Genomic DNA, 142355 nt, shown 5'->3' on the forward strand with positions numbered 1-142355 from the left:
TCCTTCTTTAAGCCAGATTCATACTGGTAGAGCATTCTTTGCTTTTCCTGGTATATTAGAGGCACACACTCAAAAAACATGATCTTTTTTTTTTTTTTTTTTTTAATAATTTCTTCTTCATTTTCAACTTAAAAAATTCCACATATTGTTGATCTTTTACCTCCAAATTAATTTCCTCATTTTTAAATATTATTTTTGTTTCCAGCTGCTCTAGCAGATCCCTGCCTAAAAGTGCAGATGGAGCTTTAGGCATATGCAAAAATCGATGAATTCCCCACTGTTTTCCCACTTTATACTTTTATGGTTTACAAAAATATGCTTTTTCAGGTCTATCAGTAGCCCTTTTACATTTTCCTGTATTATTGCTACTAGGTTTTTTTTTTTTTTTTGGTCTCTGGTTTACACCCCTCTTCTCGATTGCTGAAAACTCTCCATGCCTCATATAGCAAAGTCTCCAAGTTCTGACTTGCTGGACCCTGCATCTTCTGGAGCTTTCACTTGATGTCACCTGCAGATTGCCCTAGAAACAAGTTTACCAATTGTTATATTCTCTTATCAGATTCAGGATCCAGAGTGGTGTGTTGACGCATTGCTCCTCGGAACTGGTCTAGATATTCAGAAGGAGTTTGAGAGGAATTGTGTTTAATAGCATAAACATAAAATCGCATAACATAAAATAGGGTGGATACTGTTGGGTTGGCTCTTGTGACTCAGGAATTGGGAGGGGACTCCCATATTAATTACTGTTCTCTCAAGTGAGGATGAAGCAAGGGATGAAGCAGAGGTAAAACCTGAAGTTGATGGCAATTCCAAATCTACTTTCCCTACCACCCTCTCTTCCTTGTCTTTTAAGGGGTGGTCTGAGCACTTCCTCTGTCTCCTCTTCCTGAGTCTCCATACAATGCACCTTGTCAGGATGTGTACATCCTTTGATTTATCGAGCATGTGCTGCAACACCTCCTGGGCTTTTCCTTATTAGCTTTATTGTCTTTTTCAAGAGCCAAACTAAAGGGTCAGAGGGTGTTCTAATTCCAAAAGCCCTTTGCCACTCAGGGTGATTTTTAATGGTGAAAAACATGGCAGCATAAGGAACTTCATGTCACTTCTGCTCACGCCTAAGGAAAAGCATCAGCTGTATCAAAGTGTTATAGTCCAATGTCCCTGATGGGGGCCACTTCATCCCCTCCTCAAGATTATAAAGTGGCCACCACCGTGTGCATAACTTAATAAGCTCTGTTTATTTTCTGTATCCTTATGATCCCACAGCTCTTTCCAATATGCCAAACATATCCCAAAGGACTACCTTTAGGAACCATCTTTGCTTTCACTTGCCTCCATACTGAAGATTCTTTTTCTCTCAATGCCTTTTAACCTTATCCCAGCTCCAGAGCTTCACCTAGCAGTAACTTGGTACAAAGATGCTTCCACTTATACACTTATCTGACTGTGAGAGTCCGTGTGAGCCTCTCGTCTGTTTCTGCCCAACGACCCTCGCCTGAGGCCTGCGCTGGCCAGGGATGGCAGGAACGCCAAGTGACTGTGAAAAGCAGGTGATGCCTACCAGGACTGGTTTCTCATGACAACTAGTCACGGGGCGCTGGACTCAACAAAGCTCCACAGATGGAAGAACAATGGACTGGTCAGTATGGGCTGCCCTGCATGTGTTCATAACAACAAAGATGGTTTGGTGTGCCTTGAAACCTCCTGTTTCCACCTGTTCCTCAGGGTAACGAGCTCCACATACAATAGTCCATAAATCTTCCACCTTTTGGCCAGAAGCCACTCGCTTTGGGAAAGGACTATAAAAGTGACTTTCTCAGAGGAGACCCCTGAGATCTCCCCAGATGGCAACAGACATCTATTGGCTGGCTCCACGAGGATTCGTCTGCCCGTCTTGGTAGCTATAATCCTGACCCCCTTTTCTCTTTCTCTCTCTCTCTCTCTCTCTCTCTCTCTCTCTCTCTCTCTCTCTCTCTCTCTCTCTCTCTATCTCTGTCCCACTATCGCATTTTGGTTGGCACTAAATAAAGTGCATTTCTGTAGAAGTAAACTGGTTTTGTCCCCTGCTGTGTCCTTTTGTGCTCTGAGATCCATAAAAGAACCCGTCATGACTTCTGCTCAGGTTGGGTGGATCGTGACACATGGCCAGGCTAGGTCCTGCTGCAGGAAAAGCCCCAGGCAGCCCCAGCACAGGGAAGGGCACAAATACAGTGTGCCATGGTGGGACCTGTGCCCGGGAGAGACGGAGACATCAAAGGCACCTTGGCAGCAGCAGCTCCCTGCAGGGCATGACCAGAAGCCTTCCCTGGCAAGTCGGCCTGGTGGCCACCAGTGCAGAGCTGCTGCCTCAGGGATCATTTCTGGCTGGGCTCTGCAAAGCCATTTGTGCTCCAGGAACCTGACTGGGAAGCAATTGGCCCCAGCACCCTGGGGACAATATATTGACAAAACTGTTCATCCCTGCAGAGACAGGACAGGGACAGAGGAAAGGGAAGAGCCAGGCCCAGGGACATGGCTGCAATGGTGATGGCTGTGAGGTCACTGCCACTGCAGCAGCCTGACTGGCCTTCAGCAGACATTCTGGCCACAAGTGCAGTGAGGCCACCCAGCACATGAGAGAGCCCACACAAGAGGAATTCTATCCTTGGGGAGGGCAGGGGTTTCACCATGTCAGGTTGCACAAAGCTGCTGCTCTTGGAGCATTCCTGGCATGGGGCATCCACTTCTCTGGAAAAGCACTTGCAGTTTTGTGCCACTGTCATTGTAAAATATTTTCTCCTTCTAACAAATGTAGATCCACCCTGATTCAGTTTAACAATATTGATACCGAAATAATGAGGAAAAGGACTAATGTAGATATAGTAGTAGTCATGCTAAGGCTTAGAAAACTGCAGTTTTTGGACAGGCCCTGAGAACCTACCTTGTGAAACAATAGTCAAAAGAATTAGTAGAGCATATAGAACATTTAGAACTGTGAAAACAATAATCAAGGATTAGTAGAGCATATAGAACATTTAGAAACTTTCAAGATAAGGCTAAAGTATAATAATAAATAAAGGGTTCTGGTGATGGGCAAACATGCAAGGGGGATTAAGGGGGGTAGCCTATAGTTCTGAGTAGACAAGCATGCAGAATTTATAACTTTTAGGAATGATACCTGCAAGATTTATGTATCTGTATTGTTTTGAAGAATGTGTATTTCTGCACGTAGACCACTTTGTAAAAAGGGATAAAAACCTGATGGAAAAAGGGAACTGTGGGATCCTGACTTTGGACGCTAGTCCGCAGGTTCCCCAGGCCCTGAATAAAGCACCGCATAAACTAACTCTGTTAGTTTGTGTTCTGTTTGGGGCATCGGGCAACAATATGGACCCTTGTTCTGTCACTGCAAGTTCTTGGAGAGAATAACACTCCATTTTTCATGGACTTTGACCACTATGTTTCCATTTACAAAGACCTTGGAGAGGACCCAAAAATCTCGCAAGACTGGCTTTGGAGGCCTCATCACATCATTATCAGGCAGAGGCTGAGGGCCGTGGGCTCAGTGGAGACTGAGGACAGAACAGGAGTAGCCTGAGAGGGATTGAAGGGAGGTTCCAGAGATGGTGGAGCTTTTCTTTATTGCATAAAAGAGCCTGAAAAAGAAATATTGGCACCAAGGGCAGCTGGGGAGGCCCAGACTGGACACAAAGAGAAAGGAATTTCTCTGCCAGGGCAGGACTGTGGTGCAGCACATGGCCCAGGAGTCTGGAGCAGCCCAAGGCTTTGTGTGGCCAGGCAGAGTCAGGCGGGATGCAGAGCTGTCAGCAGAGGAAGGGGCCAGTGAAGTGGGGCAGCCGGGGGATGACGACAGCCTGCAGGGACAGAGGGCAGGGCATGGACACCGTAGGACAGCCTGGGCTGCACAGGGCACAGGGATGGGCAGCAGCTGAACGGCCCTGCCAGAGCCAACTGCTGCAGCACTTGGGCCATGGCTGCTGGCCCTGGGCCTGAGGCCAGCAGGGGACAAGTGAGCCTGGCTGTGCTGGGGCCTCATTGCCTCCTTGTCCCTGCTCAGCAGCCTGGCAGGGGCCGCCCCATGGTCCTACCGTTGGCATTGCACATCCCCAGAGCCCAGTGCCTCGGGAAGAGCCCTGAGCAATGAGGGAGGGACAGGATCTGCCTTGCCAGGGGTCAGCCCTCAGGCCTTGGCCCTTTCCATTCCTGAAACACATCCAGCTGTGCTCAGCACCAGAGACACCTTTCCCTGCTTTGTCCCCACCTGCCATCAGTGCCTCCAGTGTTCTGCTCTAACTGGGACCTGGGGACACTTTCTCAGTCCTGCCCCTCACTGGGATCTAGTTAAATATGAGAAACTTCAGTGCTTCAATATCACTTGGAGCTCTTGAGAAGTTTTTTGAGCACACTCTCTCAGGGACTGAGTCTGATGCAAACAGCACCAAAGCCCCGAGAGGGTGATTCAAGTCCTCGTGCTGTGCCTGTGCTGCTGAGCTGGGCCGGGCTCCTGGCACAGAGGCAGCTCCTGGCAAGGGCAGCGCTGCAGAGAGACAGCTCTGCCCAGGAGCAGCTCCTGTGCACAGCCCAGCAGGGCTGGGGCACTGCCAGGGCATGGCAGGGACATGAGCAGGGCACAGGCAGAGCTCACAGTGCTCAGCACTGGCAGGGGCTGTGTCATGTCCCAGAGGGGGCTGTGGCACAGCAGCACCTCTGTGGCTGTGTCATGGAGCCAGAGAGCAGCTGTGATGTCAGAAAGGGGCTGTGTGACAGCACAGGGTGGGTTGTGTGAGGTCACAGATTGGGCTGTGACATCACAGAACAGGCTGTGATATTGCTGAGTGGGCTGTGACAGCACTGGACGGTTGTGTGACACCATAGAGAGGGCAGTGAGGTCACAGAGGAGACCGTGCCATCATAGAGGGTGGCTCTGTGATATCAGACAGCAGGCTGTGACATTACAGAGCAGCTGTGTGATGTCCCAGAGAAGACTGTGGCATCAGTGAGTGTGTTCTGCCATCACAGGGTGGCTATGTGACATCAGAGAGGGGCTATGACATCCTGGAGCAGGATGTGACATCACAGAATGGCCGTGTGACATCCCAGGGCAGATTGTGTGACATAACAGCAATGACTGTGACTTCACAGATCACAGAGGCTGTGTGACATCACAGGGGATATATGACATCACAGGGCAGTGTGACATCACAGCATGCTGTATGATATCACAGGGAGTGTATGAAATCACAGGGGCTGTGTGACATCACAGGGCTGTGTGACATCACATGGGTTGTGTGACATCACAGTGGTGTGTGACATCACAATGTGTGACATCATAGGGTGCTGTGTGACATCACAGGCACTGTGTGACATCATAGGGTGCTGTGTGACATCATAGGGTGCTGTGTGACATCACAGGCACTGTGTGACATCATAGGGTGCTGTATGACATCATAGGGTGCTGTGTGACATCACTGGGGCTGTGTGACATCACAGGGCTGTGTAAGGTCACTGGGGGTGTCACTCTGCCCCGGCCCCCCCTTCACAGTTCCCCCAGCGGAGTCCAACGCTGCTCGTACACTGTGGGTTCCCCTGTCCCCCCAGGTCCCCCTGCCCCCCATGCCGCAGCCTCCCCTAGAGGATGTTCCATGAGATCAACCCCAGAGTCTGACATGGGGACAGGGGCTGGGGCCCTGGGGGTAGCACAGGGGGACAGGGACCCCCTGGCAGTGTTCCCGTGTCCCAGGGCCAGAGCCTGCGCCAGAGCTCCTTCACCCTGTTATGAGCCAGGGGCTGAGAGCATTTAAAAAATCCCCAGCACGGGATCAGCAAAAACCAGATTTAATGTTAAGCTACAGCACGACTCCTTGGCAAGAGTCACCCTACTCCTGGACTGGACACTTCAGGCACACCAAGGAGACAAAGCAACAACAAAACCAAACAAAATCCAGTCAATCAAACCAGAAATGAACCCAGAACTGTCCGTGTGTGTGTGCTCAGGTGGGTGTGACAAAAGGACAGTGAGGGCAAGGATAAAAGGAATGCGGCCTCAAAGCCTAATAGAGTTCAAACTTAACAGGACTTAACTTTTACCTTAACCTTAACTTATACTTTGATCTTCACAATTTAGCAAAAGAACAGCACTTAACAGTATTTAACCTAACTTTTAACCTATGACTATAACAATTTAACAGAGGAATAACACTTAAGAGTATTTAACTCAGCTTATAACTTACATTAAACTTAACTTAGGAAAAGAACAACACTTAACACCATTTAACTTACATCTTGTCCTGAGGTGACTTTATAATGTTGAATTGTATCCCCATCCATCTGTTTAGCCCAGAAATAACTTTTTCACCTTTAAAACTAGATTTGAGAGTGAAGTGGGGGTAGAAGAAGAAGCGGTGGAATGTCTGAGGCAGTTGTTTTCAAAATATATAGATAAGAGCTTCAGCTTTCCTTCTCCTGACTGTGTTGTCTGCAGCATGGACGGGCAGTGAGAGGGACCTCTCCTCTCTTTTTTAGTCAGTATTTTTTTAGCTAGCTGAGGCAGTGAAGTTCCCTGGACTATGATTTTTTTTTTTCTTGGAACTCTTCAAACCTGCTCTGGACTGAAAACCCAGAAGAACACCGGGAGCTCACATCTGTGACCCACTGGGGCCTGGGACGCTGCATTCCAGCACCAGAGGGACTAATAAGAGACTGAGTGAGCCGAGCTGCACCCACAAAAAGGACTTTCTGAATTTGCCATCTCTTCAGAGCAGTTTTATTGTTCAATATTTTTCCCTTTTTATGCTTGTCAATACTTCACTTGTTAAACAAATAGGGGTCTTCCCACTTTTCTCCAAGGAAATCTTTTCCTGAAGTAGTAGGAGGAGGGGCTTGAATCTGCTTTCTAGGGGGGTCCCTTTTGGAGTTTCCTCCCAAATTTGCCCTGAACCAGGACATACTCCAATGACCCAGGTAATAAAAATATGCTTGCATATTATGAAGTGTGCAAGTATTAAACCTGTGCCCCTTTGCAGGTAAACATCAGTTGTCTGCCCATGAACAGGCAGTGCCACTTGCAGGGCCCCAGTGCCCTGAGGTGCCGAGCTGGGATTGGCATCTCTCAGAGAGGAGCTGAAGGAGAGCAGAGCACCTTGCAAGATGCAGGTCCCTAACAGCCCAGGAAGGCTCCTGTCCCATAAACATCTGCTCTGCCCCATTCTGAAATAGCGACCAGCTTCCTTTTCCTCAAATCCAGCATCCTTCACATCTTCTGGAAGATCCCTCCAAGTCCCCAACCATACCTTTGTTCAACATGTTTATTTTTACTCTGGCTTTGGATGCTTGGGAAAGACAAAGAGAAATGCAAAGAAAATCCAGGCTACCACGAGCCAAGGATGTGGAGCCCCCAGCCAGGTGTCTTCCCTACACAGATCAGCAGCACCAGGGCTCAGCGGGGCTCTGCACACCGGGGGTCACTGGGGATCATCCAGTGCGGATCCTGCCATGGGGGATGGAGCTGGATCAGCGCACGAAACTCTTCCCTCACTCAGGGCTTCCCTCAGTGGACACTCCGTTGGTGTGGGATCAAGGTGGAGCTCCTTGAGAAGCTCTTCCCACACTCAGGACACTCGTAGGGTCTCTCCCCGGTGTGGATAAGCCGGTGCCTGACAAGGGCAAAGTTGTGCTTGAATCCCTTCCCACAGTCAGGACACTCATAAGGCCTCTCATCCATGTGACTGCGATAGTGCAGGAGGAGAAGGGGGCGGCTCTGAAATGTCTTCCTGCATTTATCACTCTCATAGGGTCTCTCCCCAGTGTGGCTCCTCTGGCACGCAGTCATGTTTGAGCTGTCTCTGAACCTCTGCCCACACTCCCAACACTCGTAGGGCCATTCCCCCGTGTGGATTTTGCAGTGTCAGATGATGTTGCTTTTCACACTGAAGCCCTTCCCACATTCTGAGCACTTGTGGGGCTTCTCCCCATGGTGAAGCTGCTCACGCAGCCCCAGCTCCGAGCTCTGGCCGCCTCCCCGGCCCGGGCTGGCTCTTTCCTGCTGGGATCCCCGGGCTGTGCGTTTGCAGCCCCTCCTGCTGCGGGATCTGCGGGGCTTTTCCTCCCCGTTGCATTCCTGCACCGTGGAGCCGCTGCAAACGGCCTCTTGCCCAAGGCTGTGCCGTGGGGATTTGTCCTCCCTGCTGCCCGTGCTCAGCTCCTTGTCTGGGGGAGGAAGGACAAGGACAGGATGGGATTTGCCTCCGTGTCAGAGGCAAGGGCAAGGAGATCCCCCCAGGGCTGTGCTGCAGCCGGGGCCGTGCTGGGCTGGGAGATGGAGCAGGACACAGGGGGAAAGGGGCACTGACTTCCTCCTCACCTGCCTGCGGCTCCCAGGCCATCGACCTCGTCCTCACAGTCTCCTCTTCCTCAATGCAGCCAAGGTTTGGGAAATCCTGGTTTGGGGGGAAAACAAGGGCTGAACGCGTTGGGTTTGATGGTGGCAGCTGCCCAAGGGCAGCTGGAGCAGTCAGCGCCCCTTTCAGCCTCGGGGGCCCGGAGCCCGCTCAGCACCAACCTCCCGCACCCCTCCAGGCTGCCGGGGGTCCCCCGGCTCCGGGATCGCCCCTCTGAGCTCTCCCCGCTCCGGGGCTCCCGCCTTCCCCCCCGGCTCTGCCGGGGATCCCCAGAACCGATATCGCTGCTCCCCGCTGATACCGGGTCATCGCCACGGGGGAGCCGCCAAGATCCCGCCAGGGCAATTTCCGCCTTGGCTTTGGGCTCCTCCAACATCCCCTGAATCGAAAAATAAAACCCTCCCGGAGTCCCCCATGATGGATTTGGGTCGAGCTTCCTGTCCCCACTCACCTGCGGGATTTTGGGGGCGATGCCGCTGGACCCGAGGGAAGCTGCGGCCTGAGCGGACAGGGGAGTGAAGCGCGTGGTTCCAAAATACCTCCTCCTTTTCCTACCGCTCTTCCTGTGTCCCTCCTCTTCCTCCCGCTGCTTCTCTTCCGTCTCTTCCCTCTCCTCCTCTTCCTCTCGCTCCTCCTCCGCTCCCAGCTGTCTCCCAGCGCAGCCAGAGCCGCTGGAACTGGGGTGCCCAACGCCCTGAGAAACCCCCAGGTCCCTCCCAGGACCCCTCAAATCCCTGGAACCGAGCGTCCCCTGCATCCCCTGCAAGATCCCCCCGTGTTCCCAAGCAGGTCGTTATTTCACATCTCTATTTTTACCCTGGTTTTGGGTGTTTGGGAAGGACAAAGAGAAATTCAAAGCAAATCCAGGCCATGGGGAGGGTGTGCAGCCCCCAGCCAGCTGTCTTCCCAACACGGATCAGCAGCACCAGGGCTCAGGGGGGCTCTGCCCACCGGGGGTCCCTGGGGATCATCCAGCGCGGATCCTGCCATGGGGATGGAGCTGCAGCAGGGCACTGTCTTGGTTTGACAGACAGGTGTCTGCTGAGGACGTCTGGAGCTTCTCTTGAAACGGAAAATGTAAACTCCCTCCCTCTAAATTAATATGACTTGGAAGTTAAGGAGCTCCCTGGCAAAGATATGGGATTTAGAATAGCAGTTTTTCACTGGGAAAAGGAAAATGAAAGTATAGTAATATAAAGACCAAGACACTGGCAAGGTCAGAATGCAACCTCTAACCCTGTTGTTCAGGGTGTTGGTTACAGTCTGAATAATGGTACCTGAAGTTTTCTTGGAGTGACAGATGTGGTTTTGTTGAAGCAACGATTTTGGAGAAGGGTGTAGTTACTTTTTTAGCATCTAGAGGTGATGAAGATAGGCCTCGTCTTCTTCTGGGAATTTAGTGGGATAGGTTGCTCTGATGTTTCAAATTTCAGATTTTATTTAGGTTGGAAATACTTGGCTTTTCTCCTTGGCTGGGGCAGCTGCCATAAGGTATAACTCCTGGTGGGGAGGAGTTCTGAGGGATGAGTCATGGAAGAGATAAGGAGCCCTGCTCCACGTTGTTTCAGCAGATGGTGATAGAATGTATACTTCTGCTTGCATCTTGCATTGCAACTCAACACATCTACTCCTTACTCTATTCCCATCTACATCCCACCTTAATTAATACCTTCTTTAAACTCTGCTATATATTTTTATCCACAGTGAAACTTTACACACAATTCTCACTTAAGATTAGGTTTTTCTGTGGTACTCAATGGGTTTCTTTATCTTTCTGCATTACCTACTAAGTGTAACTAGGTTTGTGAGCAAAACCAATTGTACGGATTGGTTTGCCTTTGCTTGAGGTGGGCCTAATCTAAACAGTCTTAAAATACCTTTTATGTGTCCTACAGGAACTTTATCCCCATCCACTGTGTGCAAGGCTTCAGACTGGGCAGGACTTGCTTGAGTGATGGACTCTCAGGTGTTGACTATTTAGGTGGCTTTTGTTAAGTTCATGTCTCAATTTGTGGATGTTTCCCTGCCAAGTGCCTTTAGGGTAATTTGAAGTAGTCTGTTGTACAGTTCAACTTTCCTGGCAGCTGGTGTGGGATAAGGGATATGATCTATTTATTCAATATCCTGGTTTTTGGCTGAGGTGTTTCTAAGGCTGTTCTTGAAATGGATCCTGTTGTCTGACGATTCTCTCAGGGGTGCTGTGTCTTTATAGGACTTGCTTTTTTGGGCTTAAGACGCTGTTTAGAGTAGTAGTGTGAGGTACAGGGTAGGTTTCTAATGATCCAGTGGTGGCCTCTACAATTGTGATCACGTAGCACTTGCCTTGGGGGGTTTGAGGCAATGTGATGTAGTTCATTTCCTCGGCTTCTTTCTACTTATATTTGGAATACTGCCCCCCATATTAGAGAGGCTTTATCTGCTTGGCTCGCTTGATTTTAGCACGTCTTACAGTTATGGATAACTTGAGAAATGCAATTTATAGTTAAAACTACTTTTCAGTTTTGTGCCTACTTATAGGTGGCATTTTTGCCTTGATGGCTTGAGGCAGTGTGGGCCTATTGAGCTAGGAACAACTCTCCCTTATGTTGCTAATTTAAATTTATTTATGACATCTCTATTTTTGCAGCTTGATCTACTTGCTCCTTGTTTTAATGTTCTTTATTAGCCTGACTACCTGATGGAGTTTTACAGATAGTTTGTCTGAGTGGCAATGCCTTTCCACTCATCAGCAGCCTCAATTGCTTTTCCTTTATGTTGCTAGCTGGTCTTTTTTTACCTTTCTAGCTAACTCCACAGAGCATTGGTTACTATTTATGATTCAGTATAAGGGTAGAGCTTTGGCCAGTTCTCTCTTTCAGCAGTGTCCAGGGCCAGCTGAATGGCTTTGAGTTCAGCAAGTGCACTTGATTCACCTTCTCCTTCAGTAGCTTGTGTGACTCGTCGTGTGGGGCTCCCTGCGGCCACTTTCCACTTCTGGTTCATCTCAACCATGAGACAGAAACTGTCAGTGACAAGAGCACAGCGTGTTTCTTGTGCTAGTAGTTGGTTGTATGGTGGAGCTTTTTAGCCTGGGTTACTTGTTTCTGCTCCTTTTTGTTAGTGAGACTAAAGTTTTTATCTTGTGGCCAGTTTTAAGTGTTTTTAAAATTTCAGGGTGACTAGTTTTTCTAATCCGGCTGTGCTGTGTGATGAGAGCAATCCATGGGCTCCATGTGCTGTGGGTGGCGTGGTGGGTAGAGGAGCCTTTTCTTTAAACATCCACCACAGTACCAGGAGTGAGGATGCCAAGAGGAGTTGTGCTTTTGTGATAATTCTTTTTGAGGTGGCTTGAACTTTCTTATTATAGGCAAAAAAGATTTTGTTGGGTTGTTTTTTGGTTTGGTTTTTTTTTTTTTTTTGTGAGTGTAGTTTGCTTCAGACTTTCTGTAACTTTGACTCTAGAATTCTAGTGCTCGGCCTCGAGTCTCCCCAGGCACCTTCTGCTAAAGGCTCCAGGACAAGCCATTGTTCATGGCTGGAGAGTAAAGCACATTCCGCACCTCTGGTCCCGTCCTGACTGGGCTAAGGGCACAGCATGAACGATTTTCTGCTTGGTCTCAGTAAAGGTTTGTTGTTGTTCAGGGCCACAGCTGGAATTGTTCTTCTCAGGGTGACCAGGTAGAGAGGGCTCACAATGTGGCTGCACTCAGGAATGCATTCTCTAGAAACCTAAGGCCCCTAGGAAAGCTTGTGTTTCCGTCTTGCTGCTTGGTGGAGAGACTGTGATGATCTCATGGATCATTTCACTGGGGATCTGGTTCTGTCCATCTTGCCACTCTACTCCCAGGAACTGGATGTCTCAGGCAGGTCCCTTGACTTCTTCTCGATGGCAAAACCTCCTTCCATCAGAATTTGGATGATCCTCTCTCCTTTCTCAAATACTTTTATCGCCATGTTCCTCCACACAATTCTGTTATTGATGTATTGCAGATGTTTTGGAGCTTTACCCTTTTCCAGTGCAGCCTGGATCAGCTCATGGCAGATGGTGGGGCTGTTTCCACCCCTGGGGCAATCGGTTCCAGGTGTACTGCACGTCCCCCCAAGGTGAAAGCAAACTGGGTCCTTCACTCTGCTGCCAAAGGAATGGAGAAAAATGCATTGGCAATGTCAATGGTGCCACTTTGCTGCCTTGGGCTCCAGCTCCTCCTGGAGATCCAGCGTGTCCGGCACGGCAGCGCTCAGCACTGGAGAATCAACAACTGGGAGAGAGAGGGGGTCTAGTGACTGGTGGTCAGAATCCAAATTTACTCTCAGCTACACGTGCTTATAAACCATTTTTAGGAAAGCTGGTCATTTTTTACTACATTGGTTTGGTTAAACGTCATACAGAGAAGCTTACACATTTTGCAATATTTCTACTTGATTCATTCTTCTTTTCTGTCACCAGTCTTGATCCAATCTTCATGGAGTCTTCAAAGCTCTGTTTGCTCTTGCCAAGACATCTTGTTTATCAAGCTGCTTATGCTAATTAAATCCACAGTGCTCTGTCTTAGCTTCCACAGTGGAGTCACTTCATTCAAGGCACAACAGCCTACAGTAAATTTCTATTGTCTGTCAGACTTGCCCACAGGCAAACTGGGGCTGTTGAAGGATGAGTGGGTTTTACTGAGCACCCTTTGACTTTCTAGCCAAAATTTTATGGGTGGGGATAATGGCATCTTGATTCATCTGATACTGCTGGCTGTGTGCTGTTGAGGAGTGTCACGATCCACCCAATCCGAGCGGGAGTTGTGGCTGGTTCTTTTATGGATCTCAGAGCGCAAAAGACACAGCAGGGGACAAAACCAGTTTACATTTACAGAAATGCACTTTATTTAGTGCCAACCAAAATGCGATAGCGGGACAAAGAGAGAGAGAGAGAGAGAGAGAGAGAGAGAGAGAGAGAGAGAAAAGGGGGGTGGGATTATAGCTACCAAGACAGGCAGACGAATCCTCGTGGAGCCAGCCAATAGATGTCTGTTGCCATCTGGGGAGATCTCAGGGGTCTCCTCTGAGAAAGTCACTTTTATAGTCCTTTCCCAAAGCAAGTGGCTTCTGGCCAAAAGGTGGAAAGATTTATGGACTATTGTATGTGGAGATGGTTACCCTGAGAAACAGGTGGAAACAGGACGTTTCAAGGCACACCAAACCATCTTTGTTGACATGAACACACACAGGGTAGCCCATACTGACCAGTCCATTGTTCTTCCATCTGTGGGAGCTTTGTTGAGTCAGCGCCCCGTGACTAGTTGTCATGAGAAACCAGTCCTGGTAGGCATCACCTGTGGAACAGTCACTTGGCGTTCCTCCCATCCCTGGCCAGCGCAGGCCTCAGGCGAGGGTCGTTGGGCAGAAACAGACGAGAGGCTCACATGGACTGTCACATCTTGTTGGCAGGCTCTCTGGTCCCTTGGCCACAGTCCAAACTCCCCAGCCAGTTTCTGACTCGTTTTGGGGCCCAGGTGCAGTTATGGTTTCTTCATGTTTACAATGCCCTATCCTCCCATCCTGCTTCTACAAACACAACAAAGTCAAGCAAATGATTTCTTGTCTTAGCTCGAACCAGCTCCATCTGCTAATAATTAGCCCTTGTACTCTGGTTCTATTCTTCTTGCTAAATTCTTAATCAATATATATTGGTTTTATCCTTGTAGCTATACTCTTAAGCCTTTTAATTCTTCCAGGCCCTTGATTCACCCTAACCTTTCCCTCCATCCCACTGTCCCTCCAGGAGCCCGACGTGGCCAAACCCTCCTGGGGACACCTCAGACACCAGGCACAGAGTGGGAAATGACTCCTGGGAGGTAGAGCCAGGTGTGGCTGACAAGTCCCAGTTCCAGTCCTGGTGTCCCCATCCCAGTTCCAGGTATCCCCATTCCCATTCCTGCTGTTCCCATCTCTGTCTCTGCTGTACCTATCCCATCTTGGTGTCCCCATCCCTGCTCCCAGTTGTCCTCATCCCTGTCCCCAGGGTTCCCATTTCAGTTGCTGGTTTCCAGAGAGGAATTGCTGGCCACTGGAGAAGGGAAGCCGGATTTTTTTGCCCCAGGAGGATTTATTGCTCAAACCAGGATAATTTCTCACCAGAACTAAAGCATTGGGAATATTTGTGGTTCTTGGCTTTAAAACACTCGAGAATGGGAAATTGATCTGTTAGCAGGAGCTGTGGGTGGGTGGGAGCAGCGGGGATGAGCTCTGCTGGCAGCTCTCGGTTTCCTGGGAAAAGGGAAGGGGCCGGATGCAGCTCCGTGGATCGTTCAGGCAGTGACTCCTGCTGGGATGAGAGAGGGTCACAGTGTCACCCTGTCCCTGTCCCCATACCACAGGATGGACCTGGCTGGAGCCAATGGAGAGCAGGAGCTGCTCCAGAATCCCACCTGAGCCTGCTCTAATCCTGCTCCATTCAAACCATGTGATCCCTCTCCATCCATCTTGCCCCAGTCCTGCTCCATCCATCCCACCCAATCTCGTCCCAAAGACCCTGGCCCAATCCCTCTCTGGAATGCCAACCTGATCCCTCTCCATCCATCCTGCTCCAATTCTGCTCCATCCATCATCCATCCATCTATGCATCCATCCACCCATTTATCCATCATCCATCCATCATCCATGCAACCATCCACCCATCTATCATCCATCCATCCATTCATCATCCACCCATGATCCATCCTCCCATCATCCATTCATCATCCATCTATCCATCCAACCATCCATCCTTCATCCACCCATCCATCCATCACCCATCATCCATCCATCCATCATCCAGCCAGGCATCATCCATCATCTATCCATCATCCAACCATCATCCATGCATTCATCCATCCATGCATCCAACATGCATCCATCTATCCATTCATCATCCATCATCCACCCATGATCCATCTTCCAGCTATGCACCCATCCATCATCCATCCATCCCAACTGATCCTACTCTAGAACCCAGCCCTGATCCCATGCCACAATTCAATCTCATCCTGCTCTGGACTCCTGCTCTAATCTGGAATCCCTCCCTGATCCCAATCTGTCAATTCTGCCCCAATCCCCCTCTGGAATCCCACCCTGACCCCGCTCCGTTCCTGCAGTCATTCCCAGCAGAAAAGGAAGATCCATGAGATTCCAGCACGGATCACACACTGGGATTAACCCCAGGATACATTCTGGGATCCACATGGAGGGGATCCAGAGCTGGATCCATCACTGGAACTCAACGGCTGCCATGTTATATCCATTCATGTCCCTCTTCCCTGTGGAAAAACAGTGGGATCAGCGTCAGTGGCACAGGATTCCCAGAACGGTGCTGGGTGGATCTGTGCCCCTTCCTGACCCCCATCCCGTGTGTTACCGGATTGGAGCTTCCAGACGACAAATCCAACGAGGACAATGAGGATGATGATGGCAACAATGGACACAGCGACCACCACAGTGAGATTCCCGCCAGATGTCAGCTCTGGGAATTGTGGGATGGTGAGGAGGAGGAGGAGGGGAACCCCCATCTGGGAATTCCAACTCCCCAATTCCCACATTCCACATTCCCAGCCTCACCCCAAGCGAAGATCCCGGGCTCCGACATTCCGGGATGCTCCACCCGGCACCGGTACTGCTCCCGCTCCTCCGGCCGCGCCTCGATCCTGGCCCAGGTGTGGAAGGTGCCGTCGCTGTTGGGAACGACCCCGCCCCACTCCATCTCCTGATCCCGGATTTCATCCCCCTTCATCCAGTTGACTTCGATGGCCTTGGGGTAGAATCCGTACGCGTGGCAGGACAAGATCAGCGTCCCGTGTTCCTATTTTCCAGACACATGGACATCAGGGGGCTCTGGAATGGGATAACAGTGAGAGACATCCATGGAATTCCATGGGAATGGGATGGGGGTATGATCTGCCCATGGAATTCCCACAGGAATTACCCTGTTCCCAAGTCCTCCATTCCCAAATCCCACATTCCCACAGGAATTCTGCTCCCACCTTTGAGGTCCAGCTCCTTCTGCCCATATCCGACGTATTTCTGGATCCACTCCGGGCATTCATGCTCCAGGTAATTTGTGTTCCTCTCAGCCTCGTTCTCATCTTCCCAGAGCCTCCTGGTGACCTCAGCAGCGCTGTCGGCCGCCACGAATCTCCTGGATTCCAGGTCAAAGGAGATGTAATCCTATCCATCGTATCCACCCCGGTAAGATCCACGGATGCTCCCGTCGGACAGGAGGTCACAGCCGCAAATTTGCATCCACGTGCGGGGATCTGGGGGGATTGAACCCACAGAGACTCATGGAATTGTGTCCCAGCCCCACAGATCCCCATCCCAGCCCTATAGATCCCATCCCAACCCATGGACCATAACATATCCCACACCAGCCCCATAGATCCCCGCCCCATGCATCCACATGCCAAATCCATGGATCCCAACCCCACAGGTGCCATCCCAGCCTAATGGATCCACGTCCTAACCCATGGATCCCCATTCCAAACCCAGAGATCCCATCCCATGCCCACAGATCTCATCCCAGTCTCTATGGAGCCCCAGAGCCTGATGGAGACCTACAGATCCCATCTCAACCCCACAGATTCCATCCCAGCCCCAACAATCCCATCCCAGCCCCACAGTTCCCCCACTCACCCCTGCTCTGGTTGTACCGGTCCCGCAGTATCTCCAGACCCCTGGCCTTCACGTGCTGGTGCCCCACGTAGATCTGGGTGTTCCCATCCCAATATTCCGGCTCTGCTCCGTCCTTCATCCACTGTGTCAGCGGCTCTGCCCGGCCCCGCTCGCTGTTGTAGCGTGTGAAGGGGATCCCATCCAGGTACCCAATGGCCATGAACTGGGGGATCCCCGGGCTGGGCTCTGACACTGACACATCCAGGTAGTGCAGGGAGTGGAGAACTGGGAGGACACAGAGATTTGGGGGGGTTGAGGGATCATGGATCAATGAAAGGGGAACTGGGAGAGCAGGAAAGGGGGTGCATGGGGTCCCAGTGTCCAGGAATGGGGGCTCAGGGGACTCACAGTGTCAAGGAAAGCAGGATACAAGGAATGAGGGTTCCAGGGGACCCCAGTGTCAAGGAAAGGGGGTCCAAGGGTCCCCAGTGACAAGGAAAGAGGGGTCACAAGGTGGGGAGACCTGGGATGGCTGGAATGGGGGGCTCAGGGGTTCTTGACGAAGAGGGAAAGGGGGCCTGGGGGCTGAGAAAAGCAGGAATGGGGGTCCAGGGGGTCTCAGAGTCAAGGAAAATGTGGGTCTGGAGCTGGGGAAGGCGGGATGGATGGGAAAGGGGGTGCAGGGGGGGGGATTGGTACTGGATAAGGGAGTGCAGGGAGGTGCCTTCCTTTCCAGCGGAACTGGGAATTCAGGGGGGTCCCAGAGCCAAGAATCCCCCCTGGGAGCCTCCACGATACCCCAGGGACCCTCCCAGACCCCCTGGGATCCCCCGCAGGACGAGCAGGGGGTGGAGATCTGGGGAGATGCAGAGATTTGGGGGGGCAGGAAGCGGAATGGGGAGAGCCGGGAAGGGTCCAAGGTTCAAGGGAGGGACTGGGAGAGGCGGGATGGGGGATCCAGGGGGTCCCTGTGCCCAGGAAAGGGGCTCCAGGGGTCCCCAGTGTTGAGGGAATAGGGGGGCTGGGGCTGGGAGAGGCGAACGGATCCCGGAGGCGCAGCCTGGGAGACGGGAAAGAGACCGAGGGAGTGCGGTGGGGGAGGGGACGGGGGAAAGGGGGAATTCCAGGGAGTTCATCTGGATCCCATTGGATCCCCGCTGAGACCCCCCTGAGACCCCTGGGACCCTCTGGGACCCCGTTTCGGGAAGCGCCGGGAGTGGAAAACGGGGGGGACACGGAAAGTTGGGAGGTTCGGGGGGTCCAAAGGTCAAGGGAAAGGGCGGGACTCGGGTCTGGGAAAATCGGGATGCCCGAAAAGGGGGTGCAGGGGGGTCCCAGGACCGGAAATGGAGATTCGGGGGTATCGCAGTGCCCGGGAATGGGGGTTCAGGGGGGTCCCAGTGCCAGATGAGGGGGTTTAGGGGGGTCCCCGTGCGCAGGAATGGGGGTTCAGGGGGGTTTTCTGCTGGGAAAGGCGATGGAGAGGTAACAAGACCGAAAATGACGATTCAGTGGTTTCTCCGTGCCCGAGAATCAAGGTTTAAAGGATTCCCAGTGGCCAGAAATGGGGGTTCAGGGGGTGCTGGTGAGCAGAAAATGGGGGTTCAGGAGGGTCTCCTTGCCAGATAAGGGGGTACAGGGGGGCCGGTGCTGGGGAAGGGGATTGAGGGAGGATCACAGGACCCAAAATGGAGATCTCGGGGGTTTCCGTGCCCGCAGATGGAGGGTTAGGGAATTCCTGGTGCCCGAAAATGGAAGTTCAGGGGGTCCCGGTTTCGGGGGTCCCACTCACCTTTCGTCGCGCCCCCCGGGTCCCCCAGGAGCCCCAAGAGCAGCCCCAGCCCCAGCCCCAGCGCTGGAGCCATCGCGCTGCTCCGCTGCGATCCCGCTCCCAGAACTGGCCCCGCCCCCAGAGCCGCCTCCGGCCCCGCCATTGGCGCCGCTATTTCCTGCTCGCCAATGGAAACTCAAAGTGTCCGTGACGTCACGGGTAGCTGGGTAGATCCCGGTCTCACGGGTTGAGACGCGGAAGCGAAAGTGACCGAGGCAGCGCGGGGGGGGAGGGGAAAAGGGGGAATTCCAGAGAATTCCTCTGGATCCCTCTGGGTCCCCGCTGCGTCCCTCCTGGAGCCCTCTGAGAAACACCTGGGACCCCCTGGGACCGCCCTGAAGAAAGCGCCGGGACTGGAGAACTGGGGGGACGCGGAAATTTGGGAGATCTGGGGGTGCAAAGGGAAGGAAAAGGGCGGGTCTGGGGCCTGGGAAGGGCGGGATGCCCGAGAAGGGGGTGCAGGGGGTCCCCATGCCGAATTAGGGGGTGCGGGGGGAGTCCCCATGCCCAGTAATGGGGGTTCAGGGGGTCCTGAGGTCAAGGAAAATGGGGGGCTGGGTCCCCGAGAGGGGGAGGGCCGGGAAATGGGGTACAGGGGGGCACTGGGGCTGGATAAGGGGGATCCGGGTACGCAGGAAATGGGGTTCTTGGGGGGTTCTCCTTGCGGGTTCTGCGGTTCAAAGTGTTCTGGACCCTAAATATGCAGGTTCAGGGGGGTCTCGGTGCCCAGAAATGGGGGTTCAGGGGGGTTTCCCTGCTCGGGAATGGGGGTTCAGGGGGTTCCAGGTTCCAGATAAGGGGGTGCAGGGGTTTTCAGGACTGCAGAAGGGGCTAGAGGGGGGTCCCGATTCTCCGAAATGAACGTTCAAGGGGGTCTCTGTGCCCAGAAAGGGGGGTTCGCCCGGAAATGGAAGTGCAGGGGGGTCCCCGTGCCCAGGAACGGGGGTTCAGGGGGTCCCGGTGCCGGTGCCGGTCCCGGGGCCGATCCCGAAGCCGCAGCTTGGGAGACGCGAAAGTGACCGGGGAGCGCGAGGAGGGGGAGGGGACAGAGGAAACCCTGGGAATTCCCCTGAATCCCCCCGGGGACCACCCAGGACCCCCCGCAGGACGAGCAGGGAGTGGAGAACTGGGGGGAACTCAGAGATTGGGGGGTCTGGCGGCGTCAAAGGGTCAGGAAGCGAAACTGGGAGAGCCGGGAAGGGCGCAAGGTTCAAGGAAGGGACCGGGAGAGGCGGGATGGGGGATCCAGGGGGTCCCTGTGCCCCGGAAAGGGGCTCCAGGGGTCCCCTGTGTTGAGAAAATGGGGTCTGAGAGCTGGGAAAGGCAGGAACGGGGGTCCTGGGTGTCCCTGGGCCACGGGAAAGGGGGGCTGGGCTGGGAGGGGCGGGCGGATCCCGGGGACTCGGTTTGGGAGACGCGAAAGCGAGACGGGAGTAAATGGGAATTCCAGGGAATTCATCCGGATCCCAGTGGATCTGCGCTGAGACCCCCTGGGACCCCCTCGCAGGAAGCGCCGGCAATGGAGAACTCGGGGGATGCAGAAATTTGGGAGATCTGGGGGTTCAAAAGCCGAGGGAAAGGGCGGAACTGGGGTGTGGGGATGGCCAGGAATGGGGGTGCAGGGGGGTCCCAGAGCACTGACGGGGCTGCGGGGGGATCCCAGCCCCGGATTAGGGGGTGCAGGGGGGTCCCGGTGCTGGGGAAGGGAGTATGGGGGAGTCCCCGTGCCCAAAAATGGGGGTTCAGGGGTTCCCGTGCTGGGGAATGTGTTAAGGGGGAGTTTCCTTCCCGGAATTCGGGGCTCAAGGGCGTTCTGCTGCCTGAAAATGGGGGTTCAAGGGGTGCTGGTGAATGCTAAACACAACAGGCCTATCAGCAACACCAGCCACTGTATGATATCATTAGCATTTAAAGCAGATCTGAACTCCTTGGAAACTGGTGGGGTGGACTCCAAAAACTGGGTGATGGGTTGGGAGATTTCCCCTGCCATCACGTGCTCACAGTGTAAGGGAAATTAATCCACAAACACCAGAGGTTTATGTCGAAAAAGGAGACAGAGGAGTCCTTTTTGCTTTATTCGAATAAAGGGAGAGGCCATGGGGCATTCCCCTGGGATCTCTCAAATTTTTGGAGGACGCAGCCTCCCTTTTTATCCTAATTTCCCAGCCGCTTTTTCCCTCTCTCTTTCCCCATTGGCTGAGGTACTCGAGAGGCACAGACTTCCCGGAACGCCTGACACCTGACATTCCCCTCTAATGTATAACCCTCCCTTTTAATTTTTAATTCTTGTAGAATTCAATTTTCCCCTTCCCCGTTGCTTCTTTCATCTTCTGTTACCCAATTTTATTTACCAGCAAACCTACAGTTTGTTTGTAAAGGCAAATCTCTTTTTCCATTCATCAATCAGTGTAATCCCTCCCATTGTTTCTTTTATCTCCAGGTGCTAACTTTACCTACCAACAGATCTACAATTTGTTTGTAAAGACAAATGTAACATTCCTCTCAACAGTAAGTACCATTACTGAAGTAACCCCAAAAACACACAGTTAGAGTGTGATAACTCTGGATCCATGTGGCTGTGCTCCAGAGGAAGTTAAAAATCCATCAGTGCCTCACCTGATCAACCCACCAAATTAATTGGATAATAGCTACAGTAATTTTGGTGAGGGGACCCATGTTCAAATAAGGGCTTGCAAATGGCAGAGATGTATCTGTGAGCATGTGGAGCCCAAGCCAGATTAAGCTGGACAGCACAGTGACACCTGACACAAAACCTTAGGTAACTCAAGAGCTGTTATTCCTTTTTTCACCCTGCTCTCAATGCCCTCAGGCCCCACTGTCTGGGCACCAAAATCTGCCCTGGTTTGGAGGACAGGTACTTGCCAAGAAAGGCAGGAGTTCCTTCCAGGGTGGAGAATGTAAACCCCCTCCCTCTTAATTATTAGAATTTTGGAATCAGGGGCTCTCAGGCAGAGATATGGGGGTAGGAATAACAGCTCTTTACTAATATATCTAACCAGACACAAAACCAGCAGCAGCTATGAAAATGAACAACAAACAGAACAGTAACTCAGTTCCAGTCTTTTTTGGCCACAGACCCTTTCCCTGTGCCCAGTACTGGTGCTGGGGGCAGGGCAGGTCCCGTGCAGCTGTGGAGGGCTGGGACAATGTCAGCAGCGTCCCAGGTGGGAGAAGGGTGGAGGAAGGACTCCCCGCTCAGCACAGGGCTGGTGGCACTCGGCTGCATGTGCAGAGGCAGCAGCTGGAGCGGGGCAGGCAGCAGTGCAGTGTCCCACAGCACAGAACCGGCTCCTGGGCTGGGATGGGGGGCAGCGAGCAGCCCCGGACATCTTCCTGCAACCCACCGGGGAGCACGAGGGCCAGACCCCGCCCAGACACCCCCAGCTCTTTGGCCATCAGCCATCATGAGCTGGGGTGCAGCACAACAAGCTTCCTTAGCACCATAACAGGGAAAATTCCAGAGAGAGAAAGGAAGGGAACAAACCCCAACCCCCAACACAGCCACAGCAGCCTTAGTTAAAGGGCCCCTGTTTAGATAAGGGCCTGCAAATGGGAGAAATAGAGCCACAACCATGTGCCACCAGAACCAGGGCAAGCTAGAGCACATGATGCCACCCAATGAGGCTTTATATCCAGCACACCAAAATGAGGTTACTCAAGAAGTGTTACCCTTTTTCTCTCAATGCCCTTGTGCCAAACATAGGATGCCAAAATTTCTCTTTGTTTGAAATACATGTGTCTGCTAAGAAAAGCAGAAGCCTCTCTTGCAAAGGACAATGTAAACCCCCTCCCACCAAATTATTATAATTTTGAAATTAAGCAGGTCTCAGGGAAAGATATCGGAATAGTAAGAACACTTATTTTCCTAGGAAAATTAAAATAAAAATATAGTACTACAAAAAAAACACTAAACCCCAAACACTGTAAAAGTCAGAATACAACCTGACACCCTGTCAGTCAGGGTGCTGGAGCAGCCCCATTAAATGCTGGCTGCAGTGCTGGAGTGAGAGATGTGGTTTTGTTGCAGCAGTGCTCTTGCAGAAGGATGCAGTTTTCCTTCCCTCAGTGGTGACCCCGTTGGTGTCGGGTCATGGTGGAGCTCTGTGAGAAGCTCTTCCCACACTCAGGACACTCGTGGGGCATCTCCCCGCTGTGGATTCGCCGGTGGGCAGTGAGGGTGGAGTTGTCCTTGAATCCCTTCCCGCAGTGGGGGCAGGGGAAGGGCCTCTCCTCTCTGTGAACCCGCTCATGCCTGAGGAGTTTGGAGCTGGTCTGAAACCTCTTCCCACACTCAGGACACTCCCAGGGCCTCTCCCCGGCGTGGATGCGCTCATGGCTCCTCAGGCAGGAGCTCTGCCTAAAGCTTTGCCCACATTCTGAGCAGGGGTGGGGCCGTTCCCCTGAGTGGATCACCTGGTGTCACATCAGGTGGGAGATGTCACTGAATCCCTTCCCTCATTTCCCACGTTCGTAGGGCCGTTCCCCAGTGTGGATCCTCTGGTGTTTGATCAGGTCAGAGCTCCGGCTGAAGCCCTTCCCACATTCCAAGCACTTGTGGGGCTTCTCCCCTCCATGAGGCTTCTCCACCAGCTCTGAGCTCTGCCTGCATCTCCGGCCGCCTTCCTGGCTCAGGGAGGGTCTTTCCTCCTCGCAGCTCCCTGGGCTGGGTTTGCAGCCCCTCCTCATGAGGGATCTCTGGGCCTTTTCCTCCTCCTCCATCTGTCAATGCTTCGGGAATGAAAAATCCTGGGTTGGGGAAAAACAAGAGGAGAGGGCATTAGGCTGGGGGCTCCTCTTGCCCAAGTGCAACTCCGAAAGACATTGGGCATCCTGTGTGTGTAAGGACTTCCAAAACACCAAGATTTAGCCCAAAAATGCTCCAAACATCATGACACAGATGAAAAATCCACCAAACAGCAAGATTTGGACAAACCCCCCACCAAAATATAAAGATTCAACCCCTGTCAAAAAGAAAAACACATGCATTTATCCCTATAAATGTCAGAAACACTAAGATTCACCCCTCTCAAATCATGAATCCCTCTCTCTGGTCACTGGATGCATGTGATGGGGACAACGCTCTCAGGGCCTGGGAGAGGCTGCAGATACAGGGAGGGGTGGAACCTTCTGCTCTTTCCTGTTTCTGCTCCTCCTCCTCCTGTGTCCCTACTCTTCCCCACAGTCCTCTTCTTCCTATTATTCCTCCCTGTCCTGTACAATCCCACCTTTTCCTCCCCATATGCATTGTTTGACCATTTGCATTGGAATTTTTTCTGTATATATGTGGGTGAATTTAACTGATGGCAAAATTTCGGTATGGGTTTTTCAATGTTCACCTTTCAGATGGATTTTGCAAAACTGGAAGAGCTCCAAAGGTGACACTTTAACAGATAAAATGTTAATATAATATTGTTAATAAGAAAAAGAAAAAAGCAGATTGTGGGAGGGGGGCACATAAGAGTCATCCAATTGCTGCTCTGGAAGAGAAGCAGGGGTTCCAGACAGTTAGGAGAGAAGCTTTAGAAAAACAAATTATCTCTACTAGGGCAAAGTGTGGACAAGCTACCAGGGTCTTCTTGCCTGGGGGGGCAATTGGGCTGATTCCCCTGGCCCTCCCCTCAAGCTCTGCCTGCCTGCACAGATGGAATTTGCACATCTAAACACAGAGCCCATAGTGAGGATATCTAACTGCAAGAAAAATTGGTTAAATTGCAAAGAGAAAGAGCAAATAGGCAACATTTTGAAAACTTTAGTAAAGAAAGTGGTGGGGAATATCCCTCTCCCCACTCCAACATGTGCTCTCTAGGTTATACAGAGTGTATTAGAGCACTGGGGTGTTTTGGCAAGTCCAGAGAAATCAGTTGGGAATCCAAGTATCTGATGATTGAACAACTCTCAGCAACTCTCATCTTTTTCCCATGCCCGACACCTTGCTGAGTGCAGCTCATTCAGCAGCTGAGCAAGGGGATGCAGGTGGCAGCCAGGCCTGATCCAGAAACGGCTGCAAAAGGACAGGGAGGGAGGGCACTGAGAATAATCCCAAACCAAAGCGGAAACAGGAATAGAGATTGAGAAAATAGTCATTAAAAGATTGTAAATACAATTCTTGAGGAAATGTGAAAAGGGATTGAATAGAGCAAGACGGATATGCTTGGAGATACGGTCAGGGACTCGTAGAGAAGGAAGTAACGGGATAGACCATAATCTTCAGAAAATGTTTCTAATTGATACGGACTGCTACTCAACTAAGATCCTGCCCAGTTCCTGAGCTACGAGAAAGAGAAACAATACTGCCGTGAATATCGCATATTATACAAAAGGTGGGGTGCACATTTAGGGGGACATGCAGCAGGGGGATCGGGAAATCTGAACCTTCCAAGTGCCTCAGCCAGTGGGGAAAGGGAGAGGGAGATGGAGCCGGGAAAATGATGATTAAAACGGAGGCTACGTTTTAGAGACCGCACGGCAAATGCCGCATGGCCTCTTCTTTTGTTCATCAATAAAGTCACTTTACAGGACTCCTCTGTCTCATTTGGGCACACAAAACTCTGGATACGTGAATTTTCCCGCACACCCTTGGGGCCTCTCTCAAACATCCCGTGCCCAGCTCGGGCTCCTGCCGGGGATCCAGGTGGGTCCCGGCTCCATCCAGGACTCACCCCCAGCTCCCACCGCCCTCAGCTCCCGCTCACCCCGAGCTCCCGGCGGTTCAGGGCAGCAGCGGCTCCCGATACCCGGGCCGGGCGCAGCGCGGAGCACCCCCTCAGGCGAGGAGAGAAATGGCGGAGCCTCGAGGAAAGGGAGCCGAGCCCGTGCGTGCAGAGCCCGCCCCTCGCTGCGATTGGCTGATTCTGCCGTCACTCCTCGTTCTCGCGCGCTGATTGGGCAGAGCGGGGACAAGCCCGGCCACGCTGCCGGAGCAGCGCTGGCTCGTCACGGTTCCTGTGGGTAGCCCAGAAGTGGCTGCCCCGTCCCCGGGATGCTGCGCTGGGGCCGCCTCCGAGCTCCGCCACCGCCTCACCGCGCTCCGGCCGCTGCCGCCGCTCCCGGGCAGCACAGGCACTCTGGAAATGGCGCCATGGCTGCGCCAGCATCGCTATGGGGGCGGCACCAGGGCCGGGCTTGGTCTCGCTCTGCATCTCCCTCTCCCTTTCCCCACTGGCTGAGGTACTTGGAAGGTTCACATTTCCCGATCCGCCTGCTGCATGTCCCAGTTAATATGCACCCCTCCTTTCGTGCAACATCCGATATTCACGGCTCTGTTAAGTGTTTCTCCTCGAACTTCAGGAATTGAGCAGGATCTTGGCTGAGCAGCAGTTCGTGTCAGTTAGTAACATTTTCTGAAACTCCTGGTTGTTCCCGTTCCTTCCTTTTGTACAAGTCCCTGGCCGTGTCTCTGAGCACATTCATCTAATTCCGTTCAAACCCTCTTCGTATTTTCTCAATAATTGTCTTTACTGTTTTAATTACCATTGTTTCAGTCTCTTTTCCTGGGTCCTCTTTGGTTTGAAATTATTCTCAGTGATCTCATTCCCTGTTCTTTTGCAGCCGTTTCTGGATCAGGCCTGGCTGCCACCTGCATCCCCTTGCTCAGCTGCTGAATGAGCTGCACTCAGCAAGGTGTCGGGCATGGGAAAAAGATGAGAGTTGCTGCAGCACATCAGGGGAGGAACAGCATTAATTTAAGCCATGGTCTGCCAGGGAACCACGAACACGTGTTCCATTCCCATCCTTTCTGCATTTAGACTGATGCATGAGCTACTTTCTTATTTCCTTTGTTATTTGTTTTACCACTTTTCTCTTATCATCTATTTGCAAACATCAGTTTGACTCATTTATTTTCCACAAATGCCAACTTCTTCTTTGGCTTAGCTTGGTTGGCAAAAAAGGTCAGGAGCTGCATCTGTCAGGTCGGTTATTATCTGGGGGACAGTTTCTAATCTAATCCTGTAATTCAAATGATAGATGTGTTCTTTGCCCCAACACTGTTAATTGGCATTTCTAAAGCTTCTCTCCTGGTTGCTCCTTTGGAGCAGACATTTCATGACTAACACATGGCCCCAGAAAAATCTGCTTTTTACTTGATATCTTTAGTGTTAGAGAGTCACCAAACCTCCCCATCTGATCTGTCATCACCAGGTGTTCCAGATCCCTGCTCTTGAGGAAGCTGACTGCAGCAAGCAGCGTTTCCCAAGAGGCCTGCAGAGAGCCAGAGATGCACGGCAGCCCAGGGCACAGGAGCTGCCTCCCTGCGCCAAGGCCAGGAGGAGGCTGGGGCCCACGAGGGGCCAGGGTGCAGGGAGACAGCTGAGCGTGAGGACAGCAGCGCCCAGGAGTCCTCACCTCTGCCACGCGCGTGTTCTCAACAAGCAGATGTTCCTCTGCTCTGCCTGCTCAGGGCAGCAGAAGGAGCCCCCACAGTTGCCGATGCAGCTGCAGCAGGAAGGGCACCCGTGCTTCCACAGGAGCTGCCAGGGCCTCTGTGGGACATGACCTGGTGCTGGGTGGCCGTCACACACGCAGGGCTGTGACACGGACACGGGATGTGTGGCCCAGGGCGCCAATGCTGCTCTGAGCCCTGGGGCCTGGGCAGCACTGGAATCAGCAGGTGTGGCAGAGTCCCTGCCAAAGGAGACCTGCCAGCCCCGAGCTGTTCCAGTGCTGGTGCCTGCCCCTGCCACAGAGAGCTGTGTCCCCGGGGCACTTCTGTGCCAGAGGACAGCCCAAGCCCACGTGCATTGGTGCCCATGCTCCTTTCTGCAGGTGCCTGTTGGCAGGAGCACCTGGAGCAATTAGTGGCAACACCTGGTCTTTGTCAGAAGGCAGAAGGCAGAAGCAGTTGCTCATTCCTGGAATGATTTTTGCCCCGTCTGCAGCCCCTGCTGTGGAACACAGGAGAGCCAGACCCTCTGTGATCACCTGCCCTGCATCTGCCCCGTTCCAGCCTCCTGCCTCTGCGGACACAGCTGATCACCTGGACACAAACGGTGAGTGAGGAGCCGCCGCTCCAGCCCGTTCCCACCCGAAACTGGCGTGGCCGCTGCCGCCCCCTCCCACCTGCCCTCTGCAGCTCTGGGCTTTGTTCCAGCTGCAGGACTGGGACCAAGCACAGAGACAGCGTGCTTGCATCTAAAGAAGGGACTGAAACCGAGTTATCTCTTCTGTTCTGTTAACAATTTTAACACCTGCTGTTTTTTTCTGCTTGAATGGTTAGATATATTAGTAAAAGAGCTGTTATTCCTACTCCTTTATCTCTTCCTCAGAGTCCTTGATTCAAACAATTATAATACTTGGGGGGAGTGGAAATAAAGTCTCTATTTCAAAGGGAAACTGCTGCCTTTACTGGCAGACACCTGTCCTTTCAAGCCAGGACATTTAGTTACCTCAACCATTTGATTTTAAAATCCTTAAAAGAAGTCTTCTTAATTAATAAAGAAAAGGGGAGTTGTGGAGCCTGAAGGCATTCCCAGTTAGAGAAAGCAACTCCTGTTCTGCTCCCTGGGTCAGCCTCGTGCCCTCTCCCTGTCTGTCAGCCTTTCGGTCACTCCCGCCTGTTGCAGCACGCTGAGAGTTGTGTATAATAAGGACAAGGACTTCTTGAGCGTATGAGGCTAAAGAAGCATTTTATTGAAAAACCAAACCATATTTAGTGTGGTTTGCAAGTCTCGAACAGGACAGCAGTCCATTGAACAATAGGAGAAAACATCGCCTGTCATGTAGCACGAGAACTGTTTCTCAGTCAACATCAGGTGCTAATCTCTGTTTATTAATTCCTTTCTGTTTACAGAAAGTTATCATCCTGGGAAAGGCTCAGGCTGGAGCTGTGAAACTGTCTCAGCCTGGGAAAAAGTTGCCCAGCCTGAGAAAAAGAGCTCAGATCCTGAAAAAGGCCTAGCAAACCGTGCCTGGGCCTTCAGTGGTGTCCACCCCGGCCCTGTTTCTCTGTTGGTCCCCATGCCCTAACCCCTCCCTTGTAACACCCCCATGTCCCCTAGGAATTGGTCTCTGATCTTCTCCCCTCTCTGACAATCCCATGTATTTAATCTAGACTCTCACAAAGTACCAAGCCTTTGCTCCCTGAACCCTGGACCATGCACACTCGGGCTGAAATAAAACATCTCTATAAAACCCCTGCAAAGGCCCTTCCCGCTCTTTTACTTGTCTTCACTCCAAGCAACACCAGATGCAACAGTTGTGGTTTGTACATTGTACTGAATGATTTGTTCTGTACTCCCCCAGGTCTGTGGAGTTGATTCAGCCCTCCCTTCGCCCCTCTCCGCTGGCAGGATCTCATTGGTTATGGTTCGGTTTCTCCCCTCCCCTCTGGCTGAGTTTAAAATTCCCCACCATACTTTGTTCTGCCTCTCTCTCTTCCCTTGGAATCTGATTGGGAATAAACTGCTGGACAATATCCAGGGAAAAGGAGCCTTCTTTGTCTTTTACCTTTCTCCATGTGGGTTCCACATTCTCCCCTGGTCCAGAGCAAGCCCAGAGGGACCAGAGAGAAGAAAGAACCCACAGGGATGAGGCTGAGCCGCAGCCCCATTCCTAATTTCTCACAATCTACTCTCCTACACAGAAACTCCTCAAAATCCATCCCAGGCACATTAAACACTTCTTGTGTGGGCCCCTGAGGCCCACGAGGATTCTTATGAACTCCCCTCCCATCAGTCCCTCCTGGGCAGTGCTAGGCATTAGCGCAGCTCCTGGGGCTGTCCAGGCACCAGCTGCTGCCACAGGGCTCGGGCTTGCTACACCTGGGTATTAAACACGACAAATGTGGGGAGGGGCACAGCCCTAGAAACCAGGACTTTGCCCTCAGGAGCTTGGAGCTGCTCAAGGGGAATAAAGGATCCCCTGCACACACCGATTCCCCTGGCAGCAGCTCTGCCCCGCCAAGAACAGGGCTGTGTTTGGGAGAGGGAGGATGGCTGGGATGGCACCTGGCATGAGACAGCCACACGTTGGGATGAAGAGCTTGGGGAGATCCCGTTACTCAGGAGGTTTTGGAGCACCTTGCAATCCTGAGGAATGAGTTACTGGGAGGGGGAAGTCAACTGGCTCTTGTCAAGTTGTTCATGGGTCTGGGTCTTCAAAGAGACTAGGGCAGCTGTTGGTTGCTGTAAAGTTGTTTATTGCAGAAGTGCATCAGTCTCAAAGGCAAAGAGTTCAGAGTATTAAAGTCCAGGCTAAAATCTTTTGGCATAGAGTCCTGAGAAGGAGAAGCAGCAGCAGCCTGGCATTTCTTCTGCTTCCAGGTGGTGATGAAGATGGTGGTCTCTCACCCAAGTGCAAGGGGTTTTATTCATAAATCATCCAATGAGCTAAAAACATTCCTTCTAAACCTACTAGAATCTTAATTCTAGAGTATCAAAGTAATGTTATAGTTTACATATATAGTTCTGTCTATTCCTGTAAATAGCTCTGTCTGTTCTATCTAGGAAAATGTAAGCAATGTTCTTACTGCATTTTCATTATGTCTGTGTACTGATTTGAAATCAAAACCAGTGAGAGACTACAAGTCAGAAATACAATTTAAGAGGAAAAAGAAAATAAAATACATGCAATAGTAAAAAAATCCCGTACAGAGTCAGAGTACAACCTGACACTCTGCTAGTAAGACAGGTGGTAGCAGTGAAGTGATCTTGTTGAAGTAGTGATCCTGTAGAAAGGTCTGGCAGCTCTTGTCCTCTGGAAACCAGTGGGTAAAGGCGGCCTTGGTGTTCCAAATCTTAGCTTTCATCTAGGTAGGAAATGCTTGGCTCCTTCCCATGGGTGGAGCATCTCACAAAGGGATGATGTAATTTTATCAGTTTTGCAGTGGGATTCAATTTCCCATTAACAGAAGATTTCTTCCTGGAGGAAGGGTGGGTTGTGGCAAGGATAAAGAACACTGCCTCACCAGGTTTTCTGCAGAGGGCCCATTAGCAGAGGATATCTCCCACAGAGATAAGGAACTCTGCCCCATTTGGTTTCCACAGTTCATGAAGATGGTGATAGAACACATACTTTTGGGCACATCTTCACATTGTAACCCAGGACACTCTGGGGCTAAGTTTTTGAACTATTAACTAGATTTTTGGGCTTTTAACTCTCTTAAGGCACTTATAGAATATTCTTACTGAAAACTAAAACTCCTACTTCATATCTATGTAACTTAGTAATATTCCTACTTACTTCAAACTAAAACTTAGACTTGTACTTCATGTCTGTGGCTTAATATATTTCAATTTCTCCAAAGGGTTTAATTCAATCCCTGCATTCTTCTCTCTCTCTGAGGGACTCAGAGAACCTTCTATTTAACAGTCTAACAGGCTCTGACATTGGAGTGGGACCCCACAGGGAAGGACGTTGGGAGCCCTTATTAGGGAAGATCCTGCTGCTTTCTGCCAGTTTTAAGGGGTTATAAATTTCGAGGGGGGCTTCAGAGATTTCCCAGTTAGTTTCTGGGTGAGGTGGCCCCTTTTTAGGGAGAATCCTGATGCTTTTGGGGAGGGGGCGCATGGGGGGTGCACAGACTGGGCCAAGAGCACAGCACTGCCCCAGCCCAACCTGCCCTGGCTCCATCCCAGCTCCTCCCACGGGATGCAACTTGTTGGGAAAATGGGGGGAGCCAAGGGTGGGCGCTGGGCCCAGGGGGAGCAGGAGAAGGGATGGAGGAGGGCCAAGGAAGGAGCAGAAGGGCCATAAAGAATAGGAAGTGGATGCAGTACTAGAAAGCAGGAAGAGTGGGACCCCTACCAGTACAATTTAGGAGTTCCAGCCCTCTCCCCCACTTTTTGGGGCTCCCAGCTTCTCTTTTCCCATGGTCTTCAATGCTTTCCCCACTGCACCCCAATCCACCACCCCCATTCAACATGCTTAGTTTTGGGGGTTCCATGCCCCTCCTCCTTACTCTGGAGGTCCCATACTCCCTATCTCACAATTCAGGCACCTCATTGCTGCTTTTTCCTAGAAAGAATTCCTGAGATTTGTGAGTTTTTGGGTTGCAGTTTTGGAAGGGGACAGCTCTGTCTGGCTTTCCCCTCCCTCTTGGGGCCTCTCAGCTACCACCGCCCCCTGGGAGTGCTGGCATTTCCCTCCTGGGGACAAGGACCTTCATTCCCTTCCAGGAGCCCAATGCCTGGCTGGGGCTCCAGGGCAGGGGGTCCTTGAGCAGCTGCCCTGGAACCTCTGCCAGGGTCTCCCAGCGCAGCCGGAGCCGCTCGGCCTGGGGTCCCCAAAACCCTCAGAGAGCCCCAAGTGCCTCCCAGGAACCCTCAACCCCCTCAAACCCAGCATCCCACACAGCCCCTGCAAGTCCCCGCCATGGCACCGGCCTTGGCCACGTCCCCACATGTCACTGGCCATGTTCCACCGTGTCCTCACCCATGGCCATGTCCCTACCATGTTCCCATCCCTGTCATTGTCCCCCACATCTCCATCCATGTCTCCCCCATGTCCCCACGAATGGCCACATCCTCTTCCATGTCCATTTGTCCCCATGTCACTCTCCGTGTCTGTGTCCTGCCATGTCTCTGTCCCCCCATGTCCCCACCCATGTATTAGTTCAAAAGCAAATCAAGTCCAGAAGAAAAGCATTTCCTTGTCCATGCCAGCTGATGATCCAAGTGCTTGGGTGGCAGAGAAGAAACTTTTCTGGATGGATTTCTGTTCCAGTGTCTCCAAACTCTAGGTCTTTGCCCCAATCCATCACCATTTTGCTTCAGAAGACATCCTTTAATAATAGGAAATCACAATAGTGTGATCACTTCGGTTGGAAAAGACCTCCAACATCATTCAGTATTACTGAATGTCACCAGAATACAGGATTGAAAGCAGAACATTTTCTGGGGTTGAAAGGCAACAAATCCACTCTCCCCAAGGAATTCCCAATGTTGGTTTGTATCCAGATGGATGGTCCCGCCCTTGTGTTCCTCCAGGTGCCCACAGGGAGACAGGATGATGCAGAACCCTCCGTCCCACCCTCGCCAGGTGTCTTCCCAACACGAATCATCAGGACCACGAATCAGCAGGGCTCTGCCCAATGGGGGTCACTGGGGATCATCCAACACCAATCCTCCCATGGGGGAAGGAGCTGGAGCAGAGCACGAAGCTCTGCCCATGGTTGGGGCACTCACAGGGCTTCCCTTAGTGGTGCCTTCGTTGGTGGTGGGTCAAGGCTGAGCTCTGTGAGAAGCTCTTCCCACACTCAGGACACTCGTAGGGCCTCTCCCCAGTGTGGATGCGTCGGTGCACAGTGAGGGTGGAATTTCACTTGAATCCCTTCCCGCAGTCGGGGCAGCGGAAGGGCCTCTCCTCTGTGTGAATCTTCTCATGTTCCAGGAGATTGTAGCTGGTGTAAAACGTCTTCCCACATTTGGGACACTTGTAGGGCCTCTCTCCAGTGTGGATGCGCCGGTGGACAGTCAGGATGGAGTTGCGGTTGAATCCCTTCCCGCAGTCGGGGCAGCGGAAGGGCCTCTCCTCTGTGTGAATCCGCTCATGTCTGATCAGAGTGGAGCTTCTCAGGAACCTCTTCCCACACACAGGACACTCATAGGGCCTCTCTCCGGTGTGGTTGTGCTAGTGTTTTCTCAGGTCTGACCTCAGCCTGAAGCTCTTCCCACATTCCAAGCAGGGGTAGGGCTGCTCCCCAGTGTGGATCACCTGGTGCTGCCTCAGACTGGAGCCACAGCTGAAGCTCTTCCCACATTTCCTACACTCGTAGGGCTTCTCCCCACTGTGGAGCATGTGGTGCCGGGCCAGGCTGGAGCTGTCTCTGAATCCCATCCCACATTCCCCACATTCGTAGGGATATTCCCCAGTGTGGATCGCCTGGTGCTGGAGCAGGTAGAAGCTGTCTCTAAATCCCTTCCCACATTTCCCACAGTTGTAGGGATGTTCCCCAGTGTGGACCATCTGGTGCCAGATCAGTTTGGAGCTCTCTCTAAATCCCTTCCCACATTTCCCACATTAATAGGGATGTTCCCCAGTGTGGATCATCTGGTGCTTGATCAGAATGTACCTGTGGCTGAAACCCTTCCCACATTCCAAGCACTTGTGGGGCTTCTCCCCTCCATGAGGCTTCTCCACCAGCTCTGAGCTCTGCCTGCATCTCCGGCCGCCTTCCCGGCTCAGGGAGGGTCTTTCCTCCTCGCAGCTCCCTGGGCTGGGTTTGCAGCCCCTCCTCCTGAGGGATCTCTGGGCCTTTTCCTCCTGCTCCATCTGCCCACACTTTGGGAATAAAAAATCCTGGTTTGGGGAAAAAACAAGAGGAGAGGGCATTAGGCTGGGGGGTTTCCCCCTTGCCCAAGTGCAACTCAGGAAGACACTGGGTGTCCTGTGTGTGTAAGAACCTGCAAAACACCAAGATGCAGCCCAAAAATCCTCCAAACATCACAACACAGATGAAAATCTCACCAAACAGCAAGATTTGGCCAAAACCCCATCCAAAATAGAAAGATTCAGCCCCTGCTAAAAACAAAACCACCAACATTTAGCCCAGTAAAGCTCACAAAGATCAAGATTGACCCCTGTGATAATCAGGGATCCCTCTCTCTGGTCACCTGCTGCATGTGATGGGGACAACGCTCCTGGGGCTGGGGAGAGGCTGCAGACACAGGGAGGGCTGGAACCTTCTGCTGCTTCCTGTTTCTTCTCCTCCTCCTCCTCCTGGGCCCCTACTCTTCCTCACATTCCTCTTCCTCCTACTCTTCCTCATTGTCCTGCACAATCCCAACTTTTCCTGGCACGTGCAGCGTTTGACCATTTGAATTGGGATTATTTGTGTATATATGTTGGTGACTTAGTGATATCAAAATTTTGGCATGGTTTTTTAGATGTTCATCTTTAGGATGGATTTTGCAACACCAGAAGAGCTTTAAAGGTAACACTTTAACAGAAAAAATGTCAATACAATATTGTTAATATGAAACAAAAAAGGAAATTGTGGGGGGCCACATAGGAGTCATCCAATGGCTCCACTGGAAGACAAGCAGGGATTCCACACAGTCAGGAGAGGTTAGAAATGCACATTAACACTGCTGGGGCAAAGTGTGGACAATGTACCAGGATATTCTTGCCTGGGAAAGTAACTGGGCTGATTCCCTCTGTCCATCACCCCAAGCTCTGCCTGCCTGCACAGATGGAATTTGCACAGCTAAAGGCAGAGCCCATAGTGAGGATATCTGACTGCAACAGAAATTGGTTCAGTTGCAAAGGGAAACAGCAAATAGGGAACATTGTGAAAACTTTAGTAAAGAAAGTGATGGGGAATATCCCTCTCCCCACTCCAACATGTGCTCTCTAGGTTATCCAGAGTGTATTAGAGCACTGGGGTGTTTTGGCAAGTCCAGAGAAATCAGTTGGGAATGCAAGTATCTGATGACTTAAATAGAGAAAAGTGGTCAATTGATGCAGCCCTGGCTGGAGGGACCAACCAAAAATGGAGAAAAGATGAACAGACACCAGAACAAACCCAAATCCACAGACCAGCCCCTGGGAGCCTCATCAAATTCAGATCAGGAGCCAGAAAATCCACCAATATTTCGAGTAGCATAATTAAGTTAAAAACTACATATTATCACTGTTATTACTATTATGATTAATTTTCATACTCTTATTAGTGTTGCTTATTATTACTAGAGTTGTTATTATTATTAATGTTATTATTATTATTGCTATGAACTAATGAATATATTATCAGTCCTCAAAATAACAATCAATTGACCACCTCCAGCTCCTGACCTTCCTGCCAAGCAACCCACAGAAAGGAAGAACAAGACATTTCACCATGGGATAGGATAGGATCAGATTATCCTTTAACAGAAGAAGGTGGAGTTTGTGGAAAATTAAATTAGTCCAACTGCTGTTTGCAAATAGAAGAAACTGAACAGGGGCAAAACAGATAAAAAAGGAAACAAGAAAGTAGATCATGTACCAGTTGAAATGGGGAAAGGATGGCAATGGGACACGTTTTCGTGGTTCCCTGGCAGACCATGGGTTAAACAAACTCTCATCTTTTTCCCGTGCCCGACACCTTGCTGAGTGCAGCTCATTCAGCAGCTGAGCAAGGGGATGCAGGTGGCAGCCAGGCCTGATCCAGAAACGGCTGCAAAAGGACAGGGAGGGAGGGCACTGAGAATAATCCCAAAATCAAAGAGGGACCAGAGTCAAAGAGTGAATCTGCCTGGAAATACGACCAGGGACTTGTACATGAGAAAGCAATGGAAGAAATATTCAGTTTCAGAAAATGTTACTAATTGACATAGACTTCTGCTCAGCCAAAATCCTGCCCAATTCCTGAACTTCGAGAAACACTTAACAGAGCCGTGAAAATCGGATGTTATACTAAACGAGGGGTGCATAATAAGGAGAACATGCAGCAGGCGGATTGGGAAACCTGAACCTTCCAAGTATCTTTTCTTTTTTTCGGGAAAAGAAGAGGGAGATGCAGCCTGGAAAATGAGGGTAAAAAGGAGGCTGTGTTGTAGAGACTGCATGGCAAATGCCCATAGCCTCTCCCTTTGCTCATCGATAAAGTCACTATTACAGGACTCCTCTGTCTCCTTTGTGCACACAACCCTCTGGCGATGTGAATTTTCCCGCACACCCTTGGGGCCTCTCTCAACCATCCCTTGCCCGCCTCGGGCTCCTGCAAAAGCTCCAGGTGGGTCCCGGCTCCATCCCGGTGTCACCCCCAGCTCCCACCGCCCTCAGCTCCCGCTCACCCCGAGCTCCCGGCGGTTCAGGGCAGCAGCAGCTCCTTGGCCCGATGCCCGGGCCAGGACCAGCGCGGAGCCGCTCCTCAGGGGAGGGGTCCAAGAAATGGCGGAGCGCCGGGAAAGGAACGGGAATCCATCCTGTGTGCAGAGCCCGCCCCTGGCTGCGATTGGCTGATTCTGCTGTCACTCTTAGTTGTCTGTGCTGATTGGGCAGAGCGGGACAAGCCAGGGGCTGGCGTTGTCCCCAGAGCACCCCTGGTGCAGCAAAGGCGCCATTGTTGTAGCATCCGGGCAGGCCCGAGACAGCGACAGCGGCCGGAGCCCGGTGAGGCATCTGCAGCCTCTCCCCAGCCCCAGGAGCGTTGAACCCCATCACATACATCAGGTGACCAGAGGGAGGGATCCACGATTTTCACAGGGGTGAATCTTGGATGTTTCTGAGCTTTGTTGGGCTAAATGTTGGTGCTTTGCTCTTTTTTGGGGTGGGGGCTGAATCTTTATGTTTTAGAGGGGGTTTAAGGTGAATCTTGATGTTTGGGGGTGTTTTTTTTGTCTGTGTCCTGATGTTTGGAGCATTTTTGGGCTGAAGCTTGGTGTTTTGGAGGTTCTTACGTACACAAGGTGCCCAATGGCTTTCTGAGGTGAACTTGGGAAGGAGGAGCCCCCAGCCCAAGGCCCTCTCCTCTTGTGTTTTTCCCAAACCAGGATTTTTCATTCCCGAGGCATTGACAGATGGAGCAGGAGGAAAAGGCCCAGAGATCCCTCATGAAGAGGGGCTGCAAACCCAGCCCAGGGAGCTGCGAGGAGGAAAGACCCTCCCTGAGCCGGGAAGGCGGCCGGAGATGCAGGCAGAGCTCAGAGCTGGTGGAGAAGCCTCATGGAGGGGAGAAGCCCCACAAGTGCTTGGAATGTGGGAAGGGTTTCACCCAGAGCTCCAACCTGAGCCAGCACTAGATGGTCCACACTGGGGAACGGCCCTGTGAGTGTGGGAGATGTGGGAAGAGCTTCAGTGAGATCTCTCACCTGATGCAGCACCAGAACACCCACACAGGGGAATGGCCCTACACCTGCTTGGAATGTGGGAAAAGCTTTGGGTGGATGTCCGCCCTGAGAAAACACCAGCACATCCATACTGGGGAAAGGCCCTACGAGTGTCCTGAGTGTGGGAAGAGGATTCAGACCAGCTCCGATCGCCTCAGACATGAGCAGATTCACAGAGAGGAGAGGCCCTTCCGCTGCCCCGACTGCGGGAAGGGATTCAAGGAAAACTCCACCCTCACTGTCCACCAGCGCATCCACACCGGGGAGAGGCCCTACGAGTGTCCTGAGTGTGGGAAGAGCTTCTCACAGAGCTTTAACTTGACCCAACACCAACGGAGCCACCACTAAGGGAAGCCCTGTGAGTGCCCTGAGTGTGGGCAGAGCTTCGCGCTCTGCTCCAGCTCCATCCCTCATGGAAGGATCGGTGTTGGATGATCCCCAGTGACCCCTGTTGGGCAGAGCTTTGGTGATTCATGGTCCTGGTGATCCGTGTCGGGAAGACACCTGGCTGGGGGGACTCTGCATCATCCTGTCTCCCTGTGGGCAGGGGTGGGAACATCCATTGGGACACAAACCAACATTGGGAATTCCTTTGGAAGAGTGGATTTGTTGACTTTCAACCCCAGAAAATCTTCTGCTTTCAGTCCTGTCTTCTGGTGGCATCAAGGAATACTGAAAAATCTTGGAGGTCTTTTCCAACTTTAGTGATCGCATAAGTTTGATTTGCTGTTACAAAAGAGTGTCTTTCATAGCCAAAGGTGATGGTTTAGGGCAAAGAGCAAGATTTTGGATACAGTGAGGTGGAAACCTGTGGGGTTCTTTCTGACGCCCAGTGCTCTATAGGCTCCTACTTGTCGGGTGATCTTAAATAAGCAAATCAGCAAATAGTTAAAAGATTATTTATTACAAAGCACACCAGTCTCAACAGGCAATAGCAAAAGCAATGGTAAAAGCAGCAGCAATAAGCAATAAGGGAATGGCTAGAAGCCCTGGCAAAAGCCAATAGCTAAAAGCAGCCGCTCTTCCAATACTTACTCTTATATAGGATTTTCCCTATATAAGAAGCTAAGATGCAAACTCAGACCACCACTTTTTAACCTATTAGAATTCTAGTTTCTTAGCACACCAGGTTACGTATAACACTACGCATACACTCTATCTTGTTATTATCTATGAAATGCAAGCAATATTCTTACTATAACTCTATTATGTCTAAGTCCTGTCTACAACTGTAGGCCTGGAGCCTCTACTGAAGATAACACTATGTTTGCAACCTTCAGCAGAACACATTCTACCTCTGTGACATTTGAAAACTTTTACTTACTAAAAGCATCAGAACTCACTCTAAACCTTATTCAATCCCTGCATTCTGGTTTCTCTCTGAAGAATTCAGAGACCCCTAACTCACTGACTCCAACATCTTAGAACCATAAAGATTCCCTTAACAGACTTATTAATCATTTGTCAAGTGCATGGAGGAAACAAGGCACTATGATTAGCACTAAAAAACTTTTCCATCCATGATACTGAATTCCAATCCACTAAGCAAACCATCCAAACTGTACCATTCTGTGACTCATAGCACTTGCAGGTACTTGGGTTATTTTCTCTTCCTGGTTGTCCCTTTGGGAGCAGAGGCCATCCTTTTCATCAAGATCTGGCATGGTGTGTGCCCCCACCACTCAATGCCTGGTGGGTTGCAGCCAGCAGCAGAGCTAAAAATCTTCTTGATGGCAAACACAAGAGGCCAACCCAGTTTTTGACCTTGACTATTTGAGGAGGGTCTTGGCCAGCCCTGCTCCTTTCACCTGGACATCAAAACAAAACTTCACTTGCTTCATTCAGGAACAAAACTACAAGGATAGCTAATCGAGTGAAAAGGAGTTTTTCTGGGGTTGTATTGGAGAGACATATGATATTTAAACTTAATACATTAACAAAAGTTACTTAAACATTTACTTTAAGTTGGTTAATTGACAAATCTGTACTACTAAAAGCAAGCAAAGCAAAGCATAAGCATAACGTATAATTGAACTTCATATTTTCCTTTAACTATTATCTAACAAAAAATTCTACAATGCTATTGTTTCCCCCTCTTTTTTTTTTTTTTTTTTTTTTTTTAAGCACAGCAAATTCAAAGTTCACAATCTTCTGCAGGTAAAACCCAATACAATAGTCAACAATAATTTAAATAATGCTCATACATTTATAAAATTAGATAATCATCAATCCTTAACAAACTGTCATCACCCCAGTGTCTCAAAGAGCTGACAAGCCTTGATTCAATGAGGAATTAGATGGTCATCTCTAGAAAATAAGCATCGAATTTACCCTAAAATTAGCTTCAGCTGCCATATTGATAGGGTCAAATTGCCAAATCAAACTGACTGGAATATTGTTTTGGTGCAGAAAACACCTGGGTTTGCAGAATTTCCCTTCCAGGTAGAATTAAGACCTGGCCAGAGCCTAAATTCTAATTGGAAGAGAACTCCCTGACATTTTTTTATTAAAAAAAACAAGACTCTTAAAAGCTACAATTAAACATTTCAGGGTGAGAAAGAAATCAGATTTCTTCAGCAGCTCATTGTCTCTGAAGTTCTTCCTCAGGATGAGATGCTTTGAACATGGCAGGCTGCTGGAGTGCTTCTGTGATAACACTCGGGAAAACTGCAAGACTAGAAATTCAGAAGAGGCTTTCAATGAAGCTAAGGTAATTTTCTTGGAATTCTGAAAAATACTTAAAATCATGAGACAGTACAGGATAAGGTCATACAAGATCTGCTAAAATAAGAGAAAATTAAGAAAACAAATGAACATTAAAGTCACAACTTAACTGATTATCGTCATACATTTGATTCAAAGGTATGTCTGGAGGCTTTCCAAAATTTGTTTGCAATGTTGAAAGAATTCAAGTTAAATAATAAAACAGAATAAAAATCATTCTGTAATACAGAATTCATACTCTTAATACAATGGTTTTGAAATTAAATACAGAAACTAAGTCCGAGCCTTAAAAATCAAGCATATAAAGAAATCCTGTTTTTCCCTATATATAAAGGAAATTTTGACTCAGATCAAATTTTACAATTTAAATGATGGTCCTAGAAATGGTCATAATTTGTGTTGATGAAGCATTTCATTGATAATGGGGGAAGCTGCCGCGCTGTGGGGAAAGGGGGGCTCGGCTCCCGGGATTGCTGTGAACACACGACGGGGAGAGGAGACGGGCTGTGCCAGCTCAGCAGCTTCAGCCAGGCTCCTGCACAGGGGTGGGATGGGCGGCACTGGCACAGCACCACCCTCAGCCTATTATAAATTTGTAGCTGTTTTTTTAGGGTTGGGTATTTTCCAGCCCCGGGGTCTGCAGCCCTGAGTCCAGGTACTTCTGAACCCCAGATGAAGAGCCCCCAGCTACTCACTAGCGAAGAAGAAAGGCTTGAGATCGTGCTGCAGAGTTCCAAGGATAACTTTATTGTCCTCGAAGGGAATGCTGGCAATGGTCTAATTATATCAGATAACAAAACACTTTATATAGGTTTCCAAAGGATTGAGTTTCTAACCAATAAAAACTACAACTTACAAACTAACCAATTATCTTAAAACTCTAAGTAAGAAAAGAACCAATTAACTTGTAACTTTAAGAGCCAATAGAAATCCTAAGAGCCAATAGAAATCCGGGGTTTTTGGTAAGGGAGGGGGGATTTCGTTTGAAGGAATTTCTTTGTTTCATGGGATGGAATCCCAGGGGTCTGCTTTAGGAAGTGTAACATCTTCTACATAAATTCATCTATAATAAACTAAACAATAGATGGAAATAGAAAATTTATTGAGCAAGTGGCAGCAAGCAAATCAGCGTTGGGCGTCCGGGGAGTCTCCGCTCCACCAACGGCACGCACCCCACTCCGTGTCAGTCCGTCTGTTATTTTCATCTTCTCCCATGTCTGTGCCTTTCAGCATCTTCTCAAGTTCTTTCTGTGTCTGTGCAGCCAGTTGCTGGGGGCTCTTCTGGCTCCTGGTGGTTATGGGAAGGAAGGCCGTGGTCTTCCTCTCTTAGCCATTGGTTGAATTTTTCCTATCTTTTTTTGCCAGCATCCACAAACGGGGCACCTACAGGATGCTTATGGTAATTTAAGACATAATCTTCCTTAAGCAAGTTTCAGTGGTCTTTTGGCTGTGTTCCCTAATCTAGCAAGGTTGGATTAGCAAAGCCTTACACATACACTGTTACAGAATGAGGACTGAGTGCAGCAATTCCGGACCTGGAGTGGGAATAGGAACCAGGACTGTGGGACCCAGAGCCAGAATACAGGACAGGGACAAGAACTAGAACCGGGAATGGGGACAGGGACTGGCACCGGCTGTGGGGATTGGTTGTGGCTTTAGATCTTCCCAGAGCAGAGCAGCTGCTGGCTGCTGTAAAGTTGTTTCTTGTCAAGGCACGTCAGGCTCCAAAGGCAAAGAGCCCAAGGCTCTCCAGTCCCTGTTCAATCTCTCTGCCATAAAGTCCCGATGGAAGCAGGAGCAGCTCTCTGCTGCAAGAGGTCGAAGCTGCGGCTGGTGCAGAGTCTCCAGAGGCAGATGCTCCCTGGCCTTTCTTCTTCTGTTCTTCTCTTCTTCATCTTCCTCTTCTTCTTCTCTCCCGTGCTGGTAGTGGTGATGATGATGGTGGTGGAGGAAGAGAGAGCAACAAGAGAGGAGCAAGAGGGAGCTCTGGCTCCAGTACACAGATTTTTATTGACAAATTACCCAGTGAGCCAAAACCAGAAACCTGAAGCATTTCTCCTAAACCTATTAGAATTCTGGTTTTCTAATACGAACATTTACGTCTAAGTTGTGCACGTGGCCTATCTGTTTAATGGGAAGAATATAAAAAAATTTTATTCTACTTTTATTCTGTCAAGAACTGTGCTTTTAAGCTTTCAATGCAGCTTTGTTTTTTTTACATGAGATTCTACTGCTGTTACTTCTTAGGACATTTAAAACATATTTCTACCTATTTCACACTATGATTTACATTTCTACATAATATCTATGTAACTTAATATTTCTACTTCTTTAAACCTTAGAGATCTATGTCATGTTGGTGTGGCTTAATATAGTTCATTTCTGAAAATGTTTTGAATTTAATTCTTCCATTCTGTTCTCTCTCAGAGGGACTCAAAGAGACTTCTGTGTTACACATTCCAACAACTGGGAATGGGGACAGGCACTGGGAATGGAACTGGGAATGGGGACAGGCACTGGGAATGGGGACAGGCACTGGGAATGGGGACAGGCACTGGGAATGGAACTGGGAATGGGGACAGGGACATGGAAACGGGAGCGAAAACAGGAACTGGGAATACGAAAATAATAACTGGGGAGATGATATGGGATGGGGATTAACAACATATGACAAGGAATGGAAATGGCAATACAGGAACAGGATTGGCAATGGGAATATGGGAAGGGGACTGGAAATATAGAAATGGAAATATGGGAATGGGAGTAGGACTGGGAATACAAGAAGGGAAAAAGCACATGGAATATTGGACTGGGAATATGTGAACGGCAGCCAGGCAGAGAATACGAGACATGGACAGGGAATGAAACCAGGAATGGGATTTAGACTGAGATTGGAGCAGGACAGGAGTGACAGTGGGGTGAGATAGGAATGAGCCAGGGGCAAGGGGACTGAAGGGTGGAGAGGGGGATCCTGGACAGGGGACAGCAGGAGCTGGGACAGGGGGACATGGGGACAGTGTCAGGGCAGTGGGTCGTTGATCAGTTGTGCAAGAACCTCAGCTAGGGTCTCCCAGTGCAGCTGGAGCTGCTGGGCCTGGGGTGCCCAATGCCCTGAGCAACCCCCAAGGACTCTTTAAATCCCTGGAATGCAGCTTTCCCCACATCCCCTGGAAGATCCCCCCATGTCCCCAAGCACATTCTTTTACCCCAGTTCTGGGTGTTTTGGAATGACAGGGAGAAATGCAAAGAAAATTCAGGGAATGGGGAGACAAGAGGATGTGGAGCCCCCAGCCAGGTGTCTTTCCAACACGGATCAGCAGCACCAGGGCTCAGGGGAGCTCTGCCCACCGGGGGTCACTGGGGATAATCCAGCACGGATCCTGCCATGGGGATGGAGCTGCAGCAATGCACGAAGCTCTTCCCACACTCAGGGCACTTGCAGGGCTTCCCTCAGTGGAGACTACGTTGGTGTCTGGTCAAGTGAGAGCTCTGTGAGAAGCTCTTCCCACACACAGGACACTTGTAGGGTCTCTCCCCAGTGTGGATGCGCCGGTGGACAGTGAGGGTGGAGTTGTGCTTGAAGCCCTTCCCGCAGTCATGACACTCATAAGGTCTCTCATCCCAGTGAGTACGATAGTGCAGGACAAGACTGCTGCTTCCCTGAAACCTCTTCCTGCATTTATCACACTCATAGGACCTCTCCCCCGTGTGGACGAGCCGGTGGATCATGAGATGTGAGTTGCACTTGAAACTCTTCCTGCAGTCAGGGCAGCAGAAGGGCCTCTCATCCCTGTGTATGCGAGAGTGCTTGAGAAGATTGGAGCTGGTGTGAAACCTCTTCCTGCATTTATCACACTCGTGAGGCCTCTCCCCCATGTGGATCCTCTGGTGCTCAGTCAGGTGTGAGCTCACTCTGAATCTCTTCCCACACTCCCCACACTCATAGGGCCGTTCCCCCGTGTGGATTCTCCGGTGTCTGATCATGTCCCATCTCCTCCTGAAGCCCTTCCCACATTCCGAGCACTTGTGGGGCTTCTCCCCATGGTGAAGCTGCTCATGCAGCCCCAGCTCCGAGCTCCGGCCGCCTCCCCGGCCCGGGCTGGCTCTTTCCTGCTGGGATCCCCGGGCTGTGCGTTTGCAGCCCCTCCTGCTGCGGGATCTGCGGGGCTTTTCCTCCCCGTTGCATTCCTGCACCGTGGAGCCGCTGCAAACGGCCTCTTGCCCGAGGCTGTGCCGCGGGGATTTGTCCTCCCTGCTGTCCGTGCTCAGCTCCTTGTCTGGGGGAGGAAGGACAAGGACAGGATGGGATTTGCCTCCGTGCCAGAGGCAAGGGCAAGGAGATCCCCCCAGGGCTGCGCTGCAGCCGGGGCCGTGCTGGGCTGGGAGATGGAGCGGGACACAGGGAGAAAGGGGCACTGACTTCCTCCTCACCTGCCTGGGGTTCCCGCACCATCGATCTCGTCCTCACAGCCTCCTCCTCCTCAATGCAGACAAGGTTTGGGAAATTCTGGTTTGGGGAGGAAAGCAAGGGCTGAGCGCGTTGGGTTTGATGGTGGAGCTGCCCAAGGGCAGCTGGAGCAGTCAGCGCCCCTTTCAGCCTCGGGGGCCCGGAGCCCGCTCAGCACCAACCTCCCGCACCCCTCCAGGCTGCCGGGGGTCCTCCGGATCCGGGATCGCCCCTCTGAGCTCTCCCCGCTCCGGGGCTCGGTTTTGGGCTCCTGCAAATCAAAACATCCCCTGAACCGCAAAAAAAACCCCTCCCGGAGCCCCCCATGACGGATTTGGGGCGAGCTCCCCCTCCTCGCTCACCTGCGGGTTCTTGGGGGGGCGATTTTGTCACTCCCGGGGGACGCTGCGGTCCGTGTGGGCGAGCGGGAGAGGAGCGTGGTTCCAAAATCGCTCCTCCTCTTCCTGCCGCTTTTCCTGTGTCCCTCCTCTTCCACCCGCTGCTTCTCTTCCGTCTCTTCCCGCTCCTCCTCTCCCAGCCGTCTCCCAGCGCAGCCAGAGCCGCTGGAACTGGGGTGCCCAACGCCCTGAGCAAGCCCCAGGTCCCTCCCAGGACCCCTCAAATCCCTGGAACCGAGCGTCCCCCGCATCCCCTGGAAGATCCCCCCGTGTCCCCAAGCAGGTCGTTATTTCACATCTCTATTTTTACCCTGTTTTTGGGTGTTTGGGAAGGACAAAGAGAAATGCAGAGAAAATCCAGGCCACGGGGAGGATGTGCAGCCCCCAGCCAGGTGTCTTCCCAACACGGATCAGCAGCACCAGGGCTCAGGGGGGCTCTGCCCACCGGGGGTCCCTGGGGATCATCCAGCGCGGATCCTGCCATGGGGATGGAGCTGCAGCAGGGCACTGTCTTGGTTTGAAAGACAGGTGTCTGCTGAGGAGCTCTGGAGCTTCTCTTGAAACGGAAAATGTAAACTCCCTCCCTCTAAATTAATATGACTTGGAAATTAAAGAGCTCTCAGCAAAGATATGGGATTTAGAATAGCAGTTTTTCACTGGGAAATGAAAATAAAAGTATAGTGATATAAAGACCAAAACACTGGCAAGGTCAGAATACAACCTGTAACCCTGTTGCTCAGGGTGTTGGTTACATTCTGAATAATGGTACCTGTAGTTTTCTTGGAGGGGCCGATGTGGTTTTGTTGAAGCAATGATTTTGGAGAAGGGTGTAGTTACTTTTTTAACATCTAGTGGTGATGAAGATAGGCCTGGTCTTCTTCTGGGAATTTAGTGGGAAAGGCTGCTCTGATGTTTCAAATTTCAGATTTTATTTAGGTAGGAAATACTTGGCTTTTCTCCATGGTTGGGGCATCTCCCATAAGGTATAACTCCTTGTGGGGAGGAGTTCTGAGGGATGGGTCATGGAAGAGATAAGGAGCCCTGCTCCACCTGGTTTCAGCAGATGCTGATAGAATGTATACTTCTGCTTGCATCTTGCATTGCAGCTTAAGGCATTACCTACTCCTTATTCTATTACCATCTGCATCCTACCTTAATTAATACCTTCTTTCAACTCTGCTATATATTTTTATCCACAGTGAAACTTTACACACAGTTCTCACTTAAGATTATGTTTTTCTGTGGTACTCAATGGGTTTCTTTATCTTTCTGCATTACCTACTAAGTGTAGCTGGGATTTTGAGCAAAAACAATTGTATGGATTGGTTTGCCTTTCCTTGAGGTGAGCCTAATCTAAACAGTCTTAAAACACCTTTTATGTGTCCTACAGGGACTTTATCCCCATACAGTGTGTGCAAGGCTTCAGACTGGGCAGGACTTGCTTGAGTGATGGACTCTCAGATGTTGGCTATTTAGGTGGCTTTTGTTAAGTTCATTTCTCAATTTTTGGATGTTTCCCTGCCAAGTGCCGTTAGGGTAATTTGCTGTAGTCTGTTGTACAGTTCAACTTTCCTGGCAGCTGGTGTGTGATAAGGGATATGATCTATTTATTCAATATCCTGGTTTTTGGCTGAGGTGTTTCTAAGGCTGTTCTTGAAATGGGTCCTATTGTCTGACGATTCTCTCAGGGGTGCTGTGTCTTTATAGGACTTGCTTTTTTGGGCTTCAGACGGTGTTTTGAGTAGTAGTGTGAGGTACAGGGTAGGTTTCTAATGATCCAGTGCTGGCTTCTACAATTGTGATCACATAGCACTTGCCTTGGGGGGTTTGAGGCAGTGTGATGTAGTTCATTTGCTCGGCTTCTTTATACTTTTATTTGGAATACTGCTGCCTGTATTAGAGAGGCCTTATCAGCTTGGCTTGCTTGATTTTAGCACATCTTACAGTCATGGATAACTTGAGAAATGCAACTTATGGTTACATCTCCTTTTCAGTTTTGTGCCTACTTATAGGTGGCATTTTTGCCTTGATGGTTTGAGGCACTATGGGCCTATTGAGCTAGGAACAACTCTCCCTTATGTTGCTAATTTAAATTTATTGGTGACATCTCTTTTTTTGCAGCTTGATCTACTTGCTCATTGTTTTAGTGTTCTTTATTAGCCTGACTTTAGGGGATGTGGCCATCCACATGATGGACTTTTACAGAGAGTTTGTCTGAGTGGCAATGTTTTTGCACTCATCAGCAGCCTCAATTGGTTTTCCTTTGTGTTGCTCGCTGGCCTTTTTTTACCTTTCTAGCTAACTCCACAAAGCATTGGTTACTATTTATGATTCAGTATAAAGGTAGAGCTTTGGCCAGTTCTCTCTTTCAGCAGTTCCAGGGCCAGCTGAATGGCTTTGAGTTCAGCAAGTGCACTTGATTCACCTTCTCCTTCAGTAGCTTGTGTGACTCGTCGTGTGGGGCTCCCTGTGGCCACTTTCCACTTCTGGTTCATCTCAACCATGAGACAGAAACTGTCAGTGACAAGAGCTCAGTGTGTTTCTTGTGCTGCTAGTTGGTTGTATGGTGGAGCTTTTTAGCCTGGGTTACTTGTTTCTGCTCCTTCTTGTTAGTGAGACTAAAGTTTTTATCTTGTGTCCGGTTTTAAGTGTTTTTAAAATTTCAGGGTGATTTGTGTTTCTAATCCGCCCGTGCTGTGTGATGAGAGCAATCCATGGGCTCCATGTGGTGTGGGTGGCGTGGTGGGTAGAGGAGCCTTTTCTTTAAACATCCACCCCAGCACTGGGAGTCAGGGTGCCAGGAGGAGCTATGCTTTTGTGACAATTTCTTTTGAGGTGGCTTGAACTTTCTTACTATAGGTGGATAAGATTTTGTTGGGTTTTTTTGGGTTTTTTTTTTTTTTTTGTGAGTGTAGTTTGCGTCAGACTTTTTGTAACTTTGGCTCTAGAATTCTAGTGCTCGGTCTTGAATCTCCCCTGGCTCCTTCTGCTAAAGGCTCCAGGACAAGCCGTTGTTCTTGGCTGCAGAGTAAAGTACATTCCTCACCTCTGGTCCCGTCCTGACTGGGCTAAGGGCACTGCATGAGCGATTTTCTGCTTGCTCTGGGTGAAGGTTTGTTGCTGTTCAGGGCCACAGCTGGAATTGGTTTTGTTAGGGTGATCAGGGAGGGAGGGCTCACAATCTGGCTGCATTCAGGAATGCATTCTCTAAAAACCTAAGGCCCCTAGGAAAGCTTGTGTTTCCTTCTTGCTGCTTGGTGGAGACACTGTGATGATCTCATTGATCATTTCAGTGGGGATCTGGCTCTGTCCATCTTGCCACTCTACTCCCAGGAACTGGATCTCTCAGGCAGGTCCCTTGACTTTGCTCTTCTCGATGGCAAAACCTCTTTCCAGCAGAATCTGGATGATCCTCTCTCCTTTCTCAAATACTTTTATTGCCCTGTTCCTCTGCACAATTCTGTTATTGATGTATTGCAGATGTTTTGGAGCTTTGCCCTTTTCCAGTGCAGCCTGGATCAGCCCATGGCAGATGGTGGGGCTGTTTCCACCCCTGGGGCAGTCGGTTCCAGGTGTACTGCACGTCCCTCCAGGTGAAAGCAAACTGAGGCCTGCACTCTGCAGCCAAAGGAATGGAAAAAATGCATTGGCAATGTCAATGGTGCCACTTTGCTGCCTTGGGCTCCAGCTCCTCCTGGAGATCCAGCGTGTCCAGCACGGCAGCGCTCAGCACTGGAGAATCAACAACTGGGAGAGAGAGGGGGTCTACTGACTGCTGATCAGAATCCAAATTTACTCTCAGCTACACGTGCTTATATACCTTTTTTAGGAAAACTGGTCATTTTTTACTACATTGGTTTGGTTAAACGTCATACAGACAAGCTTACACATTTTGCAATATTTCTACTTGATTCATTCTTCTTTCCTGTCGCCAGTGTTGATCCAATCTTCATGGTGTCTTCAAGGCTCTGTTTGCTCTTGCCAAGGCATCTTGTTTATCAAGCTGCTTATGCTGATTAAATCCACAGTACTCTGTCTTAGCTCCCACAGTGGAGTCACTTCATTCAAGGCACAACAGCCTACAGTAAATTTCTATTGTCTGTTAGACTTGCCCACAGGCAAACTGGGGCTGTTGAAGGGTGAGTGGGTTTTACTGAGCACCCTTTGACTTTCTAGCCAAAATTTTATGGGTGGGGATAATGGCATCTTGATTCATCTGATACTGCTGGCTGTGTGCTGTTGAGTTGTGTCACGATCCGCCCAACCCGAGCAGGAGTCGTGATTGGTTCTTTTATGGATCTCAGAGCGCCAAAGACACATCAGGGGACAAAACCAGTTTACATTTACAGAAATGCACTTTATTTATTGCCAACCAAAATGCGATAGTGGGACAGAGAGAGAGAGAGAGAGAGAGAGAAAGGGGGGTCGGGATTATAGCTACCAAGATGGGCAGACGAATCCTCGTGGAGCCAGCCAATAGATGTCTGTTGCCGTCTGGGGAGATCTCGGGGGTCTCCTCTGAGAAAGTCACTTTTATAGTCCTTTCCTAAAGCGAGTGGCTGCTGGCCAAAAGGTGGGAAGATTTATGGACTATTGTATGTGGAGATCGTTACGCTGAGGAAGAGGTGGAAACAGGACGCTTCAAGGCACACCAAACCATCTTTGTTGTCATGAACACACGCAGGGCAGCCCATACTGACCAGTCCATTGTTCTTCCATCTGTGGGAGCTTTGTTGAGTCAGCGCCCCGTGACTAGTTTTCATGAGAAACCAGTCCTGGTAGGCATCACCTGCGGAACAGTCACTTGGCGTTCCTCCCATCCCTGGCCAGCGCAGGCCTCAGGCGAGGGTCGTTGGGCAGAAACAGACGAGAGGCTCACACGGACTCTCACATCTTGTTGGCAGGCTCTCTGGTCCCTTGGCCACAGTCCAAACTCCCCAGCCAGTTTCTGACTGGTTTTGGGGCCCAGTGCAGTTATGGTTTCTTCATGTTTACAATGCCTTATCCTCCCATCCTGCTTCTACAAACACAACAAAGTCAAGCAAATGATTTCTTGTCTTAGCTCGAACCAGCTCCATCTGCTAATAATTAGCCCTTCTACTCAGGTTCTATTCTTCTTTCTAAACTCTTAATCAATATATATTGGTTTTATCCTTGTAGCTATACTCTTAAGCCTTTTAATTCTTCCAGGCCCTTGATTCACCCTAACCTTTCCCTCCATCCCACTGTCCCTCCAGGAGCCCGAAGTGGCCAAACCCTCCTGGGGACACCTCAGACACGAGTGGGAAATGAGTCCTGGGAGGTAGAGCCAGGCGTGGCTGGCAAGTCCCAGTTCCAGTCCTGGTGTCACTATCCCAGTTCCTGGTGTCCCTATTCCCATTCCTGCTGTTCCCATCTCTGTCTCTGCTGTACCTATCCCATCTTAGTGTCCCCATCCCTGCTCCCAGTTGTCCTCATCCCTGTCCCCAGGGTCCCCATTTCAATTGCTGGTTTCCAGAGAGGAATTGCTGGCCACTGGAGAAGGGAAGCCAGATTTTTTTGCCCCAGGAGGATTTATTGCTCAAACCAGGATAATTTCACACCAGAACTAAAGCATTGGGAATATTTGTGGTTCTTGGCTTTAAAACACTGGAGAATGGGAAATTCATCTGTTAGCAGGAGCTGTGGGTGGGTGGGAGCAGCGGGGATGAGCTCTGCTGGCAGCTCTCGGTTTCCTGGGAAAAGGGAAGGGGCCGGATCCAGTTCCATGGATTGTTCAGGCAGTGACTCCTGCTGGGATGACAAAGGGTCACAGTGTCACCCTGTCCCTGTCCCCATACCACAGGATGCACCTGGCTGGAGCCCATGGAGAGCAGGAGCTGCTCCAGAATCCCACCTGAGCCTGCTCTAATCCTGCTCCATTCAAACCATGTGATCCCTCTCCATCCATCTTGCACCAATCCTGCTCCATCCATCCCACCCAACCTCGTCCCAAAGACCCTGGCCCAATCCCTCTCTGGAATGCCAACCTGATCCCTCTCCATCCATCCTGCTCCAAATCTGCTCCATCCATCATCTATCCATCTGTGCATCCATCCACCCATCTATCCATCATCCATCCATCATCCATGCAACCATCCACCCATCTATCATCCATCCATCCATTCATCATCCGCCCATGATCCATCCTCCCATCATCCATCATTCATCCATCATCCATTCATCATCCATCTATCCATCCAACCATCCATCCTTCATCCACCCATCCATCCATCCATCCAACCATCCATCATCCAGCCATGCATCATCCATCATCTATCCATCATCCAACCATCATCCATGCATTCATCCATCCATGCATCCAACATGCATCCATCTATCCATTCATCATCCATCATCCACCCATGATCCATCCCCCCGTCATCCATCTTCCAGCTATGCATCCATCCATCATACATCATCCATCCATCCATCCCAACTTATCCTACTACAGAACCCAGCCCTGATCCCATGCCACAATTCAATCTCATCCTGCTCTGGACTCCTGCTCTAATCTGGAATCCCTCCCTGATCCCAATCTGTCAATTCTGCCCCAATCCCCATCTGGAATCCCACCCTGACCCTGCTCCATTCCTGCAGTCATTCCCAGCAGAAAAGGAAGATCCATGAGATTCCAGCACGGATCACACACTGGGATTAACCCCAGGATACATTCTGGGATCCACATGGAGGGGATCCAGAGCTGGATCCATCACTGGAACTCAACGGCTGCCATGTTATATCCATTCATGTCCCTCTTCCCTGTGGAAAAACAGTGGGATCAGCGTCAGTGGCACAGGATTCCCAGAACGGTGCTGGGTGGATCTGTGCCCCTTCCTGACCCCCATCCGTGTGTTACCGGATTGGAGCTTCCAGACGACAAATCCAATGAGGACAATGAGGATGGTGATGGCAACAATGGACACAGCAACCACCACGGTGAGATTCCCGCCAGATGTCGGCTCTGGGAATTGTGGGATGGTGAGGAGGAGGAGGAGGGGAACCCCCATCTGGGAATTCCAACTCCCCAATTCCCACATTCCACATTCCCAGCCTCACCCCAAGCGAAGATCCCGGGCTCCGACATTCCGGGATGCTCCACCCGGCACCGGTACTGCTCCTGCTCCTCCGGCCGCGCCTCGATCCTGGCCCAGGTGTGGAAGGTGCCGTCGCTGTTGGGAACGACCCCGCCCCACTCCATCTCCTGATCCCGGATTTCATCCCCCTTCATCCAGTTGACCTCGATGGCCTTGGGGTAGAATCCGTACGCGTGGCAGGACAAGATCAGCATCCCGTGTTCCTCTTTTCCAGACACATGGACATCAGGGGCTCTGGAATGGGATAACGGTGAGTGACATCCATGGAATTCCATGGGAATGGGATGGGGGTATGATCTGCCCATGGAACTCCATGGGAATGGGATAGGGGTGAGATTTGCACATGGAATTCTCACAAGAATGGGATGGAGGTGAGATCTGCCCATGGAATTCCTGCTGGAATGGGATGGGGTTTTTATGTGCCCATGGAATTCCATGGGAATGGAACAGGGGTGAGATCTGCCCATGGAATTCCCACAGGAAATATAGGGTTCCCAAGTCCTCCATTCCCAAATCTCACATTCCCACAGGAATTCTGCTCCCACCTTTGCGGTCCAGCTCCTTCTGCCCATATCCGACGTATCTCTGGAGCCACTCTGGGCAGATGTGCCCCAGGTAATTCGTCCCCCTCTCAGCCACATTCGTTTCACCTTCCCAGTACCTCCTGGTGACCTCAGCAGCGCTGTCGGCCGCCACGAATCTCCTGGATTCCAGGTCAAAGGAGATGAAATCCTGCCCGTCGTAGCCATCCCGGCAGGATCCACAGATGCTCCCGTCGGACAGGAGGTCACAGCCAGAAACTCGCAAACATGTGTGAAAACCTGGGGGAATTGTACCCACAGAGACTCATGGAATTGTGTCCCAGGCCCACAGAGCCCCATCCCAACACCATGGATCCCATCCCAACCCATGCAGCACAAGATATCCCATACCAGCCTAATGGATCACAATCTCAGCCTCTTGGCACTCTGTGAATCCACATCCAAGCCCGATAAATCCCATTCAAGCACTATAGATCCCCACTCCAGCCCCACAGATCCCATCCCAAGCCATCCATCCACATCCCAGCCCCACAGATCCCCCCACTCACCCCTGCTCTGGTTGTACCGGTTCTGCGCACCCTCCAGGCTCCTGGCAGCCACGTGCTGGTTCCTCACGCAGATCTGGGTGTTCCCATCCCAATATTCCAGCTCTGCTCCGTCCTTCATCCACTGTGTCAGCGGCTCCATCCGGCCCCGCTCGCTGTCGTAGCGTGTGAAGGGGATCCCATCCAGGTACCCAATGGACATGAACTGGGGGATCCCCGGGCTGGGCTCTGACACTGACACATCCAGGTAGTGCATGGAGTGGAGAACTGGGGGGACAAGGAGATTTTGGGGGCTGAGGGGTCATGGATCACTGAAAGGGGAACTAGGAGAGCTGGGAAGGGAGTGCATGGGACCCCAGTGGCCAGGAATGGTGGCTCAGGGAACTCCCAGTGTCAAGGAAAAGAGGAGACAAGGACCGGTAGAAGTGAGATAAGGGATCAAGGGAATCCCCAGTGGCAAGGAAAGAGGGGTCACAAGGTGGGGAGACCTGGGATGGCTGGAATGGGGCGTTTGGGGGTCCTTGATGCAGAGGGAAAGGGAGGCTGGAGGCTGAGAAAAGCAGGAATGGAGGTCCAGAGGGTCTCAGAGTTAAGGAAAATATGGGTCTGGAGCTGGGGAAGGTGGGATGGATGGGAAAGGGGGTGCAGGGGGGGATTGGTACTGGATAAGGGAGTGCAGGGAAGTGCCTTCCTTTCCAGTGGGACTGGGAATTCAAGGGGGTCTCAGAACCAAGAATCCCCCTTGGGAGCGTCCACGATACCCCAGGAACCCTCCCAGACCCCCTGGGACCCCCCGCAGGACGAGCAGGGGGTGGAGATCTGGGGGAACACAGAGATTTGGGGGGGGCAGGAAGCGGAACAGGGAGAGCGCGATGGGGGAGGGGACGGGGGAAAGGGGGAATTCCAGGGAGTTCATCTGGATCCCATTGGATCCCCGCTGAGACCCTCCCTGAGACCCCTGGGACCCTCTGGGACCCCGTTTTGGGAAGCGCCGGGAGTGGAAAAAGGGGGGGACACGGAAAGTTGGGAGGTTCGGGGGGTCCAAAGGTCAAGGAAAAGGGCGGGACTCGGGTCTGGGAAAAGCGGGATGCCCGAAAAGGGGCTGCAGGGGGGTCCCAGGCACGGAAATGGAGATTCGGGGGTATCGCAGTGCCCGGGAATGGGGGTTCAGGGGGGGTCCCAGTGCCAGATGAGGGGGTTTAGGGGGGTCCCGATGCACAGAAATGGGGGTTCACGGAGGGTTTTCTGCTGGGAAAGGCGATGGAGAGGTAACAAGACCGAAAATGACGATTCAGTGGTTTCTCCGTGCCCGGGAATCAAGGTTTAGAGGATTCCCAGTGCCCGGAAATGGGGGTTCAGGGGGTGCTGATGACAAGAACAGGGGGGTTCAGGGGGGTCTCCGTGTCAGATAAGGGGTTAGGTGCTGGGTTCGGGGATCGAGGGGGGTCACACGACGCAAAATGTAGATTTCGGGGGTTCACCTGCCCGGGAATGGTGGGTTAGGGGGTTCCCAGTGCGCAGAAATGGAAGTTCAGGGGGGCCCCGGTGCCCAAAAATGGGGGTTCAGGGGTTCCCGTGCTGGGGAATGTGTGTTAAGGGGGAGTTTCCTTCCCGGAATTCGGGGCTCAAGGACGTTCTGCTGCCCGAAAATGGGGGTTCAAGGGGTGCTGGTGAACAGAAAATGGGGGTACAGGGGGGTCTCCGTGCCAAATAAGGGGGTACATTGGTGGGGCCGCTGCTGGGGAGGGGGATTGAGGGGGATCACACGACCCAAAATGGAGATTTCCGGGATATCCCTGCCCAGGATTGGAGATTTCGGGGGTTCCCGGTGCCCGGAAATGGAAGTTCAGGGGGGTCCCGGTGCCCGGGAATTGCGGTTCAGGGGGTCTCTGTTTCGGGGGGTCCCACTGACCTTTCGTCGCGCCCCCCAGGCTCCCCAGGAGCCCCAAGAGCAGCCCCAGCCCCAGCGCTGGAGCCATCGCTGCCGTCCCCGCTCGCAGCTGTGGCGCTGCTCGAGAGACCCGAAAGCGAAAGTGACCGAGGGAGCGCGGGGGGGAGGGGAAACGGGGGATTTCCAGAGAATTCCTCTGGACCCCTCTGGATCCCCGCTGCGTCCCTCCTGGAGCCCTCTGAGAAGCACCTGGGACCCCCTCGGACCGCCCTGAAGAAAGTGCCGGGAGTGGAGAACTGGGGGGACACGGAAATTTGGGAGATCTGGGGGTGCAAAGGGAAGGAAAAGGGCGGGTCTGGTGCTGGAAAGGGCGGGATGCCCGAGAAGGGGGTGCAGGGGGTCCCCATGCCAAATTAGGGGGTGCGGGGGCAGTCCCCATGCCCAGTAATGGGGGCTCAGGGGGTCCCGAGGTCAAAGAAAATGGGGGGCTGGGTCCCCGAGAGGGGAAGGGACGGGAAATGGGGTACAGGGGGGCACTGGGGCTGGATAAGGGGGATCCGGGTGTGCAGGAAATGGGGTTCGGGGAGGGTCTCTTTGCAGGTGATGGGGTTCAAGGGATCCCGGTGTCTGAAAATTGAGGTTCAGGGGGGTGCCGGTGCCCAGAAATGGGAGTTATGGGGGGTTTTCTGCTGGGAAAGGCGATGGAGAGGTAACAGGACCGAAAATGACGATTCAAGGGTTCCTCCGTGCCCGGGAATCAAGGTTTAGAGGATTCCCAGTGCCCGGAAATGGGAGCTCAGGGAGTGCTAGTGATCAGAAAATGGGGGTTCAGGGGGGTCTCCCTGCCAGATCAGGGGGTACAGGGGGCCGGTGCTGGGGAAGGGGATCGAGGGGGGTCACACGACCCAAAATGGAGATTTCGGGGTTCCCAGTGCCCGGAAATGGAATTTCAGGGGGGTCCCGGTGCCCGGGAATTGCTGTTCAGGGGGGTCCCGGTGCCCAGGAATGGGGGTTCAGGGGGGTCCCCGTGCCCATTAATGGGGGTTCACTGAGGTCTTTTTGCTGGCAAAGGCGATGGAGAGGTAACAGGACCCAAAATGAAGGTTCAGGGGTTTCTCCGTGCCCAAGAATCAAGGTTTAGAGGATTCCCAGTGCCCGGAAATGGAAGTTCGGGGGGTCCCGGTTTCGGGGGTCCCACTCACCTTTCGTCGCGCCTCTCGGGTCCCCCAGGAGCCCCAAGAGCAGCCCCAGCCCCAGCGCTGGAGCCATCGCGCTGCTCCGCTGCGATCCCGCCCCCAGAACTGACCCCGCCCCCAGCGCTAGCCCCGCCCCCAGAGCCGCCTCCGGCCCCGCCATTGGCGCCGCTATTTCCTGCTCGCCAATGGAAGCTCAACGTGTCAGTGACGTCACGGGTAGTTGGGTAGATCCCGGTCTCTCGGGTTGGGACGCGGAAGCGAAAATGACCGAGGCAGCGCGGTGGGGGAGGGGAAAAGGGGGAATTCCAGAGAATTCCTCTGGATCCCTCTGTATCCCCGCTGCGACCCCCCTGGAGCTCTCTGAGAAACACCTGGGACCCCCTCGGACCGCCCTGAAGAAAGCGCCGGGACTGGAGAACTGGGGGGACACGGAAATTTGGGAGATCTGGGGGTGCAAAGGGAAGGAAAAGGGCGGGTCTGGGGGCTGGGAAGGGCGGGATGCCCGAGAAGGGGGTGCAAGGGGTCCCCATGCCGAATTAGGGGGTGCGGGGGGAGTCCCCATACGCAGTAATCGGGGTTCAGGGGGTCCCGAGGTCAAGGAAAATGGGGGGCTGGGTCCCCGAGAGGGGGATCCCGGTGGAAATGGGGTTCAGGGGGTGCTCCTTGCGGGTTATGGGGTTCAAGGGGTCCCGGTGTCTGAAAATTGAGGTTCTGGGGGGTCTCAGTGCCCAGAAATGGGGATTCAGGGGGTTCCAGATAAGGGGGTGATGGGGTTTTCAGGACTGGGGAACGGGGTACAGAGGGGTCCCGGTGTCCCGAAATGAACCTTTAAGGGGGTCTCTGTGGCTAGAAAGGGGAGTTTGCTCAGAAATGGAAGTACAGGGGTGTCCCCGTGCCCAGGAACGGGGGTTCAGGGGGTCCCGGGGCCGATCCCGAAGCCGCAGCTTGGGAGACGCGAAAGTGGCCGGGGGAGCGCGAGGAGGGGGAGGGGACAGAGGAAACCCTGGGAATTCCCCTGAATCCCCCTGGGGACCACCCAGGACTCCCCGCAGGACGAGCAGGAGGTGGAGAACTGGGGGGGACTCAGAGACTGGGGGGTCTGGCGGCGTCCAAGGGTCAGGAAGTGAAACTGGGAGAGCCGGGAAGGGCGCAAGGTTCAAGGGAGGGACTGGGAGAGGCGGGATGGGGGGTAGCAGACTCCCAGTGGGATGTCAGCCTTGTTGGCCTTGCCCTTAATCCTCACCCATCGGGACTCAACTTCATCATCGTTAGTTTCAATAGCTATGACATCCAAAAACCTCCCTAAAATAAAGGGCCACCCCTCCACCTCTTCTCTCTTCTCTGTCTCTTCTGAAGAGTTTGTAGCCATCCAGTGCAGTGCTCCACCTGTGCCAGTCATCCCACCACGTTTCTGTGCTGGTGACTCCATCCCAGCTCTGCTGCTGCACCACGGCCTCCAGCTCCTCCTGTTTGTTACCCAGCTGCCTGCACTGGTGTATGTGCACCTCAGCTGGCCCACTGATTTAGCCAAATATCTCTATCAAATATCAAACAGTGCAAGCCACAAGAGCTGATGGCTCAGCTGATCTGGAAGGCAAGGATAAGAGTGTGTGAGTTGGCTGGTTGTGACTTGGTTTGTATTCACCTCCTGGTCAAACTTTCTTAGGAGGAAAGGAACTCTCCCGAGATGCTGAGCAAAGAATGTTCAAGCACTTGCTCCAGAGCAATGCCAACCTCCAATTATCTGTGGACAGCTACAGTGGACAAATATCAGTCCATGCCCCATCTCACAGATTGTTTAATGAGGAATTCCACCTCATTCCTCGTGAGAAAAGGAACCAGAGGGCACTCAAAGCTCTCACAGTGTTCAGGGATGAGTCCAGGGTGTCCTACAAGTCAATGATGACCTGGAGAAATCCCCAGACTCAGCATTGGGAACCTGATGTTGAGTTTGTGGAGGGGTTGCCCCAGGTGGCTGAACTGGCTGCAGCTGTGAGAGCCTTTGAGAAGTTCTCAGAGCCAATTCATTTGGTAACTGACTCAGCCTATGTGGCAGGGGGAGTGTCCAGAGCAGAGCAGGCAGTTCTCAAAGACATTGAGAATAAGCATCTCTTCAGGTTGCTTTCAAAACTAATTTATTTAGTTTCACATTGTCAGCATCCATTCTGTGTGGTGCATGTGAGGTCACACTCCGATTTGCCAGGCGAGATCACAGGAGGGAATCGTAAGGCAGAGTCCCTGGCTGCCCCAGCTGAGAAAGCACAGCTCTCTGACATCTTCCAACAGCAAAGCTGAGCCACCAGCAATAGCAGCAGAATGTGCCAGGTGTGATCCATCAGTTCCAGCTCACACAGAGTCAGGCTCCAGCCATTGTGGCCACTGTCCCAGCTGCCAGCTCCAGGCCATGCCAGCGCTGGGTGGGGGGTTGGCAGCTGTGAAGTGTGGCAGACAGACACCACACACATTCCCAGTTTTGGTCACCTCAAATGTGTTCATGTAAGCATTGACACATATTCAGGTGAGGTTCTCCTCTGCCCACACAGGATAAAAGGCTGTGCATGCCAAACAACACCTAGTGCAAACCTTTTCAGTGCTGGGGATCCCTAGGGAAATTAAGCAATAAATGGCCCAGCATATGCATTCAAGGAGTTCCTGGAGTTTGTCCAGCAGTGGGGAGTGCAACATAAAACTGGCATCCCCCACAGGCCAAGGTGTGATGGAGCCCATCAGATGCCCAAGCAGATCCTGCCAAGACAGAGCAATTCAACTGTGTGGATGTCTCCACAGCAGAAGCTCTGCAAAGCCATGCTTACTCTCAGTTTTCTGAATTGTTCATTTGAAAACATGAATCCACCTGTGGTACGTCACTTTAACAGTGGCAATCAGTTCAAACTGTCCCAGCACCCACCAGTCCTGATTAGGACCCCAGAAACTTGGGAAACCCAAGGTCCCTGTGAGCTCATTACCTGGGGGCATGTTTATGCATGTGTAGCCACTCCCTCGGGCCCTCGGTGGATTCCCCAGAAGTGGGTGAAACCTTTTGTCCCCAAGCATCCATCTCTGGCAGGATGAGCAGCAAGGGGATGAGCAGCAAGCAGCTGTTGCTTCAAAAACCAGACACCACCTGAAAGAGGAGAGAAAATCTTCCTAAGATGTGGCTACATTCCAGCAGACACAAAAAATTTAACATGCTTTAAAAATGTTTGTTTTTCCTTTTAGAGAAAACCTGATGCATTTCTTTTAACTTTGTTAAACAAAAAATGGGGAGATGTTGTATTTCACTGATTTAGATGGATAAAAATGTTTTGTACTGTACTCCCCTAAGTTCTGTAAAGTTGGTTCAGCCCTCCCTTAGCCCCTCCCCACCAGTTCAACCCCATTGGGTGCAACTCAGTTTCCCCTCCCCTGACCTAAGATTTGAAATTCCTCACCACTCCTTTGTTTGCCCTCTTTTTACCCTGCACCCCTTCAGGAATAAAGCTTGGATTATTCCAGGAAGAAGAGCTTCCTTGGTCTTTTGCTTTCTCTGTGCCAAATTCCCTCCATCTCTGACTCAGAGCTAGCCAGAAGAATGGTCAGAGTGTGGAGGATCACGGCACTGCAGCCCCATCAGACTCTCCCTCTTTAAAGCAGGGGGAGGGTTGAGGGTTTCTCACCAGCTGAGGAAAAGTGCTCCTTCAGCATCTCCTCCATCTCCTTCACTAGAACCCCCATCCACTCCAGGTGGTTCCTTTCTGTGGTGGGCTGTGGGGCATGGTCAGGGCCTGGGGCAGCATCCCAAGTCTCTGGGGCTGGATCTGGCTCTGGGGCAGCATCAGGCTTTAGGGCAGCATCCCTATTTCCTGGGTTAGGTATCAGGGTTGTTATCCCAGTCAATCCCCCCTTATCTTTGAATGCTAAATAGAACAGGCCTATCAGCAACACCAGTCACTGTATGATAACATTAGCATTTAAAGTGGATCTGAACTCCTTGAAAACTGGTGGGGTGGACTGAAAAAATTGGGTGATGGGTTGGGGGAAGATTTCCCCTGCTGTCACTTCCTCACACTAAGTGCCATTATTGAAGTAACTCCAAAACCACACACAGTTAGAGTGTGATAACTCTGGATCCATGTGACTGTGTTCCAGAGGAAGTTAAAAATCCATCAGTGCCTCACCTGATCAACCCACCAAACAAATCAGATAATAGCTACAGTAATTTTGGTGAGGGGACGAATGTTCAAATAAGTGCTTGCAAATGGGAGAGATGTATCTCTGATCACATGGAGCCCAAGCCAGATTAACTTGGACAACATGGTGCCACCTAACACAAAACCTTAGGTAACTCAAGAACTGTTATTCCTTTTTTCACCCTGCTCTCAATGCCCTCAGGCCCCACTGGGCACCAAAATCTGTCGTGGTTTGGAGGACAGATACTTGCCAAGAAAGGCAGGAGCTCCTTCCAGGATGGGGAATGTAAACCCCCTCCCTCTTAATTGTTATAATTTTGCAATCAGGAGCTCTCAGGCAGAGATATGGGGTACGAGCAACAGCATATATCTAACCAGACAAACAAAAACAACAGCAGCTATGAAAATGAACAAACAGAACAGTAACTCAGTTCCAGTCCTTTTTGGCCATAGACCCTTTTCCTGTGCCCAGTACTGGTGCTGGGGGCAGGGCAGGTCCCGTGCAGCTGTGGAGGGCTGGGACAATGTCAGCAGCGTCCCAGGTGGGAGAAGGGTGGAGGAAGGACTCCCCGCTCAGCACAGGGCTGGTGGCACTCGGCTGCATGTGCAGAGGCAGCAGCTGGAGCGGGGCAGGCAGCAGTGCAGTGTCCCACAGCACAGAACCGGCTCCTGGGCTGGGATGGGGGGCAGCGAGCAGCCCCGGACATCTTCCTGCAACCCACCGGGGAGCACGAGGGCCAGACCCCGCCCAGACACCCCCAGCTCTTTGGCCATCAGCCATCATGAGCTAGGGTGCAGCACAACAAGCTTCCTTAGCATCATAACAGGGAAAATTCCAGAGAGAGAAAGGAAGGGAACAAACCCCAACCCCCAACACAGCCACAGCAGCCTTAGTTAAAGGGCCCCTGTTTAGATAAGGGCCTGCAAATGGGAGAAATAGAGACACAACCATGTGCCACCTGAATCAGGGCAAGCTAGAGCACATGATGCCACCCAATGAGGCTTTATATCTAGCACACAAAAATTAGGTTACTCAAGAACTATTACTCTTTTTTCTCTTGATGCCCTCGTGCCAAACATAGGGTGACAAAATTTCTCTTTGTTTGAAAGACAAAGTGTCTGCTAAGAAAAGCAGAAGTGTCTCTTGAAATGGACAGTGTAAATCCCCTCCCTGCAAATTATTATCATTTTGAAATTAAGCAGGTCTCAGGCAAAGATATGGGAATAGGAAGAACACTTCTTTTACTAGGAAAATTACAATAAAAATACAGTACCACAAAGAAAAAACTAAACCCCAAACACTGTAAAAGTCAGAATACAACCTGACACCCTGTCAGTCAGGGTGCTGGAGCAGCCCCATTAAATGCTGGCTGCAGTGCTGGAGTGTGAGATGTGGTTCTGTTGCAGCAGTGCTCTTGCAGAAGGATGCAGTTTTCCTTTCCTCAGTGGTGACCCCGTTGGTGTTGGGTCATGGTGGAGCTCTGTGAGAAGCTCTTCCCACACCCAGGACACTCCCAGGGCCTCTCCCCGGCGTGGATGCGCTCGTGGCTCCTCAGGCAGGAGCTCTGCCTAAAGCTTTGCCCACATTCTGAGCAGGGGTGGGGCCGTTCCCCTGAGTGGATCACCTGGTGTCACATCAGGTGGGAGATGTCACTGAATCCCTTCCCTCATTTCCCACACTCGTAGGGCCGTTCCCCAGGGTCCATCCTCTGGTGCTTGATCAGAATGTACCAGTGGCTGAAACCCTTCCCACATTCCAAGCACTTGTGGGGCTTCTCCCCTCCATGAGGCTTCTCCACCAGCTCTGAGCTCTGCCTGCATCTCCGGCCGCCTTCCCGGCTCAGGGAGGGTCTTTCCTCCTCGCAGCTCCCTGGGCTGGGTTTGCAGCCCCTCCTCCTGAGGGATCTCTGGGCCTTTTCCTCCTGCTCCATCTGCCCACACTTTGGGAATAAAAAGTCCTGGTTTGGGGGAAAAACAAGAGGAGAGGGCATTAGGCTGGGTGTTTCCCCCTTGCCCAAGTGCAACTCAGGTAAACACTGGGTGTCCTGTTTGTGTCAGAACCTGCAAAACACCAAGCTTCAGCCCAAAAATCCTCCAAACATCACAACACAGATGAAAATCTCACCAAACAGCAAGATTTGGCCAAAATCCCATCCAAAATAGAAAGATTCAGCCCCTGCTAAAAAAAAAAAAAACAAACCAAAACACACCAACATTTAGCCCAGTAAAGCTCACAAAGATCAAGATTCACCCCTGTGATAATCAGGGATCCCTCTCTCTGGTCACCTGCTGCATGTGATGGGGACAACGCTCCTGGGGCTGGGGAGAGGCTGCAGACACAGGGAGGGCTGGAACCTTGTGCTGCTTCCTGTTTCTGCTCCTCCTCCTCCTGTGTCCCTGCTCTTCCTCACATTCCTCTTCCTCCTGCTGTTCCTCATTGTCCTGCACAATCCCCCTTTTTCTCCCACGTGCAGCATTGGGATTATTTGTGTATATATGTGGGGGACTCTTAGTGATATCAAAATTTTGGTATGGTTTTTTAGATGTTCATCTTTAGGATGGATTTTGCAAAACCAGAAGAGCTTTCAAGGTAACACTTTAACAGATAAAATGTTAATAAAATATGGTTAATATGAAAAAAATAAAATAGCAGATAGTGGGAGGGGCACATATGAGTCATCCAATGGCGGCTCTGGAAGAGAAGCAGGGATTCCAGACAGCCAGGAGAGGTTAGAAATGCAAATTAACACTGCTGGGGCAAAGTGTGGACAATGTACCAGGATATTCTTTCCTGGGGGAGGAATTGGGCTGATTCCCTCTGCCCCTCACCCCAAGCTCTGCCTGCCTGCACTGATGGAATTTGCACAGCTAAAGGCAGAGCCCATAGTGAGGATATCTGACTGCAAAAGAAATTGGTTAAGTTGCAAAGGGAAACAGCAAATGGGGAACATCGTGGAAGCTTTAGTAAAGAAAGTGGTGAGGAATATCCCTCTCCCCACTCCAACATGTGCTCTCTAGGTTATACAGAGTGTATTAGAGCACTGGGGTGTTTTGGCAAGTCCAGAGAAATCAGTTGGGAATCCAAATATCTGATGACTTAATTAGAGAAAAGTGTTCAATTGATGCCGCACTGGCTGGAGGGACCAACCAAAAATGGGGAAAAGATGAAAAGACACCACAACAAATCCAAATCCATAGACCAGCCCCTGGGAACCTCAACAAATTCGTATCAGGAGACAGAAAATCCACCAATATTTCAAGTAACATAATTAAGTTAAAAACTACATATTATCACTGTTATTACTATTATGATTAATTTTCATACTATTATTAATGTTGCTTATTATTACTAGTGTTGCTATTATTATTATTAGTATGAACTAATGAATATATTATCAGTTCTCAAAATAACAATCAATTGGCCACCTCCAGCTCCTGACCTTCCTGCCAAGCAATCCAAAGAAAGGAAGAACAAGACATTTCACCATGGGATGGGATGAGATCAGATTATCAACTAACAGAAGGAGGTGGAGTTTGTGGAAAATTAAATGACTCAAACTCCTGTTTGCAAATAGATGAAACTGAACAGGGGTAGAACAGATAACACAGGAAACAAGAAAGTAGATCATGTACCAGTCCAAATGCAGAAAGGATGGCAATGGGACACGTGTTCGTGGTTCCCTGGCAGACCATGGGTTAAACGAATGCTGTTCCTCCCCTGATGTGCTGCAGCAACTCTCATCTTTTTCCCATGCCTGACACCTTGCTGAGTGCAGCTCATTCAGCAGCTGAGCAAGGGGATGCAGGTGGCAGCCAGGCCTGATCCAGAAACAGCTACAAAAGGACAGGGCACTGAGAATAATCCCAAAACCAAGGAGGGACCAGGATGAAAAACAGAGTCAATAAGTTAAACTTTATTTTCTGAAAAGGTGTATTGCATTGTATTGTTAGAAAAGTCTTCTGTGCTGCAGGGGGGGTAGGTTACCAAATAAACTAGTGAAAAGGAGGCAAAGGCCAGGGATAAATGAACTGGCAGATATTACCTTGGAGGCTTACATTTGCCAGCCCTTAAATGTATCTGTAAATTCAGAAAAGCCAAGTAATCTAGAGAACGGGAACTATGCCACATGTGGGACAGGAAACACAGAACCCCTAGGGGTAAAATGTTTAAAATACCAGAAACCCCAGAGACAGTACAAGAAAAGAAAAATAAAACAAAAGGCTGAGACCCACTAAAAATATTGCCTGTCCCGTTAGCATGGGGCTTCCCCAGCCCCGGAGTTTCCCCAGCCCCAGAACCGAACCTCTGGCGGCTCCTCCCAGCCTCAATCCGGCTGCCGCGGCTTTTCCGCCGGCTGCTCTGGCCGTGGCCCCGCTGCCCTGCTCGCCCGGGCTGCGCTGGCTCCCCGCCTGTGCCGGCACGGCCCCGCCGCTTCCCCTGCCCCATCCCCGAGCCCACCCGGCGCCAGGGGCCGCGGGTGCCCATCCCTGCACTCAGCTAACAAAAAGCTCTTTGGCGGCTCCGGCACCGGCCCTGCCCCGACACCTCTGCTTTGGGGGATCAAATCTCCATCTCTCCCTAAACATTCCTGTTTTACACATGAGGAAAGGGAGTGAAGGCTTAACACAGTCGAGGTACCAAGAGCAAGCTAAGAATGCCTGTTTCTGCTGTGAAAATAAAAAAGTGTTAAGATTCATAGTAAATAAAAGGATAAAAAACTTATATTACAAAAAGACGTAAGGTGTATAATAACAATGGCAACAAAGAAAAAGCGTTGAAAGTTCCTATCATTAAAAGTGCATCAATTAAGAATGAAACAGAAGTGTAAAAAAGAAATGTCTTGCTGGTTCCTAAAATCAATAATAACGTATCGAGTTTCATTAATTGTAGTAGACCACCTGACTCACTAAGTGAAAAATGTGGAGTGTGTACAAGCCAGGAAGAAGAATAATAGTGTAGTGCCTACTGCTATTGTACACAAGGTAGTAAAAAGTATAAATGCTAGATGTGAAATTATGTGTGCAAATAGTTAAAGAGCTGGGATCAAACTTCTAGAAAATAATTCTTTACAGTCTGTCAGTTCTAAGAAATACACTGTAATTTTGAGTGATGATCAAATGTGTGTGTATAGTTGTGTTTCTCAAATGCTGGAATCCTAACTGCCCAGCCAGCACCTGGAGTGTGCTGCACTTAGTAAATCATAAAAATCACAAGATAACAGAATGTGCTGGGTTGGAAGGGAGACATTAAAATAAAATACCACTTGTGTCTCTGTACAGGACATCCCAACATTCCCACCACATGCTGAAGGAATTGTGCAAACTTCTTAAATTCTGTCAGGCTCGGTGCAGTGACCATTTCCCTAAGGAGCCTGCTCAGAGTCCAGCTACCCTCTGGGTAGAAAACGTTTTCCTGATATCCAACCTGACCTCTCCTGAGGTTTGAACCTCTTGCAGCTTCATGACTAAAAACAGTCCTGGCTTTTGTGTAAGGTTTGCAATGATTTGCTAAATTTTCTGCGAGTGCAACACCACAGATAAAAGTAAATAAATGTGCTGTGCCCTGTGTTTTAAGGACACCCTCCAACCTAATTCTCTGATTCCTTCAAGTGTTTTAATGTTTACAGGGGAGTGTGTGTAGAGCACAGGAGCATCTAGTGCTCTGTAAGCACATCAGACTGATGTGGCTTATCCTGAAAACCAAATTAATGCAATAAAAAGACAATGCTGAAGCAAAAGCTAGCAGCAGCTGCCCCAAGTGAGGCTGCAAAGAATAAACCATTATAAGTAGAATTTAAGAAACAGCAGTTAAAACTACCAAAAGATCTCTGAAGTGTCTTGCTCCTGGCAGTGTGCAAGAACATAAGAAACAGGAGATGTTGCATTAGCATGACACACCTGCTACATAAACTGTGATGGCTAATTTAAAAGAAACTCACTTCAGCAGCTTTTGTACAGTAATTAAAATTCTAAACAAGTAGGCTGTTAAATTCTCAACTTTAGTCTTGTTTTATGTGCATTTATTTACTATTTCAAATGTCTTTAGCCTCAGGGCTTGGGCAGCCTGCCTGTTTTGTGTACAAACAGAAACACCAACAGCTGACTTTGAGCTTTTGCTCAGGAAAAAGCTTTGAGCTTTTGCTGAGGAAAAATCCTTCCACTTCAAACAAGAAGGTCAGGACTGTTTCACTCAGATAGTTCTCCTATTCTGGCCTTAACCTGTGACTTATATAATAACTTTGCTTTGTAAATGGCAATTTCTAGTGCCTGTCAAATGGAAAATACCTAAGAAAAAGTAAAAATCTACAGTTGAGAAGTGTCAAAGATAATTTGCCTGAAAATTAGCAAAAAGTGTATCCATATTGTACTGGGTTGTGCTGATGTCATTCCAATGGTGGGTATCTCCCATTGGTGTTATGTGTCCAATGTAAAAGAAATTAACATAAGGAAACTGTTAAGGTACTTATACCCTATCAGTACAAAGAAGAAAAAAAAGAAAAGACACAATAGAAAAAAATAAAATCAAAACTGATGATCATAACTGGTAGGAGTTATTTGAGAATGGAAGGAAAGGAAAGAAGAAAGCCAAAGCAGAGGTACTGGCACAAGAGTGCTGGAAAGGGTTGCATATACCGTGCTGTTACTGCTGTGCCTCCTACTGGAATGTTAAAGCTCAAGGCTGGGACAAAATTAAGAAATGATACCAAAAGAGAGAGACAAAGTGGGAGACCCCAGGACACACTCCCTGCAGCCCAGAAGATTAAATAAACCTTGGCTACCAATAGAAACCCCACAGGCCTTGAGGGAGGCAGAGGGATGAAAACAGTCATGGGACTCGTCCTATTGCTAATTATGACAAAAGGAAATAGTGCTGATGCTTGTTCCAAGTGTTACCAGACAATTGGGTATGGCAGACACACAGTATCCACCCTTGCCTTCCACACACACACCAATTCAGCCTGCTATAATAAGCACAACTCAGAAACCTCCATTATCATGGGAAAAAAGTTACTGGGGAGCCACCAATTTGGGAAAAGGAGGGTGGGCTCCATCAGCATAGCAAAGTTGCCCAGTAGGAGAAGCACACCTCTGCTTCACAAAAGAAGGTATGTGAGGATATGCAGATCAGGGAGGAGTGCAAGATCACTACAAGGAAGAATTTATAAAGAATATAACTAAAGTGTTCAGGGAACAAGGACAAACCATAAGGGAAGTTTCAACTTGTACGAGAAATTGAAACAACAACTCAGCAAACGGGACTTACCCACCTCAGGAAAGAATTTATTTGTGGAATTCATGAAAGAAATTTCTACTGAATTACTTACTGATATTACCACTGAACTGACTTAACTCACTGCTGGATCTGTGGAGGAACACAAATGACTGAACAGTGGCCATGGAGGGGGGAGGGATTAGACCCAGAGCAGTTATTGGAATCAAATGGAAATATCGAGGGGAGTCAATAGACCTGAAGGGTGAGTTCTAAACCATGAGGAAACAGGAGAAGTGTGTATAACACATCAGGGAACTAACTTAACCAATATGTGGGGCACACCCCCTCTATGACTATCCTCATTACAAATACAAGCAGTCAGTCTTGGTGGCCCAAAGCTCCAAAAGGATATTGGGGAAAGTTAAGTAAAGGTAAGTGTAGAAAGAACAATTTTACAGGACTAGGCTGGTATAATGAAAACAGAGCCAACCCATATGAAGAAGTAAAAAGTGTAAGCATCTATTGGCAACAACCTAAATCAGTTCAACTAAGCTGGAAAGCCCAAACAGAATATTTGGGATCTGCAGGAAAAGGGTTTATAATACCTTACCAGAAAGATGGAGAGGGACATGTACTCCAGGGATTATCCAGCCTGTGTTTTTCACATTACCAAAAGAAAAGGGAATAGAGTGTTAGGAGTTCCCTTGTATAAAAATTTGTATCAAAACAACAGCAGCCTTGCCACAGGGGGAACACAAATCTCAAAGGATAATGAATGGCCCCCAGAATGAATTATTGAGTACTATGGACCAGACCTGGGTTCAAGATGGGAGCTGGGGCTATCCACTCCAATTTATCTGCTAAATAGAATTATCAGACTACACGCTGTAATAGAAATTACTACCAATTGAACAGCCTGAGCAATGGAATTCATAGCTAAAAAACTTCCTCAAACTAGAGCAGCAGTACATCAAAATCAACTAGCCCCAGACTATCTATTAGCTGAAGAAGGAGAAATGTGTAGGAAGTTCAATAATTCTGAATGCTGCTCAGAAATTGATAATACTGGTGAAGTAATTACTAAAATTGTGGAAGAAATAAAACGAACAGCCCATGTACCTGTACAAACCTGGAACTCGATGCTTAATAATAATTAGTGGAATAATCTATTAGGGAGAGTGCAGTGACTCTGCTGCGCTCGCTGCGATTGGCTGATTCTGCCATCACTCCTCATTCTCGCGCGCTGATTGGGCAGAGCGGGGACAAGCCCAGCCCCGGTGCCGCCCCCACGGCGATCGTGCCGCAGCAAAGGCGCCATTGCCGGAGCGCCTGTGCGGGCCCGGGAGCGACAGCGACCGCAGCGCGGTGAGTCGCTGCTCCGGCACCGGCTCCTGCCCGGATCACAGAGAGAAGGAGACCGCGGGCAGCCGCTCCATCAGCGCCCTCAACCCAGGCGGAACACGGGCCGGGCACATCACAACGAACCCGCCAGAGCCCCCTGCCGCCCCCTCCGCCCGCAGTGAGCCCCGAGACCCCGCAGAACCGAGCGCGGCTCCCACCTGCGCTGGGGCCGCCACCGAGCTCCGCCGCCACCTCACCGGGCTGTGGCCGCTCCCAGCCCGTACAGAAGCTCCAAAAATGGCGCCTTTGGCCCCGGGGCCGGGCTTGTCCCCGCTCTGTCCAATCAGCGCGCGAGAATGAGAAGTGACGGCAGAATCAGCCAATGGCAGCGAGGGGCAGGCTCTGTTTAACGTCACAGACTCCCCTCCCTCTTCCCCGCGCTCCGCCATTTCTCTCCTCGCCTGAGGAGCGGCTCCGCGCTGCGCCCGGCCCGGGCATCGGGCCAAGGAGCCGCTGCTGCCCTGAACCGCCGGGAGCTCGGGGTGAGCGGGAGCTGAGGGCGGTGGGAGCTGGGGGTGAGTCCTGGATGGAGCCGGGACCCACCTGGAGCCCCGGCAGGAGCCCGAGCCGGGCACGGGATGTTTGAGAGAGGCCCGGGACTGTGCGGGAAAATTCACATCGCCAGAGTTTTGTGTGCCCAAAGGAGACAGAGGAGTCCTGTAAAAGTGACTTTATTGATGAGCAAAGGGAGAGTCTATGGGCATTTGCCATGCAGTCTCTGAAAACGCCGCCTCCTTTTTATCCTCATTTTCCCGGCTCCATCTTCCTCTCCCTTTCCCCACTGGCTGAGGCACTTGGAAAGTTCAGATTTCCCGATCTGCCTGCTGCATGTCCCCTTGATTTGCACCCCTCCTTTAGTATAACATCCGATTTTCACGGCTCTGTTAAGTGTTTCTGCTTTTCCAAGTTCAGGAATTGAGCAGGATTTTGGCTGGGCAGCAGTCTGTGTCAATTAGTAACATTTTCTGAAACTGAAGATTTCTTCCATTCCTTCCTCATGTACAAGTCCCTGGTCGTATTTCCAGGCAGATTCACTCTTTGACTCTGTTTCCTCTTTGGTTTGGGATTATTCTCAGTGCCCTCCCTCCCTGTCCTTTTGCAGCCGTTTCTGGATCAGGCCTGGCTGCCACCTGCATCCCCTTGCTCAGCTGCTGAATGAGCTGCACTCAGCAAGGTGTCGGGCACGGGAAAAAGATGAGAGTTGCTGCAGCACATCAGGGGAGGAACAGCATTCGTTTAACCCATGGTCTGCCAGGGAACCACAAACACGTGTCCCATTCCATCCTTTCCCCGTTTGGACTGGTACATGACCTACTTTCTTATTTCCTTTGTTATCTGTTTCACCACTTTTCAGTTATCATCTCTTTGGAAACAGGAGTTTGAGTAATTTAATTTTCCACAAACTCCACCTCCTTCTGTTAGTTGATAATCTGATCCCATCCCATCCCATGGTTAAATGTCTTGTTCTTCCTTTCTTTGGATTGCTTAGCAGGAAGGTCAGGAGCTGGAGGTGGCCAATTGATTGTTATTTTGAGGACTGATAATATATTCATTAGTTCATAGTAATAATAATAACAACTCTAGTAATAATAAGCAACACTAATAATAGTATGAAAATTGATCATAATAGTAATAACTTTGGTAATATGTAGTTTTTAACTTAATTATGCTACTTGAAATATTGGTAGATTTTCTGTCTCCTGATATGAATTTGTTGAGGTTCCCAGGGGCTGGTCTGTGAATTTGGGTTTGTTCTGGTGTCTGTTCATCTTTTCTCCATTTTTGGTTGGTCCCTCCAGCCAGGGCTGCATCAATTGAACACTTTTCTCTAATTAAGTCATCAGATACTTGGACTCCCAACTGATTTCTCTGGACTTGCCAAAACACCCCAGTGCTCCAATACACTCTGTATAACCTAGAGAGCACATGTTGGAGTGGGGAGAGGGATGATTTACTTTTAGTAAAGTTTTCACAATATTCCCCATTTGCTGTTTCTCTTTGCAGCTTAACCAATTTCTGTTGCAGTCAGATATCCTCACTATGGGCTCTGCCTTTAGCTGTGCAATTTCCATCTGTGCAGGCAGGCAGAGCTTGGGGTGAGGGCCAGAGGGAATCAGCCCAATTCCTCTGCCAGGCAAGAATATCCTGGTACATTGTCCACACTTTGCCCCAGCAGTGTTAATGTGCATTTCTAACCTCTCCTGGCTGTCTGGAATCCCTGCTTCTCTTCCAGTGGAGCCATTGGATGACTCATATGTGCCCCTCCTACTATCTGCTATTTTTTTTTCATAGTAACAATATTGTATTAACTTTTTATCTGTTAAAGTGTTACCTATAAAGCTCTTCTGGTGTTACAAAATCCATCCTTAAGGTGAACATCAAAAAAACCATACCAAAATTTTGATATCACTAAGAGTCCCCCACATATATACACAAATAATCCCAATGCAAATGGTCAAACGCTGCACGTGGGAGGAAAAGGTGGGATTGTGCAGGACAATGAGGAAGAGTAGGAGGAAGAGGAATGTGAGGAAGAGCAGGGACACAGGAGGAGGAGGAGCAGAAACAGGAAGCAGCAGAAGGTTCCAGCCCTCCCTGTGTCTGCAGCCTCTCCCCAGCCCCAGGAGCGTTGTCCCCATCACATGCAGCAGGTGACCAGAGAGAGGGATCCCTGATTATCACAGGGGTGAATCTTGATCTTTGTGAGCTTTACTGGGCTAAATGTTGGTGTGTTGTTTTTTTTTTTTTTTTTTGCAGGGGCTGAATCTTTCTATTTTGGATGGGGTTTTGGCCAAATCTTGCTGTTTGGTGGGATTTTCATCTGTATTGTGATGTTTGGAGGATTTTTGGGCTGAAGCTTGGTGTTTTGCAGGTTCTGACACACACAGGACACCCAGTGTTTACCTGAGTTGCACTTGGGCAAAGGGGAAACCCCCCAGCCCAAGGCCCTCTCCTCTTGTTTTTTCCCCAAACCAGGATTTTTTATTTCCAAAGTGTGGGCAGATGGAGGAGGAGGGAAATCCCCAGAGATCCCTCAGGAGGAGGGGCTGCAAACCCAGCCCAGGGAGCTGCGAGGAGGAAAGACCCTCCCTGAGCCGGGAAGGCGGCCAGAGATGCAGGCAGAGCTCAGAGCTGGTGGAGAAGCCTCATGGAGGGGAGAAGCCCCACAAGTGCTTGGAATGTGGGAAGGGCTTCAGCCGGAGCTCTGACCTGAGCAAACACCTGATGATCCACACTGGGGAACGGCCCTACGAGTGTGGGAAATGCGGGAAGGGATTTAGAGACAGCTCCAAACTGATCTGGCACCAGATGATCCACAGTGGAGAGTATCCCTGCGAATGTGGGGAATGTGGGATGGGATTCAGAGACAGCTCCAGCCTGGCCCGGCACCAGATGATCCACAGTGGGGAGAAGCCCTACAAGTGTGGGAAATGTGGGAAGAGCTTCAGCTGTGGCTCCAGTCTGAGGCAGCACCAGGTGATCCACACTGGGGAGCGGCCCTACCCCTGCTTGGAATGTGGGAAGAGCTTCAGGCTGAGGTCAGACCTGAGAAAACACCAGCACAACCACACCGGAGAGAGGCCCTACGAGTGTCCTGTGTGTGGGAAGAGGTTTCCGAGAAGCTCCACTCTGATCAGACATGAGCGGATTCACACAGAGGAGAGGCCCTTCCGCTGCCCCGACTGCGGGAAGGGATTCAACCGCAACTCCATCCTGACTGTCCACCGGCGCATCCACACTGGAGAGAGGCCCTACGAGTGTCCCAAATGTGGGAAGATGTTTTACACCAGCTACAATCTCCTGGAACATGAGAAGATTCACACAGAGGAGAGGCCCTTCCGCTGCCCCGACTGCGGGAAGGGATTCAAGCGAAATTTCACCCTCACTGTGCACCGGCGCATCCACACTGGGGAGAGGCCCTACGAGTGTCCTGAATGTGGGAAGAGCTTCTCACAGAGCTCCACCTTGACCCACCACCAACGAAGGCACCGCTAAGGGAAGCCCTGTGAGTGCCCCAACTGTGGGCAGAGCTTCGTGCTCTGCTCCAGCTCCATCCCCCATGGGAGGATCGGTGTTGGATGATCCCCAGTGACCCCCATTGGGCAGAGCCCTGCTGATTCGTGGTCGTGATGATCCGTGTTGGGAAGACACCTGGCGAGGGTGGGGAGGGGGTTCTGCATCATCCTGTCTCCCTGTGGGCACCTGGAGGAACACGGGGGCGGGACCATCCATCTGGATACAAACCAACATTGGGAATTCCTTGGGGAGAGTGCATTTGTTGCCTTTCAACCCCAGAAAATGTTCTCCTTTCAATCCTGTATTCTGTTGACATTCAGTAATACTGAATGATGTTGGAGGTCTTTTCCAACCTAAGTGATCACACAATTGTGATTTCCTATTATTAAAGGGTGTCTTCTGAAGCAAAATGGTGATGGATTTGGGCAAAGACCTAGAGTTTGGAGACACTGGAATGGAAATCCATCCAGGAAAGTTTCTTCTCTGCCACCCAAGCACTTGGATCATCAGCTGGCATGGACAAGGAAATGCTTTTCTTCTGGACTTGATTTGCTTTTGAACTAATACATGGGTGGGGACATGGGGGGACAGAGACATGGCAGGACACAGACACAGAGAGTGACTTGGGGACAAATGGACATGGAGGAGGATGTGGCCATTCGTGGGGACATGGGGGAGACATGGATGGAGATGTGGGGGACAGTGACAGGGATGGGAACATGGTAGGGACATGGCCATGGGTGAGAACACAGTGGGACATGGCCAGTGACATGTGGGGACGTGGCCAAGGCTGGTGCCATGGGGGGGACTTGCAGGGGCTGTGGGGGATGCAGGGTTTGAGGGGGTTGAGGGTTCCTGGGAGGCACTTGGGGCTCTCTGAGGGTTTTGGGGACCCCAGGCCGAGCGGCTCCAGCTGCGCTGGGAAACCCTGGCAGAGGTTCTGGGGCAGCTGCTCAAGGATCCCCTGCCCTGGAGCCCCAGCCAGGCATTGGGCTCCTGGAAGGGAATGAAGGTCCTTGTCCCCAGGAGGGAAATGCCAGCACTCCCAGGGGGCGGTGGTAGCTGAGAGGCCCCAAGAGGGAGGGGAAAGCCAGACAGAGCTGTCCCCTTCCAAAACTGCAACCCAAAAACTCACAAATCTCAGGAATTCTTCCCAGGAGAAAGCAGCAATGAGGTGCCTGAATTGTGAGATAAGAAGTATGGGACCTCCAGAGTAAGGAGGAGGGGCATGGAACCCCCAAAACCAAGCATGTGGAATGGGGGTGGTGGATTGGGGTGCAGTGGGGAAGGCATGGAAGAGCATGGGTAAAGAGAAGCTGGGAACCCCAAAAAGTGGGGGAGGGGGCTGGTACTCCTAAATTGTACTGGTAGGGGTCCCACTCTTCCTGCTTTCTAGTACTGCATCCACTTCCTATTCTTTATGGCCCTTCTGCTCCTTCCTTGGCCCTCCTCCATCCCTTCTCCTGCTCCCCCTGGGCCCAGCGACCACCCTTGGCTCCCCCTGTTTTCCCAACAAGTTGCATCCTGCGGGAAGAGCTGGGATGGTGCCAGGGCAGGTTGGGCTGGGGCAGTGCTGTGCTCTTGGCCCAGTCTGGGCACCCCCCATGCACCCCCAAATTGCCCTGGCATCTTAGAGGATTTCCAGGACCTTTGGGACTGGTCCGGTGCCGTGTTGGGGTTCAGGTTCCTCCCAAGCCCCCCAGAGCAGGGTGAGAAAGGGGGGACATGACCTTTCCTGGGGGTCCCCATTCCCAATCCATGCCAGGGCCTGTTCTGCCCCCCTCCAATCTTGGCTCCCCTCATGGGGTCTCTCCTGCTCCTTCCCTGCTGGCCCCCAATAAACAGGACCAAGCAAACTGGGAAGCTTTCTTGGGAATACTGGGAGCAGCTCTTTGGAGGCAGAGTGACACCAGGCTGGGGGTCCCCGGGGAGATCACACACGTTCACCTGAGTCCTGCTGGTCCCCAGGCAGGTGAGCTCCCAGTACCACCAGTACGGCCCCAGCTCCCCCAACACGCCCCATGCCCAGCGCCGGGCGGTGCCACCAGCCCCAAAGCAGCTGTGCTGTGCCATGGGGGGGTCCCCACTGCCCCAACCCATGCAGCACTGGGAGCACCAGTCCAGACCAGTTTGATGTGTGGGCGGGTGATATCAGAACCCATGGAAGTGCGTCCACTACAAGCCTCTTGGAATCCCTGAAATTGGCAGAAAGCATCAGGATTCTCCCTAAAAAGGGGTCACTTCCACCCAAAAACTAACTGGGAAATCTCTGAAGCCCCCCCCCCAAATTTATAACCCCTTAAAACTGGCAGAAAGCAGCAGGATCTTCCCTAATAAGGGCTCCCAATGTCCTTCCCTGTGGGGCCTCACTCCAATGTCAGAGCCTGTTAGACTGTGTTAAATGGAAGGTTCTCTGACTCCCTCAGAGAGAGAGAAGAATGCAGGGATTGAATTAAACCCTTTAAAGTAATTAAGATATGTTAAGCCACATACATGAAGTACTAGTCTAAGTTTTAGTTTGAAGTAAGTTGGAATATTATTAAGTTACATAGATATGAAGTAGGTGTTTTAGTTTTCAGTGAGAATATACTATAAGTGCCTTAAGAGAGTTAAAAGCCCTAAAATCTAGTTAATAGTTCAGAAACTTAGCCCCAGAGTGTCCTGGGTTACAATGTGAAGATGTGCCCAAAAGTATGTGTTCTATCACGAGCTTCATGAACTGTGGAAACCAAATGGGGCAGAGTTCCTTATCTCCGTGGGAGATATCCTCTGCTAATGGGCCCTCTGCAGAAAACCTGATGAGCTCTTCATCCCAGTGTGTGCCTGTCTCATGCCAGGTGCCATCCCAGCCATCCTCCCTCTCCCAAACACAGCCCTGTTCTTGGCGGGGCAGAGCTGCTGCCGGGGGAATCGGTGTGTGCAGGGGATCCTTTATTCCCCTTGAGCAGCTCCAAGCTCCTGAGGGCAAAGTCCTGGTTTCTAGGGCTGTGCCCCTCCCCAGATTTGTTGTGTTTAATACCCAAGTGCAGCAAGCCCGAGCCCTGTGGCAGCAGCTGGTGCCTGGACAGCCCCAGGAGCTGCGCTAATGCCCAGCACTGCCCAGGAGGGACTGATGGGAGGGGAGTTCATAAGAATCCTCGTGGCCCTCAGGGGCCCACACAAGAAGTGTTTAATGTGCCTGGGATGGATTTTCAGGAGTTTCTGTGTAGGAGAGTAGATTGTGAGTAATTAGGAATGGGGCTGCGGCTCAGCCTCATCCCTGTGGGTTCTTTCTTCTCTCTGGTCCCTCTGGGCTTGCTCTGGACCAGGGGAGAATGTGGAACCCACATGGACAAAGGTAAAAGACAAAGGAGGCTCCTTTTCCCTGGATATTGTCCAGCAGTTTATTCCCAATCAGATTCCAAGGGAAGAGAGAGAGGCAGAACAAAGTATGGTGGGGAATTTTAAACCCAGCCAGAGGGGAGGGGAGAAACTGAACCATAACCAATGGGATCCTGCCAGTGGAGAGGGGTGAAGGGAGGGCTGAATCAACTCCACAGACCTGGGGGAGTACAGAACAAATCATTCAGTACAATGTACAAACCACAACTGTTGCATCTGGTGTTGCTTGGAGTGAAAGCAAGTAAAAGAGCAGGAAGGGCCTTTGCAGGGGTTTTACAGAGATGTTTTATTTCAGCCCGTGTGTGCATGGTCCAGGGTTCAGGGCGCAAAGGCTTGGTACTTTGTGAGAGTCAAGATTAAATACATGGGATGGTCAGGGCGGGTAGAACATCAGAGACCAATTACTAGGGGACATGGGGGTGTTACAAGGGAGGGGTTAGGGCATGGGGACCAACAGAGAAACAGGGCCAGGGTGGACACCACTGAAGGCCCAGGCACGGTTTGCTAGGCCTTTTTCAGGATCTGAGCTCTTTTTCTCAGGCTGGGAAACTTTTTCCCAGGCTGAGACAGTTTCTCAGCTCCAGCCTGAGCCTTTCCCAGGATGATAACGTTCTGGTAAACAAAAAGGAATTAATAAACAGAGATTAGCACCTGATGTTGACTGAGAAACAGTTCTTGTGCTACATGACAGGCGATGTTTTCTCCTATTGTCCAATGGACTGCTGTCCTGTTCGAGACTTGCAAACCACACTAAATTTGGTTTGGTTTTTCAATAAAATGCTTCTTTAGCCTCATCCGCTCAAGAAGTCCTTGTCCTTATTATACACGACTCTCAGAGTACTGGGACAGGCGGGAGTGACCGAAAGGCTGACAGACAGGGAGAGGGGACGAGGCTGACCCAGGGAGCAGAACAGGAGTTGCTTTCTCTACCTGGGAATGCCTTCAGTCTCCACAACTCCCCCTTTCTTCATTAATTAAGAAGATTTCTTTTAAGGATTTTAAAATCAAATGGTTGAGGTAACTAAATGTCCTGGCTTGAAAGGACAGGTGTCTGCCAGTAAAGGCAGCAGTTTCCCTTTGAAATAGAGACTTTAGTTCCACTCCCCCCAAGTATTATAATTGTTTGAATCAAGGACTCTGAGGAAGAGATAAGGGAGTAGGAATAACAGCTCTTTTACTAATATATCTAACCATTCAAGCAGAAAAAAACAGCAGTTGTTGAAATTGTTAAGAGAACAAAAGAGATAACTCGGTTTCAGTCCCTTTTTTAGATGCAAGCACGCTGTCTCTGTGCTTGGTCCCAGTCCTGCAGCTGGAACAAAGCCCAGAGCTGCAGAGGGCAGGTGGGAGGGGGCGGCAGCGGCCACACCAATTTCGGGTGGGAACGGGCTGGAGCAGCGGCTCCTCACTCACCGTTTGTGTCCAGGTGATCAGCTGTGTCTGCAGAGGCAGGAGGCTGGAACGGGGCAGATGCAGGGCAGGTGATCACAGAGGGTCTGGCTCTCCTGTGTTCCACAGCAGGGGCTGCAGACGGGGCAAAAATCATTCCAGGAATGAGCAACTGCTTCTGCCTTCTGACAAAGACCAGGTGTTGCCACCAATTGCTCCAGGTGCTCCTGCCAACAGGCACCTGCAGAAAGGAGCACGGGCACCAATGCACGTGGGCTTGGGCTGTCCTCTGGCACAGAAGTGCCCCGGGGGCACAGCTCTCTGTGGCAGGAGCAGGCACCAGCACTGGCACAGCTCGGGGCTGGCAGGTCTCCTTTGGCAGGGACTCTGCCACACCTGCTGATTCCAGTGCTGCCCAGGCCCCAGGGCTCAGAGCAGCATTGGCGCCCTGGGCCACACGTCCCGTGTCCGTGTCACAGCCCTGTGTGTGTGACGGCCACCCAGCACCGGGTCATGTCCCACAGAGGCCCTGGCAGCTCCTGTGGAAGCACGGGTGCCCTTCCTGCTGCAGCTGCATCGGCAACCGTGGGGGCTCCTTCTGCTGCCCTGAGCAGGCAGAGCAGAGGAACATCTGCTTGTTGAGAACACGCGCGTGGCAGAGGTGAGGACTCCTGGGCGCTGCTGTCCCCATGCTCAGCTGTCTCCCTGCACCCTGGCACCTCGTGGGCCCCAGCCTCCTCCTGGCCTTGGCGCAGGGAGGCAGCTCCTGTGCCCTGGGCTGCCGTGCATCTCTGGCTCTCTGCAGGCCTCTCGGGAAACGCTGCTTGCTGCAGTCAGCTTCCTCAAGAGCAGGGATCTGGAACACCTGGTGATGACAGATCAGATGGGGAGGTTTGGTGACTCTCTAACACTAAAGATATAAAGTAAAAAGCAGATTGTGCTGGGGCCATGTGCTAGTCATGAAATGACTGCTCCAAAGGAGCAACCAGGAGAGGAGCTTTAGAAACACCAATTAACAGTGTTGGGGCAAAGAACACATCTATCATTTGAATTACAGGATTAGATTAGAAACTGTCCCCCAAATAATAACCAACCAGACAGATGCTGCTACTGACCTTTTTGCCAACCAAGCTATGCCAAAGAAGAAGGTGGCATTTGTGGAAAATAAATTACTCAAACTGCTGTTTGCAAATAGATGATAAGTGAAAAGTGGTAAAACAAATAACAAAGGAAATAAGAAAGTAGCTCATGTATCAGTCTACACGGGGAAAGGATGGGAATGGGACACGTGTTCGTGGTTCCCTGGCAGACCATGGGTTAAACGAATGCTGTTCCTCCCCTGATGTGCTGCAGCAACTCTCATCTTTTTCCCGTGCCCGACACCTTGCTGAGTGCAGCTCATTCAGCAGCTGAGCAAGGGGATGCAGGTGGCAGCCAGGCCTGATCCAGAAACGGCTGCAAAAGGACAGGAAATTAGATCACTGAGAATAATTTCAAACCAAAGAGGACGCAGGAAAAGAGACTGAAACAATGGTAATTAAAACAGTAAAGACAATTATTGAGAAAATACGAAGAGGGTTTGAACGGAATTAGATGAATGTGCTCAGAGACATGGCCAGGGACTTGTACAAAAGGAAGGAACGGGAACAACCAGGAGTTTCAGAAAATGTTACTAACTGACACGAACTGCTGCTCAGCCAAGATCCTGCTCAATTCCTGAAGTTCGAGGAGAAACACTTAACAGAGCCGTGAATATCGGATGTTGCATGAAAGGAGGGGTGCATATTAACTGGGACATGCAGCAGACGGATAGGGAAATCTGAAGCTTCCAAGTACCTCAGCCAGTGGGGAAAGGGAGAGGGAGATGCAGAGCGAGACCAAGCCCGGCCCTGGTGCCGCCCCCATAGCGATGCTGGCGCAGCCATGGCGCCATTTTCAGAGCGCCTGTGCTGCCCGGGAGCGGCGGCAGCGGCCGGAGCGCGGTGAGGCGGTGGCGGAGCTCGGAGGCGGCCCCAGCGCAGCATCCCGGGGACGGGGCAGCCACTTCTGGGCTACCCACAGGAACCGCGACGAGCCAGCGCTGCTCCGGCAGCTTGGCCGGGCTTGTCCCCGCTCTGCCCAATCAGCGCGCGAGAACGAGGAGTGACGGCAGAATCAGCCAATCGCAGTGAGGGGCGGGCTCTGCACGCACGGGCTCCCCTCCCTTTCCCCGCGCTCCGCCATTTCTCTCCTCGCCTGAGGGGCGGCTCCGTGCCCGGCCCGGGTATCGGGAGCCGCTGCTGGCCTGAACCGCCGGGAGCTCGGGGTGAGCGGGAGCTGAGGGCGGTGGGAGCTGGGGGTGAGCCCGGGATGGAGCCGGGACCCACCTGGAGCCCCGGCAGGAGCCCGAGCCGAGCACGGGATGTTTGAGAGAGGCCCCGGGACTGTGCGGGAAAATTCACGTGTCCAGAGCTTTGTGTGCCCAAAGCAGACAGAGGAGTCCTGTAAAGTGACTTTATTGATGAACAAAAGAAGGGGCCATGCGGCATTTGCCGTGCGGTCTCTAAGACGTAGCCTATGTTTTTATCCTCATTTTCCCAGCCCCATCTCCCTCTCCCTTTCCCCACTGGCTGAGGCACTTGGAAAGTTCAGATTTCCCGATCTCCCTGCTGCATGTCCCCCTTAATGTGCACCCCTCCTTTTGTATAATATGCGATATTCACGGCACTATTTTTCTCTTTCTCGTAGCTCAGGAACTGGGCAGGATGTTAGTTGAGTAGCAGTCCGTATCAATTAGAAACATTTTCTGAAGATTCTGGTCTATCCCGTTACTTCCTTCTCTACGAGTCCCTGACCGTATCTCCAAGCATATCCGTCTTGCTCTATTCAATCCCTTTTCACATTTCCTCAAGAATTGTATTTACAATCTTTTAATGACTATTTTCTCAATCTCTATTCCTGTTTCCTCTTTGATTTTGGGATTATTCTCAGTGCCCTCCCTCCCTGTCCTTTTGCAGCTGTTTCTGGATCAGGCCTGGCTGCCACCTGCATCCCCTTGCTCAGCTGCTGAATGAGCTGCACTCAGCAAGGTGTCGGGCACGGGAAAAAGATGAGAGTTGCTGCAGCACATCAGGGGAGGAACAGCATTCGTTTAACCCATGGTCTGCCAGGGAACCACAAACACGTGTCCCATTGCCATCCTTTCCCCAGTGTGGAGTGGTACATGATCTACTTTTTTGTTTCCTGTGTTATCTGTTTTACCCCTGTTCAGTTTCTTCTATTTGCAAACAGGAATTTGAGTAATTTAATTTTCCACAAACTCCACCTCCTTCTGTTAATTGATAATCTGATCCCATCCCATCCCATGGTGAAATGTCTTGTTCTTCCTTTCTTTGGATTGCTTGGCAGGAAGGTCAGGAGCTGGAGGTGGCCAATTGATTGTTATTTTGAGGACTGATAATATATTCATTAGTACATAGTAATAATAATAATAGCATTAATAATAATAACAACAACACTAGTAATAATAAGCAACACTTATAATAGTATGAAAATTAATCATAAAAGTAATAACAGTGATAATATGTAGTTTTTAACTTAATTATGCTACTTGAAATATTGGTAGATTTTCTGTCTCCTGATATGAATTTGTTGAGGTTCCCAGGGGCTGGTCTGTGGATTTGGGTTTCTTCTGGTGTCTGTTCATCTTTTCTCCATTTTTGGTTGGTACCTCCAGCCAGGGCTGCATCAATTGAACACTTTTCTCTAATTAAGTCATCAGATACTTGGATTCTCAACTGATTTCTCTGGACTTGCCAAAACACCCCAGTGCTCTAATACACTCTGTATAACCTAGAGAGCACATGTTGGAGTGGGGAGAGGGATATTCCCCACCACTTTCTTTACTAAAGTTTTCACAATGTTGCCTATTTCCTGTTTCTCTTTGCAACTTAACCAATTTCTGTTGCAGTCAGATATCCTCACTATGGGCTCTGTGTTTAGCTGTGCAAATTCCATCTGTGCAGGCAGGCAGAGCTTGAGGGGAGGGCCAGGGGAATCAGCCCTATTGCCCCCCCAGGCAAGAAGACCCTGGTAGCTTGTCCACACTTTGCCCCAGCAGAGATAATTTGTTTTTCTAAAACTTCTCTCCTAACTGTCTGGAACCCCTGCTTCTCTTCCAGAGCAGCCATTGGATGACTCTTATGTGCCCCCCTCCCACAATCTGCTTTTTTCTTGTTCTTATTAACAATATTCTATTAATATTTTATCTGTTAAAGTGTCACCTTTGAAGCTCTTCCAGTTTTGCAAAATCCGTCCGAAAGGTGAACATTGAAAACCCCATACTGAAATTTTACCATCAGTTAAATTCACCCACATATATACAGAAAAAATTCCAATGCAAATGGTCAAAAAATGCATATGGGGAGGAAAAGGTGGGATTGTACAGGACAGGGAGGAATAATAGGAGGAAGAGGACTGTGGGGAAGAGTAGGGACACAGGAGGAGGAGTAGCAGAAACAGGAAAGAGCAGAAGGTTCCACCCCTCCCTGTATCTGCAGCCTCTCCCAGGCCCTGAGAGCGTTGTCCCCATCACATGCATCCAGTGACCAGAGAGAGGGATTCATGATTTGAGAGGGGTCAATCTTAGTGTTTCTGACATTTATAGGGATAAATGCTGGTGTTTTTCTTTTTGACAGGGGTTGAATCTTTATATTTTGGTGGGGGTGTTGTCCAAATCTTGCTGTTTGGTGGATTTTTCATCTGTATCATGATGTTTGAAGCATTTTTGGGCTAAATCTTGGTGTTTTGGATGTCCTTATACACACAGGATGCCCAATGTCTTTCGGAGTTGCACTTGGGCAAGAGGAGCCCCCAGCCCAAGGCCCTCTCCTCTTGTTTTTCCCCCAAACCAGGATTTTTCATTCCCAAGGTGTGTGCAGATGGAGGAGGAGGAAAAGGCCCAGAGATCCCTCAGGAGGAGGGGCTGCAAACCCAGCCCAGGGAGCTGCGAGGAGGAAAGACCCTCCCTGAGCCGGGAAGGCGGCCGGAGATGCAGGCAGAGCTCAGAGCTGGTGGAGAAGCCTCATGGAGGGGAGAAGCCCCACAAGTGCTTGGAATGTGGGAAGGGTTTCAGCCACAGCTCCTGGCTGATCCAGCACCAGAGGATCCACACTGGGGAATGGCCCTACGAGTGTGAGGAATGTGGGAAGGGTTTCAGCAGAAGCTCAGACCTGATCAAACACCAGAGGATTCACACTGGGGAGAGGCCCTACAAGTGTGGGAAATGCGGGAAGAGCTTCAGTGCCATCTGGACTCTGATGCGGCACCTGGTGATCCACACAGGGGAATGGCCCTACACCTGCTTGGAATGCGGGAAAAGCTTTGGATGGATGTCCACTCTGAGAAGACACCAGCACATGCACACTGGGGAAAGGCCCTACCAGTGTCCTGTGTGTGATAAGAGGTTTCAGACCAGCTCCAAACTCCTCAGACATGAGCGGATTCACAGAGAGGAGAGGCCCTTCCGCTGCCCCGACTGCGGGAAGGGATTCAAGGAAAACTCCACCCTCACTGTGCACCAGCGAATCCACACCGGGGAGAGGCCCTACGAGTGTCCTGAGTGTGGGAAGAGCTTCTCACAGAGCTCAGCCTTGAACCGTCACCAACGGGGTCACCACTGAGGGAAGCCCTGTGAGTGCCCTGACTGCGGGAGGAGCTTTGTGCTCTGCTCTGACTCCATCCCCATGGGCAGTTCAGTGTGAGTATACCACAAGCCATTTAGAGCTCTCAAAATTGGCAGAACGTATCAGGATCTTCCCTAATATCGGCTCCCCATGTCCTTCACTGTGATGCCCCACTCCAACATCAGAGCCTGTTGGAGTGTGTAAAATAGAAGCCTCTCTGAGTCCCTCAAAGAGAGAGAATGCAGGGATTTAATTAAAGCCTTTACAGAAATTAAAATACATTAAGTCACACAGACATGAAGTAGAAGTGTAAATTTTAGTTTTAAGTCTGGAATATTATTACATCACATAAATATGAAGTAGAAGTTTTAGTTTTAATTAAGAATATACTGTAAGTGCCTTAAGAGTGTAAAAAGCCCTAAAATCTTGTAAAAAGTTCAGGAACTTAGTCCCAGACTGTCCTAGGTTACAGTGTGAAGATGTGCTCGAAAGTATATATTCTATCAGCATCTTCATGAAGTGTTGAAACCAGGTGCAGCAGAGTTCCTTATCTCCATGGGAGATCTCTGCTAATGGGGCATATGTAAAAAATCAGGTGGGGCAGTGTTCTTTATGTTTTCCTGGACCCATCCTTCCTCCAAGAAGATATCATCTGTTAATGGCCGTTGAGTCCCATTGCATGACTGATAAAATGACATCATCCCATTGTGAGATGCTCCACGCAGGGGAAGGAACCAAGGATTTCCTTTGTAGATAAAATCTGCAAACTTAGGAACACCAAGGCAGCCTTTTCCCAGAGGTATAGGAATCTTTCTTCTGGATTCCAGAGGAAGACCAGACCTTTCCACATCATCACTGGACCTTTGGAGGAAAACTGCAGCCTTCTACAAAACCACTACTGCAAGAGAACTACATCTGTCACTCCAGGAGGACTGCAGACACCATCCATGGGACTGCTACCAGCACCCGAACTTGTCAGCTTGTATTCTGACTTTGTGTGTGTTTGGGGTTTAGTTGTTTTTTTTTTGTTGTTGTTTTTTTTTAATAAATACTGTATTTTTATTTTAATTTTCCTAGTAAAAGAACTGTTATTCCCATATCATTGCCTGAGACCTGCTTAATTTCAAAATTATAGTAATTTGGAGGGAGGGGGTTTACCTTGTGCATTTCAAGAGAGGCTTCTGCTTTTCTTAGCAGACACTTGTCTCTCAAAGAGAAATTTTGTCACCCTATGTTTGGCACGAGGGCATCAAGAAAAAAAAAGAGCAACAGTTCTTGAGTAACCCAGTTTTTGTATGCTGGATATAAAACCTCATTGGGTGGCATCATGTGCTCTAGCTTGCCCTGGTTCAGGTGGCACATGGTTGTGTCTCTATTTCTCTCATTTGCAGACCCTTATCTAAACGGGGACCCTTTAACTAAGGCTGCTGTGGCTGTGTTGGGGGTTGGGGTTTGTTCCCTTCCTTTCTCTCTCTGGAATTTTCCCTGTTATGATGCTAAGGAAGCTTGTTGTGCTGCACCCCAGCTCATGGTGGCTGATGGCCAAAGAGCTGGGGGTGTCTGGGCGGGGTCTGGCCCTCGTGCTCCCCGGTGGGTTGCAGGAAGATGTCCGGGGCTGCTCGCTGCCCCCCATCCCAGCCCAGGAGCCGGTTCTGTGCTGTGGGACACTGCACTGCTGCCTGCCCCGCTCCAGCTGCTGCCTCTGCACATGCAGCCGAGTGCCACCAGCCCTGTGCTGAGCGGGGAGTCCTTCCTCCACCCTTCTCCCACCTGGGACGCTGCTGACATTGTCCCAGCCCTCCACAGCTGCACGGGACCTGCCCTGCCCCCAGCACCAGTACTGGGCACAGGAAAAGGGTCTGTGGCCAAAAAGGACTGGAACTGAGTTACTGTTCTGTTTGTTGTTCATTTTCATAGCTGCTGCTGGTTTTGTGTGTCTGGTTAGATATATTAGTAAAGAGCTGTTATTCCTACCCCATATCTCTGCCTGAGAGCCCCTGATTCCAAAATTCTAATAATTAAGAGGGAGGGGGTTTACATTCTCCATCCTGGAAGGAGCTCCTGCCTTTCTTGGCAAGTCCCTGTCCTCCAAACCAGGACAGATTTTGGTGCCCAGACAGTGGGGCCTGAGGGCATTGAGAGCAGGGTGAAAAAAGGAATAACAGCTCTTGAGTTACCTAAGGTTTTGTGTCAGGTGTCACTGTGCTGTCCAGGTTAATCTGGCTTGGGCTCCACGTGATCACAGATACATCTCTGCCATTTGCAAGCCCTTATTTGAACATGGGTCCCCTCACCAAAATTACTGTAGCTGTTATCTGATTCATTTGGTGGGTTGATCAGGTGAGGCACTGATGGATTTTTAACTCCCTCTGGAACACAGCCACATGGATCCAGAGTTATCACACTCTAACTGTGTGGTTTTGGGGTTACTTCAGTAATGGTACTTACTGTGAGCAAGTGAGGGCAGGGGAAATCTTCTCCCAACCCATCATCCAGTTTTTTCAGTCCACCCCACCAGTTTTCAAGGAGTTCAGATCTGCTTTAAATGCTAATGATATCATACAGTGGCTGGTGTTGCTGATAGGCCTGTTGTGTTTAGCATTCACCAGCACCCCTTGAACCCCCATTTTCGGGCAGCAGAACGCCCTTGAGCCCCGAATTCTGGGAAGGAAACTCCCTCTTAACACACATTCCCCAGCACGGGAACCCCTGAACCCCCATTTTTGGGCACGGGGACTCCCCCATACTCCCTTATCCAGCCCCAGTGCCCCCCTGTACCCCATTTCCCGTTCCTTCCCCTCTTGGGGACCCAGCCCCCCATTTTCCTTGACCTCGGGACCCCCTGAACCCCCATTACTGGGCATGGGGACTCCCCCCGCACCCCCTAATTCGGCATGGGGACCCCCTGCACCCCCTTCTCGGGCATCCCGCCCTTCCCAGCCCCAGACCCGCCCTTTTCCTTCCCTTTGCACCCCCAGATCTCCCAAATTTCCGTGTCCCCCCAGTTCTCCACTCCCGGCGCTTTCTTCAGGGCGGTCCCAGGGGGTCCCAGGTGTTTCTCAGAGGGCTCCAGGGGGGTCGCAGCGGGGATCCAGAGGGATCCAGAGGAATTCTCTGGAAATCCCCCTTTTCCCCTCCCCCCCCGCGCTGCCTCGGTCACTTTCGCTTCCGCGTCCCAACCCGAGAGAGCGGGATCTACCCAGCTACCCGTGACGTCACTGACACTTTGAGTTTCCATTGGCGGGCAGGAAATAGCGGCGCCAATGGCGGGGCCGGAGGCGGCTCTGGGGGCGGGGCCATCGCTGGGGGCGGGGCCAGCGCTGAGGGCGGGATCGCAGCGGAGCAGCGAGATGGCTCCAGCGCTGGGGCTGGGGCTGCTCTTGGGGCTCCTGGGGGATCCGGGGGGCGCGACGAAAGGTGAGTGGGACCCCCATAACCGGGACCTCCCTGAACTTCCATTTTCGGGCACTGGGAATCCTCTAACCCTTGATTTCCGGGCACGGAGAAACCCCTGAACCTTCATTTTGGGTCTTTTTACCTCTCCATCACCTTTTCCAGCAGAAAGACCCTCCTGAACCCCCATTAATGGGCACGGAAACCCCCCTGAACCCCCATTTTCTGCTCACCAGCACCCCTTGAACCCGCATTTTCGGGCAGCAGAACGCCCTTGAGCCCCGAATTCCGGGAAGGAAACTCCCCCTTTACACACATTCCCCAGTACGGCAATCCCTGAACGGGATTCCCCACTACGGGAATCCATTTCTGGGCACGGGGACCCCCCTGCACCCCCATTCCCGGCCATTGGGACACCCCCGAATCTCCATTTCCGGGCCTGGGACACCCCTGCACCCCCTTTTCGGGCATCCCGCTCTTCCCAGACCCAAGTCCCGCCTTTTTCCTTGACCTTTGGACACCCCGAACCACCCAACTTTCCATGTGGCTGTACCTCCGCCCCCACCCCCACCCCTGCCTCAGTGAGCCCTGGGCTGTGACCTCACGCTGCTGTGCCTGGGTTTGCTCTGTCCGGCTCTGTCTGGGCAGCTGCCTGCAATTGCTTCAAAGTCCTTAATTTTTTCTCCTTTGACTTTTCAAAACATAAATTTTCTCTCCCCATTAGAATCTGCCAGTTCTAATGTGGACAACTCAGGTTTCCCTGAAACAGGGCATTCATCTCCTCCCCGAGCATTTCTGACAGCTGGAGACAGGTCTGTCTGTGTCTTTTCACAATTCTCGCTTTCCTGCGTCCCGGCCACTGCCGCAGGTTGCCCGTCCCTGGACATCCCTTGCAGCTAAATGCACCGAATCTGCGCTTTTTTCCTGTTTTTGTCCCGGTCAGTGTGAAGGCTGCCGCTCCCTTCCCCCTTTGGGCTGAGAGCCGCCCGCATGGCCCTGTCCTTCTGCGTCCCAGTCCCCGCAGGTTGCCTCTCCCTGGACATCCCTGCGGCACTGAGCCCGCATTTTTTCGTGGTCCCGTCCCCCTCCCCTCTGTCCCCCACGGCCCGGGGAGTCGCCTGCAGCGCCCTCCCGCCTTCTGGGGTCAGGGTTTCTGAAGGGGTGAAATAGTAAAAATGTATGTCCTGTAACTCACTTGGAAATATTTCTAACTTAATTTTTTCCCTGGCCTTGCTGCTGGCAAGGCCCTTGCTGAACCACCTGCTGCTGGCAAGGCAGTCATAAACTTCCCTCCCCCAGCTCATAGCTAGGTGAGAATCCTTCCCCAGTCTCTGAGGAACTTTAATTGCTTTCTCTGCCTGCTGATAGCAAGGCAGCCGTAAACCTCCCACCCCCTGCTCATGGCTAGGTGGGAATCCTATGATGTGTCTGATTCTGAACCATCTTACCCAAAAGCAATCCGTCCAAAATCGATTCGGAGGTTCCTGAAACCGACCAGCAGTGCACAGGAGCGAGGCTTCCCGGGACACCTTCTCTCCGACTCGCGTCTGGAACTCGGCTTTTCTTGGCAGAGGGCCAGAAATCTCCTCCAAAGTCCTTTTCAACAGCGTGCCTCTTCTGAAGCTCTGTCTTTTGGGAGTCTGTACCTGCCTTTGCAGGCTACAAGGATCCACCATGGTACATGCCAAATGTCTCTGCCTGGGGGGGTCTCCTCCATCTCTGTGCGTCTTCTTGAGCTTGCCCTTCTGGGGGTCCGCACCCACCTTTGTGGGCTGTGGTGCATCCAGAGACGTCAGATGTCACTGCCCAGCCAGGGGGATGCCAGATGTCAATGCCCACCCAGGGACGCCAGGTGTCCCAGTCTGGGGTTCCTCCTCTGCCCCGAGATCACCCCAGAGGGACACGAAGGATGGTTCAAAACCTGGTTTTCCCCGAAGCCGCCGAAGAGAGACTGCTGGAGACAGTTTTCTCTTTTTCCAAGGACAGTTTATTGTTTCTTATCTCTGGGACACTTTGCCTGGCCAGCAGGGTCTGCTCAGCCTGGCATCCATGGTGGAATCTGCCTGGTCAAGGCAGAGCTTATCTTATATAGTTAGTACTACGTATTACATGTTTACAAAATTTTACCAATACAATACAATTTTATTAAATGGTCCAGCCCTGACCCCATCCAATCCAAGAGGCCAACGTGTCACCCAACATGGATGACATGGAGAAGAAAGAGGAAAAGGTGTCCACCCCCCAAATTCTCCATCTTGGCCACGTGTCCCTTATCATAAACATTTAAGAAAAGTTATTTATCTACGTTCTAACATTCTAATTTACACTCTACTCATCATTATTTTCTGTGTCTCTTCTTTCGATGTGGGCAGATTCTCCCAAGGAGCCAAATTCAGCCCCTGCAGCTCCTGGGCAGCACTCAGGGGTCTCTGAGGGGTCTGCCAGGGGGGTTTTTGCACCCCCAAAGGAGCCAGGAAAAAACCCTGGACTCCCACACCCTCCCCCTCTTCGCGCTCCCCCGGTCACTTTCGCGTCCCCCAAGCTGCGGCTTCGAGATCGGCCCCGGGACCGGCACCGGGACCCCCTGAACCCCCGTTCCTGGGCATGGGGACCCCCCTGCACTTCCATTTCCGGCCGAGCCCCCCTTTCTGGGCACAGAGACCCACTTGAACGTTCATTTCGGGGAACCGGGACCCCCCTGTTCCCCCTTCCTCAGTTCTGAAAACCCCATCACCCCCTTATCTGGAACCTGGAACCCCCTGAATCCCCATTTCTGGCCACCGGGACCCCCCTGAACCTCAATTTTCAGACACCGGGACCCCTTGAACTCCATCACCTGCAAAGAGACCCCCCCTGAACCCCATTTCCTGCGCACCCGGACCCCCTTATCCAGCCCCAGTGCCCCCCTGTACCCCATTTCCCGGCCCTCCCCCTCTCGGGGACCCAGCCCCCCATTTTCCTTGACCTCGGGACCTCCTGAAACCCGATTACTGGGCATGGGGACTCCCCCCGCACCCCCTAATTCGGCATGGGGACCCCCTGCACCCCCTTCTCGGGCATCCCTCCCTTCCCAGCCCCAGACCCGCCTTTTTCCTTCCCTTTGCACCCCCAGATCTCCCAAATTTCCGTGTCCCCCCAGTTCTCCACTCCCGGCGCTTTCTTCAGGGCGGTCCCAGGGGGTCCCAGGTGTTTCTCAGAGGGCTCCAGGGGGTCGCAGCGGGGATCCAGAGGGATCCAGAGGAATTCTCTGGAAATCCCCCTTTTCCCCTCCCCCCCCGCGCTGCCTCGGTCACTTTCGCTTCCGCGTCCCAACCCGAGAGAGCGGGATCTACCCAGCTACCCGTGACGTCACTGACACTTTGAGTTTCCATTGGCGGGCAGGAAATAGCGGCGCCAATGGCGGGGCCGGAGGCGGCTTTGGGGGCGGGGCCAGCACTGGGGGCGGGGCCAGTTCTGGGAGCGGGATCGCAGCGGAGCAGCGCGATGGCTCCAGCGCTGGGGCTGGGGCTGCTCTTGGGGCTCCTGGGGGACCCGGGGGGCGCGACGAAAGGTGGGTGGGACCCCCGAAATCGTGACCCACCTGAACTTCCATTTTCGGGCACTGGGAATCCTCTAACCCTTGATTCTCGAGCACGGAGAAACCCCTGAACCTTCATTTTGGGTCCTGTTACCTCTTCATTGCCTTTGCCAGCAAAAAGACCTCACTGAACCCCCATTTCTCTGCACGGGGACTCCCTGAACCCCCATTCCAGGGCACCGGGACCCTCCTGAACCGCAATTCCCGGGCATCGGGACCCCCCTAAAATTCCATTTCCGGGCACTGGGAACCCCCTTACCTTTCATTCCCGGGCAGGGGAACCCCCGAAATCTCCATTTTGGGTCGTGTGACCCCCCCCTCGATCCCCTTCCCCAGCACCGGCCCCCCTGTACCTCCTTATCTGGCACGGGGACCCCCCTGAACCCCCCTGTTCTTGTCACCAGCACCCCCTGAACCCCTATTTCTGGGCACTGGGAATCCTCTAAACCTTGATTCCCGGGCACGGAGAAACCCCTGAATCGTCATTTTCGGTCTTGTTACCTCTCCATCGCCTTTCCCAGAAAAACCCCCGTGAACCCCCATTAATGGGCACGGGGACCCCCACAAACCCCCTCACCTGGCACCGGAACCCCGCTGCACCCCCATTCCCGGGCCCCGGGACACCCCCTAATCTCCATTCCCGGACCTGGGACTCCCTGCACCCCCTTTTCGGGCATCCCGCTTTTCCCAGACCCGAGTTCCGCCCTTTTCCTTGACCTTTGGACCCCCCGAACCTCCCAACTTTCCGTGTCCCCCCGTTTTTGCACTCCCGGCGCTTCCTGAAACGGGGTCCCAGAGGGTCCCAGGGGTCTCAGTGGGGATCCAATGGGATCCAGATGAACTCCCTGGAATTCCCCCTTTCCCCCGTCCCCTCCCCCACCGCACTCCCTCGGTCTCTTTCCCGTCTCCCAGGCTGCGCCTCCGGGATCCGCTTGTCTCTCCCAGCCCCAGCCCCACCTTTCTCTCAACTCCGGGCACCCCTGGAGCCCCTTTCCTGGGCACAGGGACCCCCTGGATCCCCCATCCTGCCTCTCCCAGTCCCTCCCTTGAACCTTGTACCGTTCCCGGCTCTCCCCATTCTGCTTCCTGCCCCCCCCAAATCTTTGCATCCCCCCAGATCTCCACCCCCTGCTGGTCCTGCGGGGGGTCTGGGAGGGTCCTTGGGGTATCGTGGAGGCTCCCAGGGGGATTCTGGGCTCTGGGACCCCCTGAACTTCCAGTCCCATGCACTGGGACCCCCCCCTTATCCAGTACCAATCCCCTCCTGCACCCCCTTTCCCATCCATCCCGCCTTCCCCAGCTCCAGACCCATATTTTCCTTGACTCTGAGATCCCCTGGACCCCCATTCCTGCTTTTCTCAGCCCCCAGCACCCCCCTTTCCCTCTGCATCAAGGATCCCTGAGCCCCCCATTCCAGCCATCCCGGGTCTCCCCACATTGTTACCCCTCTTTCCTTGGCACTGGGGACCCTTGGACCCCCTTTCCTTGACACTGGGGTCCCCTGGAACCCCCATTCATTGTATCCTGCTTTCCTTGACCCTGAGAGGCCCCTGAGCCCCCATTCCTGGACACTGGGACCCCATGCACCCCCTTCCCAGCTCTCCCAGTTCCCCTTTCATTGATCCATGACCCCTCAACCCCCCCAAATCTCTGTGTCCCCCAAGTTCTCCACTCCCTGCAATACCTGTATGTGGGGGTGTCAGAGCCCAGCCCGGGGATCCCCCAGTTCATGGCCATTGGGTACCTGGATGGGATCCCCTTCACACGCTACGACAGCGAGCGGGGCCGAGACGAGCCACTGACACAGTGGATGAAGGACGGAGCAGAGCTGGGATATTGGGATGGGACCACCCAGATCTACGTGAGGAACCAGCACGTGGCTGCCAGGAACCTGGAGATACTGCGGGACCGGTACAACCAGAGCAGGGGTGAGTGGGGGGATCTGTGGGGCTGGGATGTGGATGCATGGGTTGGGATGGTGATCCATGGGGTTGGGAACGGGATCTGTGGAGCTGGCATGAGGCTCTCTGGGTCTTCATGAGACCCTGGTGCTCCATAGTGCTGGGCTGGGGCTCTGTGGGGCTGGGACACAATTCCATGGGTCTCTGTGGGTACAATCCACCCAGGTCTCCACACATTTTTGCGAGTTTCTGGCTGTGACCTCCTGTCTGACGGGAGCATCCGTGGATCCGAGCGGTACAGCTACGATGGGAGGGATTTCATCTCCTTTGACCTGGAATCCAGGAGATTGGTGGCAGCCGACGGCGCTGCTGAGGTCACCAGGAGGCGCTGGGAAGATCAGAATGAGGCTGAGGATTTGACGAATTACCTGGAGCACATCTGCCCAGAATGGCTCCAGAGACATGTCGGATATGGGCAGAAGGAGCTGGACCGCAAAGGTGGGAGCAGAATTCCTGTGGGAATATGGGATTTGGGAATGGAAGACTTGGGAACACGGTAATTCCTGTGGGAATTCCATGGGAAAATCTCACCTCCATCCCAATGCAGTGGCAATTCCATGGGCAGGTCTCACCCCCGTCACAATCACATGGAATTCCATAGGCAGATCTTATCCCCATTCCTGTGGGAATTCCCTGGGCAGATCTCACCCCCATCCCCTTCCAGTGGAAATTCCATAGGAAGGTCTCACCCCATCCCATTGCAGTGGGAATTCCATGGGCAGATCTCACCCCCATTGCATTCCTGTGGAATTCCATGAGCTGATCTCACCCCCATCCCATTCCCATGGAATTCCATGAGCTGATCTCACCCCCATCCCATTCCCATTTAATTCCATGGACAGATCTCATCCCCATCACATTCCCATGGAATTCCATGTATGTCTCTCACTGTTATCCCATTCCAGAGCCCCCTGATGTCCATGTGTCAGGAAAAGAGGAACACGGGATGCTGATCTTGTCCTGCCACGCGTACGGATTCTACCCCAAGGCCATCGCGGTCAACTGGATGAAGGGGGATGAAATCCGGGATCAGGAGACGGAGTGGGGCGGGGTCGTTCCCAACAGCGACGGCACCTTCCACACCTGGGCCAGGATCGAGGCGCGGCCGGAGGAGCGGGAGCAGTACCGGTGCCGGGTGGAGCATCCCGGAATGTCGGAGCCCGGGATCTTCGCTTGGGGTGAGGCTGGGAATGTGGAATGTGGGAATTGGGGAGTTGGAATTCCCAGATGGGGATTCCCCTCCCCCTCCTCACCATCCCACAATTCCCAGAGCCGACATCTGGCGGGAATCTCACCGTGGTGGTCGCTGTGTCCATTGTTGCCATCATCATCCTCATTGTCCTCGTTGGATTTGTCGTCTGGAAGCGCCAATCCGGTAACACACGGGATGGGGGTCAGGAAGGAACACAGATCCACCCAGCACCGTTCTGGGAATCCTGTGCCACTGACGCTGATCCCACTGTTTTTCCACAGGGCGGGTGGACCGGAATGGATACAACATGGCAGCCAGTGAGTACCAGTGGCGGATCCAGCTCTGGATCCCCTCCATGTGGATCCCAGGATGGATCCTGGGGTTAATCCCAGTGTGTGATCCATGCTGGAATCTCATGGATCTTCTCTTTCTGCAGGAAATGATGTGGGAGCAACGGCTTGACCGCAGGTAAGGAGTGGGGTCAGGGTGGGATTCCAGAGGGGGATTGGGACAGGATGGACAGATTGGAATCAGGGAGGGATTCTGGATCAGAGGAGGGGTCCAGAGCAGGATGAGATTGAATTCTGGAGTGGGATCGGGGCTGGATTCTGGAGCAGGATCAGTTGGGATGATGGATAGATGATGGATGGATGGATAGATGATGGATGGATGATGAATGAATGGAAAATGGATGATGGATGGATGGATGATGGATTTATGGATGATGGATGGATGGATGGATGAGTGGACAGGGCAGGATTGGTGTGGGATGGATGAGACAGGATCAAGTTTGGATTCCAGAGTGGGTTTGGGTGGGATGGATGGAGCAGGAGTGAGCAGGATCCGGTTGGATCTGGAGCAGCTCCAGCTCTACATGGGCTCCAGCCAGGCCCATCCTGTGGTATGGGGACAGGGACAGGGTGACACAGTGACCCTCTCTCATCCCAGCAGCAATCACTGCCTGAGCAATCCACAGAGCTGGATCCAGCCCCTTCCCTCTTCCCAGGAAACTGAGGCTTTCCAGCAGAGCTCCTCCCCATGTTTTTACCCACCCACAGCTTCTGCTAATGGATCAATTTCCCATTTTGGCTTCTTCAAAGCCAAGAACCACAAACATTCCCAATGCTTTAGTTCTGGTGTGAAATTATCCTGCTTTGGGCAATAAATCCTGCTTAGGGCAATAAATCCTGCTTGAGGCAATAAATCCAGGTTCCCTCCTCCAGTGTCTGTCAGTTCTTCTCTGAGAGCCAGGAATGAAAATAGGGACACCAGGAACAGGTTGAGGACACAAGGAACAAGATGGGGACACCAGGACTAGAATGGGGACACCAGGATTGGGATGGGGACACCAGGACTGACATGGGGACTTGCCAGCCATACTTGGCTCCATTCCCCAGGATTCATTTCCTGCTCTGTGTCCCATGTCCGAGGTGTCCCCAGGAGGGTTTGGCTGTGTCAGGCTCCTGGAGGGGCAGTGGGATGGGGGGAGGGATAAGGCCAGGCCTCATTGTCCCCAATGGTCCTTGAGTGTCCCAAAATTGGGGTTTGGGATCTCAGAGAGGTTCCTGCTTATGACCATGGCCATGAGATGAGAGTGGCCATGAGTGACACAACCCTGAGATGACCATGGGATGACCATGACACAACCACAGCCCCATGAGATGGTTTGGACCAAGAGATGACCATGGGTTGGCCATGGCACAGCCATGGGCTTGAGGTGGCCCTGATGTGGTCATCTCATTGTCCTGATCATCTCATAGTCATCTCATGGTCATTGCCTGATCACCATCACCTATTGAGTCCCCTGGGGTTTACACCACCACCCCCCGAGAGAATGGATTGTTGCTGGCAATCAGGACAGGAGCTGATGATCATGTGGGCCTGATCTTTAGTTAGATTAAAAGATTTTATGAGGGATGGGGCATTTGGTGAAAGAAAGAGTGACTTAAATGGGCTTGTTCAAAAAAAATTTGGAAGGGTGGTTTGAATGGGCGTGGTGAGGTGATCAGCATGGGCATTACCTTCAGCCCTGAATTCACTTCCAGGTAGGTTGGTACGTGAACCAAAGTGTGACAAAATAAGGCTGTTTTCTTAAAAAAGAAAATTTTGAGCAAATTATATATTTTATATATATATATATTATATATAATATATATATAGGTTTTCATTAGTGATAAATTTGACGAGGGAACCTTCTGCTCATTCCACGATGCCTACATAATAAAAGGAATCTGTAACTAAAAAGGAATTAGAAATTTAGAGAAAGCTTGGACAACTGCTGCAAGTTCCACAATCTGTGGTGATCCTTCTACAAGTTCAATGTCTGAATCCCAGTTATCACTGTTAGGGTCTTTCCAGGTGATAACTGATTTATGCAATTTACTGGAGTCATCTGTAAAAATATTAAGAGCATTAAGAGAGGTGTGACTATCTAGGGGTTTTTGGGTAAAATTCAAAGGAAGGTGTAGTAATTTATGCTTTGGAAAATTAACTGAGATTTGTCCCATAAAAGCTGCTAAAGCAATTTGAGAAACCTCAGATTGCTGAAGTAAAAATTCTAAATACAGGGAAGTAATGAGTATAAACATAACAGAGAAATAATTTCTGCCAAGGGTTAAAACTCGGGATTGGGATTTCATGATCAGCTGAGAAAGGATTTCAGGACAAGTAGTGATTGTTTTGGGCATCTGATAAGATAGGAAGATCCATTGTAAAATTAACAAAAGGACAGACAAATCCTTTTTCCATTGAAAAATTGAACCATAAAAATGTGGCCGTTCTCCCAAAATAGAAAATCAAAAATGTGACTCTGGGTGGTATCAGTGGGCTTGGTGAGTGTGCAGTGCTGTAGCCACTTTATCCAACCCGGTTCTGGCATCTGGTGTGAAGTCTCTGGGAGAGTTCAGGTCCGTGTCCCCCCTTAATAAATCAAATAAAGGAGCCAAATCCTGGTCTGTGATTCCAAGGAGGGTCCTAACCCCGTTAATTGAGTTTCTGCAGAGGGTGTAAGGTGGTGAGTTCCTCCTGCAGGTGGCTGATCTGTGGTGTGACAGTGAGCCTGTACCCTGGGTACCTGCAAGGGGAGGATCACTACACTTCATCTTTGGCTACTTGTAGACCAGACTTATGGATCTCCTCCAAAATGTCGGTGGTGACAAGTTCCAGAGTGGTCTCCTTTTCTGAGGCAATCAGGATGTCATCCATTGTGGATGATTGAGATACCCCTTCAGGGCCCCCTTGGAAACTTACCCCTTAGATAAGAAATCCTTCCTTAGAGAAATGTTCACCCCCTGTAGACTCCCGTGTTATCTTTTAGTGTTCTAACTGGTCTTTTTTACTTCTAAGTAATTGGTCACTCTCACCTAAAACTTTAAAGTAGTTGGATATTTTTTCAGTGTCTAACTTTATTGGTCCACTTCTGAAGCCACCCCAGCCCTATAAAACCCCTTTGATATTCTACGTACTTGGATTTGCTGCTGGGTCCCTTTGTAGAAATCAAGTTGCCTGCAGAATTCCTGTGCAGCATTCCCAAATCTCTTCCTCTCTGGCTAAGGAAGTGCTGCAATCAAAATGAAATCACAAAAGAGTTGATAGCCTAAGTAAGCCTAGGCCTTGTTTAATTTAATCACTTTGTAGCTGATGTCTGCCTAAGGCAGCCAGGAAGATCTGTTCTATTTGGAACATTTTATCCGGGCTTGCTTTAGCTGCCGGGGGCCATCCATGTAGTGCAGTATCATTACTTGGGGGAATTTCTCTTGGGTGAAAGGATCCTTGCCATGTACCATTGGCACATTGCTGGGGAGTTCCACATCCCTTGTGGCAGGACGGTCCTATGGTGCCTTTTCAGCAGTGACTGTTGGTGGATGGAAGGAATGGAAAAGGAGAATCTTGACACAAACTCTGATTGTAAAGAGATCCTGAAAAAGCAATCCTTCAGATCAATAATCATTAAAAACCAGCCCCTGGGGATCGTGTAAGGAGAGGGGCAATCCTGTCTGCAACAGTCCATCTCCTCAATGGTTTCATTTATTCTCAGGTCTTGAAGCAGCGTCCACTTCTCACTATGTGGGGATGTTCCAGGGGCTATTTGTAGGGATAATAGGCCCTTTTTGCAGGTGTTTACAAACCAGAGACTTTACTGTGGACAGCTTTTCAATGGGAAGGGGCCACTGATCAATCCAGATGGGTTTGCCTGAGGTCCAAGTGAGCTTCACATAACCATGCTCATCAGTGGTCCTTGCTAAAAATTTTTTTTGAGTCTCAGTCCCCAGTGGGACAGGAGGTCCCTACCCCAAACACTCACTTTGTCTTTAATAATAAATGGCTTGGTGGTGGCCACACGGCCCCACAATCCTTTAAAGGAAACAGGATGTAAACTCCTCATTGTGTTGCTGTGCCCCCCAATTCCCACAAGTGTGTTGAGTGAAGAAACAAGAGTCCACTCTGGTGAGTTGTGTGAGATAATGGTCATGTCTACTCCCATGTCAAAAAGACCCATACATGTCCTGGCTCTGAGGGTCTCTTCAGGTGTGAGACCTCCCCAGAGAGGGCATGCAGGTGGTCAGAAGTCTGGTTCTCTCGAAGACACTGGCAAGAAAGCAGCTTGAGACGACCTTGTGTTGTTTCAGGGCTGTTTATTTATCTTATCTTTCAACACAGGTCCGCTCTGCAGGTTGACCATTGCAGAAGAACCCCTGGGAGGGCTGTGCCAAGGTCTTTATACTCTGAACTAGGTATACAATATTTACAAATTTTCCCCAATGCCATGCAACCCCTTTACAATGTCCAGTTCTTTCCCCATCCAATCTGTGGTTCCCAAAGTGCAACTTCAGCATGGATGACACAAAGAAGAAGGAGGAAGAAGCCCACCACACCCAAGATCCTCCATCTTGGCCACGTGGCCCTTAATATAAACAATCTAAAAACCTACTTATAGTACATCCTAATATTCTAATTTACACTCTACTCATCGTTATTTTCTGTGTCTCTTCTCTCAACGTGAGCAAATTCTCCCAAGGAGCCAAATCCAGCCCCTGCAGCTCCTGGACAGCACTCGAGGGTCTCTAAGGAGTCTGCCAAGGGAGTCTTTGCACCCCAAAAGAGCCAAGTATACCCTGGACTCCCACAATACAGATGAGGGTTTTCCCCATGTAAATGACATCACAGGTGATTTTGATTTTTCCAGGCCAATCTGCTGGGTCCATGCAACGTGGTCAGTGTCATCATTAACCATAGGCAACAAGAGAGCCTGAGTGAAAGGTATTTCCTTGGAAATAAACAAGGAGGATTAGGGCACCTAGCTAACACTGATTTCTTGATTAGAGGTAACTGTTAAAACAGTGGGCAACACATAAAAACCTTCAGTATTACATTGGTCAAGTCCAATAATGAGAAAACTTCTTGTCTGCAGTTCTGGTTCTAGCTGGCCTGTAGAGATAATGAGATGGATAAAATCAGTTATCATTACTGACCGGGCAGGTGATAGCTCCAGTCAGGAGCTGCACGGTACTGAGGCAGGCAGGTGCCTGAGGAGGTGTTGCAAAAAGAGGTTTGGTGGGTTCCAATGTCTGTTTTGCCAGTGTTCAGCCATGGGGGTTCTTGTGTCTCCACGTGCCACTGTCCTGTGCTCTGCTTGGAGTTTCCTCATGGCTGCAGCAATGTACCTGGACTCAATGACAAGAGTTAGTATCTGGCCTGGTTTATTCCAGTCACAAAGTTTTTGAGAGTTCCTTTTTTGGGTTTGCAATAGTTTCTTTCCCAGTGTCCCTTTTGACCACAATTAAAGCATTGTCCTGGCTTTTGGTTCTGCTGTCTTTGAGGATGCTTTTGAGATTTAATCAAGGCATTGGCTAATACTTTTCCTTGGAAGGAGGCAGCATGCTCTGGAGTAACCAACTTATTGCAAGCCCCCAACATCTGGGGGATGGTGGTCTCAGGGTCAAGGGAAAAAGCCTTTAAGCCCTTCTTACATTTGGGGTTAGCATTGACCACTGCTAGCTGTTTCAGCTTCCCAAACCTGGTCCTCAGCCACTTGTTTATCAAGAGTGAGTTTAACCCCATCCAGAAAAGTCATATAAGGCTCTGTAGGGTCTTGCCTTATAACAGCAAAGTTCAATTGCAGCTTACTGGCCTCAGGTACTTGTAAAAAGGCCTTTTTAGCCACTTCCATCATGTCATTTAACACTGGTATTTGCAAATCTCAGGCCTGCTGGTCTGGGTCAGTTCCCTCCCCCGCCAATTGGGCAAGTGTAATGCCAGCCCATGCTCCAGAAAGCAATTTATTTAACTGTGTCTTCCACTCCAACTCCCATAGCAATGCCATTAAGTATTTTATGTCATGGTGTCACGATCCGCCCAACCCAAGCGGGAGTCGTGACTGGTTCTTTTATGGATCTCAGAGTGCAAAAGACACAGCAGGGGACAAAACCAGTTTACTTTTACAGAAATGCATTTTATTTAGTGCCAACCAAAATGCGATAGTGGGACAGAGAGAGAGAGAGAGAGAGAAAAGGGGGTCGGGATTATAGCTACCAAGACGGGCAGAAAAATCCTCATGGAGCCAGCCAGTAGATGTCTGTTGCCATCTGGGGAGATCTTGGGGGTCTCCTCTGAGAAAATCACATTTATAGTCCTTTCCCAAAGCGAGTGGCTTCTGGCCAAAAGGTGGGAAGATTTATGGACTATTGTATGTGGAGCTCGTTACGCTGAGGAAACAGGACATCTCAAGGCACACCAAACCATCTTTGTTGTTATGAACACACGCAGGGCAGCCCATACTGACCAGTCCATTGTTCTTCCATCTGTGGGAGCTTTGTTGAGTCAGCGCCCCGTGACTAGTTGTCATGAGAAACCAGTCCTGGTAGGCATCACCTGTGGAACAGTCACTTGGTGTTCCTCCCATCCCTGGGCAGCGCAGGCCTCAGGCGAGGGTCGTTGGGCAGAAACAGACGAGAGGCTCACACGGACTCTCACATCACCCCGTGACCAACGAGCGTCGCTGAGAAACTCCATCAGCATGATGTTGTGACATTGTAGCATCTTCAGGACCTGTCATTGGTAGCACATCCCGAGAACAGGGAAAACTAAAAACCGGGGATAAGAAGGAAAAGGGAAAGGAAAAGGAAAAGGAAAGAAAATAAACAGAAAAATAATAAAGCAAAATAATCACAACAAAATTGATTGAAATAATTTTTCAAACAAATCACAATGATATTAGCTAAAATAACTTTCAAACAATCAAAATTAATAAATGAAATAACATTCAAAAATTAAAATTCAAACAATTAGAATTAAAACAAATCAATGAAATAACATTCAAACAATTAAAATTCAAGCAAAATTAAAACAAATCAATGAAATAACTTCCAAACAATTAAAATTCTAACAATTAGAATTAAAACTCTAACAACTAGAATTGAAACAAATCAATGAAATAACATTCAAATAGTAAAAAAATCTAACAATTAGAATTAAAACAAATCAATGAAAAACACTCAAACAATTAAAATAAAAACAATTAAAATTAAAACAAATCAGCATCCATTATAATATGTTTTTATGATTAAAATAATTATTTTCCAAAACCATTTTCAATCAAAAGCTTAACATTACTAAAACTAATCATACCAATCATAACAAGCAACAAACAATTCTAATCTGTTTGCTGTTAAAGGCCTGACTTTTACTGCTCGTCTAATTTGTCTAGTGTCAATAACTTTAGGGGTATCTTTAGCAGATGGAGTAGTGATCAAATTATGTGCTTCCATTGTTGATGCCAATTGTGTCAACCCTTTGACCATTCTCCAATTCAGGATGTATAGAATGACTGACAAAACAAAACCGATCAAAACCAAAATCAAAAGCACAACAATGGGATGACACAATTTGTTTAGGATGCCGGTAGCAGTAGGTGACCACCCAAAAAGACCACCTGGGTTCAGCATCCCCTTTTACCCTTTCTAAAACCCGATGTATTTCTCTCACATCGTGATGAACTGTCACCAGGGTCTTCTGTCCATTTTTCTTGATTTTTCCCAAGATCCCAATTAAGTCCTGGTGAAGCAACAATTGTTTAATCAAAGTGAGATTCATCCTGATGGGAGCAGGCACTAACTGATGAATCAGTGTAAAATTGGATTGCAAAAGGTGATAAGACATAACCGGAGCAGTATAGGAAAAGTCACAGCCCATGATCGTGGTAAAACTACAAACACAAAAATTTAAATGATTTTTTTAGATCCACTGTTACATTTTCTACAAACACTGAGTTGCAAGCAGTTCTTATACACACACATCCATTTCCTATGTACACCAGCACTGTTGTAGGAGTCTCATCAAGGTGTATTTCAAAATGACAGATATTTTGCTCTGTGTCTAAACAGATGTCTTGGGCCACAATGGCATTGCTTTCACAAGTGAAACCCTGTTGCTCCTGAACAACGCAAGATTCCAAGTTAACAGTTTGCCATTTCTTGCCAATTTGATGGGCCCATTCTCTACGCTCAAAAGGATAGAGAATAGTTCCATTGTGATTCAATCCTAATTCAATGATGGGGTATATCAAATGCACTGAAGTGTTGTGTATTGTTGACACAAAGGCTGTGGCTGTGTTTGTGCTGGGGTTGTAGGTAAAGTTTACCAGATTCCACCAGGACTGAAACTTCCTTTCAAAATCATTAGCACTGTCCCAAATTATTGTCCGGATTTCAGTAGGGAAGATGCCTTCTTCCCCTTCCCTTATAATTGAGGTAACAACTGTTTGCATCCAAAGCTGTGCCTGGATACAGCTGAGGGCTAAGGAGATGTTGGTTTGAGCAGTACCAAGAGCATCAATTCTCAATTTGTGATCATTTACATTTGTCTTTTCCCAATTTGGTAAAATGTTTGATAATAACCACTGTTGAGAATTGGTTAGAAATCCATGTATACAACTGTGGATATGGCTCAGCTGAGGCCTTGTTGCAGGAGAGCAGCTCCTGCTAAGTAGTAGCTAGGCCTTGCTCTTAAGCAGATTTTGCTGAGCAGCAGTGTTTGCTTTTAAGAGACTTTTGCAAAAGCAATAGAGCTAGCATAATCTGCAGCGTTGGTCGATAAGTAATACATATGTCCATTGTTCAATCAAGGCCTTAGCTTCCAGGGAAGCACGTAGCAAGCGAGGTATAACCCTGGAACGGATACTATATAGCAATAAATGTAAGAATAAGGGAAATAGCAGCGAAGACTAGCAGCGAGGTAGCACGTACAATTTTTGGCTAGAAATTCAGTAGGCGTGATTATCTCACACTTGTAATACCCAATAATAAGAGAAGGCATACATAGTAAAAACCAATAAGATTGTACTAATATGAAAAATGCTGATTTATGCTATTTTGGGCTATAAAACTGTCTGATGCTCTCAATAAAGTGGATCATGCTTTATCAATCACATTGATTGTCTGGCTGATCCCCTCGCCATTCCTCCACAAGTGGCTCCGCACCCACGCAAACCACTGTTGCATCCCCAGGGCTGTTAAAGAGGACTGCAGAGGTTGTTTCAATTTGGTCAGGTCTCTGGTGGTGGCAACCAATTTGTTCATTAATACCTCTGAATCAATGCTATTTAAAATTCCCCATCCTGTTTCCACAACACCGGTTATGTCTCTTGTTTGTTCCTTGGAAGGATCCTCCTGTTTTTGCAACCAGGTCGTTTGTCCACCCCTAGAAAAGGTGAACAAGCTGGCTGAATTACTGAGGCATTGTTTTGCATTGGCGATTTGACTTGTTTAAAAGACCATGCCGAATTAAACAATATTTGCTGTTGGCCACTTTTTGAATTACCCAAGGTCCAATTTCAAAAATTTTCAGGCTCAGTATAACCGGTGGTTGGGTAGTAGGTGTTACAACATTGACATCAAGCTCTCCTTTATATTTTGTATTGTTTTTCCCACACATAATTTTTTTGGAAAAATTGTACAACAGTTCAATTTTGATTTTGAATCTTCACAAAATAAAACACAGCTGTAAAGTCCTGTGCCATAACTGTATACAGGTTTGATGAGGGATTCAGCAATTAATCTTCACGTTCCATGGCATTATTCTGTGAAAAGTAAACACAACAGAATCTGCCACGAAGAGGCAGGAGGTTAAAATGATGGAACTATGCAGACAGAAATTCTGTTAACTTCCCAATCATTTTGCTGCCAAGAAGGAAGCCACTCTGTACCTCCTTTAAACACAGCATAAGAGTCAGTGTAGTTACAAGCAAAGGAGGCACTCTGCACTTCAAGCTGGAAAACACCCCAAAAAACCATCAGCACCCCAACTCTAGACTCACCCAATCCCACAGCAATAATTTGTTCAGCAGAAGCATCAGTGAATGAAGAATTAGTGAACAAAGATTGTTTGGGGGAGAAAGCAGAGGCTACTTTAATTATTGAGGCAGGTTTGTCATCGCTGTTGCCCAAGTTCTCAGTTTCTGTTATTGCCAGATTTTTTACAGTTCCTTCTGTTACTGAGGATTTCTGGGCCACCCCATCAGGGGGGACAGTCCCAGTAGTGGCTGTCTTCAAAAACTTCACTTCCTGAGAAGCTTTTTGAATTTTCCCTGAAGGAATGTTCAAACCAAGGCTTTCTAGGTGGGAAATTGTTTTCTGTTGCACATCCCTCACTTCTTCTTTTTCTTCTCCTCCTATCAATACATCATCTATGTATTGGTACACAGCTACAGTGTCAGGTTTGGGGTTTTGGATTGGCCATACAGGGGAGTTTTGCAAGTCCTGTATAACTGGTTTCATCTCTACTTTGGCACCAGAGCAAAGAGGGTATTGTTTTACATTTACAGGTAATTGAATAGGTGATTTATGGCCAGCAGTGAATTTTATTTCATGTATAATTTGCAAGCAGGCAGCTTATGGAATGTTTTCTAGGAGTTGATTTGGGGTGCCAGTTATGGCTAGAGGATCACCTCTTTCTAGGGGGCTAAGTCTCCCAGCCCAGTAGGCTGCACGCTGTGTCAGAGACCACGGAACACGAGTGTTTCCAGTTGTTAAGAAAACTCCAGGCCCCCAGTACCCACTGGCTTCTTGTTCACTTCATTTAATTTGATCTCCTCCAGTGAGTAAAACTCTAAAAACATACTCAGTCTCAGATTCTTGTGGGAGACGTGAGTATTCTTTCTTTAATTTGCCCAATTCAGTAGCAGTGTATGGTATTTCTTTGGAGGTTATGTGGGGGTCAAAATCCTCGTCGTTCAGGTATCTATATTCTGTTTTAATGAGAGGTCTCATTTTAGAGCAGCAATTTCCCCCTCTATTTTGTATGTGTATTAGTTCTTTCTGTCAGTATATCTGCTTTATGTGATATGTTTCCTTTTCTTCTGTTTCATTAGGTGTATCTGCATGTTGTGATGCATGTGATAGTTGTATAAATGGTTGTGATTTCTTTCCTGCTCTAGTTGGTTCTGCACAGTTTTTAACTGATTTCTTTCCTGCTCTAGTTGGTTTTGCAGAGTTTCTACCTGATTTGTTTTCTGTTCTAGTTGCTTTTCCAGAGTTTCTACTTGATTTGTTTTCTGTTCTAGTTGGTTTGTTTTCTCCTGTAATAGTTTTTGCAAAGCTTCCAGTAGGTTTTGCAAGGAGTCTATCACTGCATTTTCGTCACTCACTCGTTTAAAACGAGATTCTACATCAGCTGAAAGACAAGCGCCTAGAACTGAGCAAAGTGCGATCTTATTTTTCTTGCTGAGTTTGAATTTTGTTTCATGTTGCAAAGAATGTATCCTATCAATCACATTTTCTAAATTAAACCAATTACTGTGTGCCCAGTCTTCCCCCCCTTGGGAGGGTCTGGCATTATACTTAGCTAGTAAAGCGTAAAATGCAGCTTTATAGTTTTCAGGCATTTTTATGAAGGGACTAAAACCACTCTCAGGGAGACACACTTAAAGTTACACAAAAAGCACAGCTGAAACTGTGAATCCCTTTTCTTCCCTGGAGTGGGTGAAGAGACACACTACTTGGGAGGTACTAACTTAACTACAAAAACCACTTGTCTCTTCGCGATCCCAAGTAGTCAAGTACAATAATTGTACTACAGCTGTAACCTCTGAGTTTCAATTATGTGCGAGGGGGAAAAAACCACTTCAGGAAGGTCAAGACTTGTCACCCACACTTCTGCTGGGGACAACCCCCTGTCATCCCTGAGTGGCTGAGGAGACCAAACCGCTTGGGAGGATCTCTTTAGTTGCACAATGGGTATCTCCTCGACTACAGCAAGCAGCAAACAACAAAAAACACAAGTTCCATCTTTTGCTCAGCTGAGATACTTTCAAAAAAATTATTCGATAACTGGAATGGAGTTGATTATCCACCTGGGTCTGTGTGCAGATTGCGGGAAGAACCCAATACCACCTCCCTTGCTTTCTAACACTGTTCAGTCCTTACGGCACTGACAGGCTAGGTGCGGCTGAAATGGCACAGGTCTTCCCCTGGTACAAAGTGCACAGAAACCCCCAACTCCCCCAGTATCGGGAATTCAATTTTCAACTACGCCAAAAAATGTCATGGTCCGCCCAATTCAAGAGCAAGTCGCGACTGGTTCTTTTATGGATCTCAGAGCGCAAAAGACACAGCAGGGCACAAAACCAGTTTACTTCTACAGAAATGCACTTTTTTTAGTGCCAACCAAAATGCGATAGGGGGACAGACAGAGAGAAAGGGGGGTTGGGATTATAGCTACCAAGACGGGCAGACAAATCCTCGTGGAGCCAGCCAGTAGATGTCTGTTGCCGTCTGGGGAGATCTCGGGGGTTTCCTTTGAGAAAGTCACTTTTATAGTCCTTTCCCAAAGCGAGTGGCTTCTGGCCAAAAGGTGGGAAGATTTATGGACTATCGTATGTGGAGATGATTACCCTGAGGAACAGGTGGAAACAGGACGCTTCAAGGCACACCAAACCATCTTTGTCGTCATGAACACTCACAGGGCAGCCTGTACTGACCAGTCCATTGTTCTTCCATCTGCGGGAGCTTGTTGAGTAAACGCCCTGTGACTAGTTGTCATGAGAAACCAGTCCTGGTAGGCATCACCTGTGGAACAGTCACTTGGCGTTCCTCCCATCCCTGGCCAGTGCAGGCCTCAGGCGAGGGTCATTGGGCAGAAACAGACGAGAGGTTCAGATGGACTCTCACATACAGAACCTCATAAACCAAAAGTCCATTGTCACAGATCAAGGCCTTGTGGAACCCAAAAGAGCATCAATTGTGACAAACTGGAACCTCATCGAACCAAGGGGCCTTTGTGACACTGCAAGGCCTCAATGAAACAAAGAGTTCAAAGTAGTCAAACATTCCTTGCAAGGTTCTGCCTTGGGAAAGGAGAACCTGCTTGGTGGCACCTTGGGCTTGGCACACACCTGAGGAGTGTGTCTGTTTGCTGTGGGGAAACTTAAGAGTTTTCAATTGCTTTGAAAGTACCAGGAAAACCCCTGCTTGCCTGAGCGCTGCCAGTTTTCCAAGCAAATCAGGTCCCAGTTGAGTGAGGACAGACAGGATAGGGTTGGGGAATGTGGAGCAAAGTTGTCCACATGGGGTCAGACCTCAAGGCACAGCTTCTCTGAGCAGGCCAGACCTCCTGATGAGAGACTCTTGATCAATATCAATCACTGAATGCTGAAATCACCTCTGCTCTAAAGAAAAGAATAATAAAATACACTCTTTAAAGTAATAATAAATATTTCTAAGAAGCTCTTTGAAATATTTCTCCATACCTGGAGTTGAAAACCATTGGAATGGACTGCACTGGACCATAGGGAAATAAAGGCCATGCCATGATTTGTCAGGACTTGCTTGAATGCAGTAAGCCCCTGTGTGCATTTGGTGCTGCCAAGGAGCTCCAAATAATATTTTGGAAATACTGGCTGTGTCTCTGCAGCACTGCCATTGCAAGTAGCTGCCTCTGGTGCCAGGAGCCCAGCCCAGCTCCTAAGCACAGACACAGTACAAGGACTTCAATGAACCTCTGGAGGGTTGGGCTGAGTCCCTGAACATCAGTCCCTGAGAGGCAGTTGAAGAAACCTCTTAAGAATTCAAAGTCAGATTCAAACTCCAAAGTATCTCTTACTTTTAGTGAGTCCCACTGATAAACATGAAGGAGAAGGTTTCCCAAGGGTCGAATTAGAGGAGAAATTGATGATAATCATGTCAGGTAGGAAAAAATAGGGCAAAGGAAGAAAAGAAACCTCTCAGGAATTCAAAGTCAGATTCTAAATCCAAAGCTTCCTGAAGTTCTAATGGGTCCCACTGAGGAACATGACTGAGAAGGTGTCTCCAGGTGCAGGTTTATTGTTTATACGTTATATTTTTAAAGTGTGGGTTTATTGCTTTTATGATACATTTTTTAAGTTTGAGCTTATGTTTTTTAATGCTACATTTTTTTGGTGGGGATTTTTTCTTTTTCTGAATGAAGCAGAGAGACAGGACTTCTGAGTTGCTTTAGAAAGTGTGATTTTTTTAAAATTTTCTATACAGGCAGAAAGGTGAAGCTTGTCTTACAGATGGTCACAGTGTGGCTTAGAAGTCATAAGACTTACGACTACAAAGTCTTTTAAAGTTTTATTAACCAATGAAACATTGTCAACAGAGATATTTAGGTTTCTAATTCAATACTAAGATATTTTGTCTTACTGACTCATACCACAGTGTGAACTTTGTTAGCCATTTATATCACAACACGCAAACTGATACTACTGCACTCTAAAACGTCTTGTTGCCTTTGTTACTACCTTTACTTTTTCTATATTTTAAATTCTATAGTTAAGCATATCTCAAATCTGCTTAACTCTAAGGTTTGGCTTAAAGGCCCTATGTTATGAGAATTCCTTGCATTCTGACTTCCAGCACCCAAGTTCCAGTTAGAGCAGAACAATGGAGGCAGTGATGATGGGGGCGATAAACAAGGGAAAGGTGTCTCTGGTGCTGAGCACACCTGGATGTGTTTCATGAATGCAAAGGGCCATGGCCTGAGCCCCAGCCCCTGGCAAGGCAGATCCTGTCCCTCCCTCTGTGCTCTGGGCTCTTCCCAGGTCACTGGGCTCTGGGGATGTGCAATGCCCAGGGCAGGACCATGGGGTGGTCCCTGCCAGGCTGCTGAGCAGGGACAAGGAGGCAATGAGGCCTCAGCACAGCAAGGCTCACTTGTCCCCTGCTGGCCTCAGGCCCAGGGCCAGCAGCCATGGCCCAAGTGCTGCAGCAGTTGGCTCTAGCAGGGCCTTTCAGCTGCTGCCCATTGTCCATTGTGACCAAGGGACCATTGTGACACTGTGGATCCAAGGAGACCATTGTGACACCCAGGAACCTCAATAAAGTCCCCATTGTTACACTGTGGGGACTCATGAAAACAAAGGTCCATTTTGACATTGCAGGGCCACATGGAACAATGGAGACTATTATGAAACAGAATCACAGAATGAAGGAGTTTGGAAAAGACCTTTGAGATCATCAAGTCCAACCTATGACCTAACATTACCTCATCAACTTAACCATGGCTCTGAGTGCCATGTCCAGTCTTTTTTTTAATGTCTCCAGAGGAAGTGACTCCACCGCCTCCCTGGGCAGAAGATTGCAATGCCCCATCACTCTTTCAGTGAAGAATTTTTTCCTGATGTCAAACCTAAACTGCCCCTGGCTCATCTTAGACTGTGTCCTCAGATTCTGCCAGTGGTTGCGTGGGAGAAGAGACTGACCCCCACCTGACTACAAGCTCTGTCCAGGTAGTTGTAGAGAGACTCACTGCAGACCACTGTAGCCACTGGGGCCATTGCAGCACGGCAGGGCCTCATGGCATCAAGGGGACCACAGCGACAGTGTGGGGCTCCATGGGACAAAGGGGCCATTCTGACACTGTGGAACCAAGGAGAGCTTTGTTACAGTACAGGGCACCATGGAACCAAGGAGGCCATTGTGACACTACAGGGCCCATGGAACTAAGGATTAATGTAACAGTGTGGGACCCCATGGAACCAAAGGTCCATTGTGACACTCTGGGGCCTCGTGGAATCCTGGAGGCCATGATGACACTTCGAGTTCACGTTGAATCTGCAGGGCCTCATGGAACCAAGCAGACGTTTTTGACATTGTGAGTCCCCATGGAACCAAGGGTCCACTGTCACACTGTGGAACCATAGAGAACCCTGTGACACTGGGGTGCCCCATGGAAGCAAGGGGCCATTCTGACACAGCAGAGCCCCATGGAAACATGGAGGGCATTGTGACACTGGGAAAACAGGGAGAGCATTGTGACACATGGCATCTCACAAACCCAAATGTCCTTGGTGACACTGAGGATCCCCTTGGGAACAAGGAGACCTTTGTTATACAATGGGACCTCATGGAATCAAGGGGCCACTGTAGCACTGTGGGATCCCATGGCACCAAATAACCATTTTAACACTGCAGAACCAATGAGACCATTGCTACACTGAGGCGCCTCATGGAGCCGTGGAATCCATTGTACCACCAAGGGGCCTCATGGAATTGAGTGTTCTTTGTGATGCTGTGGAGCCAAGGGGCCATTGTGACACCCTGGGACCCCACAGAACTCAATGGCCACTGTGACACTTCAGGACCTCATGGAACAAGCAGAGCATTGTGGCACTGCAAGGGCTCATGGAATCAAGGAACCCTTGTGTCACAGGAGAGGCCAATGGAACCAAGTGCCCATTGTGACACTGGAGAGCCTCAAGGAACCAAGGAGCCATTGTGACACTTCAGGGCCTCCTGAAACAAGAGGATCATTGTGGGGTCGGTGTGGCACTGCAGGGCATAATGGAACCAAGGGCCATTTTAAAGCTGCAGTGCCACCACTAGGACATTTTAGGGCCTGATTAAACTGATGAGAATATTGTGACAATATGAAATCTTATGGAAACAAAGATCTATTGTGACACTTTGGGGGTCTCATGTTACCAGCAATCCAAGTATGACACTGCAGAGACAAGGAGATCATTATGACACTAAAAGGTCTCATGGAACCAAGGGGCCATTGTGTCACTTTGGGGTCCTCATGGAACCAAGCTGATCATTGTGACCCGCATGATGGAACCAAGGGGCCATTATGAAACTGCTATTCAAAATTGGAAAATGTAGAAGAAACTGCTTAATACCAAGGGAACAGTAAGAAGCAGAATTCTTCATTCAGCCAGAGGCACAAAGGGGGAATAGCCCCTCCCAAAGGTGTGCATGCTGAGTACGGGAAAGTTCCTGCTTTCAGATTGTATTTTACATATTCAGTGATTGTCACAGAATAAATACACGTATGATAATCATTTCCCTGAAATCATCAACATACTTTCCCTCCCCTTCACAGATGTGTTCTTCTGTCCTCAGGGTCTCTTTAGTGATCACTGGTGTTTGGTGATACCAGAGTCAAACCTGACTGCCCTGTGAATTGTAAAAATCAGCACAACTGCAGACAGCTGTTTTTGAATTCTCCTTCTGACACAATGGGCATTGTGCAGCTCCATGGGCCTGTGGGTTTTGAAGAACAAGCATTGAGTGTGCTTATCTGGTGGAGATGGTTTTTCATCTGGTAACATCACCCGCTTTGAGGCTTGAGAAGCTTCTCTTCTCTTCAAGCCTTCCTAAGCCTCACATCAGTGTCTCCTGGAATGAAATCCCCTCTCCATCCCACAGCAGCCCGGCACTTCCCTTCTCCAGCCTTGGTCTCCAGCACAGCCATGGAGGCTCTTTGGGCTCTTAGTTCTTCCTGCAGCCACCAAGGCCAGCTGAGCTCTGTCCTTGGCACAGCGAGCCCTGCCCAGCACAGGCAATGCACAGCAATTCTTTGTGTGTGCCTGGCCTTGCTGTCAGCCCAGGCAGCGGCTCCGTGACCCCTTTGTGCCCCCTGCCCCAGCCATGGTGGCACAGCCCCTGTGCAGCCCAGCCCAGGACAGGAGCATTGCGGGTGGGAACGGCCCCTGTGCTGTGGTGCCCACAGCAGCCCTGGGGCTCTGTGCCCCATGGCCTCCCTGCTGGGCAGCCTCTGCCAGCTCCTGCACAGCCCATGACACCTGTGGGCTGCCCTGACAACCCTGCCCCAGGCTCTGCCGGGCTCTGGGCCAGCAGAGAGGCCGGGCAGGGCTGGCCATGGCCAGGAACAGGCCCTGAGCCCCGCAGGAGGATGGAGCTGGGACACAGCCAAACTCAGCCCAGGGCAAACCTGGGCTCAGCAGCCAGGGCTGGCAATGGCTTGGGACAGAGGCTGGTGCTGAGAAATGTCCTGGGCTCCCTCTCTGCTCTGTGCATGCCACCAAGGGCACTCTCTGGGCCACTTGCCTGTTTCCAATGCCTTCCCAAGGCACTGGCTCTGCCCCACAGGGGCTGGGCTGAGTCCTGCCCTTGCACGCTCAGCCAGACTGAGATGGACACTGCTGGTGTCTCTGGCAGGCTCTCTCAGACCAGCCCAGCTCCCTGCAAGCTGTGCCAGCTGCCCTGAGCTCTCTGCAGCACCAAGGGCCTCTCCCCAGCACAGCCCAGCCAGCTCTGGCCCCACAGCTCTGCTCAGGGCAGGGGGCTCTGGGCAGTGGCCCCACGGCCTCAGCCCCTGGCAAGGGCACAGCAGCAGCTGCAGCTCAGACAGGACTCAGCCCCAGCCATAGGCAAGGTGCTTGGCCAAGGCAAAAGGAGACTCCCTGTGTGCCCTGCTCCCCTCTCCCTGAACTCCTGAGAGCTCTGCAGCCCTTGCTGCCATCCCATCTGCCCAGGGCAGCACAACAGCCCCGGCCTTAGGGCCCTGCAGAGCTGCTCCTGCTCGAGGCCCAGGGCCCATCCCAGAGCTGGGGCAGCCACAAAGCTGTGCCCATTTCTGTTCATTGCTGCTCTGATGAGCATGGATCCTCAGCCACTTGGAGGATGCTGATGAACTTTACTGTTGCAGAGCCCTCTTCTTTCTTCAGCTCTTCAGTGCAAGAATTTAGTGGCAAAGCCTCATAAAAATTTCTTCAAAACACCAAAGAAGACATGCTTTAGGGAATAATTTAAATTTTCAATTCTTCTGTGGTTAATTAGTCAGATTTCAGAAGTGTATTCCAAGTGAATATACTTCATTGGAAACAAAGCAGAGAGAACTTTTCTATTGTTGTTTTTCCCTGTTTATAGAAGGATATAAGCAAATTATATTGACCCCCAGCACCTTTTAATGCAGTCTGAATATATATGAAAACCAAGACCCTTCATGGCTGACAATCAATCAGACATTGTCCTCACCCCCTCCCCACCATTTTCCTTATCCAGTCCCTGAGACTACTATGGATCAGAAATGGTGTGGCCAGCAGGAGCAGGGCAGTGATTCTTCCCCTTTGCTGGGCTCTGGTTGGGCAGCACCTCGAGTGCCATGTCCAGTTCTGGGCCCCCAGTTTAGGAAGGACATGGAGGGTCTGGAGTTTGTCCAGCATGAGAAGGTCAACAAGGCTGATGAGGGGTCTGGAACACAAGTGCTGTGAGGAGCAGCTGAGGAAACTAGGGATGTTTATCCTGGAGAAGAGGAGGTTCAGGGGAAACCTCATCACTCTCTACAACTCCCTGACAGGAGGGTGCAGCCAGGTAGGGGTCAGGGCCTTTCTCAGGGAACAGTGAAAGGACAAGAGGAACAGCCTTAGGCTGCACCAGAGGAGGATTAGGCTGGACATTAGAAAATATTCTTCACAAAAAGTGTGATTGGCCATTGAGAAGGGCTCCCCAGGGAGGTGGGTGAGTCACCATCTCTGGAAGTGTTTCAGGATAGACTGGATGTGACACAATGGGTGACAAGGTGGTGTTGGGTCACAGGTGTAACTTGGTGCTCTCAAAATTCATTTCCAGCCTGGGTGATTCTGTGATGATTGTGACACTGTAGGGCCCTGGGGAAGCAAGGGGACACTGTGACACTGCATGGAACTGCCTCGTGGAACTGAGAGGACCAGAGTGACACTGTGTATGACATGGCACCACAGAGCAAAGGGGCCACTGTGACACTGTGGGGCTACATGGAAGCAAGGAGTCCATTGTGACACTCTGGGTCCTCATGGAACCACAGAGGCCACTGTGACACTGCAGGGCCTTGTGGAACCATGCAGAGCATTGTGACAGAGCAGGACCTCGTGTAATGATGGGGCCATTGTGACACTGCAGGGCCCATGGAACCCAGGAGCCAGTGTTGCTCATCAGGGACTCATGGAATGAAGGAAACATGTTTGACATTGTGGTGTCTCTTGAGACCGAGAGGCCATTGCGACACCATGGAACCAAGGTGAGCATTGCTGCACTGTGAGACCTCATGGAACCAAGTATCCACTGTGGCACTGCAGGGTTTTGGGGAACCAAAATGCCTTTGTGACACTGTGGGGCACAAGGATCCAAGGGACTTTGGGACATCAAGGGGTCCCATGGAACCAAAGGGGCATTGTGACAAAGGGAGGACTCATGGAGTCATAGAGACCATTGTGACATTCTAGGGCCTTGTAAGACCGTGGTGACACCATGCTGGGTGTGAGTGTGGGTCTTCTGGAGGGTAGGAGGGCTCTGCAGAGGGACCTGGACAGGCTGGATCCAGAGCCCAAATCCAACAAGGTGAGGTTTAACAAGTCCAAGTGCTGGGTCCTGCACTTTGGATACAACAACCCCGGCAGTGCTACAGGCTGGGGACAGAGTGGCTGGACAGCAGCCAGGCAGAAAGGGACCTGGGGACATTGATGGACAGGAGGCTGGACATGAGCCAGCAGTGTGCCCAGGTGGCCAAGAAGGCCAATGGCTTCTGGCCTGGATCAGGAATGGTGTGGTCAGTAGGGTGTGGTGGTGCAGGGCTGGAGGTACCACAGAGTACAGAACTGACACCACTAGATCCAGAGATGGGGAGGAGATGGAAGGGGGCCTTCAAGTAGGCAAAAATCCCAGTCCTGGAAAACAGGAGACCACAGCCAGGTGAGGGAGGCAGATGGAAAAGGCTTTGTGCCATCCCTGCTCAGAGGGGATCCTCAGCACAGCCCTGAAGATCTGCACATAGGAGAAAACAATGAACACAAAACAACCAAATCCTAAACAGACACTAACAGCAAGAAGCCAAATTTCCCTGAGGTAGGATTTGGAGCAGGAGAGCTTTAGGATGTGTGGGATTTCACAGAAGAACTGGCCCAGGGCATTGCCATGGCACAGGGGCATGGAAAATGTATTGGCTGTGTGCATCAGAGCATTGAGAAAGGCACTGGCCCAGGCAGCTGCTGCCATGTGGGCACAAGCTCTGCTGCCCAGGAGGGTCCCGTAGTGCAGGGGTTTGCAGATGGACATGTAGCGGTCATAGCACATGATGGTCAGGAGGAAACACTCTGTTGACATAAAGAAAACAAAAAAGAAAACCTGAGCAGCACATCCCTTATAGGAGATGTTCCTGGTGTCCCAGAGGGAATTGTGCATGGCTTTGAGGACAGTTGAGCAGGAAGAAGAACATGGGCAGCCTTGGGCTGCTTAAGATTTTTTCGAGGGGATGTGTTGCACCACAGCCCTGCCCTGAGAGGGAAATTCCTCTCGTCTTACATCCAGTCTGGACTATCCCAGCTGCACTTTGCATTCATTCTTTCTTTCTAAGGCTGTTTTACACTATATCAAAAATGTCTCTGAAACAGCTCTTTAAACACTCTGATGGCTCTCCTCCACTGTCCACAGTCACCACTCCACTGGGCACAGAGCTCCTTTGTCCCTATACTGTGGTTGTGTGCCTAAAGCCTGCATACCTCACCTTAGGAATTCTCTGGGCCCTCTCAAAAATATTTACAATTGATAACATTGAGCTCATAATCTAAGAAAATCACCAGAGGAACAAGACCAGCCAGACCTCTCTGTTCTGGCTACTTTTGTCTGGGAGCAATCCTTGGACAGATAGAATCTGGGAGGCCAAATCCCAGTTTGGGCTGTTGGCCCTGGATGAGAAAGACAGGTTTTTCCATAGAAAGTAAGGAACAGACTCAGTGTTTCAGGGGCAGATGAGAGCTGACCACCAGAGCCAAAGATAGCCATATCTGGTTGTCATGGCAGCTTTTCTCTGAGAGAAACCCTTGCATACAGGGAGTTTTTTAGGGGCGGTACCAATTTCGGCCATGGGCACCAGGAAGACAGAGAGTTCTTCTCCATAGGAAGGAAAGCCCAGAGCCCCAGTGCTCCAGTGGCTGATGAGAGGCAGCCCTCTTCATGCAAAATTCATTTTGACCTGTCTGGTGGTCCATGGGAGGCCAAGCATGCCAGACTTTTTCATGTCCCCTTGGTTCTATGGGAACCCACAGCATCACAATTGTCTCCATGATTCCATGGGGTCTGGCAGTACCACAATGGTCTCCATGGATCCACAGTGCCCTGCAGGATCACAGCAGCCCTTTGGCTGCACAGAGCTCTGTAAAGCCACAATGGTCTTCGGTTTCACCAAGCCCTGCTGTTTCACACTGGCCCTATGGGACCACGTGGCCCAGCAGTGTCAAAATGATGCCTGTGGTTCCACGAGGCCCCACGAGGCACAGTGTCCCAATGATCCCTTGGATCCATGGTGCCCTACAGTGTCACAATGGTCCTTTGGTTACAATGGACTTCTAGTTCCATGAGCTTTCATAATCTCAGCAACAGTTCTGCTGTGTCACCATGGACCCTTTGTCCCACAGGGTTCTGTAGTATAACATGGTCACCTTGTTCCATGAAGTTCCGCAGTGTCACAATGGACTTCTTGGTTCTGTGGGGCCCAGCAGTGTCACAGTGCACCCATGGCTGCAGGAGGTTCAATAGAGTCACCATGGCCTCCTTGGATCTGCAGTATAAAAATGGACCATTGGTTCCATGTGGCTCCACAGTGTCACAAGGGCCCCTTGGTTCCATGAGGCCTTTCTCTGTCACAATGTACTTTTGGTTCCATGAGGTTTCCCAGTGTCACAAGTGACCACAGATTCCATTTGGCCCCACTCTGACAAAATGGATTTTGGTTTCATGCAGCCCCACAGTGTCAAAAGGTCCCTTTGTTCCTTGAGGTTTCATAGTGGCACAGGTGACTCCTTGGTTCTGTGAGGCCCTGCTGTAACCAAATCTCCAAAATATCAGACTAAGACTTCTTAACACTAATTTGGCATTAAAGTGGACATCATTTTTTTCAGATCTCAGGTCCAATGTGGGATAACTCCTAAGCTTATGTGAACACATCATTCTACACATCCAGGTTTGTTCAGCATCAGAGACACCTTTCCCTTGTTTGTCCCCTCCTGTCATCACTGCCTCCAGTGTTCTACTCTCACTGGAACCTGGGGACACTTTCTCAATCATATCCCCCAGTGGGACCCATTAAAACTTCAAGAAACTTTGGACTTTAAACCTCACTTGGAGTTCTTGAGAAGTTTTTTGAGCACACTCTGAATGACTGAGTCTTATGTAAACAGCACCAAAGCCCTGAGAAGGTCATTAAACTACTTGTGCTCTGTGTGTGCTGCTCAGCTGGGCCGAGCTCCTGGCACAGAGGGCAATCCTGACAACCAAGAAGAGCTTCAAAAAGACATTTCTGCTGAGGAGCAGCTCCTCTCCCTGCCCAGCAGGGCTGAGGACACTGCCTGCAGCCACCCCAGGCACAGCACAGAAGCACAGAGAGCTACAATCTGTCAGGGCTGGGAAGATGCTCAGAAGTGACTGGGGCAGAATCACTCCCAGCCCTTGACACAGGAAGCCTTTGGCTGCAGGACAAGGCAGCTGCAGCTCCTGCAGTGATCTCCTAAAGCTGCAACATCCCAATGCCTACAGACTCTGTGAGTACATTCTCTGATTCTCTCTTGTGTAGAGCAGCCAAGGGTGCCCAGGGCTGTTGTGCAGAGCAGGGTCCTGCAGCCCAGGGCACTGTGCTGGGGCAGGGACTCTGCTGTCAGTCAGGGACAGCTCTCAGCCAGCCCTGGGAGCTGCTCACAGCACCGGGGGACAAGGTCTGGGTGGAAGGAGACAGCTGGGAAGGCTTGGAAGTGTTCTCCTTGTGTGGTGAGGATGCTGCATTGTTCAGGACTCATGTGTCATGACTCTAGCATGATGTTTCACTCCAGAACATTTTGAATTAGATTATACAGGGAACATAGCAAGGCAGGAGCTGTTATTAAATCTACTGCTCTGGGTTGCCTGGATGGGAAATAGCAGACTGAAATTCATCTCTCAGTTCAGGTTGAAAAAAAAAAATTAAAAAATTATCTACATCGTAATAAACAAGGTGAAGCGAGAAATCAGCACAAGTTCCCTTACAGGCAGCATCACGTTCACTTTTCCAGCCTCCTCAGGGTTGCTCTGATGCTGCCATGAGAGGCTGCAGAGGCAGAGATGGCTCTGGGCAGTGCCCTTTGGTGGGAGGGGTCTGCAGAGCAGAGCTGAGCCCCCAGGGATGGACTGGGATCTGGCAGCACTGGCAGGGCCCAGCACTGGGCACAGGGAAGCAGCTGCTGGCAGGGACAGCTCCAGGCAACAGAGCCCTGGTCAGGCAGTGCAGAGGAAGTGCCACCAAGCTGGGCTGGGATATTTAAATTCTCTCCAAACTGAACTATTCCATGATTGCTTTTTTAACAGAACCCCATGCCAAGACACAGCAAATGTCCAACAGCACCTCCATCAGCCACTTCCTCCTGCTGCCGTTGGCAGACACACGGCAGCTGCAGCTCCTGCACTTCTGCCTCTTCCTGGGCATCTCCCTGGCTGCCCTCCTGGCCAACGGCCTCATCATCAGCGCCGTAGCCTGCGGCCACCACCTGCACACCCCCATGTTCTTCTTCCTGCTCAACCTGGCCCTCACTGACCTGGGCTGCATCTGCACCACTGTGCCCAAAGCCATGCACAATTCCCTCTGGGACACCAGGAACATCTCCTATGCAGGATGTGTTGCACAGCTATGGACTTTTGCTTTTTTTATTTCAGCAGAATATTCCCTTCTGACCGTCATGAGCTATGACCGCTACGTGTCCATCTGCAAACCCCTGCACTACGGGACCCTCCTGGGCAGCAGAGCTTGTGCCCACATGGCAGCAGCTGCCTGGGCTAGTGCCTTTCTCACTGCTCTGCTGGTCACAGCCAATGCATTTTCCTTGCCCCTGTGCCATGGCAATGCCCTGGGCCAGTTCTTCTGTGAAATCCCACACATCCTCAAGCTCTCCTGTTCACACTCCTACCTCAGGAAATTTGGGGCTTCTGCTTTTACTACTTCCTTAGCACTTGGCTGTTTTGTGTTCATTGTTTTCTCCTATGTGCAGATCTTCAGGGCTGTGCTGAGGATCCCCTCTGAGCAGGGACGGCACAAAGCCTTTTCCACCTGTCTCCCTCACCTGGCTGTGGTCTCACTGTTTCTCAGCACTGCAGTATTTGCTCACCTGAAGCCCCCCTCCATCTGCTCCTCATCTCTGGATCTGTCCCTGTCATATCTGTACTCAGTGTTGCCTCCAGCCCTGAATCCCCTCATCTATAGCCTGAGGAACCAGGAGCTCAAAGGAGCCCAAAGAAAATTGATGACTCTGTATTTTCAGAAGCATTAAATGCTCTCTTTTCTTCTGCAGAGCCTTTAGAATGTAACTCTTTACAATCTCTCTCTTTTTTTTTTCTTATTTGTCCTTTTTTTTTTTTTAACTTTTTCTACTGTTGTGTTTTGTACAAAATACTCTAAATTACTCCTTGCATTTTTACATTAATATCTACTTTTCTTTTGGAAGGCAAAAATATGCAAGAGGTCTCTTCACATGCGTTTAAATAAAAGTAAGTGCATGCCCTCTCCTTTGTGTCTTGGATTCTTTCTCAGTCCTTCTCTGTCTCAGCAGAGCAGTGCCTGTGAGCAGAGGAAGAGTTGAAGAGTCTTCCAGCACAGCAGCACAGCCAGGGACAATGGCCCTGGCTCTTCCCACATCTGCTCTTCCGAGCTCCACCCTCTCCTTGCCAGCCCTTCTGTAGTTGTAAGGCCGCAGTGCTCTGGCAGCTTGGTCACTGTCCTGCTGCGTGTCCCTGCTGTGAACACAGGCAGGGACAGGCCATGGGCACTGCTGGGACACAGCTGGGCTCCAGCACAGCAGCTGCACCAGCAAAGGGATCTCCTGAGGGCAGGGCAGGAAGGCTTTGCTCTCCTCCAGAGCTGCTGTCAGGAATGTGCTCCAGGAATGCCCTGGCAAAGCAAAGCTTAGTGTCTGGGGCAGAGGGGCAGTGTGCAGGGGGCACACAGCAGTGTCCTGGCACAGCCAGAGCTCCTGGGATGGACCAGAGGGAACTGCAGAGCAGGGCCTGGGCTCTGTCTTTGTTCTGGGCACAGCCTGGGAAGGTGCCCCAGGGCAATGGTCCCACACCAGCACCTGCAACCACCATACCCAGCACTGGCCTCTGCCCCACCTGCAGGAGGTTGTTTGTCCCTGCATGGAGGGACACCAAGTGGCCCATGAGCAGTCTGTGTTTGCTCTGTGCTGAGGAGATTTGAGCAATGCATCGTGTGCGTGGGGGGGAGATGAACCCAAGTGAAAACAAACACCATCATCAACACTCACAGGTGGCACAGTTCTGGTGGCACAACAGTGCACTTTCAACTCCTTTGTGAATGCTCCCAAGCTGCAGGAAGTCTGTTACCAAACTCTTCTAGTTGATGATGACTGCAAAACATAATTGGGCAAGATGACTGAGCTGAATAGATTTGCCTTGCCATCAGGTAAAAACCAAGCAACTTGAAAAGAGAGAAAAAACTTATGCATCAGAAGAAAGTCAATAGGGAAAAAAACAAACACGACAAAAAATAAAAAACTAAGCAAAACCTACCCACAATAAAAAAAACCCACAAACAAACCAACTAAAAAAGCAAAGACCACAAACAGAAGCAAACTAATCCCCAGGAAATCTCCAATCAGTGGAAAATGTTTAAGTACTCAAGGGCAGAAATGTAGGTGCCATTCTGAAAGAAAAATGTCTTAAAAAATAAATCAATCCCTATTTCCCTTGTGTCTCCATCACATCTCTCAGTTTATTGCTGATTGTTGTGTGACAAGGAATGGAACATCCCCCTTGTCAATCCACCCAACTCTCCCATCCCTGTTCTGTCAGGAACACTTGCCCACCCCAAGCCCATGGGTTGGAGGAGGTTGCAGACACGCCTCGTTTGGGGTGAAGACTGTGATGAGGACAGGAGGAGATAACATTTACTTTTATCAAGGACAGTAGAACAGAAGAGCACAGCCTTGGAGAAACAGATCAAGATGTCACCAGGCAAACAGAAGTCATTCAAAATGCAAGCAGGATGCCAGCTCAGCTCTGAAAGACTTCTGATAAAGCAGAAATAATGCAAAACAAGGAAATTGCCATCATTTAAAAGCAGGGATCAAGGAACAGCCACCTTTACCAGATGTTGAAGACAGACCCCAATGAACCACATAAGTATTTGCGATAATGGGTACCATTATGTCAAATAAAGTCAAAGGAAGTGGGGATAGCTACTGAAGACATAATTAGTGCATGTGATAAATCTCTGTTCACCTTATGCCCAGTACACACAAATGGATGAGGGATTAGCAGAGTGACCACCATGCTGTAATAAAGAATATCTGCTTTCAAATACTCAAAATTATGTTCAAAATTTCTATCTAGCACATTTCAGTATCAGTGCTGTCCTTGACTCCATTTTGTCCCTTGTACAGTTTCACAATAGTCCCTTGGCTCCATACTGTCCTTGGTTCTGCACTGCCACAATGCTCTTCTTGGTTCCATGAAGCTTTGGAGTGCTACAACTTTCCCTTGGTTGATGAACTGCCATAGTGTCTCTTGATCTGCAGTATCACAATGGACAATTGGCTACAAGTAGCCCAGATGGGTTACAATGAATATTTGGTTCCATGGGGCCCAGCAGTGTCACAATGGTGCCTTGGTTCCATGAGGCCCTGCTATGTAACAATGGCCCCTTGCTTCCATTTGGGTCTGTACTGTCAAAATGTCCCTCCTGGTTCTGTACTGTCACAATGCTCTCCTTGGTTCCACGAGGCCTTGGTGTGTCACAACAGCCCCTTGGTTCCATGAAGTGCCATAGTGTCATCACGGTCTTTTGGATCTGCAGTATCACAATGGAGAATTGGTTACATGCAGCCCTGCTTGGTCACAATGAATATTTGGTTCCATGGGGCCCCAGTGTCCCAATGGCCCCTTGGTTCCATGAGGCCTCGCTGTATAACAACGGCCCCTGAGTTCCATGAGGTTTTGTTCTGTCAACAATGCTCTCCTTGGTTCCGCAGTATTAAAAAGGCTGCTTGGTTCCATGGGGTTCCTCAGTGTCACAGTGCTGTCCTTGGTTCCATGAGGCTCTGCAGTGTCACAATGTCCCAGAGTTTCCATGAGCTTCTGTCTCATCAACCATGTCCTTTGTTCCAATGAGGCCCACAGTGTTCCATTGTATCTATGATTCCATGAGGTTCCATAGTGTACCATGATTGCCTTTATTCCAAGAGGTTCTGCTGTGTCACACTGGACTCTTGGTTCCATAAGGTTCTGTGGTATCACCACGGTCTCCCTGGATCTGCAGTATCACTATGGGCCATTGTTTCCATGCAGCCCTGCTGTGTCACAGCAGCTCCTTTGTTCCATGAAGCCCCACTGCATAACAATGGAATCTTGGTCCCATGAGGTTCTGTACTGTCACAATGCTTTCCTTGGTTCTGGACTGTAACAATGGACCTTTGGTTCCATGAGCTTCCAAAATATCACCATGGTCTCCTGGGATCTGCACTGTCCCAATGGACAATTGGTTCTATGGGACCCTGCTGTGTCACAATAAACCGTTAGTGTCATGTGGTTCTGGAGTGTCACAATGGTCTCCCTGGTCAACAACACCTTGGAGTGCCACAATGGCTGCTTGGTTCCATGAGCTTCCATAATGTCACAATGGTCTCCTTGCTTCTGCAGTGCCATAATGGAACCTCGGTTCCATAGGATTCCTAAATGTCACAGGTCTCCTTGGTTCCATGTGGCCGTGCCATTTCGCCATGGTCCCTGGGTTCCATGAGTTTCTGTGCTGACCAACAATGGTTCCTTTGTTCCGATGAGGCACTGCAATGTCACACTGGACTCTGGGTTCCATGAAGTCCTTCAGTGTCCCAATGGCCTCTTGGATCCATGAGGTCCCATAGTGTCACCATGGTCTCCTTAGATCTGCGTTGTCACAATGGACCACTGGTTCCCTGTGGCCTCACTGTGTCACAAGGGTCTCCTTGATTCCATAATTCCCCTCAATGTCACAATAGAGCCTTGTTTCTGTGAGATTCTGAACTGTCACAATTGTCTCCTTGGTTCCGTGAGCCCCCACTGTGTCACAAGGGTCTCCTTGGTTCCATGAGGATACAAAAGCTTTGCATAAACGTTGAGCAGCACCTGCCTAACACACCTGGGAACATCTGTCTGCATTCAGAAGATGGGTAAAAGGTGAGAATGGCACCAGCAGCTTCCATCTGCACAGAGATCCAGGCAAAGAACAGGGACAGAATTCAGCTGAAAGACTCAGAGAATTCTGCTTACAGAGATCAGTTCAGGTCACACTGTCTCTTGTAGAAAGGTGACATCATTCCAGGCAGTCTGTACTGAGCATGTGGTTCCTGAGTAGGGTTTGTTGTTCAGGAAACCTGCTCAGGCATTTCCATTCTTTCCTCACAAACAGGAAAGCTTCTCCTGGGCCTGTGTGCAGGCACAGCCTTGAAGAGAGCGGGTGGGACATGGTAACAATATGTGTGTCTTTCTACAGAGCTTCTCTCATTCTGTCTCTCTTTCTTCCCCTCCTAATGCTCTTTATATGAAACAGTTTCGGGTACCTCAACTACTGAAGTATTTAAAGGTTTTGAGGTTAAATGGGCAAAGCTAATGAAGTTACTGCTATGAGAGGTTATTTATGAAAACTTGTATGCTATATTAAATCCTTTTCCAAAATTCCTTGATTTTCTATATTTTGAAAATAAAATTTGGGCGCCATTTGACCCTTTTCTGGGTAGAATATCTGGTAGGGATCCTCCTGTGCACCAAGCTCGAGTAAAGAAGCCTTTGGTCACCCCCAGCACTTCAGTGTTCTGTGGTGTTACAGCCCCTCAGGCTCACAACTGCCTCTTGCTTCCATGAGGCCCCACAGTGTCACACTGGCCCTTGGTTAATGACCATCTGGAGTGTCTTACAGGGTGATGCCATTTGTCCTTGCTGCCCCTCCCATTCCAGTGGCCCAGAAACAGCCCCGAGCCACCCGTGAGGGACAGGCCCTGCTGGGCCAGGTCTGGGCTCAGCCCTTGGCCTTTCTGCCTCCAACCAGCCCAGAACTTGCTCAGCATTGCAGTTCCTGCTCACAGCCTTTGGCTTCTGCAGTCCTGCCCTCAAGGATCTGCTCTCACCCGTCCCAGGGAGCCTTTGGCAGTCCCTGCCCTCAGTGGGGCCAGTGATGCTCCAAGGGACTTGGAGGTTTGGTTCTGACTCCTTGGGCAGCTTCTTCAACCTTCTCTCAGTGCCTGGGGCTTCTGGACTCAGCCCCAAATCCACCCTGGGGGTCATTAAAATAAAGCAAGCCACCAGGACTTCTTTGTCTTCTTTCAATTCTTATCAAGTCTCCAAGGCTTGCCCAGCTGCTTGGAGTCAGTTTGGAGCTCTGTTTAAGTGAAAGATTTCAAAGTGCATCTCTTGACTTTGTTTACCGCGGGGGAATTTTTTTCTACTTTTCAGTGCAGAGAGAAACTGATAGAAGAATTTCCCAAGTGATCTTGATGCTGAATGTTTTCTTAGGAGGTCTGGGCACATGGAAGAAAGAGCCTCTTGCGTGGTGACCCCATTTGGACAACCTGCTCCTCACCCCCAACCTCACAATATCATGCTATCTCTCACCTGGGGCTGACAAATCATAATATCATAATATCTTATAAATTTCTCTTTCAAATAAAAATATTGTTAAATATTAAAATTACAGTTATATTCTTCTTATTTATATTATTCGTATTCTATATTTTTACAACCTAATTTTTTATTTTTATATTAAAACTCTATACATTACTGGCAATCAAAAAAATTATTGGTCATTCGTTCTAAGTTACACAATTCCCTTAATAAATTAAATAGGCTCTATTGGTTACTAATTTCTTTTTAAGAAAATTCATAATATTTGCAGTCATTTTGTCATCTTTATTATCATATTTTTCTCAGACAGGGTCAAGGTGGGCACTTCGAGGTCCAGAGAGACATTTGTGGGGCACATTCGAGGCAGTTTTGGGTCTGGGGCAAGAATTTAGAAGGAGTCTGAGAGACAGGAAGACACTTGGGGGCATTGAGTGGGATCTAAGAGAGAACTTAGGGATCCTGAGGGAATGTCTGGGCTTCAGAGTGGCACATGAGGGTCCGGGCTGCACTTGTAGGTCAGGGAGGGGAATCTGGGGCCCTTTGGGGTCTGGGCTGGCACCTGGTGCTCTAACGAGGCTCTCTGGGGTGCAAGGGATCATGGGAGTTGTAGGCTCGTGTATAATACAGTTTGTTGGGGCCGTGGAGCATCATGGGAGCCCAAGGCACAGCTGCCATGTCTGCTGGTGGGGCGCAAGGCATGATGAGAGATGAAGTCTCGACTCCACCAGCACTCTACGGAAGTGTGAAGCCTGTTGGGAGCTGCAGTCTCAGAAGTGGCTCAGATGTTTCGTTTGGGGTTACAGGACAGCACTTCGTGGGCACCTTTGCATCCGAGCCGTGACTTCAGGTCCTCCAAGTGGAACATATGTGGTTCGGGAGCACTTGGGGGCAGCTTGGGGAGCTTGAACCAGGCCCTTTAGGGCGGAGGGCGCAGCAGGAATTTTAGGCGAGTGATTGGGTTCTGAGCTACTCTGAGCTCGCAGGGAATGAGAGAAGATCAATTCACAGAAGTTGCTGTAAGGGGCATTTATGGTGTTGGGAGCATTCAGGGGATCTGGGGAAGCTTTTAGAGATTTCCAAATGGGAGCTGAGGGGGCATTTAGGGATCCTTGGGGGTCTAGGGACACTTATGGGACATATGGAGGGGATTCTGGGGTTCTGTGGAGCACAGGGCATGATGGGAATTGTAGTCCTGGATCCAATGGGGCTCTATGGGGCCGCAGGGCATGACGGCAGTTTGAGGCAGAAAGGAAAGATGGCGCTGACTCCAAACACCAACCCCAAAGCACCGATCCCCGGCCTGAACATCCTTGGTGGCACCTTGGGCTGGCACACACCTGAGTAGTGTGTCTGTTTGCAGTGGGGAAAAATTAGGAATTTTAAATTGCATCAAAAATAACAAAAAAGAAACATCCCTCTACCTGATGAAACTAGTTTTCCAAGCTAAGGAGGTCCCAGGTGGATGAGGACAGACAAGATGGGGTTGGGGAATGTGGAGAAAGGTTGTCCACACTGGGTCAGACCTCAAGGCACAGATTCTCTGAGCAGGCCAGACCTCCTGAGGAGAGACCCTGCATCAATATTAATCACAGAATCCTGCAAACCATCTCTGCTTTAAAGAGAACAGCAATAAAATACACCCTTTAAAATTAGAATGTGTATTTCTCAGAAGCTCTTTGAAATATTTCTCCGTAACTGGAGTAGGAAAACTTTGTGATGAACTGCACCAGACCAGAGGGAAATCAAGGCAGAGCAATTGTTTGTTAGGAAACCTCTCAAGAACTCATGCAGAATCAAACTCCAATATTTCTTAAAGTTTTAGTGGGTCCCTCTGAGGAACACAACTGAGAAAGTGTCCCCAAGTTCCCGTTAAAGCAGGAAACTGGAGGCAGAGATGACAGGTGGGGACAAAGAGAAGCCAAGTCTTGGTGCCCTGGGGCACAGCAGGGTCTGTGCCACCAAGGGCTGCGAGGACACACTTTGTCCTGAGGCTCTGGGGCCTCCTGGCACAGCCCCAGCAAGGCTGGACACTGTCACGACTGTCCTGACCTCAGTGTTCCCCCCACATCCCAGTGGCCTCAGGGATCTGCTGGGACCAGTCCCTGGGGAGCCTTGGTCAGGAATGGCCCTGGGGGCTCCTTCATGCTCCCAGGGACCGCAGGTGTTTCAGAGGACTTTGGGTTTTGCTTTTGCCTTGGAGTCTCTGAGAGCTTTGTGCAATCATGGCCTCCAGTTATCTGCTTTAATTAGTCTCTTGAGAGCCTTTCTCAGTAACAACACTCAGTGGGGCTCAATGCCTCTAGGTGCTTCAGCTTTCAAAGGTTCTTTACTTTTTCCTTTCCACACTGACTTTCTGAGAACTGACAACACTGAGACAAAGAGGGGGTTACAATTTTTTTTTAAGCAAGCCAAAATTTTTAAGATTCCCCACTGAAACAGGCACAAGGTGCCACCAAGGAAATTCCTCATCCCTAAGGCAGAACCCTGCAAGCATTGTTTGAGACCTTTGCACTTCTTGGTTCCCTGAGGCCTTGCAGTGTCACAGAGGCCCCTTGATTCCTGGAGGTTCGGAACTGTCACAGTAGAGATTTGAGTTCATGGGGCCCCATGGTGTCACAATGCTCTTTTTGGATCCATGAGGCCTTGATCTGTCACAATGGACTTTTGGTTCCATGAGGTTCATTGGTGTCACCATGGTCTCCTTGGTTCCATGAGGCATCCCAATGTCACAACAGATGCTTGGTTCCATGAGGTTCCTGCAGCAGGACTTACCCTGTGGCACAGCAGAGCTCATCTTTTCTGTCCATCATCTGGGCCATAACTCAGGGCATCTTCCCCCTCCCAGGAATTGCTGAGATAACCCAGACTGGACATCAGTCTTTTCCTGAGTTCTCTCTAGTGTCAGGCAGATGGAATTCCCAGCTGAACATGAACTTCTTGCCTTGAGAGCAGCTGAAGGGAGATAAACCTTGAATGACTTACACTTCACTTTCTTTACAAACTATAAAAGTCACACAAAACTTTCACAAAGCAGAAGTCTTCTGCATAGTCCCTGCAAACGGGCAGGGCTTCTCTCCCAAGTCAAGGGTGCATCTTCATGGTTCCTTTTCTGGAAGCTGAGTGAAAGGGCTCCATGTGCACTCCCTCATCAGTTTGGTAGTAAGTTACACTGACTCCTGATCTCTGCTATTTCTTCACTAGCTGTAATATAGGAAACTTTATTGTGCACTGTGTTTGTATCTACCTGCACTTTTGTTTATCCTGTACAGTAAGTAGTGCATTTAAAGATTCTTGCCTGTTTATGTTGAATCCATTCAGCAAATAATTCAGTTTAGAATAGACCTAATCAGCCATGGTAAAGAACTTGTGAGCAAGAGCAGTTTGGGCTACAGGCCACCTGAAACAGAGCTACTGCCAGAAACCTGAGCATAAGGCAGGACTTGTCTAAGCTTTCATTCCATTTGTAACATATTTCATTTAAGAACAAAAAGAGAGAAGATCTTTTCTTTTCCACATTTATTCCTTTCCTGTTTATACACTGATATCAGCAATCTCCAGTTGACATTGATGCCCGGCAACTCCTAATGGAGTCTGAATAGATATGAAAATCAAGACCCTTTATGGCTGACAATCAACCACACTTTGTCCCTATCCCTACCCCACCATTTCCGCCATCCAACCCCTGGCACTCAAAGCAGCCTTGTGCAAATCTGAGCTTCCTCCACTCCAGGCTGTGCCTGCAGCTTTCAGCTCCTTGGCACCAACTCGTACCTGCTTTCCTTGCAGAAGGAACTGCTCAAGACACAGAAGGATGTTCATTTATTTTCAGCAAACAAACCAAGGGAAGGCACAGATCCATAAAAAACCAAAGTCATTCCTCTAAGGGATATTACATCCCCTTTCCACAGCAGACAGTCTCACACCAATAGAAAACATGTTCTCTGTCCAGCACAGATCCCATGATGCCCCAAACCCTCCCTGCCCCGATTCTGCCCAGATTTGCTCTTCACACACACGAGTCACACGCTGAAGTCACGAGCTCCCTCCATGCCCAGAGGAAGGAAAAGAGAGAAAGTGGCTGCACAGCTCTCTTGTGCACAGCTACAGGCTGCACTAATGCCAATATTCTGGGCTCAAAGGAACTTGATCCAACAGCCTCTGCTGTATATGTTCCCTGGGTAGAAATCTGTCTGGATTGTCAGTATTCTCCATCAGCTCCTGGCTGGCACTGCCAGGCTGGCATGAGGAGCCCCTAAACCTTCCCTGCTCCCAGCTGGACAAGCCCAGCTCCCTCAGCCTCTCCTCACAGACAAAGGACTCCAGCCCCACCTTGGAGGCCCTTCCCTCACCCTGCTCCAGCTGCCAGACATCTTTCCTGCCCTGGGGAACCCAAACCAGGCCCCAGTGACTTGGATAATCCATGTCCTTGATGTCCTGGTCACACAGCCCTGGCCCCTTGTCCCCGTGTCAGGCTCTGGGGTTGATTTGTGGAACATCCTTGGGGGAGGCTGTGGCTCCAGGTGGAGCAAGGGGATACAGAGGGACAGGGGACCCTGCTGGGCATGAACAGCATTGGACTTGTCTGGGGAAACTGTGAGGGGGGCTGAGGCAGAGTGACCAACCCAGTGACCTCAGCCCAGGTGATGATGCAGAGACAGCCTATCATGTCGTAGCTGCCTGATGACCTCATAAAACCCACTCTGTGATGTCATAGCCCACTCTGTGACCTTATGGTACCAGATGATAAATTGCCCATCCCAAGTAAGCTAACACAATGTTTGTTCTCCAAAACCACTGGCCTCTGGAAACCACATGATGCCCCTTGTGTAAGAAGGGGAACTGGAATTCACCAGCCTCAGTGTCCTGCCAACTCAGCCAGGCCCACTGGAACACTGGGGTCCACGACCACCAGGGACCACCAGAGAGACCCCCAGGACAGAAGAACACTCCCAAGGAAAGCTCTTTCTCCTGCTGTTCACAAACAGAGATGGGCTGGTGGGAGATGTGGTGGTCGGTGGCTTCCTGGGGTACAGTAACCATGAAATATTTGAGTTTTCATTATTCTGTGAAAGAAGTAGAGGCATCAACAAAAGTTCTACCCTGCAATAATGGAGAGAAGACTTAGGCCTATTGAGGATGTAGATTTGTGCAGAGAGTGCCAAATTAGCTATTGAATTTTTAAGGGATACCATCGTTAAAAACAAAAGGGGTCCAAGAATGATGGACACACTACAAGAAAGAAACTTTGAAGGAGAAGGAGCAGCCTGTCCCTGTGTGCCAAAAGTGAGCTAGTGAGGAAAATGATTGACCTGGCTGCGCATGGAGCTTTTGCCAAGAACACAGGGAAAAAAGAGGTTGCATTATCTTTGGACAGAGGGGCAGGAAATTCAGGAAGGGTTTAATGTTGTCGCTCAGTCATGTAGGAAGAAAATTAGAGAGGTGAAAGCTTCATTAGGACTTAAACTGGCGACCTGTGTGAAGGATAGCAAAAATTATTTTATAAGTACATTAATGGCAATAGGAGAGGTAAGGACAACCTATTCCTTATCATATTTTCAAAAACAAAGCAGGTTGTCCTCAGGACAAATGTTCTGCTGATCTGATAGATGGGGACGGGGAGTAGAACAGACCCCTATAATTCAAGAGGAAGCAGTTGCTGACCTACTGAACCACTCGGATACTCTCAGGTCTCTATGGGGCACTTGAGATTTATACTAGGGGGATGAGGGAACTGCAGGGAGGTGTTCTCCATCGTTTCTCATCAGTCCTGCCTCACCAGGGAGGTTACAAAAGATTGGAGGTGCAAATCCCCAAAAAAGGCTGGAAGGAGAATCTGGGGAAATCCAAGCCTGTCAGCCTGACCGTGTTACCCAGGTCCCGCATTTTGGGCACAAATCACTGTGCAGTGATAGAGGCTGGGGACAGAGTGGCTGGACAGTGGCCAGGCAGAAAGGGACCTGGGGCACTGGTGGACAGCAGGCTGGACATGAGCCAGCAGTGTGCCCAGGTGGCCAAGAAGGCCAATGAAACCTGGCCTGGATTAGGAATGGTGTGACCAGCATGACCAGGGCAGTGATTCTTCACCTGTACTCAGCACTGGCTGGGAAGCACGTCGAGTGCTGTGTCCAGTTCTGGGCCCCCAATTTAGGAAGGACATGGAGGGGCTGGAGCGTGTCCAGAGTAGGGCAAAAAGGCTGATGAGGGATCTGGAACACAAGTGATGAAAGGAGTGGCTGAGGGAGCTGGGGTGACTTATCCTGGAGAAGGCTCAGCAGAACAAGGTGGTGTCAAGGCACAGATTGGACTTGATGATTTCCTAGGTTTTTTTCCAGCCTGGCTGATTCAGTATTTCTCTGAAACCACCCCTGCAGCAGTTGCAGGATGAGCCCTGGGCCTCCTCTTCACAAGGTCCAGCTGCCCAGGTCCCTCAGCTTCTCCACACAGCCCCAGAGCCCATCCTGTCAGTCCTGCAGAGGCTCTCCAGCCTCTCCTCACTGCCCACAACAGGGAGCCCCACACCCAGACACACCAGCCCAGATGTGCCCCCCTGGCCTGTAGTGCCTCTGGCAAGGGAGCAGCGTGAGGTACTGCAGGAGCCTGTAGACAATTCCTGAAGCACTTGTAGGATGATCCTGCTTGCCAAGGGATGTTCCCATGGTGCCAGCTCAGGAACTGAAATAGGAAGTGGGGCCGGAGAAAAATGGGAAAATCGGGATGGGCTGTTTGTAGGGGAGGGCACACAGATGGGCAAGAGGCAGAAATGTGGATCAGGAAAGAAGAAAGAAAGCAAAGGTGAATCAAAGGAAATGCTCAGGGCTGTGTGGGGGTGGCTACAAGGCAGCTGTGGCTCTGAGAAACAATATCTGCAGTGGGACTGGAAACTCACAGCTCATGGAACAAATTTTCTGCCTGACTGCAGAGGCCATGACACACCTGAGTGGTTTCCCTGCCGTCCCCCAGCCCTTGCTGGCCCTAGGGACTGATGGCATTTGTGCTCACTCAGCTCCATCTCCCCACAGCAGCACCATGGGGGTGCTGACACCTGCTCTGTGCAGTGCAAACAGGGGCTCCTGAGCCAGTGCTGCCGTGTCTGTGCCTGCAAGGATGCGGCACCTGTGTGAGCTGGGGGAGAGGCCAGGGCTGCAGAGGGGGAATGTTGTTGGCAGGTGCATGAGGACGCTCTGTGACACTGCCCTGGTCTGTCCAGCGCAGTGGGGATGGATCAGCCCCTGCTCTGCTGTTCCTGCCCATGGCCAGCCTGGGGCTGCTCACAGGGGTTTTGTCAGCTCAGCACTGGCCTGGCCAAGTGTTCTGGAGAGAGCCTGACCAAGGAGCCTGGAGCCCCCAGGCCCTGCCCTGAGGCGTCAGTGCTGCCCCAGCAGTGCCCATGGCCTGTCCCTGCTGCAGCCCTGGCACTGCCACCCCCAGGGCTGTGCCTGGCCTTGAGAGCACTCAGGCCCTGCAGCAACACGAGGGGCAGGAGGGCAGCGGGGCAGTGGCACGGGGGCAGCACTGGCAACACCAAGTGCTGCTGCTGCTGGGCACAGCTGCTGTGCCAGCACTGATCTGCCCCAGCTCTGCACACAGACGTTGCTGCTGCAGCTCCAGGGAAGGGAACAAAAGGGTCATCTCTGGACAAAACTTGGCTGGGACATCCTTAATTCATTTAAAGCCAACCAGCATAATAGACTCTCATTAAGACAGTCTGCAGCCACAGCAAAGAGGGAGACAAATAAAATGAGAGATGACACAAGTAAAGATTTTTCTTTGTGGACATTATTAAAGAAGACAAACAGAAAAAGTTTCTCCAAAATTTAACCAATGAGAACTATCAAATATTACTTTTATTACAAGTAATTTTTAAGATTGGCAAGCAGTTTAATGTTCCTGAAAACATCCAGTTTCAGTCATCAGTCATCCATCCAGTCATCAGTGACCACACTGCAGCCTTGAGCTCCTGGTTCCTCAGGCTGTAGATGAGGGGGTTCAGGGCTGGAGGAACCACAGAATACAGAACTGACAGGGCCAGATCCAGGGATCGGGAGTAGATGGAGGGGGGCTTTAGGTTGGCAAACATTGCAGTGCTGAGGAACAGGGAGATCACAACCAGATGAGGGAGGCGGGTGGAAAAGGCTTTGTGCCATCCCTGCTCAGAGGGGATCCTCAGCACAGCCCTGAAGATCTGCACATAGGAGAAAACAATGAACACAAAACAACCAAATCCTAAACAGACACTAACAGCAAGAAGCCAAATTTCCCTGAGGTAGGATTTGGAGCAGGAGAGCTTGAGGATGTGTGGGATTTCACAGAAGAACTGGCCCAGGGCATTGCCATGGCACAGGGGCAGGGAAAATGTATTGGCTGTGTGCAACAGTGAATAGAGAAAGGCACTGGCCCAGGCAGCTGCTGCCATGTGGGCACAAGCTCTGCTGCCCAGGAGGGTCCCGTAGTGTAGGGGTTTGCAGATGGACACGTAGCGGTCATAGCACATGATGGTCAGGAGAGAAAGCTCTGCTGAAACGAAAAACACAAAGAAAAAGAGCTGAGTAGCACATCCAGAGTAGGAGATGTTCCTGGTGTCCCAGAGGGAATTGTGCATGGCTTTGGGCACAGTGGTGCAGATGCAGCCCAGGTCAGTGAGGGCCAGGTTGAGCAGGAAGAAGAACATGGGCGTGTGCAGGTGGTGGCCGCAGGCTACGGCACTGATGATGACGCCAGGAGGGCAGCCAGGGAGATGCCCAGGAAGAGGCAGAAATGCAGGAGCTGCAGCTGCCGCGTGTCTGCCAATGGCAGCAGGAGGAAGTGGCTGATGGAGCTGCTGTTGGACATTTCTTCACTCTGGGCATTTTGGACTGTTGAAAGAAGACATTGATACACTGGGACAAATTTTCTTGTGTCAATGCTATGTTTTTTTCTTACTAATGTACTCAAAAATTATTCTCTTTATTTGAAGAAATATCACTTCTTTTTTTTTTTTTTTTTTTTAATTTTTTTTTTTAGTTTGGCGTTTTGTGGTTAAAATATTGTCTCTTTAACTGAAGGGGCAGAAATCCTCTTTCAGCATCGAACTCAGCCTGAACAATGGGGAGCCCAGAGGGAATACAGTGCTGCCACTCCCAGGGCAGTCACACTTGTTGGTCCCACACAGCTGGCACTCGGTCATTAAACCTCTCTCTATTTCAGTGTGACTGCACTGAAAAGGTGCTGGAAAAATAAGTAGAACTCTTTGAAGGGTCCAGTTTCACAGACAGTTTCTTTGAACCCTTCTCTCTGTCCTAGGCACCAGGAGAGTCAGGGTATCCAGCACTGATGTGGCTTTCTGTTGCCTGGAGCTGTGCCTATTGCAAGCTTTTTCTCTCTGTCCAGGCCTTGTCCCTGCCAGTGCTCCAAGAACTCACCACAGCCCTGGGGGCTCAGCTTTGCCCTGCAGACACCTCCCCGTACAGGGCACTGCCCAGGGGCATCTCCCTGCCAGTAGGGCCTTAAGGGCAGCTCACACAAACTGAGATGCTGCAAGCCAAGGTGCTGCTGCTGCTGTCTGTAGGCAGAGGAGGGTGAGGAGGCACTTTGTGATGGAGATGTGAGGCAGATCTGCTGATGCCCAGTGGGACAGTGCAGGAGTCTCAGTGACACCAACACACCTGACAGCCCCTTTCCCTTGCCTTGAGGAGAAAGCTGAGAGCAACCCTGGCCATGCAGCACCATCTGCACAGCAGGAGGAATCTGTCCTGATGGGGGTGGCTCCTTCCTCCTCCAACTTCTCCCCACAGTGCATGGGCAGCTGCCAGGCAGGCTGAGAGCTGCCCCTGGCAGGTGGCACATGCCCTGGGCTGGCCAAGAGCCCTGAGGGCTGCAGGAGCTGCTCTGCAGGACAGCCCTGGGCAGCTCTGGCTGCAGCCCCAGCTTCAGTCCTGCAGCTGTCCCTGGTAGCAAGAGCCATCATGCCATGTCTCTCTGACGGTGCCCATGGTAGCCCTGCTCTCCAGCACATCCTCCTCCTCTTTGTCTTTTCCCTCAGAGGAACTGTGAGAGTTCACCTGACACATCCCCCAGGCTGTGGGCTCTGCTGGGTCCAGGAGGTCCCACCAGGAGCACAGGGGACATTGCCTTGCACCCACAGACTCACCATGTTGAGGGCTGTGAAGATGTTTCCCCAAGTGAAGTCTCAGCTCAATGTCTTCCCACTCCTGATTGCCTTTAGCCTGTCTGTGCCTGGCTCCTGTCCCCTCAGAGCCTGTAAGCAGTGCCCTCAGCCCTGCTGGGCTGGGAGAGAAACTGCTTAACAGCAGAATTGACTTTTTGAAGCTTTTCTTGGTGGCCTGGAGCTCCCACTGTGCCAGAAGCCCAGCCCAGCTCAGCAGCACAGACAGCACAAAAAGTTTTATGACCCCCTCAGGGCTTTGGTGTTGTTTACATCAAACTCAGTCCCTGAGAGAGTGTTCAAAAAATTTCTCAAGAACTCAAAGTCAGAGTAAAATCCAAAGTTTCTTGAAGTTTTAATGGATCCCACTGAGGGACACGACTGTGAAACTGTCCCCAGATTCCAGTTAGAGCCTAACACTTAAAGTAATGATGAGAGGTGACAACAAGCTAAGGAAATGTAGTTTAGAAGCTGAGCAAATCTGGATGTGTTTCAGGGATGCAAAGGGCCAAGGGGTGAGCCCCAGCCCCTGGCAAGGCACATCGTGTCCCTCCCTCATTGCTCAGGGCTCTTCCCAGGGCACTGGGCTCTGGGGATGTGCAATACCAACGGCAGGACCATGGGGCGGCCCCTGCCAGGCTGCTGAGCAGAGACAAGGAAGCAATGAGGCCCTAGCACAGCAAGGCTCACTTGTCCCCTGCTGGCCACAGGCCCAGGGTCAGCAGCCATGGCCCAAGTGCTGCAGCAGTTGGCTCTGGCAGGGCCTTTCAGCTGCTGCCCATCCCTGTGCCCTGTGCAGCCCAGGCTGTCCTACGGTGTCCATGCCCTGCCCTCTGTCCCTGCAGGCTGTCGTCATCCCCCGGCTGCCCCACCTCAGTGTCCCCTTCCTTTGCTGACAGCTCTGAGTTCTTCCTGCCTCTACTTGGACACACAAAGCCTTGGGCTTGATACCAAAAGGATCATTCAATTTTGCTGTGCCTGTAAACTTTAAGCAGAGGAGCAGTGCATTGAAAGACTTCTTTCCCAGCAGAGATGATTTGAAAACCAGAAGACGACCTCTGCCTTAAGGGTGCAGTGATAGAAAAAGTGAGGATAGAAACTGGGAATTTGGGGTGGAGTTTATGGAAATGGGTAAGTTGTAAGTCACAGGTAGCAACTTCATATGGGAAACACACTTTTAGAATCACATATCCATGTTGGTTAGGTGTTATCCCCTGTTGGATCTCAGGCCTGAATAAATGATGCCCTCTATAACACCAAATTAGTGTTAAGGAGTCACTTTCTGACACTTTGGAGATTTGCTAATAGTATGGCCTCATGGATCCAAGGAGTCAACTGTGATACTGGTAACTCGCGGAACAAAGGGTCCATTGTGAGACAGCAGAGCTCCTGTCCAGGCACTCCGTCCCACTCCTGTAGCTCTGCAGGGGTTTTTTTTGTAAAAGTTCAGTACCAGGCACTTGGACTTGTCAAACCTCACATTGATGGATTTAGTCCCTGGATCCAGCCTTTCCAGATACCTGTGCACAAATCTCCTACCATACAGCTAATCAACACTACCAGTCAGCTGGGGTTCACCAATATTCCATGAAGTCTTCCCAGTTTCACAATGATCTCCATGATTCCATGAGGACTCCCAGTATCACAATGTGCCTTCGGTTCCATAGGACCCTTTGGTGTCACAAAGTTCCTTTGATCCTTGGGCCCTGCAGTGTCACAATGGCCTTTTGGTCCCAAGGGGCATCATGGTGTCAAACATGTTTCCTTAATTCCAGGAGTCCCTGGAAGCAACACTGCCCCCATGCTTCCATGGGCCTCTGCAGTGTCACAATTACATGAGGTCCTTCTCTGTCACAATGCTCTGCATGGTCCCACAAGGCCCTGCAGTGTCACAGTGGCCTCTTGGTTCCATGAGGCCTCCGAGTGCCACCATGAATTCCTTGGTGCTGCAGTGTCACAATGGAGCCCTGGTTCCAAAAGACCCTGCAGTGTCATGAGGGTCCCTTGGTTCCATGGGGCACTACAGTGTCACAATTGTTCCCTCAGTTCCAAGAGTCCTTGCAGTGGAACAATGTCCCCTTGATTCCATTGGGCCCAGGCTCTCACAAGTGTCTCCTTGGTTCCACAGTGTCACAATGTCCCCTTGGTTCCACAAGGCCCTGCAGTGTCACAGTGGCCTCTGTGGTTCCATGAGGACACAGAGTGTCACAATGGACTCCTTGCTTCCATGTAGCCCCACAGTGTCACACTGGCACCTTGGCTCTGCGGTCCTATGTCATACACAGTGTCACCATGGTTCTCTCAGTTCCATGAGGCCCTGCAGTATCACAGTGGCCCCTTGCTTCCCCAGGGCCCTGCAGTGTCACAATCATCACAGAATCACCCAGGCTGGAAAAGACCTTGGAGAACATCAAGTCCAACCTTTGACCCAACACCAGCTTGTCACCCAGACCATGGCAGTCATTGCCAATTCAGTCTATGCTGAAACACTTCCAAGGACAGTGACTCATCCACATCCCTGGGCAGCCCATTCCAATGCCCAATCACACTTTTATTCAAGAATATTTCCTAATGTCCACCCTAAAACTATCCAGGTGCATCTTATGACAGTGTTGTTTTGTCCTTTCACTGTTCCCTGACAGAAGAGCCTCACATTTACCAGTCTGCACCCTCCTGCCAGGGAGTTGTAGAGAGTGATGAGGTCTCACCTGAGCCTCATCTTCTCCAGGATAAACATCCTCAGCTCCCTCAGCTACTTCTCACAGGACTTGTGTTCCACACCCCTCATCAGTCTTGTTGCTCTTCTCTGGACATGGTCTAGCCCCCCCTAAATTGGAGGGCCCAGAACTGGACACAGCACTCAAACTGCAGCCTCACAAGTACTGAGCACAGGGGAAGAATGACTGTCCTGGTCCTGCTGGTCACACCATTCCTGATCCATAGGACTTCCAGGGCTTGGATGAGGGAAATGATGGAAAAGGAGTAGGGACAAAGTGTTATTGATGGTCATTCTTCAAGGATCTTGATTTTCATATTTATTCAGACTGCACTGGAAAGTGCTGGGGGTCAATATCAACTGGATATTGTTGATATCAATGTAGAAACAGGAAAAGACAACAATACAAAACAGTTCTCTCTCCATCATTTCAACAAATTTTATTAACTTTGAATACACTTCTGAAATCTGAATAACTAAACACAAAATAATTGAAAATCTTAATTATTCCCAGGGGCTTTTCTTGTTTGCCTTCTTTGAAAAAATGTTAAGCAGTGTTTGTTGCTGAAATCCTGAACTGAAGAGGTCAAGAAAGAAGAGGCCTCTGGAGTTGTAAAATTCATCATCATCTGTTGAGAATTTGCTAGAAAGCCATAGACACAACTGTGGATATGGCTCGGCTGAGGCCTTGTTGGAGGAGAGCACCTCCTGCTAAGTAGTAGCTAGGCCTTGCTCTTAATCAGATTTTGCTGAGCAGCAGTGTTTGCTTTTAAGAGACTTTTGCAAAAGCAATAGAGCTAGCATAATCTGCAGAGTTAGTCGATAAATAATACATATGTCCATTGTTCAATCAAGGCCTTAATTTCCAGGGAAGCACACAGCTAGCGAAGTATAACCCTGGGATGGATACTATATAGCAATAAGTATAAGAATAAGGGAAGTAGCAGCCAAGACGAGCAGCGAGGTAGCACATATATTTTTTGGCTAGAAATTCAGTAGGCGTGATTATCTCACACTTGCAATAACCAATATTAAGAGAAGGCGTACATAAACCAATAAGGTTGTACTAATACGAATAATGCTGATTTATGCTATTTTGGGCTATAAAACTGTCTGATGCTCTCAATAAAGTTGGATTATGCTTTATCAATCACGTTGATTGGCTGGCTGATCCCCTCGCTATTCCTCCACAAGCAGCTCCACACCTCCGCAGTGGCGCCCGAACAAGTGGCTTCCGACCCTAAGGGCTTCTACCATAGGGCTCGTTCCACTGCACCGTTGGAGGCAAGCGAGTGGGGAAACTCCAAGTTGCAGCGCTTGGAAGGCAAAGATTCCTGTATGCTGGCATACTGCTGGTTTCTGTGCCTGGGTATTCCACATTCCGGAGGCTTGCTGTTCCGATTACGCTGCCGTACAGCGTTTCACATGACTGTGGTAAAGGCTGCAATATAAGGTGCGCACGCAAATCAAGTTTTGATTCCTGAGCTGCCCCCTTCATTAGTTTAAAAAAACTTAAAAAAAGGGGAAATTATGGCTAAGCAGACAGGACAAGCGGCTTTTAATTTATTTAAATGCTTTTTAGAAAAGCGAAAGGTGGAAATAGATTATAAGAAGCACTTAGTAAAGTTATTAGACTATGCTAGGGAGAAAGGATTTTTTATTGCTCCTGAGGAGCTTTTTACAGTTGAGGAATGGAAAAAACTAGGAGATTGTTTAGCTTGGGAGATCATTCGGAAAGATAAGATGGCTAAAAGGCTAGTTCAGCCTTGGCAGGCTATATTTAACTCTTTTGAAGCATATCAGGCAGAGAAAAAAAATTGCTGCTGTTGCGTCAGTACATTTAGACGGTAAACCTCTTGCTGCAGAGCGAACTGCACAAGCTGGTATGTATGTTTATGGAGGAAATAATCTTCCAGATCCACCAACTCTGTCACAATTTACAATGCCACAAAAATCTGTTTCTAACGCAGCTGTTCAGTCTCCTTCTTTAGCAGAGCCCTCTGCCTCTCCCACGGACATAATGAAACAGCAAACTGAGCAAGTTTCAGATAAGAAAGTTGAGGAAAAAGCAAAGATAAAAGTAGGAATTGAGGCTAGAGATTGGAATAAAATCATGGGGGAAGCAATAGCAGCTGGGGACCAAAATTTTGTTGCAAAATTGCAGGGAGACTCAATAGTTAAACAGCAGACATTTCCGGTTACATATTCTCCTACTGCAGAAGGCATGCAGGTAACAATAGCTCCCTTGGATTGGAAGTTGTTAATGCAATTACTTAGTACAGTAAATGAGGCAGGAATACACGGGGAGCCTACAAAACAAGTGCTTAATTATATTTGGGGTTCAGGACTATTGTTACAAGAGGACATGAAAAATGTTTTTAAACTAATTATGACACAATCACAGTTTATGCTATGGCAGGCTCATTTTCAAGCTTTATGTGAAGAAGCTGCACATATTGAAAGGGCACCGAATGATCCACTTAGGGGAGTCACAATGGACAGATTTGTGCGAATAGGTCAATTTGCTAGGATAGACGCCCAAGCATTGTTTGGCCCAGATATAGTAAAGGAGGCAATGAGATTAGCTAGGGCTGCATATGATTTAGTTAGAACTGAGAGAGGAGAATTACCATCCTATATGCATATTAGACAAGGTCCACAGGAGCCATTTTCTAGTTTTGTGGACAAGCTTACTGCTGCAATAGAGAGAGCGGGAGTACCTCAATATATGCAGGGGCCACAGCTTAAGGAATGTGTTATACAAAATAGCAATGCGCAAGTAAGATCGATAATAGCTACGTTATCAGGTGATTGGACTGTAGTGGATTTATTAGATCGTATGAGTAAAATTCCACAAGGAACTCAAGCTATGTTAGTTGAGGCTGTTAAGGATTTAACATTAACTCTAAAAGGCAGGCAGTCTCAGGATCAAGCTTTTGCTGTTGCTGCACTTGAGCCATTAAAGCCACATAAATTTCAGACTGCTGACAAGTCTCACTCCAATGTGAGGTGTTTTCGATGTGGGCGGAATGGCCACATACGAAGAGACTGTCAAACTACAAATGTTTGGTGCTGTATCTGTCAGCGTAACTCACATTCCACAGACGAGCATGAGGGGATGCAGCGCGAAGACACCAACTGCGTACCAAGTCACCCAAGTACCTCCAGTAGCCCTCCTTGTTCCCTGCCTGCAAACGCCAGCCAGCCACTGCAACAGGTTCCTTGCTCCCTGCTGGTGAACTTCAGCCAGCAACAGGAGGGAGCCTCGGCCTGGACTTGGCAACCGCAATAGACATTGTACTTGAAGACTCTAAACCTTTAAAGGTTCCTACTGGGGTTTGTGGACCTTTAATTTTAAATGGACAGTCTTATGGAGCTTTATTATTGGGACGATCTTCAACTATTTTTACAGGGACTAACTGTTGAACCTGGAGTTATTGATGTGGATTATACAGGTGAAATTATGATTATAGTTCATACACGTTTTCCTTCTATCAGTATTCCTGCAGGAAGCCGCATAGCTCAGCTGATTCCACAACAGCAGCTGATTAAGGAGGCCCAAGGACCACTGCGAGGAACTGGTGGATTTGGATCTACAGGAGGTTTGGTATTACTTACTCTTACAATGGATCAGCACCCTGTTGTGGAGGCTATATTACGTTTTGCTCAACAGGAAAGGCGACTTTGAGCCTTATTGGATACAGGTGCTGACATTACCATAGTTGCTAAGCGTCATTGGCCATCTGATTGGCCACTGCAAAATCGTCTAGAGGCAGTTGAAGGGGTTGGACGTGGAATTTACAAAAATTGGCTACAATTATTTCTGAAAGAGCTGTTTCTCGGAGAGTGGAGGATGTACCCACTGACATTACTATTTTACAGGGTAAAGATCACCTCATGGGTGCTCTCACACAGCTCACAGCGGATCATCAGACGCTTGTTTTGGAATGGCTTTTTACATCTGTGCAACCTAGGACGCAAGGACCTGCTGAGGTACAATAGATGGGTAGAGGTTACGTGTGTGTTATTACTCCCACAGGACCCATTTGGGTACCCAGCAAATGGATTCGTCCAGTGACTGATGACGGAAGCTGCACCTTCTCCACCTCAGACCCAGGAAGAAGAGGAACAAGAGGAGAGAAAGTGCCTGAGGGATCATCTGGCAGTGCAACCCCTGGTCCAAAAACTCGAGAGTCTTCTGAAGAGGACCATTGAGTGGTCAACTCTTTCTGATTTGGAAGAGTTTGCTATTTACCAATCTTCATTATTTGCTGATCAATTTGGACTGGGAAAGAGACAATGTTTACGCTGTAATAAAAAATGTAAGAGAGGTGCATGGGTATTGATAAAATGTGGTAGATATAAGGAAAATTGTTGGTTGCATCAAACACACTTATGGCAACCTGTGTGTCTTATTTGTACTGAAAAACTGCAACATACTAATTGGCAGCGAGAGGCTTTGGCATTAATTGACACTCACTTTTCCTCAGGAGGTGAACAACGTGATCGCTGGCAACCTTCTCTTGTAACTGTAGGGTATGTTGTTGAAAATTGTAAGAACAGGTATTGATTTTTAGTAAGTTGGTGTCTCTTGTTTGCTATCCAACAGATAGAGTGGTTTGCTGCTACAGTAGTACTAAAATCTGTCAGTTCTCGTGATATCCCAGAAATTACACGTCACTGTTGTATACAAGAACATCAATGGGATGATGTTATTAAGGGGCATCTTAGGCCTGAATCTAGGCATGGTAATCTTAGAGGTGCTAATCGCTTCTTTCATCCTGACTGAAGCATGGATGCCAACACAACCCAAAACTAAT

At 50.2% G+C, this 142355-nt stretch overlaps 3 protein-coding genes, 1 long non-coding RNA gene and 2 pseudogenes across 6 annotated transcripts; 2 read left to right on the forward strand and 4 right to left on the reverse strand.

The window, feature by feature from the left end:
- Nucleotides 1–15553: 15553 nt before the first annotated feature.
- Nucleotides 15554–18887, reverse strand: LOC306815880 (class I histocompatibility antigen, F10 alpha chain-like; annotated as a pseudogene). Its single transcript, XR_013777878.1, has 5 exons — nucleotides 18799–18887; nucleotides 17028–17291; nucleotides 16379–16651; nucleotides 15957–16229; nucleotides 15554–15861 (listed from the first exon to the last, which is right to left on the reverse strand). The product of XR_013777878.1 is annotated as a class I histocompatibility antigen, F10 alpha chain-like (transcript).
- Nucleotides 18888–23488: 4601 nt separating this feature from the next.
- LOC306815881 lies at nucleotides 23489–69457 on the reverse strand. Its single transcript, XR_013777509.1, has 2 exons — nucleotides 69404–69457; nucleotides 23489–23604 (listed from the first exon to the last, which is right to left on the reverse strand). It is a non-coding gene; the product is annotated as an uncharacterized lncRNA (long non-coding RNA).
- LOC306815879 (class I histocompatibility antigen, F10 alpha chain-like) lies at nucleotides 51904–53631 on the reverse strand (the record flags this gene model as incomplete). Its single annotated transcript, XM_079332394.1, has 5 exons — nucleotides 51904–51953; nucleotides 52051–52155; nucleotides 52251–52522; nucleotides 52809–53109; nucleotides 53379–53631. The coding sequence occupies 5 exons, from the start codon at nucleotides 53629–53631 to the stop codon at nucleotides 51904–51906; spliced, it is 981 nt and encodes a 326-aa protein (XP_079188520.1).
- Nucleotides 69458–90547: 21090 nt separating the features above from the next.
- On the forward strand, nucleotides 90548–94219 carry LOC306815884 (class I histocompatibility antigen, F10 alpha chain-like). The gene is made up of 5 exons (XM_079332396.1): nucleotides 90548–90638; nucleotides 92330–92593; nucleotides 92792–93064; nucleotides 93532–93804; nucleotides 93897–94219. The coding sequence occupies exons 1-5, from the start codon at nucleotides 90572–90574 to the stop codon at nucleotides 94202–94204; spliced, it is 1185 nt and encodes a 394-aa protein (XP_079188522.1). The 5' UTR covers nucleotides 90548–90571; the 3' UTR covers nucleotides 94205–94219.
- Nucleotides 94220–116217: 21998 nt separating this feature from the next.
- Nucleotides 116218–119340, forward strand: LOC306815882 (olfactory receptor 14J1-like; the record flags this gene model as incomplete). The annotated part of the gene is made up of 2 exons (XM_079332395.1): nucleotides 116218–116302; nucleotides 118457–119340. The coding sequence occupies 2 exons, from the start codon at nucleotides 116218–116220 to the stop codon at nucleotides 119338–119340; spliced, it is 969 nt and encodes a 322-aa protein (XP_079188521.1).
- Nucleotides 119341–132581: 13241 nt separating this feature from the next.
- On the reverse strand, nucleotides 132582–134887 carry LOC306815883 (olfactory receptor 14I1-like; annotated as a pseudogene). Its single transcript has 2 exons — nucleotides 134805–134887; nucleotides 132582–133530 (listed from the first exon to the last, which is right to left on the reverse strand). The product of its transcript is annotated as an olfactory receptor 14I1-like (transcript).
- Nucleotides 134888–142355: the final 7468 nt, after the last annotated feature.

The sequence above is a fragment of the Erithacus rubecula genome (assembly GCF_903797595.1).
Source record: "Erithacus rubecula genome assembly, contig: scaffold_272_arrow_ctg1, whole genome shotgun sequence".
NCBI classification, from domain to species: domain Eukaryota; kingdom Metazoa; phylum Chordata; class Aves; order Passeriformes; family Muscicapidae; genus Erithacus; species Erithacus rubecula.

Bases quoted from the DNA above. Each gene is read 5' to 3' on its own strand.
- LOC306815884 (XM_079332396.1), top strand. From the start codon at position 90,572: ATGGCTCCAGCGCTGGGGCTGGGGCTGCTCTTGGGGCTCCTGGGGGAC. The intron at 93,065-93,531 runs GTGGGAGCAGAA...ATCCCATTCCAG, and splicing joins GAAGGAGCTGGACCGCAAAG to AGCCCCCTGATGTCCATGTG. The intron at 93,805-93,896 runs GTGAGGCTGGGA...CACAATTCCCAG, and splicing joins GCCCGGGATCTTCGCTTGGG to AGCCGACATCTGGCGGGAAT.